This window comes from Haemorhous mexicanus, chromosome 23 (assembly GCF_027477595.1).
Source record: "Haemorhous mexicanus isolate bHaeMex1 chromosome 23, bHaeMex1.pri, whole genome shotgun sequence".
NCBI classification, from domain to species: Eukaryota; Metazoa; Chordata; class Aves; order Passeriformes; family Fringillidae; genus Haemorhous; species Haemorhous mexicanus.
Genome location: NC_082363.1, coordinates 7,112,516 through 7,234,411, shown reverse-complemented (window position 1 = coordinate 7,234,411; position 121,896 = coordinate 7,112,516). Strand labels below are relative to the sequence as shown.

General features: G+C 56.6%; 2 protein-coding genes across 10 annotated transcripts; one reads left to right on the top strand and one right to left on the bottom strand.

Annotated features, from left to right (window-relative positions):
- Positions 1 to 3,248: 3,248 nt before the first annotated feature.
- On the top strand, positions 3,249 to 87,314 carry SAMD11 (sterile alpha motif domain containing 11). Of its 6 annotated transcripts, none has more exons than XM_059866969.1 (14): positions 3,249 to 4,121; positions 5,626 to 5,666; positions 25,674 to 25,852; positions 29,262 to 29,312; positions 40,609 to 40,733; positions 56,914 to 57,006; positions 64,332 to 64,499; positions 69,422 to 69,572; positions 76,657 to 76,772; positions 77,087 to 77,165; positions 77,363 to 78,057; positions 83,118 to 83,242; positions 84,196 to 84,306; positions 85,843 to 87,314. In XM_059866969.1, exons 1-14 carry the CDS (start codon positions 3,335 to 3,337, stop codon positions 86,077 to 86,079), a joined length of 2,958 nt encoding a protein of 985 aa, XP_059722952.1. In that variant the 5' UTR covers positions 3,249 to 3,334; the 3' UTR covers positions 86,080 to 87,314. The 6 variants fall into 6 exon arrangements, with proteins under 6 accessions (XP_059722952.1, XP_059722950.1, XP_059722954.1 ...); XM_059866967.1 differs by having other exon boundaries at positions 3,251 to 4,121; positions 5,626 to 5,717; XM_059866971.1 differs by lacking the exon at positions 3,249 to 4,121 and adding an exon at positions 4,738 to 4,782 and having other exon boundaries at positions 5,626 to 5,717.
- A 630-nt stretch (positions 87,315 to 87,944) lies between these two features.
- NOC2L (NOC2 like nucleolar associated transcriptional repressor) lies at positions 87,945 to 117,371 on the bottom strand. Of its 4 annotated transcripts, none has more exons than XM_059866974.1 (19): positions 117,313 to 117,371; positions 116,805 to 116,984; positions 116,262 to 116,433; positions 115,798 to 115,917; positions 114,520 to 114,637; positions 114,095 to 114,185; positions 113,774 to 113,852; positions 111,538 to 111,648; positions 110,493 to 110,606; positions 108,995 to 109,183; positions 105,758 to 105,897; positions 103,601 to 103,712; positions 99,882 to 99,995; positions 99,609 to 99,710; positions 94,260 to 94,403; positions 93,704 to 93,817; positions 90,711 to 90,846; positions 89,468 to 89,602; positions 87,945 to 88,270 (listed from the first exon to the last, which is right to left on the bottom strand). In XM_059866974.1, exons 1-19 carry the CDS (start codon positions 117,330 to 117,332, stop codon positions 88,131 to 88,133), a joined length of 2,331 nt encoding a protein of 776 aa, XP_059722957.1. In that variant the 5' UTR covers positions 117,333 to 117,371; the 3' UTR covers positions 87,945 to 88,130. The 4 variants fall into 4 exon arrangements, with proteins under 4 accessions (XP_059722957.1, XP_059722958.1, XP_059722959.1 ...); XM_059866975.1 differs by having other exon boundaries at positions 87,945 to 88,267; XM_059866976.1 differs by having other exon boundaries at positions 116,262 to 116,430.
- Positions 117,372 to 121,896: the final 4,525 nt, after the last annotated feature.

Here is a 121,896-nt window from a genome sequence, read left to right as displayed (position 1 = left end):
TGTTGACACATTCGACCTGAGAGAAAGGTTTTGTTTCAATCCCAGGTGATGTATCCCAGAGGTGGGGAACTGAATGTTGAGAAATGATCACTCTGTACTCTGTTTGCTGTGGCAGTGCTCTGTGAGCAAATTAAGACTCATGCTTTCACTTTGCCTGGTGCCCTGGAAACACACAACAACAAAAAGCCACGGAGAGAGAGAGAGATTCCTGCCCCAGACTGGGAAACCTGTTCCAGTTGCTCCGTGGGGAGTGTGCAGAGCAAACCTGGCTCCCCCTCTCACCACGTGTGCACGGATTTGCCTGGTGCTCTCTGATCTGCTCTCCAGTGGTGAATCTGTTTACACTAATCCCAAAAGCTCTGCTATTAGAGACTGCAGCTGAACAACTCCAGGCTCTGCTGTGAGCTCAGCCAGCCAGAGCTCTCTCTTCTCTGCAGGCAGGACTGCTCTGTGACTCCAGTGCTGGGGAGAGGGATGGGATCTGTCCCAGCCTGTGCCTCTTGCACCCCCAAACTTCCCTGAGATCTGCCAGAGCATCTTCCCTGGGTGAGGAAGGCTCCTGCAGGATGGAGGCCACCCCGTCCTGCTCTCCTGTGACCTCTCCTGGAGGAAACACGGAGCCTTCCCTTGGAGAAGGCTGTGGCCGAGCTGTCCCTGCCCTCTGGAATGGAGGTGGAAGAGTAACAGCTCTGATGGCTGTAAAGGAAGGAAGCTTTGAGAAAAAAAACCCCACTCCCTTAAAAAAGTGAAAGGAAGTCAGGCCCAGGAGGTTCCAGAGATGCAGTCAGGGGAAGGCTGAAGAAGAACCCAAGGCCCTCAAGAGCCCAGGGCAGTTGGAGGTGCCAGGAATGAAAGTTTCTGGGAGCTAAGAGTGAGCCCCTCTCCCCACACAGCCCCTCTGCCCTCCATCCAGGATCCTCTGACTGCCACAGAAATGTCTGTGTCTCCCCCAGCCTCTTCCAAGCATTTTCCTTGGATCATTAGGTGATAATAGAAAGTGATTTTTCCCCTGTCATCTCGAGCAATCAGAAGCATTAAGAGTAAGAGCCTAAGCCTGAAAGCCTCAATGAGAGGGTTTGATGGGTCTGTGGATCTGCCTCCTTCATCAGAGCCAGAAGCAAAGATGGATCCCAGAGCTGGAGCTCCTTGAGAACAAAATGGCAAGAAAGAAACAAGGATTGTGTCAGGTAGCTCAGGAATGACCCTGCCAGCTCTGCCAGGGGCTGATGTCACACAGCAAAGCCACTTCTCACTGGCTGCAAGGCAAGGTCAACCTGCCCCCAGCTCGCCCTGCAAGAAGGTAAGTCAGGGGACACAGCCTGGGACAGAGCTGGGAACTTTGTGTGGCTCTGGGAGCTCTGGGGCAGAGCTCACACAGAGCTCTCAGTGCTCTGCCACTGCCAGAGACTTGTGGGCCACATTTCTTGGCCCATGGTTAGGGGGATAATTTATTTTTGTTCCCATCCTGGGTAGGATTCTTCCCGCCCAGTGGATCCCACTTTGGCACCCAGAGGCAGGGAACTCTGTCTTGTTGAGGTGACACATCCCTGTAACAACCACACAGCTTCAATGTGGGCCACCTCGTCCTCTCAGGGCAGTTCCACATGGACCTTGTGCCGTGCCTGCCACAGCTTGTGAGAGAAAACAAATTCACCCTATCCCTCCATCCCTCCCTACATCCATCCACCCCTCCATCCATCCGTCCATCCGTCCATCCATCCATCCCTCCGTCCATCCATCCCTCCATCCATCCCTCCATCCGTCCATCCATCCATCCATCCCTCCCTCCCTCCATCCCTCCATCCCTCCATCCGTCCCTCCATCCATCCATCCATCCATCCATCCATCCATCCATCCATCCATCCATCCATCCATCCCTCCATCCATCCCTCCATCCATCCATCCCTCCCTCCCTCCATCCCTCCATCCATCCATCCATCCATCCATCCATCCATCCATCCATCCATCCATCCATCCATCCATCCATCCATCCATCCATCCATCCATCCATCCATCCATCCATCCATCCCTCCATCCATCCATCCATCCATCCCTCCATCCGTCCATCCATCCATCCATCCCTCCCTCCCTCCATCCCTCCATCCCTCCATCCGTCCCTCCATCCATCCATCCATCCATCCATCCATCCATCCATCCATCCATCCATCCATCCATCCCTCCATCCATCCCTCCATCCATCCATCCCTCCCTCCCTCCATCCCTCCATCCATCCATCCATCCATCCATCCATCCATCCATCCATCCATCCATCCATCCATCCATCCATCCATCCCTCCCTCCATCCCTCCATCCATCCCTCCCTCCGTCCATCCATCCCTCCCTCCCTCCATCCCTCCATCCATCCCTCCCTCCCTCCCTCCCTCCATCCCGGCTGGAGCCAGCTGCCGGGCATTGCCAGCATCCTGCCCGGGGGTGCAGAGGGGTGGGCACAGCGGGTCCGGGCCGTGTCCCCGCGGGGCTGGGTCCCCCCCGGTGGCCCCGGGCTGGCGGCAGCCGGCGCTGGCCCCGCCGTCCGTCGCTCACCCCCTCGCCGCCGCCGGCGCGGCGCTTCCCAGCGCCTCCGCTGTTTAAATGGGCCAAGTTAGAGAAGCGGCGGCGGCGGCGGCGGAGGGAAATCTTGTTTGGTCGGAGTCTCCGAACTGTGCGGTGACTTCTGAGCACCGATCAATGCGTGTCTGTCCCGGCTCGGGGGCCCGGCCCAGCCCGGCGCGGCGCTCGGGGGCTGCGGGCGGCGGCGCGGGGAGCGCAGGGCAGGCGGGGATGGCACTGTAGATGTCCGTGCGGCTGTGCGTGTGTAGATGTGCTTGTATTTATAGCTATAGATAGATATGTGTACACAGAGGAGCGTAACACCGCGTTTCTCAACATTTCCTGCGGGAGCGGGGATTCAAAGCCGGCTGGCGGGGATCAGCGCGGCTCCGGTGGGAGCGGGGCGAGTCTGCAGCGCGCAGGTGAAGGTGGGCGGCCCCGGGGAAAGTTCGCCGCCGCCCGGGTGTCTGGAGCCCCGCGGGCAGAGCCGGCACCGGCCGGGGCTCCGTCCTCCCGGCGGGCGCCGGCGGGGCGGGGAGGGGTCGCGGAGCGGCGGCGGGGGCGCAGCGTTTAATTTTAATTATTGCATATAAATAAATAAACCAGGTGTCAGTTTAAAGGAAGCAGGGGGGCAGGGTGAAAGGGGGCTGGCTGGCTGGGCGGCGGGGAACCCTCCAGCCTGGCGAGAAGGTGGGTTGATCTAGGGGAATCAATAAGCTTTTTTTTTTTTTTTTTTTTCTCCTTAAACCAAAATAATGTCTACGGCAGCAGAGACCTCTCCGAGATGTCAGGTATTAGTGCGGAGGGGCAGATCTGCGAGGCACACAGCAGCTCCCGGGTCTACGGTACATTAGGCTCTCCGTGGGAGAGGGATCCCAGACAGCTCTGCTGGGGAGCCAGCCCAGGAGATTTGTTAGCGGGCTGCTCCGGGGGATACCAGCCACCTCCGGCACCCGAGCGCCAAAGGTGCTTGTGCTGCTGCTGCTGCTGCTGCTGGCGCATTTCAGCCAAACTCCAGCCAGAGCGAGGGCAAGTTGAACCGGAGACATTGGAGCCGCTGTGCTTCGGAGACGCCAGGGCGCACGGGGAGCGCGGCGGCACCATGCCTGCTATCAAGAAGGAGCGACTTGACAGGGAAGAGATGGCCCTGGCAGCTTTTAACCAGCCCATGGAAACCTTACCTGACTACCTCGCGCCTCTGGCCGCCGCTGCCATCCCGGTGGTCACCCCGCACCCGCCGGCTTACGAGCAGATCTTTGCCCACCGCGCGTACCTGGGCTTCCACGAGCCCCACCACCCCCACCCGCACCACCCCCACCACCTCCCCGAGGACCTGATGCTGGAGAGGTTTTCCTCCATCCCGGATTTCCAGCCCTTCTTTGACAACGGAGAGCCTTGCATCGAGGTGGAGTGCGGGGAGAACAAGGCGCTGCTCTACATCAATAAGTTGTGCCAAGGGAGCAAAGGACCCTCCATCCGGTACCGGGGAGAGTGGCTCACCCCCAACGAGTTCCAGTTCGTCAGCGGCAGAGAGACGGCCAAGGACTGGAAGCGCAGCATCAGGCACAAAGGTAAAGGCAGCGCTGGCCGTGTGGGGGTCCCCGCGCCGCCCCGCTCCTCCTCGCATCCTCCCTCTGGCCCCCGTGCTCGGGCAGCGGCACCCGCGGGGCGCCCAGCGCCGGGCAGCGTTCTCGGCGAGAACCGAGCCCCCTCCCCGCTCCCCCGGCCCCTCTCTGCCGGATCCCCGCGCCCCGGTACCGCCGAACTTTTCCGAGCCATTTGGGAACGGTTCCCTTTGGGGTGGGGGGGGGAGGCTTTTTGGGAAGGCGGGGGGGATTTGGGGGGCTCCTCTCCGCCGGGGAGAAGTTTGATGTGGCGCGGGCGGAGATTTGAACAGCGGGCGGGTGGTCGGTGGCCCGGGGCTCGGGGTGGTCGGTGCCCGGGGCTCGGGGTGGTCGGTCGGTCGCCCCCCGCCCTCCCGCCGCCCCTGCGAGCCGCCGGCGGTGTCGGTGGCGGCGGCGGCGCCGCGGGGAGCGGCAGCGCGGCCCGGCCCGGCACCGGCGGGGCGGCGGGCGGGGCGGAGGGGGTGTTCCCCTCGCAGCTGGGTGGTGCGGGACCTCCGCGGCGCCGGCGGCTGCTGACGGGCGCCTGCCCTGCCTCCCTCCCCTCCCCGCCCGAGCCGGCGCCGCAGTCGCGGCTCCGCGGCGGAGCTGCTGCTGCTGCGGGCGGCAGGTGGAGAGCGGGGCCGGGGGGAGCGGCGGGGGCGGGCGGGCACAGCCCGGGCGGCACGTAATGAGCCGAGAGCTGGAGGTGGCAGCCCGGGGGGCTGAGGAGCGATTAGGAGGTGACTGACACCTCGCCGCGGTTATTGATCGCCGGAGAGCGGGGGCAGCGCTTCGGGGCCGCGCTAATTGTCGCCGCCCGGTCCTTTGATGGCTGCGCTCCTGCTGCCTTCGGGAAGCCTCAGTTGCTCTGGGGTGAGTCAGGAGGAGCGGGCGGAGGAGCAGCGGGAGGTGCCCGGGGCCGTGCCCGCTGCGGGGGCTGCGGGAGCGCCTCCGGCCGCGGCTCCCCGGGGCTGCGGCAGCGCCGGCACCGAGCCCGGCGGGGCTGCGGGGGCCGTGCCGGGCTCCCCGTCCCCGGGACCCGCGGGGGCCGTGCCGGGCTCCCCGTCCCCGGGACCCGCGGGGGCCGTGCCGGGCTCCCCTCCCCGGGACCCTTGGGGGCCGTGCCGGGCTCCCCGTCCCCGGGACCCGCGGGGGCCGTGCCGGGCTCCCCGTCCCCGGGACCCGCGGGGGCCGTGCCGGGCTCCCCGTCCCCGGGACCCGCGGGGGCCGTGCCGGGCTCCCCGTCCCCGGGACCCGCGGGGGCCGTGCCGGGCTCCCCGTCCCCGGGACCCGCGGGGGACAAACTTGGCGTCAGGGCAGGCGGGGATGGGTGCTGGTAGGCAGGCAAGGGGAGGGCTGTTTATATGGAAGCAGACGCGTGCCTCCCCCTCCCCCCTTCCCTAAATACTTTCCTTTTATAAACGTGCTGATTCTTTTTCTTCTTCTGCTTTTTCTTCTCCTCTGCATATAGGGAAAAGTTTGAAGACTCTTATGTCCAAAGGAATCTTACAGGTACATCCTCCAATCTGTGATTGCCCTGGGTGTCGAATTTCGTCTCCAGTGGTAAGATTATTGTTAAACTATGTGCTTTAGTTAAGACATCTTCCCTCTCCTCTGCCTCCTTCCCTTAAAAAAAAAAAAATCCCTTTGCTTCCGTGCTGGTGGAACCGTGATCTGTGAGGGTCATGGAGGCTGCCAGAGCCCTGCCTGCCCTGTGAGGGTTCCAGCAGTGTTAGAGGGGAGCCTGGAAGCAGAGCAGATGGGAAGAGCAGCGTTTGAGCTGAAGGGAGCAGCACTCGGTGGGATTTTTTGGTTTTCAGGGGGAGCTGCGTGTGTGCAGAGGCAAATCACGGAGGAGCCTCTTCCGTGTCCCCACCCCTTGGTTTGTGTGCATTGTGCACAGGTGTGAAAGTGGCTAAATAAAGCAAAAGGGAAATGTGATTGTGCCCACGGGTTAGGGTGAGAGCAGGCATTGTACAAACCATCGGCTGGTGAACTGCATGAGAACAGGTCAGACGCTGACAGCTCCAGCATCGCTCATGGCACAGCTCAGTTATGGCTCTTACAGATCTTTCCTTCCCAGCGTTGGGGTTCCTTGTGTGTTCTTGCTTCTATCCTGAGACTTCCAAAATCTCTCAGCCGCATTTTTGTGGAAAAGATGTTGTTGGTATAAATAAAAGGTGATTGAAGTCGTAGTAAAGTAAGGCCTTAAAACAGTTCATGGTGTGTAAAAATGACCATAAAGTACAACAACAGCTAGCTGGGAGGGCAGAGCTGTTGGTGTGGGGAGCTGAAGCAGCTCTTGGTCTGGAAGAACAACTTAAAACATTGCCAGTAGCACTGTGGAAACAAATACAGGTGGAAATTTGTGTGATTTTATCTGCTGGAAATCAACATTTTTGGTTTTGTTACTTGCTGGGGCTGGAGTGGACAGTCTGCTCAGATGCAGTTTCTGTGTGATTGGAAATGACAGAGCTGGGAGTTCCAGTCCTTCCTGCCTGGTGCCTCTGTGTGCTGCAAACACCCACGGAAGGGGCTTGGAGCAGTCACCAAGTTCCAGAAATGAATGGGGAGATGTGTCCTGCCTGTGTGGTGTGGCAGCAGCCACCCCAGAGCCCTGCCTGGTGTTTGACCCCAGGGGTGCTGGGACCTGGCTCTTCCCTGGGGTGGGTGGCACAACGTGGGATGTGGAGTGAGGAGCTTCCTCCAGCTGGGAGTTCTGTCTGTCTGTCACTTGTGTGGCTCAGAGCCAAAGATCTGCTGTGCCAGGGGTGTGCTGCTGCTGTGGGGGTGCTGAGAAGTGCCTGGCCAGGTGATGCTGTCTGCTGGGCGTTTTCTGGGCTAGCAGTAGCCAAAAGGTCGTGATGCTCTTTCCCAGCAGCAGCATTTTCAGCATTTTCAGGTGCATTTCCAGATGGGGAGAAGCTCTGCATGCAGCCAGTGTGTGGCACAGCCTTGCAAAGTACAGATAGAGGGGAAAAAAGAGGTTGGTGCAGCTTTGGGCAAGGAGAAATAAATCTTTCTGGGCTTGCCTCCTGCTAGTTCCCCAGCTGGGAAAGGGGTTTTGGATGTTGGAATTTGCACAGCAAGGCCAGGGCCCAGGGAGGAGTTCTCAGAGCTGTTTCAGTGCTCCCTGCACGTTCTGTGCTGTGCTTAGTGCATGTCCCTGACCAAAGGACAGTTCCACGTTTTGAACCTGAATTCTTGTGGTAGTGCTTTGGTGGCTGCATCCACTGCACATCCAGAGCAGTCACACAAGGAGGAGGATTAGGAATTGGGCATGGTTTGTATTTCCCCATTTAGTGATTGCCCATTCGAGCCCTGCTGAGATCCAGGGGCTGATTCTCCTCAAAAGTAGAAATGCTTTATATTTTATAGTGCAGATGACAGAGACTTGCAAAGCCTGGTCCTGGTGTGACCCGGTGGGGCTGGGAGATGGGGAGCTGATCCTGTCTGCAGCTGCTTCCCCCGCTCTGAAATCAGTCCTTGGGCAGCGGGAGGAGGCCAGCAAATCTCGGGCAGTGCCCCTGGCAGGGGGCAAGGCAGCCGCCTTTGGGGTCTGCACCTCTGTCCGTCTGCTCCCGGCGGGCAGCAAAGGCAGCGTTTGCTCCAGGGCTGAGCCCGGCTGTCCCTGCGGGAGCGGTGACACCCAGCGTGTCCCCGTGTGCGTGTCCCGTGTGCATCCCCTGTGCGTGTCCCGTGTGCATCCCCTGCCAGCCCCGAGCAGCCCTGGGGCAGCGCCGGCGGCTCCGAGCCCCTGCCCGGCTCCGGCCTCGCTCGGGGGGAGAAGGGAGGGCTCGGTCTGGAGAGGAAATTGCAGCGAGCCGCAGCCCCCGGGCTGGCAGCGCCCCCGGGCCGTGCTCCGAGCCCCGGCTCCCCCCGGCTCCCCCCGGCTCCCCCCGGTGCCCCCCGGCCGCCGCTGGCGCCGCGTCCCCCGCCCGTGACCCGGAGGGGCCGGGGCTCGGCGCCCGCCCCCCGCCGCCCGCGCCGCTCGTTTGCCGCAGCTGCAGACGGGGCCGGCGCCGGGCCCCGCTCCGCCACCGACCGCCGGTTTCCTGCGCGCCTCGGGGGGAGCGGCCCCGCCGGCGCCTCCTCCCCCGGGCCGCCCCCGCGCCGGCGGCCGGCCGGCCATCCATCCATCCATCCATCCATCCATCCATCCATCCATCCATCCATCCATCCATCCCTCCCTCCCTCCATCCGTCCGTCCGTCCGTCCATCCATCCCTCCCTCCCTCCCTCCCTCCCCCCTTCCTTCTCTCCATCCATCCCTCTGTCCCTCCATCCCTCTGTCCCTCTCTCCATCCCTCCCTCCTTCCCTCCGTCCCTCCACATCCATCCCTCCCTCCCTCCCTCCCTCCTTCTCTCCATCCATCCTTCTGTCCCTCCATCCCTCTGTCCCTTCCTCCATCCATCCATCCCCCCATCCATCCCTCCTTCCTTCTCTCCATCCATCCCTCCGTCCCTCCATCCCTCTGTCCCTCTCTCCATCCCTCCCTCCCTCTGTCCCTCCTTCCCTCCACATCCATCCCTCCGTCCCTCTGTCTGTCCCTCTGTCCCTCCCTCCCTCCCCTGCCCGCTGGCATGCATGCAGGGCTGGGTGCCCTTCCCAGGGCCGAGGTGCAGGCACAGCCGTGGGGAAGGAGGGGCTGCCCCTGGGCTTTGTGCCCTCACAGAGGTTTCTGGACAGGAGGATGGCCCAGATCCCTTCAGTTTTGGGGAGGCACAGGCTGCCAGGGCTTCCCAGAGCGAGCTGCCAGCTGTGAGCAGGGCTCTCCCCCCACATTTGTACTTGTCAGTTTTGGGCAGGCACAGTTCCTGTTGTGTGGAGCCCTGGATGGATTGCAGGGTGAAGCCCCTGGTGTTCTGGTGAAGCCCATTCCCTCCAGGGCTCCCTCTGCTCCAAACCCACCCCTGCATTCTCTCCATCTCTGCCTCCAGCCTGCAGCCAGGGCTGGAGGGGGCAGTGGGCTCCCAGAGCCAGAGGGAGGGGAAAGCAGCTCTGAAATCCTCAGTGAGGAACCAGAATGCCTCAGATCTGCCAGCTCCAGCATCACACGTCCAGGATAACAGTGGAAGGACAAACCTAAACACTGGCTTGTTCCCTTACAGACAGGGGGTGACCCTTGCTGAGTGTTCATTCCCGAGTGCTGCCTCTGGAAGGGAGTTAGGGCTGGAGGCTGGCTGCTCCTCATCCTCTTTTCCCGTGGGTTCTGGGACAGGCTGTCTGTTTGAAAGGTGGCCCTTAGGGGGTTCAGGTAGAGAAGACCCATTTCCCCAGAGCTGTTGTGGCATGGCCACCCTCAAACCAACAGAAGGGGCAAGAGAGGATGTTTGGGTTTGGCCCGTGTGCGTCCCGTGCAGGGGCACAGGGTGGTTGTGCAGGGCTGGGCACTGACAGTGCAGGTCGTTTGCTGGGGCCCTGTTTTGCTCTTGGTTTGATTTATATGGGATTCCTTTATTTGCTGCTTTTTGCTTTTTGTCATCGTGGTTGTTGTTTTCCTTTGCTGCCCCGAGGTTCAGGCGTCAGTCCAAGACTTTGTCAGGGGTGGAGAGAGGAGCTCTGCTGCTAACTCCAGAAATGCCAGTAACAAGCAGATCTGTTTGTTAGCCCTGAGCTTTCTGAGCCTTCTCCTGGTCCCAGCGTTGGGTGGAAGGCAGCTCTGTGTGTCCCCAGGGAGTGGCTTTGTGTCACTCCTGGTGCTGGGCTCCTCTCTCTCCTTCCCTGGTGTTTCCCTCCTGGCTGCTCCACAGTTTTCTGTAGAGCCAGGAGCAGAGCAAGGCAGGGAAGGGACATCCTGGGGCTCCTGAGCGTGGTGGGATCCAAAGTCAGAGGCTTTCACCAAAAGGGGAATCTCCCACACCAGGCACGAGCCTTCCAGGAGAACTTTCCTGTGCTAACAGGACTTTGCCTGCTGAGAATTTCCTTGGCTGCCTGCAGGAGCAGGATTAATTCTGAAATTTCACTGTTAACAGATGAGGTCTGGGTTCCTTTCTGAGCTGCTGTGGGAGCTGGGGAGTGTTGGGGTTTGTGTGCAGGGGCTGTTTCCATACCTTTGCCCTCGTGTCCCTCGGGGCTGCCTCATGAATGTGGAAAAAGCCCCTCTGTGAAGCAGACTTCTAAACCTCCAAATCCCCCCAAGGACTTTGGCACAGTCTGTTGATTTTTATTTGTGGTTTCGTGCTGATTTGGTTTGTTGCATTTAATCCAGCACATTTTAGTTCAGGTTAGTGTTTGTTGGAGGTTTTGGAGATAGATGGGGGTTTTTTTGTTGTTTGTTTGCAGGGTTGTTTTGGTTCTGTTTTGTTTTTTTAAAGGACTTGGCCCAGGTGGATTTTAACCCGTGTTGCACTGCAGACTTGCAAGTTCAAGGTGAATTGCTAACAGAAGTTGATTGAAGCTCTGTCAGATTCCAGCTCTGGAGGAACTGGAGATGAGGAGATGAGACTCCTGCTCTGACATGGGGTGAGGGACCCCCAGAGCCCACCCAGGGCTGGGCAGGGGGGCTGAGCTTGGCTGCAGCTCTCGGGGTTCCTGCTCTGGGGGCAGTGGTAGCCCCTGTGCTGCTGCTGCTGCCACAGAAGGTCCCTAAATCCACTGCTGAGGGGTCAGAGAGCACTCCAGAGGGGGATTTTCGGGGCAAACAGCTGGAAATGGGATCAGCTGGCTGGGAGAGGAGCTGGGAAAGGCTCTGTGGGGTGGAGGCTGCTGCTGATGGTCCCAGCTCTGCTGCTGGGCAGGACAAGCAGCAGCTGCCACTGCTGGGGGCAGCAGCAGGAAAAGGAGCAGTTATTGTTCTGTGCAGAGGCAAACCAAGCCCAGATCAATGGCACTGACAGTGCCAGCACAATGCTGAAGGATTTAATTTTGTGGATTATTAAATACCCTCTGGAAAGGAAAATATTAATTGGATTGCAGGCTTGTGAGGGAACAGCCGAGATGTGGGAGCAGCTGTGGCTTAGGAAAATAATTTTATTTTACAGGGGGCTTTGAGGGGCTCCAGGGGTGAGGTTTGCCCTGGTGCAGGAGCTGGGGTGAAGATCCCTGCTCTGGCAGGGAGCAGTGGGGAGACAGTGGGGCTGGAAGGGCAGAGCAGGGGCTCTGTGTGAGTCAGGGCTTGTGGAGAGAGGGAGGGAGAATCCCTGCTGAGCTGGGCGTGGGAGGTTCTTGTGGAGGGAGCACATCTTCTCCTGGGAGCTCACAGGGCATCCCTTATCCACAGCCAGCCCTTCAGGGTTCCCTGAAGTGTCCTGGGCTCTGCTGCAGGAAAAGGCAATTTCTGAGCCCTCAGGCTGACCCAGGAAACTGGCAGCTGGTGCTGGAATTCTGCTCTGAGGGAAGGGAAGGGAAGGCTGGGAAGAAAGACAGACAAATAAATGTGGGGGAGCAGGGGAAGCAGCATCACCTCGTTAGCACCGTGTCAAGGGCAGTGGAAAGGTGACACAGGAGAAGTAATTTTGCTGTCAAAATTATTTAGAGATGTCATTAAACTGCTTAGGGCTGTCTCTGGTGCTTCAGGGCACAGACACCTGGTGTTAATTTGCTCTGCTGTGTGTCCAGACTGGCTGGCCTGGCTCCGAGGGAGCCTGGTGGCACCAGGGAGCTGGAAGGCGAAGGGTGGCCAGGAGCAGGGTGAGCTCCCTCAGAAACTTCATTAATTTAGAGCTGTCCATCAGGTCAGGCCTGCAGGGATGCTGAACTCTGCAGAGAGCTCCTGAGGTTCAGTTTGGGGCAGAGGGAGCACTCTCCTGCTGGAGGGGTCGGGCTGGGCAGGGCTGGGGGCAGCCTGGGGGGTGGAAGGGTCCCTGCCATGGCAGGGCTGGAATTCACTCTTCCTTCCAAGCCTGGGCTTTCCTGACTGGCCCTGGGCTTTGGGAAAGAAATCCCCTCTGCTTTTATTTAATTGTTGCTTAGCCAAAACACTACACTTAAAAATCACTTTGTTTGCTCTCTGTATTTTTATTCTTTACCTCATTTGTTTGCTTTTGTGGGGTTGGTTTGTTTGTTTGTCTGTCCTTCCCCCTCCCCACGGTGCATTGCCCTGGCCCGTTTCTCCTGTGCCCAGTCTGTTTCCTTTATCTGGGAAATGTTTTTCTCCTCAGGGGTCTTGTTTGGCACCTTGCCTCCCTTCTCCCTCTATTTAAATATGCTTCAGCTGCACCTCCCCAGCTGAAGAATTCTGAACTCTCCCCATTTCAGGGCTGCTTTTTCCTGCCAGGACAGCTCACCTCCCTCCCCTGGCAGGTGTCACTGGGGAGCTCAGGGCAGCCCTGTGTCCCAGAGCTGTTTTCCAGCTGGAAAGGAAAGGGAGGGAGGCAGGGAAAGCCTCTCTGAGGGGTCCCTGGGTCTGTAAATAATGCACAGCAGCTCTGCTGGGCCCTGCAGGAGCCTGTGCACACCCTGCTGGGCCAGGGCACTGCATTTCCTTCCTGTTTTAGCCACAGCTGTGAGGACAGGGAGGGAATTCCACATTCCCCTGGGTCAGAAATTCAGAAATACAGAGTCTGATCAGGGCTTTTCCTGTGACAGTGTCTGAGGGTCAGGAGGGATGAGTGGAGGGAATTCCCAAGTGCTGAAAGGTTCTTGCTCATTTCTCCTGCCTCCAGCCCAGGGGGAATTGGAGCCTTTCCTTTATTTTGCACATGGATCCAAAGCCACAGCATCTGGGAAGGCCAGGGAGCCCAGATTTGCCCTGGTTTTGGATGAGCTGCACAGAAACACTGCTGCACATCACATCCCTCAGTTGTGACTGTCAGGAAAGCCCCAGTCCCTGAGCAGAGCAGGTTCTTTACTCTTCTGCCTCTGCAGCTGGGGGGAACTCCCAGGAGGCAGTGTCACCAGTGTCACCTCGGGGTGACACCCACAGCTCCAGCAGGGCTGGGGATGGGCACTGCAGAGGGCTGGGCTGCAGGAAACCCTGAGAGCCTCTGGTGATGGCCGAGCCACGGGGCAGGACATGCAGGACATGCAGAAAATGCAGAACCTGGAAGAATTCTGATGGCAGGAAAGTTGTGTGTGCTTGGAGCTGGTGCCCAGTTCAGTGCTGGGATGGCTTCAGCAGCAGCTCTGGGATTTTAAGGGACTTCAGGACCTCCAAAGGACCTTGAAAGGACTTGGAAGTCCTCTCCATCAGCACAGCTCCTCGGGGCACTGGGCTGCTCCCTGCCTGGGGTGTGTGTTTGTCAGAGCTCTGGGCTGGCTGGGTGCCACCCCAGCAGCTCCTGCTCCCTGCCCAGAGCTCCCCAAGAGCCCAGATCCCGGTGGGAGAGGTGCCAGGGCTGGCGATGGAGCTGCTGCTGCTGCCGGGTTGCCAGGGCAACCAGAGCTGGCCCCTGAAGACAGGAAAGGGCAAACATTCCTCTCTGCTACAGTCGGGAGCATCAGTGATTGAATGAGATTAGATGGAATTAGATAATCCTGGAATTCTCAGTGATTTGACGCCAGGCCTTTATTAAATAAGTAAAAGTACCAGCCCTTATAATAAAAATGAATTCTTTCAGATCAATAACTCTCCCTGCTGCTCCTCACAGCTGTGATTCTTGAGGTCTCTTTTTCTGTGGCACGGGGTGAGCCACACAAACCTGCCTTTTTTTAATTTTACTTTTTTTTTTTTGCCTCTCCCAGAGGGCACAAATAATATCAATTCCTCTTTTATTTCCCCCTTGTGATTCACCCACTTAACCCTAAGGTGCCCTGGCAGAGGAAGGCACTGCAGGGTTCTCCAGGGATGATTCAGTGCCCTGGAATTTACAGCTCTGGGGTGGCTTCAACACTGCCCACCATTACTCTTAGCTATTACAATGTTGGAGAGTTAAAGACAATGAAAATACATGAAAAAAGAAAAATATGAAATATATGGAAAAATACATGGAAATACGAAAATACTTGAAAATACAAAAATACATGAAAATACAAAAATACATGGAAATACAAAAATACATGAAAATACAAAAATACATGGAAATACGAAAATACAAAAATACATGGAAATATGAAAATATGAAAATACATGAAAATACAAAAATACATGGAAATACAAAAATGCATGAAAATACATGAAAATACAAAAATACATGGAAATACAAAAATACAAAAATACATGGAAATACAAAAATACATGGAAATAAAAAAAATACATGAAAATACAAAAATACATGAAAATACAAAAAAACCTGGGCAGTTTTTTGCTCCTTGTGGGTTCAAACTCTTGGCACCTGATCCCTGCCTGGCTGCAGAGGGACTGATAACATCGTGCTCACATCTCCAGTGAGTGAGGGTTAAACCTGAGAGCAGAACCTTTGATCACAGCCTGCAGCACTTCCATCAGCCCAGCTCCTGACTCCCTCCTCATCCTCAGGCTGGCAGGGCTGGCACCAGAATCCTCTGTGCCCCCCAGGGCACCCAGCAGGGCACGGAGAGTTTGGGGTGTTCTGGTTTCCCTCAGGCTGTGTTGGCCCTTCCAGAGCTGAGGGTTGATTTATTTAGGGTTTTTTTTTGTGGTGCAGCTGCAGCCACCCCTGCTGAGGGTGTTGCAGGCACGGGGGCCAGTTCAGCTCTCACAGCTCCTCTGCGGAACGATTTAATTCTGAATTAAAATCCAATTCATTTTCTAATTCCTGCATTAGCGGTGTGATTTCTTAAAACGTCTTTGGCTTGAAATTCATGAGCTGCTCATGCAGCTCTGGATCTGGGCTGGTTTGTATCAGCAGTGTGGATCTGGGCTTTGGTTTTTTTGAAGTCTCACCTTGCTGTGATGGATTTCTCAGGCTGGAGTTCAGTTCAGAGTAATTCCACGAGGCTGGGGAGCATTTCTGTCCCCTGGCGTGTGCAGAGGGCAGAAATCATCCTTGCTTTGGGAGGATTTAGTTCTGCCTTTGATGTGTCTGCTGTTGTCTTTAAATCACTGCAGGACCTGCAAAAGTGTGTTTAAAGGATGTTTGAACTGATGGGCTCCAAGTTGCTGTGCTTCTCCTTGAGCTGAGAAACTTCCATCCTGGGAGTCGTTCTGGTGGTGGGCTGGGACCCCTCCAACCCCTTCCTGCTTCTCACACAGGCTCTGGGAACAGCAGAGAAAACTCATTTTTCCCCATTTCATGAGGAAATTCTGACATGGAGCAAAGTGCAAGAGGGAAGGGCAGAGGAGGCTGAGGAAGGGGTGCAGAGGAAATGGGTCTGCTCTGGGGACAGCCCCACCCTCACCAGCAGGAGAGCAGCACCAGCTGCTCATCTTTAGCATCCTGGGATGGTTTGGGTTGGAAGGGACCTTAAAGCCCTGAAATGTCATTCCAGGGAGACCTTGCCCAGCCCAGGCTGTCTGGGGGTTCAGGCAGGCAGAATTCTCCCTGCAGGGCTCTGATCCCACACTCTGGAAGTTGTGTGCTGTCAGAGCAAACACCTCGCAGAAATCCGAGCACGTTGTGCTGCCACTGTTGTCTCAGCAAAAAAAGATATATTGGTTGAACATATTTTCCATTAACAAGCTTTGATTTGCATACATTATATCACCCTCTGTTAATTTATTATTACTTGTTCGCTTTCCTCTATTTCATTATTTCTCCTGGGGGTTATAAAATTACTGGGATTATTCTGCTTAAGCTTTTTAAAGTACAGTCACAGTGCTGTGTTTTCCCATTCACCTTGGGTTTCCTCATTGCTCTGAGGCTCATTAAAACTCTGAGTGAAGTGTCTCAAGAACTTCCCTGGGCAGGAATTCTGCGAGTCTTTGCGAGCAAGGTACCCGAGTTTGGTGACTGAAACCCAAATCACTTTGGAAGTTTCTGTTTGGACACCTCCTGGTTCACTGCTGGCATGAGAAGGATTTCATGGCCCTGCTGGGTCAGAGCTGGCTTTCTCTCCCAGAGCAGAACCAAAACTGTGCCAGGTTTGTGTGGGAAGAGGAAGGAGGGGAAGAGATGAGGGACAGGGGGCTTCAGCAGCTCAGGTGGCCCCAGAATTTTCCTGCAGAGCTCTCCCTCTCTGGGAGCTGCTGTGCTGTGCCTGCAGGTGAGGCAGGGGGAGAAAATGCAGGTGTTGGCTCTGGGGAGGAGGCAGCAGGTGAGGGGCAGCAGCCCAGGGGCTCCCAGTGCACATTCCTGGTACCAAGGGGCATTCCCAGGTGGGAAGGGCAGAGGGTGCCAGCCCAGGATCTGCCTGGCACTGAGCTCTGGGAGCCTCCTGAAAACAAATTCTTTTCTCATTTTCACATGTGGGATGTGTTTGGAGCTTGTTTACCCACGGTTTGGTTGGATTCTGGTGTGAGTTTTGACTCTTTGGCCAACTGGGGCCAAGCTGTGTGGGGACTCTGGAAAGAGTCATTATTAGCTGATTTATCATTAGCTGATTTATTATTAGCTGATTTATCATTAGCTGATTTATTATTAGCTGATTTATCATTAGCTGATTTATTCTATTATTAGCTAATAGTAAAAGAGTTTTCATTATTAGCTTTTTAGCATCCTGTAAGTATCCTTTCTGTATTCTTTAGTACAGTTTAGTATATTATTCTTTAATATAATGTGGTATCATAAAATACTAAATGAGCCTTCTGAGCACATGGAGGCAGGTGCACCATTCCTCCCTGCCATGGGGTCCCCACAAACACAATCCTGGTGCCCTGCCCCTGTCCCAGCTGCCCTCCTGGGCTGGCTAAATGACACCCAGGGATCAGGCAGCCAGGAGTGCCCTCCCATTTCCTTCCCCCCAAATCCCACCTTGCCTGGCTGGGTGGAAGAATCCACTGCTGTTCTTCCTTTACCTTGTGTTTTTACAATCCTGCTCTTGTCTTTTGTTTACCTTCCTGACTCCAAATGTGATTTCAGAGGGGATTTTCCTGCAGTTCCAGCTGGCACCCAGTGTCCAAACAAAGGCAGGTGTGTGCCTGGTGCTGCTTTGCTCTTGCTGTGTTTGGGCAGGGCTCACCTGCCTCAGCAGCTCGGGGAGAGCAGATCCAGCTGAGCCTCGGGAGGCTCTGCAGGGATTTGTCCTTCTGATCCTGTTTGTTTTAATGGGGCATTCACTTCTCAGGAGCTGTCTCAGACCTGAGCTGGTGCCTCCACAACTAAGGGGTGTAAGAGTTTGACCCTGATTGGATTTAACCCTTATTTTGGCCGTTTCTCCATCAGAATTTGGGTTTGTGCTGGGTTTGAGGTGGGTTTTGCAGAGATTACCCTGTGCACTTCAGGGGATGTTGTGCTGTGCTCTAACATTGGTATTTTACTTTTGCTTTGAGCTGAGGTGAGGGAAATCCAGAGAAAGATTCCTGGAGCAGGATCTGTCCATGACAGGAATCCCTGGAGCAGGATCTGTCCATGACAGGAATCCCTGGAGCAGGATCTGTCCATGGCAGGAATCCCTGGAGCAGGATCTGTCCATGACAAGAACTCCTGGAGCAGGATCTGTCCATGGCAGGGCTGTCCTGAGCTGGGGACAGGAATTCCTGGAGCAGGATCTGTCCATGGCAGGAATCCCTGGAGCAGGATCTGTCCATGGCAGGGCTGTCCTGAGCTGGAGACAGGAATCCCTGGAGCAGGATCTGTCCATGACAAGAACTCCTGGAGCAGGATCTGTCCATGACAGGAATCCCTGGAGCAGGATCTGTCCATGACAAGAACTCCTGGAGCAGGATCTGTCCATGGCAGGGCTGTCCTGAGCTGGGGACAGGAATTCCTGGAGCAGGATCTGTCCAAGGCAGGAATCCCTGGAGCAGGATCTGTCCATGACAAGAACTCCTGGAGCAGGATCTGTCCATGACAGGAACTCCTGGAGCAGGATCTGTCCATGGCAGGAACTCCTGGAGCAGGATCTGTCCATGGCAGGGCTGTCCTGAGCTGGGGACAGGAATTCCTGGAGCAGGATCTGTCCAAGGCAGGAATCCCTGGAGCAGGATCTGTCCATGGCATGAACTCCTGGAGCAGGATCTGTCCATGGCAGGGCTGTCCTGAGCTGGAGACAGGAATCCCTGGAGCAGGATCTGTCCATGACAAGAACTCCTGGAGCAGGATCTGTCCATGACAGGAATTCCTGGAGCAGAATTCCTCCCTGACCTTTGAAGCAGCTGCCACCCTGGGGCTGGGTGTCTGCAGGGCTAAACCCAAAGCTGTGATTTGGAGGGGGTGGCTCCTGCAGGAGGAAGCTGGGATGGAAAACATGCCCAGGTGGGATTTCACTTTCCCTGTGCCACCTCCTGCAGGAGGAAGCTGGGATGGAAATCACGCCCAGGTGGGATTTCACTTTCCCTGTGCCACCTCCTGCAGGGCTCAGGGGTGACCCAGAGCTGCTTAGCAGAGCCCAGGAGGATCAGCAGGAGCCTGAGGGGGAATTAGGAGTGCCAGGGTGTCACAGTCCAGCTCGTGTTGGGCTGGGCTGTTTTGTTTCCAGAGGCCTGGGAATCAGCAGGTCACTGTGAAACTGGGGCTGAGCCTGCTGTGCAGCAGTGCAGGGCCCCGGGGTCTCACAGCTCCCCTGCCCTGCAGCCTCAGCACAGGTGTGCTCTACCTGAGTCCATCCAGGGGCTTTCCAAGCTCATTCCAGCCTGGGGTGCTTGGTGCAGGGCAGAGCCAGGGTGCTCACTCTGAAGCTGTGTGCTTTTCCTTGCCTTTCTGCACATCTGCTGGGTTTAAAGCAGCTGCAGAGTGGCCAGCAGCAAAACCCAATTCTGCAGCAGGTTTTGGTTCAAAAATTCAGCAGATCTCCAGGTTGTGGGCAGTGTGTTCATGTGGGTTTGTGTGCAGCAGGTGAGGGCTGGGGGCTCTGGGTGGGATGTGCTGCTGGAATTCTGGAATTCCCTCGGGCTCTGCTGTGTTGGTCCCTGCTGCAGGGCTCTGTCCATGGTGTCAGACCCCAGCTCTGCCTCCCACCCTGGGAGTTCCTCAGTGCCAGAGGGGAGAGGCCATTTCCAGATAAAATGTTCCACCTTCCAAACTTCCCCTCTGTTTTACTCCAGTTGACTTTGGTTCTGGTTCCACTCCCATGTGAGACTGGGGTTTTTTCACCTTCCCAGAAAACTCTTCCCTCTGGCATTGCTTCTTTTTCTTGCTTCCCTTCCAGCTTGTTGTTTTTCACTCTTTTGATGAATTATTTACCTCTCTAGCATTACTTTTTTTATATTCTCTTTGTGTTTACCTTCAAAACACACAACTCCCAACACTGCCTGCATCCTCGTGCTCCTTGGGAAGCCACTGCATTTACTGGTCATTCATTTCCCAGTGTGATTTAGAAACACAAATGTTGTAAAATCCTGTGGTGTCACCTGGTGGGGCTCCCAGTGTGCTGAGCCAGCTGGCTGAGTGTTCCTGGTGATTTTTGGGGTCCAGGGGTTTATCCTTGGCATCTGGGTGAGTGTTCCTGCTGATTTTTGGGGTCCAGGGGTTTATCCTTGGTGGCTGGGTGAGTGTTCCTGCTGATTTTTGGGGTCCAGGGTTTTATCCTTGGTGGCTGGGTGAGTGTTCCTGGTGATTTTTGGGGTCCAGGGTTTTATCCTTGGTGGCTGGGTGAGTGTTCCTGGTGATTTTTGGGGTCCAGGGTTTATCCTTGGCATCTGGGTGAGTGTTCCTGGTGATTTTTGGGGTCCAGGGGTTTATCTTGGCAGCTGGGTGAGTGTTCCTGCTGATTTTTGGGGTCCAGGGTTTTATCCTTGGCAGCTGGGTGAGTGTTCCTGGTGATTTTTGGGGTCCAGGGGTTTATCTTGGCATCTGGGTGAGTGTTCCTGGTGATTTTTGGGGTCCAGGAGTTTATCCTTTGGGTTTGTTGGTGCTCACAGGGTCTGTGGTTCTGGTGCTGGGAGTGACCCCAGAACACACCTGAGGGCAGGCAGGGTTGTGCTGGGGCCAGGATGAGTCCCCTCAGGTGTGTCCCACCTTCCTGGGGCTCCCAGCACCTGTCCCCTCAGGTGTGTCCCCCCTTCCTGGGGCTCCCAGCACCTCCTGTCCCCTCAGGTGTGTCCCCCCTTCCTGGGGCTCCCAGCACCTGTCCCCTCAGGTGTGTCCCCTCTTCCTGGGGCTCCCAGCATCCCCAGGGCTGGGCCAGCTCAGTGCCAGGAGCAGGGGAGGGATCCCCCAGGCCAGGGCAGGAGTTTGGGGTTTCCCTCAGCCTGCCCCCTCTCCTGCTCTGGATTCACTCCTGCTCAGCTGGGTTCTCCAGCTCTCAGGAGGCCTGGCCAGCAGTTGTTCAGAATGAGTTAATTTTTTATTGGATTGGAGTCAGGCTTCATGGGCTGGAGCCACCCCCGGGCTGGGGAGCTGCAGGAGCCAAGACTGGCTGCAGATAATTGACTTTCTGTGCTGTGGCCACCTCCATCAGATTCACCTGGGAAACCTCCCCTGCTCTGCCTCTCTGGCCCTCACGGGCTCAGCCATCAGGAGCAATTAAATTAAACCAAATTAAACGTGCCCTCCTGGGCCCTGGGGCTGCAGACAAACAAAAAGCAGAATAACTCAGCTCTGGCCCCTGCTCCAGGGCAGTCCCACGGCTGCAGTGACCTCCAGGCTCTGTCCCCACAGCCCTGCCCTCCTTGGTGGGGTGGAGCTGCTGCTGTGCCAAACCTGCAGCTCCTGCCCAAAAACCACACCAGGGCACCTCAGCCCAGCTGCTCTCCTTGGAGCCTCCCTGGGCACCCTCCTCTTCCTCCAGAGTAACAGATCCGGGTGAAAAAAGGGCCTGGCAGGGTGTCCCCAGGGGATGGCATGGGCAGGGATGATGTGCCCAGTCCCCAGAGGATGGCATGGGCAGGGATGATGTGCCCAGTCCCCAGGGGCTGGCATGGGCAGGGATGATGTGCCCAGTCCCCAGGGGCTGGGATGGGCAGGGATGATGTGCCCAGTCCCCAGGGGCTGGGCAGGGATGATGTGCCCAGTCCCCAGAGGATGGGCAGGGATGATGTGCCCAGTCCCCAGGGGCTGGGCAGGGATGATGTGCCCAGTCCCCAGAGGATGGCATGGGCAGGGATGATGTGCCCAGTCCCCAGGGGCTGGGATGGGCAGGGATGATGTGCCCAGTCTCCAGGGGTGTGATGGGCAGGGATGATGTGCCCAGTCCCCAGGGCATGGGCAGGGATGATGTGCCCAGTCCCCAGAGGATGGCATGGGCAGGGATGATGTGCCCAGTCCCCAGGGGCTGGCCTGGGCAGGGATGATGTGCCCAGTCCCCAGGGGCTGGCATGGGCAGGGATGATGTGCCCAGTCCCCAGGGGCTGGGCAGGGATGATGTGCCCAGTCCCCAGGGCATGGGCAGGGATGATGTGCCCAGTCCCCAGGGCATGGGCAGGGATGATGTGCCCAGTCCCCAGGGGCAGGGATGATGTGCCCAGTCCCCAGGGGCTGGCATGGGCAGGGATGATGTGCCCAGTCCCCAGGGGCAGGGGATGATGTGCCCAGTCCCCAGGGGATGGGCAGGGATGATGTGCCCAGTCCCCAGGGGATGGGCAGGGATGATGTGCCCAGTCCCCAGGGGATGGGCAGGGATGATGTGCCCAGTCCCCAGGGGATGGGATGGGCAGGGATGATGTGCCCAGTCCCCAGGGGATGGCATGGGCAGGGATGATGTGCCCAGTCCCCAGGGGATGGCATGGGCAGGGATGATGTGCCCAGTCCCCAGGGGATGGCATGGGCAGGGATGATGTGCCCAGTCCCCAGGGGATGGCATGGGCAGGGATGATGTGCCCAGTCCCCAGGGGATGGCATGGGCAGGGATGATGTGCCCAGTCCCCAGGGGATGGGCAGGGATGATGTGCCCAGTCCCCAGGGGATGGCATGGGCAGGGATGATGTGCCCAGTCCCCAGGGGCAGGGGATGATGTGCCCAGTCCCCAGGGGATGGCATGGGCAGGGATGATGTGCCCAGTCCCCAGAGGATGGCATGGGCAGGGATGATGTGCCCAGTCCCCAGAGGATGGGCAGGGATGATGTGCCCAGTCCCCAGGGGCTGGCATGGGCAGGGATGATGTGCCCAGTCCCCAGGGGCTGGGGATGATGTGCCCAGTCCCCAGGGGCTGGCATGGGCAGGGATTTGGCCTCTCCAGCTCTGCCCTCTGTCCCCAGCTCCTTCCCCTGCATTCCTTGGCCTTGTGCCTGCCTGATGCCAGGACTGAATCTCTTTTTAAACAATTTATTCCCATCATTCTGTAGAATGCCTTGGTCTGGTACCAATGTTTGCTCCCAGCAGCCACCTCAGGGTAAAAATAAAAGCCCCAAACCCTCCAGCTGTGCTTGGAGCCCTTTGCCATCCATCAGCCAGGGGTCACAGGAACTGCAGCTCAGGTCTTGAAACCTGCAGGAAATCAGTCTTGGTTACACGTGAAATAAAGCAGTCTATGGGGAAAATAACCATAAATGTTCATTATTTGTACAGGAAAATCAATTTGTAGGCCAATTGACCAAATAAAGTAATACAATTTGCTGGGAAATCCCCCAGGTGTGGCAGGCACATGGCAGAGCAGGGCTGGAGGCTGAGCTCTGTGCGGGGTGGGAGGCACAGGAGGCTGGGAAAAGGAGTAAAACTGCAGAAAAGGGCACAGCCCAGCAGGGGAGAGGGAAATCGGCCTCTCTTGGTGCTTCTGCATCATTCTGTGTGTGGTGCAGAGGAGGTGCTGTGGGGAGGGGTGGCAGGAGCAGGGGACAGGGACAGGGACAGCCCTGGGAGCTGCTGCAGAGGTGCAGCAGTGAGCAGAGGGAAGAGAGAGGAGATGTCTGAAAGCATCCTCAGGAGCAGGCAAGGAGAGGAAAAAGGGGAAAATCGGGAAGTTTTGCCTTTCTTTAGGAGGCAGGAGCAGTGTTCCACCCTCAGGGGGTGTGAGCTGGCTTTGGCTCCCTCAGAAGTGACTGGCACTGCCTGAGGAGCTGGCCTCACTCCTCTGCTCCTTCTGTGCCCCCTCAGGCTGGAGGGGACAGAGGCTTTGGTGTGGAAGCAGACACAGAAACAAGGAGCAGGACGCTTGGCAGCCTCCTTCCAAAGAGGATCTGAAAACAGGTGCCTGCCAAGGCCCGACAGATTTTCTGTCCTGGACCTGCCTCCCCTCAGAGCCTGGAAATTCCAGTTGGCTTTGCCCAGAAGAGCGAGGCTCCTGCTCTGTTAACAGGTCATCCTTTGGGGTTATAACTCGCTGGGAGATTCTGGGTGGGAAATGTTCCCCTCTGTTCCCAGCCCTTGTAATTCTGCCTGTCAGGGCCTGACAAAGCCACGCTGTTCCTGCTGGTGGGAAGAGCTGCACCTTCCCTCCTGGGCAGCTTCCTTTGGGCCTCAAACTTCCACATCCTCTTCAGTTCCAGCAGGACCCCGTTTCTGTGCCTCCACGGGCCATCCTCTGCCCCAGATAGCCAGGATGAACCCCAGGAGGAGGATGAGGGGCAGGGACAGCCCCAACGTGCTGCTGGTGCCTTCTGGAGCAGGAGCCTGAGCCCCAGGAGCTCGAGGGACTTGCTTGGGATTTCTCAGGGAAATTGTGCTCAAGGGGGATTTTCTTTTCTCTTGAGGGTAAAACAGCCCAAACAGGAGCTGGGCTCTGCTGTCCCCTGGTCCCAGCTGGGGCACCTGGCTGCCTGAGCCCCACTTCTGTCCTTCTGTCCTCCTCGAGGCACGGCCAGCGCCTGTAGGGCCCTCCCATGGCACAGTGAGGGAGGTGACAGTCCCCAGGAGCTGGGGGGGTTCTCCTGCTCTGTCCTGGCTCCTCCATCAGCTCTGCCCTGCAGAGAGCCTGCCTGGCTTTCCCAGGAATTCTTCTGCCTTTTGCCAGCTTTATTTGGAAAGTTGAAATCAGATTTTTTTTTTTTCCCTCAGAGGAAAAAACATATTTATTATTTGTTATTTATTATTTGTTATTTATTATTTGTTATTTATTACTTGTTATTTATTATTTACTATTTGTTGTTTACTATTTATTATCTATTTACTATTTACTTTTTAATTTATTATTTATTATTTGTTATTTATTATTTATTGTTTATTGTTTAATACTTGTTATTTATTATTTGTTATTTATTATTTATTAATTATTTATTATTTACTATTTATCATCTATTTACTATTTATTATTTACTATATATTATTTATTATTTGTTATTTGTTATTTGTTATTTATTATTTGTTGTTTATTACTTGTTATTTATTATTTATTATTTAGTATTTATTATTTATTATCTATTTACTATTTATTATTTACTATATATTATTTGTTATTTGTTATTTATTATTTGTTATTTGTTATTTATTAATTTCTGGCTGCTGCCCCCTGCTCCCTCGTGGCCTGGGCCATCCCTGCTGTGCTGGAGCAGTTCCAGGTGACCCTGGTGTCCCTGGGAGGGATGATGGAGGGTGAACCTGGCAGTGCCCAGGGCACAGGGCTGGCAGGGGATGCCCTGGGAGCTGTTTATTCCTGTGCCCATGCCTCACCCTGGCCAGGAGGGGGATGGGAGCCTGGCAGGCCCCTCCTGCCCATGAGCTCTGCTGGGATGCAGCTCCTGGAGAGCCCAGGGCTGGGATTGCCCCTGGAGCAGAGGGCTGGGAGCACTCTGGGCTAATGAGGGCCCAGGGGACAGGGCAGGATTATCCTGGCCCTCCTGAGGTGTTGACACTAATCACAGCTGAAGGTGAGTGCAGGCTCTGCCAGCTCTCCTGCAGGGGATGTGTGTCCCCACTGCTGCCTAATGCCCTAATTAAAGCCATTCCCCCAGGTCTGGGACTTGGAAAAGCAAAGAAAAATATCCCAGGCTCTCTGAACCTCCCCCTTTCCTCTCTCCTATCTTTATTATCAATAAAAAGAGGGAGAAAATGCTGTCTGGGCTTGAGGATTTCCTTCACATATGGAAGAGATTTAGAATTCTCCTGCTCCCAAAGCTCCCCCAGCATTCCCTGCCTGCTCCCAGTGTCTCCCAGCCTTACCTGGGAACACAGGCTGCTTTCTCCTGCAGGTTTTTATCCAGCAGTTGTTATTTTTGAGGGTTGGATCACAGGCACGGGAATCACCTTGCAAACAGCTTTGATATTTTCACCTGGGAGCAAATTCTTGGCCTCGCTGGGGTTCCTGTCCCAGTTCCACTGGGACTTGGATTAAAACTAAAATCCATTTCCAGTGGATTTCCTTGGCTGAGCTGGCTGGTTCTGCGGGGCAGTGGCAGTGCAGCTCCCTGGCTTGCAGGGTGTTTCCCTTTCCAGCCTGGGTCAGGAGTTCCCTGGGCTGCTGGCAAGGCTTTAATTGAGTGGTGACGTGGAGTTACTTGGTGGGAAATATTTGGAGGCAGAGACTGGAGCCTGACTGTGCTGCCTCCCTCCTTTCCTCTCGGTGAGGATGAGGTGCAGGCTGGGGATGAAGGGCTGGGAGAGGCTGGAAGTGCAGGGCTTGGTCCCAGCTGGAGAAATCACAAACAGAAGTGCCTGAGCTGCAAAGTGACAGAGTGAGAGCCCTGTGTGACAGCTGTGCCTTGTCAGGAAGAGCTTTCTGACAGAGATAAACAAGTTTTTGTTTGGTGCTGGTGGAAATACTGAGGTTCCTCACCAAATCCTGGTTTTTCTCTCTCTCCCTCTCCCGTGGCAGAACCGGGGCCGCCTGGCAGAGAAGAGGAGCATCCCCCTGCCCCCCAGCAGGGTCCCCAAGAAGGAGCTGGGCTCCCTCCTCTCCCCCAGCGAGGACAGCCAGGACAGCGACAGGAGCAATGGGCAGCAGCCCCAGGTGAAGCAGGAGGAGGATCTGCACATCAGTATCATGAAAAGAAGGTACCTGCAGGCAGGGCTGGGGGGGCACGGGCACAGGAACCTGGGCAGAGCCTGCCCTGCCCCAGGGAGTCATCTCCAGGGCTGGCATCCCCCTGGGAGGGGCACTGGAGTCACCCCCAGGGCTGGCATTCCCCTGGGAGGGGCACTGGAGTCACCCCCAGGGCTGGCATCCCCGCTGAGAGGGGCACTGGAGTCACCCCCAGGGCTGGCATCCCCTGAGAGGGACACTGGAGTCACCCCCAGGGCTGGCATCCCCTGAGAGGGGCACTGGAGTCACCCCCAGGGCTGGCATCCCCTGAGAGGGACACTGGAGTCACCCCCAGGGCTGGCATCCCCCTGGGAGGGGCACTGGAGTCACCCCCAGGGCTGGCATCCCCTGCCAGGGGCACTGGAGTCACCCCCAGGGCTGGCATCCCATGCCAGGGGCACTGGAGTCACCCCCAGGGCTGGCATCCCCTGAGAGGGGCACTGGAGTCACCCCCAGGGCTGGCATCCCCTGAGAGGGACACTGGAGTCACCCCCAGGGCTGGCATCCCCTGAGAGGGGCACTGGAGTCACCCCCAGGGCTGGCATCCCCTGCCAGGGGAACTGGAGTCACCCCCAGGGCTGGCATCCCGTGCCAGGGGCACTGGAGTCACCCCCAGGGCTGGCATCCCCCTGGGAGGGGCACTGGAGTCACCCCGAGGGCTGGCATCCCCTGCCAGGGGCACTGGAGTCACCCCCAGGGCTGGCATTGCCCTGCCAGGGGCACTGGAGTCACCCCCAGGGCTGGCATCCCCCTGAGAGGGGCACTGGAGTCACCCCCAGGGCTGGCATCCCACTTGATTGCAAGTTGTGGGGTTTGGGTTTGATTGCAGAGCAGCAAGGTGTGGGGTTTGGGTTTCATTGCAAGGTGTGGGGTTCTGTGTTCTGTTACAAGGTGTGGGGTTTGGGTTTGATTGCAAGGTGTGGGGTTTTTTATTTGATTCCAGAGCAGCAAGGTGTGGGGTTCTGTGTTCGGTTCCAAGGTGTGGGGTTTGGGTTCTGTGTTTGGTTCCAAGGTGTGGGGTTTGGGTTCTGTGTTTGGTTCCAAGGTGTGGGGTTTGGGTTCTGTGTTCGGTTCCAAGTGTCAGAGCATCCTGAGAGCCTCCAGGAGCAGGGCAGCAGGGATGGAGTTGCAGCAGGGAGGAGGAGCTGCTTGATTTTGGTCCTGTTCTTCTCAGAGCCGTGGACATTCCTCCTGGGATTGTGCAGTGCTAGAGGAAGGGGAGAAGGGACGGCCTTGAGTGAGTGCTGAGCCTCACCTGGCCTCTCCTGGGAGGCCACAGTGCCCTCAGTATCCAGCTCCAAAATTCCAGATTCTTTCCTGGGAGGCCTCAGTGCCCTCAATATCCAGCTCCAAAATTCCAGATTCTCTCCTGGGACACCTCAGTGCCCTCAATATCCAGCTCCAAAATTCCAGATTCTCTCCTGGGAGGCCTCAGTGCCCTCAATATCCAGCTCCAAAATTCCAGATTCTCTCCTGGGACACCTCAGTGCCCTCAATATCCAGCTCCAAAATTCCAGATTCTCTTGTGGGAGGCCTCAGTGCCCTCAGTATTCAGCTCCAAAATTCCAGATTCTCGCCTGGGAGACCTCAGTGCCCTCAATATCCAGCTCCAAAATTCCAGATTCTCTCGTGGGAGGCCTCAGTGCCCTCAATATCCAGCTCCAAAATTCCAGATTCTCTCCTGGGAGGCCTCAGTGCCCTCAATATCCAGCTCCAAAATTCCAGATTCTCTCGTGGGAGGCCTCAGTGCCCTCAATATCCAGCTCCAAAATTCCAGATTCTCTCCTGGGAGGCCTCAGTGCCCTCAATATCCAGCTCCAAAATTCCAGATTCTCTCCTGGGAGGCCTCAGTGCCCTCAATATCCAGCTCCAAAATTCCAGATTCTCTCCTGGGAAGCCTCAGTGTCCTCAATATCCAGCTCCAAAATTCCAGATTCTCTCCTGGGAGACCTCAGTGCCCTCAATATCCAGCTCCAAAATTCCAGATTCTCTCCTGGGAGGCCTCAGTGCCCTCAATATCCAGCTCCAAAATTCCAGATTCTCTCCTGAGAAGCCTCAATGCCCTCAATATCCAGCTCCAAAATTCCAGATTCTCTCCTGAGAGGCTTCAGTGCCCTCAATATCCAGCTCCAAAATTCCAGATTCTCTCCTGGGAGGCCTCAGTGCCCTCAATATCCAGCTCCAAAATTCCAGGTGCTGCCAGCCCTCTGGAGGAGCAGGAATTTCAGCGGATCTGGGAGCCCAGGGCACAGCCCCTGTGCAGAGCCAGTGCAGCCCCTCTGGCTGCCATCTCCCCGTGATGCACAGCAGGGCTCAGCTCCTGAGACAGCCCTGTAAACCCAGAGCAGAGGGAGCTGAAGGCTGTAATTGCTTCTCAGCTGTTTTATGTGCTCCTGGGCTGGCAGCAGAAGCTGTTTGCCCAGCTCTGACAGATGCTGGTACCCTCAGCAGCTGAGGGAAGGAGCAGGAGGCAGAGGAGCAGCCTGCTCTGCCCATAAAGCCTCCTGTAATTAATTTTATCATTGCAGCTGCCCAGGGGTGCTGCTGGAAATGGAAAGGGGTTTGGGGATGCACCTGGGCTGCTCAGGAGCTCAGGGAACCCTCCCAGTGAGCTTTGGTGAGCTGCCCTGCTCCTCCTGCCCCTTTAATTGTGCTTTTAATGCTGCAGAATTAGTGCTGGATTGTCTCATTAGGGGGGAGAGCAGTGTGATAACTGTCATTGATAATGCTGGGCCCCCCAAACACAACGTGCCCTTATCTTAAATCTTTAATTACTGTAATTGCTTTGCCTTGTTTGTTAGGAAATGAAGGGGGAATGTTTGGCAGTCCCAGGCAGTGATCCCCAGCCTGCAGGGCTGTGCTCTCTGCAGTTGGTGCAGAGCTCCAAAGTGGGGCTGGACAAGGCTGGAATTGGGGCTGGACAGGGCAGGAATTGGGGCTGGAATTGGGGCTGGAATTGGGGCTGGACAAGGCTGGAATTGGGGCTGGACAGGGCAGGAATTGGGGCTGGAATTGGGGCTGGACAGGGCAGGAATTGGGGCTGGAATTGGGGCTGGAATTGGAGCTGGACAAGGCTGGAATTGGGGCTGGAATTGGGGCTGGAATTGGGGCTGGACAGGGCAGGAATTGGGGCTGGAATTGGGGCTGGACAAGGCTGGAATTGGGGCTGGACAGGGCAGGAATTGGGGCTGGAATTGGGGCTGAACAGGGCAGGAACTGGGGCTGGAATTGGGGCTGGAATTGGGGCTGGAATTGGAGCTGGGCAAGGCAGGAGTTGGGGCTGGGGGGCTCTGGGGGTCCCCAGGGTGGAGCAGGGCTCAGGGCAGGAGATGAGTGCTCAGCCCCTGCCTCTGACCTCTCTTCTGTCTGTGTTTGTTGCAGGATTCACACCCACTGGGACCTGAACATCTCCTTCCGAGAGACCTCTTGCAGGTACCCTTTTTGGGCCCCTCTCTGTGTGGTAGGCTGAGAGTTTCTGGATTGTTCCTGGGTGCTGAGGGATGTTAATGAACATTTCTGGCAGTTCTGGGTTTGTTTTTTCTTCCTCCCTTTGTTCCTCATCCTCCCCTTCCCACACACCCTCTCTTTTGTTGTTATTTTGGGGAAAGTTGTGGGGTAAACAGTCCCTTTGACATTGGAAGGGAGAGTTGATGAGACTTCTAAAGAAAGCCCAATTTTGCTGTGTTTACTCTGGTCCCAAGAAGGTGGAAATTCATAAATTGAAGCTCTCCAGTTGCAAACTGAGTATTCCTCTGTGACCCCTGACATCCTGGGCGTGGTGCATTATCTTCATGTGCTGCCAGCAGTCACAAACTCTTCTCATCCTTTAAAAATCCAGAAATTTGCACTGAAAGCTGGCATTTTGAAAGGTCTCTTTTATTCTGGATTTCCAGATCAGGATGCAGCCCTTGAGTTGTAGGAAACTGCTCAGTTTTTAGAATGGGCACAATACATCTGAGCAGCTGGGAAAGTTCTCAGGGAGGAGAAAACAGAGCAGGAGGAGGCAGGGTGGGGGTCTGGGGGTGCCCCCTCCACTCCTGGGCGCTGGGGAAATCAGGATCTGCTCCCTGGGATCTGCCAGGGAGAAACTGGAGTTTGGCTAAAAGGGTTTTTTTGTGTGAGCCTGTTCAGTTAGAGATGGAAAAAAGGGAAATTAATGCCACAGATGGAGCAGAGACATGGAGAGGGAATCCAACTGGAGAGGGAATCCAGCCCTGGCCGTGGGAATGAAGGTGGGAAATCCACGTGGACTCAGCCTCCAGCAGGGAGCAGTGAGGGCAGAGGAATTCTCTGCTATTTAACTGAGCACAGGCTGTGGCTCTGAGCCACAACCCCCCCCCAATTCCTGAATTTTCCAGCGTTAGCAGCACAAGCCCCAGCCCACAGGGAGCCAGTGCAGCAGCTCAGCACCCACAAAACCAGGTTTTTGAAAGGCAGCCCTTAGAATGCAAACCCGGGCTGGCTGCTCCAAGCTGTGGGGCTCTCAGATACAAAAGGATGGATTCCTTCCAGGCAGAGCCTTTCCTGCTCAATTTCAGCCCAGAGCAGAGTGTTATGGCTGTTATAAACTCCTGAAAGGCAGAGGTTTGGGATGGAAGTGCTGACAGTGCCTTAATTAATGGCCCTGTGAGCAATGATTCTGCACAATGGCAGCTGAGGGTGCCAACACCTTTGGAAATTAGAATCCCTGACTTAAAAAAATAATTTGGAGCTTGCAGTGCGTGGAATAAAATAATGGTCTGATTTTTGTGTCAAATGCATTTCCTGGTCTTCCTCAGCCTGACTGTTCCCCTCAGTTTAGCTCTGTCCTGGGAGAAACCTCAGTAATTCCCCCAGGGAACAGAAGGTTTGCTTTTCCTGAGGAGTCCAGCTGTCAAAAGCTGCCCATCCAGCCCATTTAGAAGGGGAAAAACCTGGTTATGCTGTGTGGCAGAGGAAGGATTTGGGGTTTTCTGGATTGGAGCAGTTTTCTGTATTTGCCAGCACCCAGCCCTGTAGAGCAGATTTCAGTTGCAGCAGGGCTGGCAGAAAGGTTCAGGTGTTATCACAGACCTGCCCTGCTGGGTGTGCAGCTGCTGAAGGGGAATGGAACAGGGCAGGCAAGAGGAAAAAGGACATAAATCAGGCTGGGGGGAGGAGGAAAACACCTGGGAGAGGCGATGGGAGAAGCAAAGAAAATGGGAAGTGCAGTGATTTAGTCCTTGCTTTGGAAAGGAGAGCAGGAGAGGATTGAAAAGCTGCTCTGGGTGGAGGTGTCAAGGCTGCTCCTGACTCAGCAGAGCTCTGCTGGGTGACACAGGTGACACAGGTGACACTGTCAGTGGCACAGCACTGCTGCTCTGCCCTGCCCTCCCAGCACTGACACAGCATCCCTCTGGGGCTGCCTGCTTTCATGTTTTTACTTCCCCTAGAAAGCTTCTCCTTTCTCATCTCTGAGCCCTGAGAGGGAGACTGAAAGGTCAGGGGGAGTTTTCAGCAGCTGGGGGCTGAGGGGAGCCCTGGGCAGTGAGAGCCCTGGGGCCAGGCAGGGCACAGGGAGCAGTGTCCCCAGACAGGGACCTGCCTGTCCCCTCTGGCACTGCTGGGGCTGAGCTGAACAAGTTTGAGTTTTGCCCGTCAGGTGAAGTCAGGGAAGAGGAGACTGGGGGATCCCAGAGCTGTTCCCCAACCCTGGGGGACAGTTTGGTTCCTGACTCTGTGAAGACTTCACAAGTCCCCAGTGAGACACCACAGACGTGTCAGCCGTGGCAGGAAAAGGACTTTATTTAGGATATTTATTTAATAGGATGTTTAAAGGATGGTTCTTTAACATGAGGCTGAATTCAGCCCCTCCAGCTCCTTCCTGCCCTGGCTTTGGGCAGTGGGCTGCTCAGGGAAATTCTTCAATCCCCCTCCTGGGGTTTTGGGACTCAGGCACAGCAGAGGTACCTGAGTGGCTTCTCCCTTTCCTACAGGGATAAGGCCAAACAAGGGGAAAATTTGGAGTGATGAAAAGTATGACTTAATCTGAATTAATTATGTCCTCATCATTTCATTAGCAGCACTCTCTGCTCTTGCACTCATTCCCAGGAAGAATTATCTGGCTGCAGGGATGGGGTAGGGAGAGGAGAGCATTTATGGACTAGCAGAGATTCAGGTGCTGAAGGGGAATGGGAGCTGATAAACCAGTTCTAACTTGCATTTAAAGCTAAAACTGCATTTCAGATAAAGGTGGGAAAAGCTGTAGATTCCTGCAAGAAAAGGGGAAAGTTTATTAAGAGTAATTCTGGCCATGTTTATCCCCAGTGTGCTGAAATCTTTGGTACATGGGAGAGGACTAATGGACTTTTTGTAGGGTGTCCTAAAGGATTTGGGATCACCTGAGCATCTGAAGGCCACAGACAGCCTTGGGAAGAATTCCTGATACCTTTCAGCTGACATGATCCTCAAAGAAAGAGCCAGTCCACAAAAAAGGACAAACCTGCTTTGGGGTCCAGACTTGCAGGGCTGGAGCTGGAGATTTTCTGTGCCCCCTCCTGACAGCCCTGTGGGGTTGGGATGGTTTGGAGTGTCCTGGGTGCTGTGAGGGACTCCTGTGGATCCCCCTCCCCTTCTGCCCAGCACCAATTAAAGCTGCTTGTTTTATTTTCCATTTTTCCCCCCATTATTTTATTCCACGCATTGCATTATTTTAATATTCCTTTAATATTTCATCAGCTGCCCTTGGTGAGTGGAGAAAATGAGGGGGATTTGGGGTGTTCAGAGAGCCCTGAGCCCCAGCAGCTGTCCCTGCTGAGCAAACATCTCCTGTGTGTCCCTGGCAGGTCCCACACTCGGGGATCCCTCTCCTCCCCCTCTCTCGGGGTGCTCTAATTCCAGCTTTTTTTTATTTATGAGCTTGCAGAGAGCTGAATGACAAAGCAGCCTTACAGTAAAAACATCTTCATACTTATTTCCACCTTATTTTGGAGTTGCCAGCCCTACTGATCATTTTTATGAACTGTCATGAGCATTAATGAAATTTTATGGGCATTTTGCTGGGGACATTGCAGGATGATTAATTTGTTTTTCCAGGCTCGGGCTGCAGGGAGATTTAGGGCTGTGCTGCCCATGGGCAGGGTTGGGATTTTCAGGCCTCTCTGCTCCCTCCAGTTGGGAAAACTTGTTTGTGGCTCCTCATTTCCCCTCCCCTCCCTTGGTGCAGCTCGGGGGTGCAGGTCCCTGGGGAATTGTTCTCTGCCAGGGCTCTGGACAGGCAGTGACCCACAGGGTTTGGGGTCACCTTCTGGAGGTCAACTGGTGAAGTTTTAAAAGTTACCCTAAAGGCTGAGCAATAAAAATAGAATACAAATACAATATTATATATAATAAAAATAAAAATAAAAATAAAAATAAAAATAAAAATAAAAATAAAAATAAAAACAACAACAACAACAAAACAACAACAATAATAAGAACATATAATACAAATATTTAATAATATCATATATAATAATGCACAATAGACAATATAATATAATACATAATATACATAGTATAATATAAAACATACTATACATGATATAATACATATGCATAATATAATACATATACATAATATAATATACATAATATAATAATACACAATAAATAATAATATATTTCTATTATATACTTGTATTTAACAGTGTAATATGCATTTAATATATAATTATACAATAGATAATTGTAATAATCATAATAATACAATATAATATAAAATAATACTATATAATAATAATACAATAATTATATAATAATACAATAATTATATAATAATAATACAATATATAATATATAAAATAATACTATATAATAATAATTATACAATAATTATACAATAATACAATAATGATATAATAATAATACAATATATAATATATAAAATAATACTATATAATAATACAATAATGATATAATAATAATAATAATACAATATATAATATATAAAATATATTATATAATACAGTATAATAAATAATATATAATACAATATAATACATAATTATATACAATGTAATATAAAATATAAATATAAAATATATTTACATTATAAATATAAATATATAAATATACACGAAATATATAAATATATAATATATACATATAAATATAATATATCTATACATCTGTATATACACACATAAATACATATATATATAAAAATATATAAATATAAATAAATATGAATATAAGTACACACAAACAAAAATAGCAGTAAGAGGTGGCCAAGTGGTGGCCTCCCCTGAGCTTTGCCCCAGGCTGCCGTGTCCCCTTGACCCCAATCCCAGCCCTGGGGTGGCTCTGGGGCTCTGGCCAAGGTGACCAAGGCCAGGAGGGCTGTGGGGCTGAGCTGAGGCTTTCCCTGATCCCAGCCTGCCTCTGCTGACTCAGTGAGCCTGGCTTAGTGCTGGCAGGGACACTGACCTTGCCCTGAGGCCACGCCAGGGCACAGCCAGGGAGGTCCTTCTCCTGCTGGGAGAGAGGGATTGCTCACAATTCCCTGCCCAGGCTGGCTCCTGCCTCTGCTGGGCTGCAGGGTGGCCAGTCCTTCACTGCTTTGGTGCCCTGTGTCTAGGGGGACTCAGAGCTTGTGATTTTTCTTTTTTTTTTAAATATTTAGTATTTTTTAAAAAATGAAATTTAAAATTTAAATTCCTTTTAATTTTTTAAAATTTAAATTAATTTTAAATTTTTTTAAATTGTTTAGGAAGCTTTGTGCTCTAGTAAGGAAGAAGCTGAGGGGATTCATCAGCTCCTGGGAATAAAGAGGGGTTTATTCCCTGAGCACTGGATTTGGCCTGGTCAGGCTTGGGATGGGGGTGTCTCTGTTCCTGCACAGCACAACTCACACATTTTTTCCCCTCTGAGCTGCCACCATTAACTGGGAGCACCAGGGGCTGATTTTCTGACAGGTCCTGGGCAGGAGGTCAGAGCAGGGAGACAGAGCAGGGCTTAAAAATCACGGAGTGTGTGAGTCAGTGGCCCGGGGAGGCTGGGCTCTGCACTGGAGGGAAGAGCAGTGGCACTGGTGCAGTTTCCTCTGGGGGCTGCAGCAGGAATTGCTCCTGCAGCTCTTCCTGCTCCTTGTACAGCCCCCAGATTCACCAAATCGAGGTGATTTGGGGTTTTTTTCCAGGGGCTGGACTGGAGTGCTGATGATTCTTTAGAAATCAGTTATTAGGGGTTTTTTTTTAATGCTAACTAGAAGATCTGAGCCCCCTTGAGTGCTGGCCCAGCCCTGTGCTGTTCCATCAGGGGTTTGTCAGGGCTGGAATGATGCATCAGCATTTATGGACCAGTCTGGTTCTCCTTTAATGGCTCCCACAAAAAGCTCATGATTCCCTCCCCAGGGCCTGATTTACATCCCTCCCACCCTGGGCTCTGGGCAGCCCTGAGGCACAGAGTCCTCTGCTGAATCCTGGCTCCCTCCAGGGTCCCCAGGGCCAGCCCCAGCCCTGCCAGGGCCAGCAGTGCCCCATGTCCCCAGGGCCAGCAGTGCCCCATGTCCCCAGGCCAGCAGTGCCCAGGGTGTCCCCAGGGCCAGCAGTGCCCAGGGTGTCCCCAGGGCCACCTCCCCATGGCTCCTGGACCCTGCAGTGTCCCCAGGGCCAGCAGTGCCCCATGTCCCCAGGCCAGCAGTGCCCAGGGTGTCCCCAGGGCCAGCAGTGCCCCATGTCCCCAGGGCCAGCAGTGCCCCATGTCCCCAGGCCAGCAGTGCCCAGGGTGTCCCCAGGGCCACCTCCCCATGGCTCCTGTGCCCTGCATGCTGGGCACTCCAGCTCTGCCCTGGGCAGCCTGGCCAGGGCTTTATTCCCTTGTTTTGGGAGGGAAATGTCCCTGAGATCCCGTCCAGTCCTCCCCTGGTGCAGCTCAGGGCTGTTTCCTCCAGCAGCCTGGGACGCTGCTCCTGACAGCAAAACTTGGGTTTGTGCTGCTGAGAGCAGCAGAGGAAAAAGCCCTCGTGTTTCTGCAGTTTCTGGGGATTTTCTCATCTCCTTGGAGCTTCTGCTGGTGCCCAGCCCGGCCAGGCAGGGCAGGGAGGGGAATCACTGCACAGGGAAGGGTCTGAGCTGCCCCTGAGGCAGTGGAACATCCTGGAGCCAGCCCTGGGTGCAGCTCCCCCTGCCCTGGTCGCTGCCCTGGTGTCTCCTCCCCTGCAGCTCTGGCATTCCTCCCTCTGCATATTGGATTTTCCCTTTCTTTATTGGAGGGAGGGGCAGAGGGTCGGGGCAGTTTTATGGCTGCTGTATTGATCAGTCAAATTTAATATAATCCCTGCACTTACTGCCTGCTCGTTAAGGGGGTGCAGAGCTGGGGAAATGTATTCTAAAAGAAATGTTTTTCCATTTTATTTCCTTCCTATTTCACTTTCTGAGTCTCTCTTCTCTTCCAGTCTCCTACTTTGCATTCCTTCAGAGATTTTTGAGTGTGTTTTCCCAGCTTTGCTTTGATTTGATGGAGTGTTGGGGAAAGTTCCCCACTCCCTCAGCTCTCCTGCAGTCCCTGGATCTGTGGAATTCTGTCCCTGCTGGTTTGGGACTCCCTGTGGTTCTGTCCCAGCTCTCTCTGGAGCTCCTCAGGCTGCAGGGCCAGGTGGGCTCTGCTGTCTGCTCCATTCCTGGGCATCCCCAGGGAGCAGAGCCCAGAGCTGCCAGCCCAGAGAGCCCTGGAGCAGAGCAAGGAGAGCCTGAGCTGCACATTTACACCAACACCTCACTCTGGAGCAGAGCAGGGACAGCCCGAACTCCAGATTTACACCAACACTCACTCTGGAGCTGCACATTTACACCAGCAGCTCACTCTGGAGCAGAGCAGGGACAGCCTGAGCTCCAGATTTACACCAACAACTCACTCTGGAGCAGAGCAAGGAGAGCCTGAGCTCCAGATTTACACCAACACTCACTCTGGAGCTGCACATTCACCCCAGCAGCTCACTCTGGAGCAGAGCAAGGAGAGCCTGAGCTCCAGATTTACACCAACAGCTCACTCTGAAGCTGCACATTTACACCAGCAGCTCACTCTGGAGCAGAGCAGGGACAGCCCGAGCTGCACATTTACACCAACAGCTCACTCTGGAGCTGCACATTTACACCAACACTCACTCTGGAGCTGCACATTCACCCCAGCAGCTCACTCTGGAGCTGCACAAGGAGAGCCTGAGCTGCACATTCACACCAACACCTCACTCTGGAGCTGCACATTCACCCCAACAGCTCACTCTGGAGCTGCACATTTACACCAGCAGCTCACTCTGGAGCTGCACATTCACACCAACACCTCACTCTGGAGCTGCACATTCACACCAACACCTCACTCTGGAGCTGCACATTCACCCCAACAGCTCACTCTGGAGCTGCACATTTACACCAACAGCTCACTCTGGAGCAGAACAAGGAGAGCCTGAGCTCCAGATTCACACCAACACTGACTCTGGAGCTGCACATTCACCCAGCAGCTCACTCTGGAGCAGCCCTGTGGCAGCTGCAGCTGGCTGGCACTCCTCCTCTGCAGGGCACTGCCCTTGCCCTGCCTGGCAGCTCTCTGGAGTGCCCCTGGAGCTCAGGGCAGGGCAAAGCTGGCAGTGCCAGCAGGGTGGGAGACCCTGCCAGGCTCCTTCAGCCTCAGCCGTCAGGGGGATGGGGCACTGGGAGCCGCCCCTGCTCTGTCTCCTCCTCACTCCGGGCAGAGGGAGCTGCAGGAAGGGAAGGGCAGCCCCTGGTGGGAATTATTTCCATTTTGCCCGAGCTGTCTCCTTCCCCCGTGCAGTCTGTGAGCGGGGCCTGCGGGCGCCTGGCTGCCTGTGCTCTGCAGAGCCCTGACACTGATTTATCCTTCGGTTAATTGTCTCCAGCCATTAGTCTGCTCATCCCTCTCCTCGTTAGACATGCACTCGCTGCTAATGGCTGCAAATGAAGCGCATTTGGAAGGCGTTGCTGCCAGCCTGGCTCTGGCTGGGCGGGCCCTGGGGTGGCTGTGACCCTTGGGGACATCTGTCAGCACCTCTGTGCCCGCTGTGGCTCACAGGCCAGCAGCCAAGGGGGGCTGGGGGCTGCCCTGCTCTTCTCATTCCCTCCTGGAGTTACTGGAAACCAGTGTAGGGCTGGCAGGGGCTGGGGAGGGGAATGGGACTGGGTTCTGCCTGGCTCCATGGGGAAACTGAGGCTGGGAGGGGCTGGGGTGGGGAGTGGGACTGGGTTCTGCCTGGCTCCATGGGGAAACTGAGGCTGGGAGGGGCTGGGGTGGGGAGTGGGACTGGGTTCTGCCTGGCTCCAGGGGGAAACTGAGGCTGGGAGGGGCTGGGGTGGGGAGTGGGACTGGGTTCTGCCTGGCTCCAGGGGGAAACTGAGGCTGGCGTGTGCCTGTGGCCCCCTGAGCGTGGATTTGCTGAGGCACCTTTGCACACCACGATGGATTTTCTTTTAAAGCATGGAAGATCTCCTGACAGCAGGAGGTTTTGGAGGAAGGAGAGCAGCCCTGCTGGTGCTGGTGGGGATGATTCCCTCTCCTGGACTCTGTTTTCCCTGGATCTCTCCTGGTGTTCTGCCCTCTCTGGGCTTTGAGGAGCTGGGATGATTCCTTCTGGGGATGATTCCCTCTCCTGGGCTCTGTTTTCCCTGGATCTCTCCTGCTGTTCTGCCCTCTCTGGGTTTTGAGGAGCTGGGATGATTCCTTCTGGGGATGATTCCCTCTCCTGGGCTCTGTTTTCCCTGGATCTCTCCTGCTGTTCTGCCCTCCCTGGGTTTTGAGGAGCTGCTCTGGAGAGAGGGGTTTGCATTTTCCTGGTGGGTAAACCAGTCCTCCCAGCAGCTGAAGGTGTTTACCCACCAGGACTGCTCTGGGCTCCGTTGGGATGCAGGCAGTGTGCAAATGCAAAGATGTAATTATCCCATTTTTCTCTTCCCACTCCCTGCTCTCCTGGCTCCTCTCCTCCGCCCTTTCCGGGCCTTGTGCTGATGGCAGCGTTTATCTGCATTTGTCCTCTGTCCCTGACAGCCACTTATTGATTGGCATGATTAAAAAGAACTGATAATCACTTCACATTAATCCCATAAATGACTTAAGACACCAAAATATTTGCATAATGCATCTTAAAGGTGGCAGCTAAAAGAGGATAAGACCCAAAACTGCTTGGCACAGGAGAAATGGGCTTCCCACTCACCTGTGGGCTTGCTTAAGTAATGAGCCTCGTGCTTGCATAAGGAGCACTCTGAACTGCTCTGGGGGGAGGTGGGTGGGTGCTCAGGGGATTTGGGAGCCCAGCATCCCTTCTCCTGCTGATCCCCCTGAGGCATGGGGGATCCTGGGGCTGTTTGTGTCTGCAGCCTCCCCTGGAAATCTGCAGCCAGACGCCCGCTGAAAGTACCTAAAGACTTTCTGTCCTGGGCTGATCAGATTAGCAGCAGCTAGACACGGATTAGCCCCTGCTGCAGCCCGGGATGGGCTGGGAGCCCCGCGAGCTGCTCGGGGCCAGTGCAGCAGCACCGGGGGATATTTAAGGCAGATCAGTGCTGGGTAATTCTGCAGATAATGCACCCTCCGGGCTGCCCTGCCGGGCCCAGGTGAGGACACCCCTGGGTGGGAGCGGTGCTGGCACGGGAGGGAGCTGTGGCTGGGCAGGGAGGGCAGTGTTCCTCACTTATTCCTCATTTCTGTCATTTCTGCCGAGTGTCTCTGGCTCTCCTGGCTGTCATCTTCCCTTCAGAGGCAGGGCAGGAGGAAAAGTTGCCCCGTTTAGCTGGGGGTGAGCCCCTGGTGCTGGCAGGATGGGGAGCTCAGCATCTCCTGCCAACAGACAAAAGGGAGATGTTCCAGCACCGCCAGCTCCTGCCACCTTCTTCTTCCTCCTCCTCACTCTTTGTAGATCATTTACTCAGGAATATTTTGCAACTGGAGAGCGGTTTGCCAGCAAAAGAATTGACCACTGAGCTGCAGTATCTGCTACAGTGAATTGGTTGTTGTGTTCATCCTCTCCACAGAAGGAAAAAAAAAATAGAAAAAAAGGACTAGCCCAGCCTAGTTAGCAGCAGTGTGATGCAAGGAGAGCAGGCAAAATAATGCTGAATTGCTCTAGCACAGTCTCTTTTCCCAGAAGGAAGGGCATTGTTTCAGGATCTGTTGGAGAGGGAGCTGAAAATGGGTTTTGTAAATAAATCTGTCCCCTCAGCTCTGAGGAACGCCACTGCCCGGGCTCGTGGTGGGTTTCTCTCTGAGGAGAAAAACCATTATTCAATCAAACCAAACAGCCTTTTGTCCCAGCACTGATGGAATGGAAAAACTTAGGTTTTTAAGAATAGAAGGGTGGCAGCTGATAGAAAACTATCAGTTATTTCAGTTCAAGTTTCCTATTCATTCTGGAGCAGCTCTGCCAATTCCTCCGCTTTCAGTTTTTCCATCCTAGATGTGAGTCCTGGCCCACGCAAGTTCTATCTGGCAGGGCTGGGATCAGGAATCAGCAGCTCTGGCAGCTGCAGGGCCCTTGATGGGAAATGAGAGGGGAGCTCGGGAAGGGCTTTGAAATCCCCAAAAATCCAGGAGAGGTTAGGGAGGCACGCGTGGGAGGGAGGAGGGAAGGGGCAATCCTGCACTCCAGCAGAGCTGGAGCACACAAAAACCTCTCCCAGCTGTGCTCACACAGGGAAAAAAATCAATTCTGGGGGGGGGGGGTAGGTGCTTCAGGTACTTTCAGTGGTGGGATTCCCTTAACGTGGGGTTCTGTGCTCTGCCACAGCCGCGACAGCGACCTGTCCAGCATCATCTCCAGCCTGCAGCAGGGCCGCCAGCTCGGCATGCCAGAGAGCCAGAGCCGCTGTGAGCTCAAGAGGAACCCCCTGGACGTGGGGCTGGCAGCAGCAGGTGAGGGCTGGGGCACCTCTCTGCTGCCCTGGGCTTGTGTTTTCCCTCCCCTCCTCTCCCTGTCGCCCCCCAGTCCCTTCCTTGTGCTGTTGGGTTTTTCCATGTTGCGTTTCAGGTGTGGGAAATCTGGTGGTGCTGAAGATGAAGGTGGGGAGAGTGGCTAGAAATGAAGGTGGGGAGGAGTTTGTGCTGGTGAAGCCCTTTGGAGGTGCCCAAACCCAGTGGGCTGTGTTGAAGGAGCTGGTGGCAGCATGGTGCTGCAGTGTCCCCAGGGCTGGTGCCAAGTGAGGCAGAAAGGCCTCGCTCAGAGCGTGATTGGATTTGTAATTTCATTAATCTCAGGTTCCCCACGCTGCTCCAGGGCCTGCCAGCTCCTCTGGGAGCAGCGTGCTTTGGGTTTCTGGGGCTGCCTGGCAGGTTTGGGGGTGTTCCCCTGCTTTGAGGTGGAACCAGAGATGCTCCTGTGGGATCCTGCCCTGGGGGTCAGGGAGGGGTCTGGGGAAGGGTGGTCTGGTGGCAAAAAAGAGTCCCCAAGTGACAGTCTGGGATAAATAAACCAAAATGTGCTCGTTGATTGCAGGAGCCTTCAATTGGAAATGAAAGTTGAGGAAAAGCTGGGGTTTCTGTCAGTTTTTATACTGTTTATTCAGTTTTATACCCTGCCCTTCCAAATCAGAGCTGGGTCTCTCTGTGTGCTGTTTCAGGCCTTCTCAGAAAGTCTGTCTGCCTGTGGAGCTGTTCATGTGTTTTGTCAGTCGTTCTGCTGAGTGTGTGAGTGAGCCCCAAACCCACAGGGGCCCCACACCTGACACCCTTTGGGAATGCCTTTGGGGGGTGAAAACTTCAATCACATCTTCAGGATGGACTCAGCAGGGATTTGTGGTGTGTGTGTAAATCAGCCGTGGCAGACTTGGCTTTCACAGCTGAATCTCCAATCTCATCATTAACAATTTCCCAAAGCCCCTTCCCTGCCCAGCTCCAGAAGCCAAACTGGCCATAAATCCATTTTTCCCTGTGACCCTGCTGGAGTCTGCGTGGCTCAGCTGACCCTGGGTGTCAGAATGGGTTTCAGTGTTGTTTGCTTTGCAGAGAAACCGCTGGGCTTGATCAGCATTGCTGGAATTCTCTGGGACCTGTGGCATCCCAGAAATGCAAAGGGCTCTTCTCATTCCCACCAGGAGAAAGGATGAGAGCAGGAGCTCTGACTCCTCCTTCTTAATCGGTGTTTCAGGTGCTCTGGTTTGTTTCTTCAATTAAGAAACTGGAAGAAATGGCCTCAAGTTGTGCCAGGAGAGGCACAATATTAGGAGCAATTATTAGGAGCAATATTACCAATATTAGGAGCAATTATTAGGAGCAATATTACCAATATTAGGAGCAATTATTAGGAGCAATATTACCAATATTAGGAACAATTATTAGGAGCAATATTACCAATATTAGAAACGATATTACCAATGTTAGGAACAATATTATCAGTATGAGGAGCAATATTACCAACATTAGGAGCGATATTATCAATATTAGGAGCAATATTACCAATATTAGGAACGATATTGCCAATATGAGGAGCAATATTACCAATATTAGGAGCGATATTACCAATATTAGGAGCGATATTACCGATATTAGGAGCGATATTACCGATATTAGGAGCGATATTACCAACATTAGGAGCAATATTACCAACATTAGGAGCGATATTACCAATATTAGGAGCAATATTACCAACATTAGGAGCGATATTACCAATATTAGGAGCAATATTACCAATATTAGGAGCGATATTACCAACATTAGGAGCGATATTACCAACATTAGGAACGATATTACCAATATTAGGAACGATATTACCGATATTAGGAACAATATTACCAATATTAGGAACAATATTGCCAATATTAGGAGCGATATTACCAATATTAGGAACGATGTTACCAATATTAGGAACAATATTGCCAATATTAGGAGCGATATTGCCAATATTAGGAGCGATATTACCAATATTAGGAATGATATTACCAATATTAGGAGCAATATTACCAATATGAGGAGCAATATTACCAATATGAGGAGCAATATTACTGATATTAGGAACAATATTACCAATATTAGGAACAATATTACCAATATGAGGAGCAATATTACCGATATTAGGAACAATATTACCAATATTAGGAACAATATTACCAATATTAGGAACGATATTACCCATATTAGGAACGATATTACCAATATTAGGAGCAATACTACCAATATTAGGAGCAATACTACCAATATTAGGAACAATTTCTTGGGGGAAAGCTTTGGGAGAGGCTGCCCGGGGCAGTGGTGGGGTCACCACCACCCTGGAGGTGTCCAGGTCACCTGGGGACATGGGTTGGTTAATGGTTAAGGCTGGTTGGTTAAGGCTGGGTTAATGCTTGGTCTTCTCCAAGCCTGCTGATCCTGTGAAACATTCATGGGTGGAAAAGAAGAGGCTCAGGCACACCAAGCCCGTGCCAAAGCTCTCAGGGAATGTCAGGTTTGGGGTGTTTAGAAGAGCCAGGTGGGCACAGGAGGTGTCTGAAGGGGCTTTGTCACTTTGTCACCTCTCCCCAGGGCCAGGTCCCCTCTGGGCTTGGGGGCTGAGCACTGCTGGGGCTGGTTTTGCTGGGAGGGGGGCTGGGCAATCGTGAATGGTTCCAGAATTTTCAGAGGTGGTGAAGCACTGCTTGTGGTTGTTGAAACCATTTTGTTCCAACAAGAAGGGGAGAGGAACTTTGCCCCCAGCTGTCTGCCCTGCGTGTTGGGTTATGAGATCTCCCCCTCCTGGAGATAAACAATGCTGAATAAATGATGCTGGGGCCACCAGGTTCAAAAAGCCCTGCATCCCTCCTGGCTGGGAGCTGCACAGGCTGCTGGGCTCCGCTCTGGAATGTTCCTGGGCTGCTTTCTGGGTGGGCTTTGGTCCCAGGGAGGGCAGGAGGAGCTCTCTGGAGGCTCCTGTGTGCTCAGCAGTGCCTCAGCTCCAGGGCAGGACTGGGAGCACAAATGGCAGAGATTTGCTCATTGCCAGCCCGTGGGGGCAGCAAAAAGGCTGCAGCTGGCAGGGTTGGCTGGTTTGTGATTAATTCTGGGAGGGAATTCCTTCACTTGTTGTTACAACCAGGATTAGAGGCAGTGCTGTAGTTTCCAGCAGCATGGGCTGGGAAATCAGCATTATCACTGGCTCTGAATGGTCTTTGGAATGCAGGAAGGGGCTGAAAGGAATGAAAAATGATTGTGTGTGGTTCTGGGGCTTTTCTGACCTCAGGAAGGCAGGAGGGGCTCAGGGCAGAGCTGCCTGGGGAGGGGGTGAGGTTGGTCCCCTGAGCCAGCCCTTGGCACTGCCAGCCTGCACAGGGGGCAGGCAGAAGCAGCAGCTTTGGTGATTCCCCAGGCCCCCAGAGCAGCTTCTGCAGAGCAGGGCTGGTCTCTCCTGGGCTGACCCTGCAGCTGGCTCCCTGCTGTCCCTCCTGCCCTGGCTCTGCAGTGGGGAGTGCTCTCCTTGGTGCTAGCTGGGCTGCAGCTGGGGATGGAAGGGAAGAGGAGAGGAAAGGTGCATGGAAGGGGCTCTGTGCTTCCCTCAGGGTCTCCAAGTGCCTCCCCCAGGCTGGTGTGCTTTGCACGCTGCTTTAGGGCCCGAGCCAGCACTTGGCACCTGGTGCCGAGGCTCTGATTCATTCCTGTCCTGCAGAAGAATCCTGTTAATTTCTCCTCTTTCTCTCCTCGCACACCCTCTGTTCTGCAGTGCCAGATTTCATGGGTTTCCAGTTGCACTAGGACTATTTGCATGGATAGAAGTGGAGGATTCAGGCTCCCTCATGCTAGAGGAAGGTGGGTAGCTCTTCCCTCTCTTCCTTCTGCCCCTCGTGCCTCAGGGACCTGCTGTGGTGGCTGGAGATGCTCTGAGAGGGCACAGAGGGGAGACAGAGCCTCAGGTCCTGCCCCAGGCAGGGAGAAATTCACTGCAGAAAGCACCTGGGGCTGAGCCTGCCCTGGCTGAGCTGGGGAAGCAGCAGCAGCGGGGCAGTTTGGTGTGGGACAGAGCTCCAGAGAGGCTTTTCCAGGAGTTTGGTCAGTGTGATGGGAGTGACAAACCCTGGGAGCCTTGCAGAGCTCCAGAGAGGCTTTTCCAGGTTTTTGGTCAGTGTGATGGGAATGACAAACCCTGGGAGCCTTGCACAGCTCCCTTGGAGGCTTTTCCAGGGTTTTTGGTCAGTGTGATGGGAGTGACAAGCCCTGGGAGCCTTGCAGAGCTCCAGAGAGGCTTTTCCAGGTTTTGGTCAGTGTGATGGGAGTGACAAACCCTGGGAGCCTTGCACAGCTCCAGAGAGGCTTTTCCAGGGTTTTGGTCAGTGTGATGGGAGTGACAAACCCTGGGAGCCTTGCACAGCTCCAGAGAGGCTTTTCCAGGAGTTTGGTCAGTGTGATGGGAGTGAGAAGCCCTGGGAGCCTTGCACAGCTCCCTTGGAGGCTTTTCCAGGGTTTGGTCAGTGTGATGGGAGTGACAGACCCTGGGAGCCTTGCAGAGCTCCCTCAGAGGCTTTTCCAGGTTTTGGTCAGTGTGATGGGAGTGACAAACCCTGAGACCCTTGCAGAGCTCCCTTGGAGGCTTTTCCAGGAGTTTGGTCAGTGTGATGGGAGTGACAAACCCTGGGAGCCTTGCAGAGCTCCAGAGAGGCTTTTCCAGGTTTTTGGTCAGTGTGATGGGAGTGACAGACCCTGGGAGCCTTGCAGAGCTCCAGAGAGGCTTTTCCAGGTTTTTGGTCAGTGTGATGGGAGTGACAGACCCTGGGAGCCTTGCACAGCTCCCTTGGAGGCTTTTCCAGGAGTTTGGTCAGTGTGATGGGGGTGACAAACCCTGGGAGCTGTGGCCCCGTGGCAGCAGGGGTGCCTGGTTCCTGTGGCAATGCCAGGTGCTGGGGACAGTGTGACACCTGTGTCCCCCTGCAGGAGCCCTGCTCCCTCAGAGGCCCTGTGCTCCTGGTGCTTTTGCAGCCCTGGAGGAGCAGAGTTCACCCCCATGTCTCCAAACCAGCACAGAGCTGAGCTGTGTCCCCCTGAGGGGGTTTGTTCTGTGCTCACCCTCCTGCCCCATCTCTCCCTGTTGGCCAAGCAAGGGAGAAGGAGGAATTTTGGGGCTGCAAAGAGATTCAAAAGTGAGAATGTGGGGTTTATTCCCAGAGTGGATGCACAGCTGACTGCACAGGGCTAACCCTGGGCTCTGTGTCCCTGCCATGGCCACCGAGGCCTTGCAGTGACCTCATTTGCCTTTGCCCTGAGCCCCAGAGCTTTCATATGCTAAGGAGGAGTTAATATTGGGGATGAAAAGGAGCTGGGATCAGGGATGTGGCTGCTAATGCTTGGAGACAGGATCCCAGCACAGGGCTGCTGGGGGGCGCGGGGTAATGAGCTGGGCTGCAGACATGTTTTCATTTAGCTGAGCCAAACAACGGGGAAAAGCAGCAGCCTTTATTGGACTGCTGCCTTAAATTGAGCAGAAAATCAGCACCAAATGGGCATCCAGGAGCTGGGGGCCAGGCCCTGCTGTTGACATGTTTATCCCTGAAGGACAATTGTTTACCTTGGCAGCCTGAGGGTCGGGGCTCTGCCCCTGCTCTGCATCCCCTGCCCTCGGAGCTGGGCACTGTCCCCTCTCTGGGCCCTGTCTGACTTTGGTTTTGCATCTCCTGAGGCCTTGCAGGACTGGGATGTAACCAAGAGCCTTTGTCACACCAGCAGAGGAGTTGGGAAGTGAGGGGAAAGGGGGAGAAGCCGAGGTGGGAGTGTTTCCTTGGCTGTGCCAGCACAGGGCAGTGCAGGGATTTTCTGTTTTTTTGCTCAGCTTTTATCCTTGGCTTTGCCCCTGCTGGAGGAGAAGGAGCTGAGGCAGGTCAGGCCTCTGTTGCTGGAGTTCAGCTGAGGTTGGAAAAGACCTCTGAGATGGTGAAGGCCAGCCTGGGCAGGGCTCAGCATCTCTGGTGGCTCCTGGTGGCTCCTGGCCTCGTCAGTGCAGATCAGGGAGCTGGGTGAGGATTTCCCAGGGCTGAACTGTGGCTCTGCCACCGTGGGGACTGTCCTGCTGCTGCCCTGTCCCCAGGTCAAGCTCTGGTCCCACCCTGCCCAGGCAGTGAGCAGTGCTTTGTGCCAGCCACGAGCAGATTGGGAAGAGTTATTTAAGGATGGAGGGCTGGGCATGGGAAGGGTTTTATTGATGATTTGCTGTGAGCAAGAAGAGGCTCAGCTGCCTGTTTCATTCATTTTTCAGCTCTGCACAATCTTTTTGTTCCCAATTCCTTTTCTTCCCGTTGCTGCTCTCCCCTTCCCCGCTCTTCCCCCTCCTCCTCACATTTCTTTCTTCTCAAACCCTTTTTCCCCCCACTTCCTTTTCCATTCTTGATCCCCATCCCTCTCACACACACATCCTTCTTCCTCTGCACTCCTCCTCCTCCTGGGTTCCTTGTCCAGGTCCCTGCCCTCCCTGCCCAGCTCCCTCCCTCTCCCAGCTCCTGGGGAAGGAGACAATTTGAAGGTTTTTCCGCTCTGCTCTCAGCTGAGAGGCTCCTTCCCTCGAGCCAATCAATGGGAGCCTTCCAGCCCCACTGGGGCTTGGCAAACATGAGATCAATAAGTTATTAGCACCATTCTGTCAGCTGTAATGTGGAGATTGATCGGGGCCGGGGCTCCTGCTTGCAGCCTGGCACTTCCCCAGCCTGATAAAGATGACAGATTAAGGGAATAAGAAAAAGGAATTAAGGAGTCTGGCTGTCAAAGCTGTCACGGGCTGGAGGAGCAGCGTTTTCTTCAGGGGCTGAATGAGTGCAATTGGACATTTAAATGGTGCTAAGGGGGTCCAGCCCCACCAGCAGCTCTGCTGGGAATCACTGGGCTCAGCCTGCTTGGGAAGGGGCAGCCAGGGAGCTGGAGCAGCTCTGCTGGCTCCTGAGCCTGCAGGGGGACAGGGCTGCTGTCCCTGGGGCAGGTGACATCCCCAGGGCTGAGGGCCGTGGGGCCAAGCAAGCTTTGCCCAAGAGGTTTGTGCTCACAGAACCCCAGAGGGATGGGAAGGGAATTCAGTCCCACCCAGGGGGTCTCCCCTGCCATGGCAGGGACCCCTCCCACTGCCCCAGGCTGCTCCAGCCCTGTCCAGCCTGGCCTGGGCTCTGCCAGGGATGGGGAATTCACAACCTGCCTGTGTCTGTGTCTCTGGTTCATCAAACTTCCCCCTGGAACCTGCTCCTCTCCAGGCAGGAAATGAGCCTGGACTCCCAGCCCACCCTCCCAGCTGCGCTCTTTAGCTCTTTCCTAAAAGAAAGTTGAGATTCACAAGTTTGTGATTGCTAAAAAGCCTCTCTGCAGCATATAAAATGAATTCAGATCTCTCTCTTAAGTGCAGTATATCCTTTCCATGAGCGTTTCTCACACTATGAATATTTACCACCTTTCTGTGCATGCTGTAGAAATGAATTTTGGAGGAACCTGGGAGAGCCAGGGGGATGCTGGAGCACCTTCCCTAATCAGCAGGCAGCAGGATGGCTCCAGCATCACCTGCACCTCCCTGTGTGTCACTCCTTGGGGCTGGAGGGCTGGACATTGCCTTCAGGTGCTTTGTTCCAGCTGGGGAGATGGAGTGTGAGGAGGTGGGAGGCAGCAGGAGCCTGAGGATGGTGGGAGGAGAGGCAGATGCTCCTGTGGAGCTGAGGAGGGGATCCAGGCTGCTGAGGAGGGCTGGCTGGTGTGGCATCCCCTGGGAATCCTGCTCAGCCCCCTCTTTCCTGGGAGCTGTGCCTAACTGGGATCTGGGGAGGGCTCAGGGACCCCGAGGCAGCCTTTGGGGTGCTGCTGTGAGATCAGAGTGCTGAGCTCTGCCTCTCCTTGGAGCCCTCCTGTGCTGCTGGGGGCACTGACTGCACAGCCAGGCTGAGCCAGAGTCCTCCAAAAGGGGACAAGAAGGAGAAACCCCTTGGGTCACTCAGCAGTGTCCCCTCCCTCTGTCAGAGCCATCCCCTGTCCCATCCCTCCCTTGGGTCACTCAGCAGTGTCCCCTTGTTTGTCAGAGCCATTCCCTGTCCCATCCCTCCCCTGGGTCACTCAGCAGTGTGTCCTCCCTTTGTCAGAGCCATTCCCTGTCCCATCCCTCTCTTGGGTCACTCAGCAGTGTGTCCTCCCTCTGTCAGAGCCATTCCCTGTCCCATCCCTCCCCTGGGTCACTCAGCAGTGTCCCCTCCCTTTGTCAGAGCCATTCCCTGTCCCATCCCTCCCTTGGGTCACTCAGCAGTGTGTCCTCCCTTTGTCAGAGCCATTCCCTGTCCCATCCCTCCCTTGGGTCACTCAGCAGTGTGTCCTCCCTTTGTCAGAGCCATTCCCTGTCCCATCCCTCCCTGGGGTCACTCAGCAGTGTCCCCTCCCTCTGTCAGAGCCATTCCCTGTCCCATCCCTCCCTGGGGTCACTCAGCAGTGTCCCCTCCCTCTGTCAGAGCCATTCCCTGTGCCATCCCTCCCCTGGGTCACTCAGCAGTGTCCCCTCCCTCTGTCAGAGCCATCCCCTGTCCCATCCCTCCCTCCCCTCTGTTCCCTGCTTTCCTCTCTGTTTCCAGGAGTCTCCTGGGGCAGGGAGCTGGGAGGGGGGTGCTGAGGGAGGGCTCACAGCCAGCCTGGGCACAGTCCTGCCCCCCTGTCCCCCTGCCCTGCTGGATCTCAGTGGCCTCCCCAGGCAGGTGAAGGTGTGGGGAGATAGCCCAGGGCAGTACCTGGGGCTGGAGCTGCTCCTGCCGTGTCCCAGCACCAGGAGCTGACCTGCTGGCAGGGGATCTGCCTTTATTTTCAGCTGGTTTGGCAGTCCCTGTGCAGAGACCCAGCAATGTCCCCTGTCCCCTCCTTCCTCGCTGCATCTCCCTGTCCTGGGAGCTGCCCTGCGCTGGGATTGTCCCAGGATCCCAAATCCCAGAAGCTGACTGCTTCCCTGTCCCCATTCCAGGCTCTGGGATTGTCCCAGGATCCCAAATCCCAGAAGCTGACTGCTTCCCTGCCCCCATTCCAGGCTCTGGGATTGTCCCAGGATCCCAAATCCCAGAAGCTGACAGCTTCCCTGCCCCTTCCAGCTTCCCCAGTATATTTTTCCCCCCATTCTTGTTGCCCCCAGTTAAATCATGGCCAGTTCTTCCCATGACCCTGTGCTTCCCCTGGGTTTGTTCTGGGGATTCCTGCTGCCCAGGGATGGATCCCCCTCTCCCAGCTTTTGCTGGGAGCAGCTCTGGGCCTGCTGAGCCCCAGCGAGCTGAGGCAGCTCCTCCCAACAGCCCGTGGCTGGGAAGGGGAGTCCCCAGGGTGTCCCCAGAGCTGTGGGGCTGGGCACAGGGACAGCAGGAGGGGCTGGGCTGGGCTCAGCAGCTCCTCTGTGGGAGCTGTCCCTGCCAAAGGAGAGCAGGGAGAGGCTGCCAAGGCATCCCAGCCTGGCCAGTGGGATTGTCATCCTCGGGGCTGGAGCTGAGAGCCAGGCAGGATGTTTTTCCCTCTCCTGAAGTGATGAGGAGGGAGATGGGAGAGGGGCTCTGCTCTGGCTGGATGTTGGCTGGCCCAGCCTGGGTGGTTTCCCGTGGAAGTTGGCTCCATTCTCTGTTTACTCAGGCCTTTGTGGTCCAAGAAGCTTTCAGAGCAGCCCCAGAGCTGGGATGGGGAGCGTGAGATAGGTCTCCACCCCTCCCCATCGTGCTGCAGCAGGAGCACAGTGCAGAGCAGTTTGCTGCAGGCCCTGGGCCGAAACTGGGACCCTTTGGAGCCCCTTCAGCCAAAACCTGGCTGATTTCCCTTCCCCAGGTGACCCCCCTGCCCAGCTCTCCCCAGGAGTGTCCTGGGTGCAGACTCCCTGTGCAGGGTGGGATAAAGCCCCAGTGTCTTTGGGGATCCTGGGGATAGGGTTTCTAATCCCCCCAGACTTAGGCTCCCAAGTCCTCTCCTGAAAGCTGATCAGGAGGCTTGGGCTGCTCAGCTGTGCTGCCGAGGATGACTCCTAAGCCAGCAGCTCTGCTGAGTGTGGGGAGGCTGAGGATTAGAGCAGGGCAGGAGACAAAATCACCCCAGGGCTGGCTGCCACGCCAGCTGGCTCCTGGGGCAGTGCCCACCTCCTCTCCCTGCTGCTGCAGAGCCTGGCTGAGCTCTGAGTTGGGCACAGGGGGGCTGGACTGGCACAGAGGGGCTGAGCTGGGCACAGGGGGGCTGAGCTGGGCACAGGGGGGCTGGACTGGCACAGAGGGGCTGAGCTGGGCACAGGGGGGCTGGACTGGCACAGAGGGGCTGAGCTGGGCACAGGGGGGCTGAACTGGCACAGAGGGGCTGCAGAGCCTGGCTGAGCTCTGAGCTGGGCACAGGGGGGCTGAGCTGGGCACAGAGGGGCTGGACTGGCACAGAGGGGCTGCAGAGCCTGGCTGAGCCCTGGACTGGCACAGAGGGGCTGAGCTGGGCACAGGGGGGCTGAGCTGGGCACAGGGGGGCTGGACTGGCACAGAGGGGCTGAGCTGGGCACAGGGGGGCTGAATTGGCACAGAGGGGCTGCAGAGCCTGGCTGAGCCCTGAGCTGGGCACAGAGGGTCTGAGCTGGGCACAGAGGGGCTGGACTGGCACAGAGGGGCTGCAGAGCCTGGCTGAGCCCTGAGCTGGGCACAGGGGGGCTGGACTGGCACAGAGGGGCTGCAGAGCCTGGCTGAGCTCTGAGCTGGGCACAGGGGGGCTGAGCTGGCACAGAGGGGCTGAACTGGCACAGAGGGGCTGCAGAGCCTGGCTGAGCTCTGAGCTGGGCACAGGGGGGCTGCAGAGCCTGGCTGAGCCCTGAGCTGGGCCCAGAGGGGCTCTCCTGGCCCAGAGGGGCTGTCCTGCTGCACTGCTGCCCAGCCCTGTCCCCGTTCCCCACTGCAGGAGTGCAGCAGGTGAGTGCTGGACTCCCCTGAACGAGGGCAGGAGAAAAGCCCACTCTGATTTGTGCAGCTTTGGGGGAAATGTTCCACTTTGTCTCCAGATGCTCCCCCTGGGTCACTTGCTGTGCTGCCCTGGCAGGCCAGCAGGAGCCTGGGGCGGGGTGTGGGGTCTGGGGGCCGGTGTGGGAGGCCTGGCTGAGGGGTTTGTGCTCAGGGCTGTGCTGCACTGGGTGCTCAGTTTGCCTGGGGCTCCCCCCAGCCCCCTCCCTGCTGTTACTGCCTGGCCTGGCTCCATAACTCTATGTTTCTACTGAGAATGTCTTTCACTTTCAGCTGTAATATTAAAAACTGCCCTGATTTGGCTTCCTTGGCTGCAGCGCTCTGCAGGGAGGCAGGGCAGAGGAGGCAGAAGCAGGGATTTGGGAACAGAACCCCAAATGTGCCTCCCCATCCTTGCAGGTGGATGTTGCCTCCTGCAGGTGCCTGGGCTGAGCAGGATCTGCCGTGGGGCTCTGGTGGATGAGCAGCAGGGCTCTGAATGCACAGCCTGTCTCTGGGAGGGTGCTGAGACATCCAGGAGCTGCTCTGCCAGCTCATTTGCAAAGCAGATTTGGTTTTGCTGCTGCTGCTGCTGCTGCAAAGTCAGGGGGAGATGGGCCCTGGCTGCTCCCATCTCGGGGCCCTGGCTCTGTCTCAGGGCACAGGGGGCTGGGGGCTGCCAGGGGGAGGTGCAGGGGCCTGGGGAGGGGCTGGAGGGGAGCTGGGCTGTGCTGAGGTGCTGAGGAGGAGAGGATGGGTGCTGGACTTCCAACTCCTCGCTGTGAGGTTGTATCTTGGGAGTTGTACCCTGGGGGTTGTACCCTGGGGGTTGGAGTTGTACCCTGGTTGTACCGTAGCTGTTGTACCCTGGTTGTAGCCTACGTGTACCCTAGTTGTAGCCTGGCAGTTGTACCCTGGTTGTAGCCTAGTTGTAGCCTAGTTGTACCCTGGTTGTACCTTGGTTGTTGTACCCTGGTTGTAGCCTAGTTGTACCCTGGCAGTTGTACCCTGGCTGTACGGTGGTTGTACCCTGGTGGTTGTACCCTGGTGGTTGTACCCTGGTGGTTGTACCCTGGTTGTACCCTGGTGTTGTACCCTGGTGTTGTACCCTGGCAGTTGTACCCTGGCGGTTGTACCCTGGTGGTTGTACCCTGGTTGTTGTACCCTGGCAGTTGTACCCTGGTTGTACCCTGGCAGTTGTACCCTGGCAGTTGTACCCTGGCTGTACCCTGGCAGTTGTACCCTGGTTGTAGCCTAGTTGTACCCTGGCTGTTGTACCCTGGCAGTTGTACCCTGGCAGTTGTACCCTGGCTGTAACCTGGCAGTTGTACCCTGGTTGTAGCCTGGTTGTACCCTGGTGTTGTACCCTGTTTGTACCCTGTTTGTAGCCTGTCAGTTCCCTGAGCCATTAGAGCAAGAGGGCCCTGCCCCTGCAGCTCAGGAGGCAGAGGTGGGGTTTGACCTCCCAAAACGCTGAGCTGGGACTCAGAAGGTTGGGGTTCAGCCCTGGGCTGGCTCCTGGCTCAGTCCCTTTGGGGCTGCTTTTTACATCTTTGTGGAGATGTTTCTGCTGCTCCTTATTCCCTCTGCCCTGCCCCTGACTGGGAGGGAGGTGGGGCTGATGTGTGTGGGAATGGCAAGGAATGTATGGGAATGGGCTGGGAATGACTGGGAATGGACTGGGAATAGCAGGGACTGGCTGGGAATGGGCAGGGAATGGACTGGGAATGGCTGAGAATGGGAAGGGAGTAGCTGGGAATGGGCTGGGAATGACTGGGAATGGCAAAGAATATATGGGAATGGGCTGGAAATGACTGGGAATGGACTGGGAATAGCAGGGACTGGCTGGGAATGGCTGGGAATGGCATGGGAAAATCAGGGAATGGCATGGGAATAGCAGGGACTGCCTGTGAATAGCAAGGAATGGCTGGGAATGGCAAGGAGTATATGGGAATGGGCAGGGAATAGCTGGGATATCTGGGAAGGCTGGGAATGGCTGGGAACAGCAGGGACTGGCTGGGAATGGCTGGGAATAGCTGGGAATGGCAAGGAATATATGGGAAAGGGCAGGGAGTGTACCGTGAATGGGCATGGAATAGCTGGGAATATCTGGGAAGGCTGGAAATGGCTGGGAATGTCTGGGAAGGCTGGGAATGGCTGGGAATATCTGGGAAGGCTGGGAATGGCTGGGAATGTCTGGGAAGGCTGGGAATGGCTGGGAATATCTGGGAAGGCTGGGAATGGCTGGGAATATCTGGGAAGGCTGGGAATGGCTGGGAATAGCAGCCCCGGAGCAGTGTCTGCCGGCAGATGGGCCCGGGGGTGGGAGAGGAGCAGCGGGAGGGAAGCAGGGATGGGGGGAACGAGGTGCCTTGGCAGAGCTGTGAAACCAAGGAATCTTCACTGCTCGCATTCCAAGCGCTGTCACATGGAGCCCGTGCTGCTGTCACCAGCTCTTTTCCATGGAGACTCCTCTGCCTCCAGCCCGGGCTGCGAGGGGAGGGCAGAGGGACTCGGGCTCGTTCCAAAGCCACAAATCCTGGCTGAGAGCGGTCCTGGGGAGGAGCAGGATGTGTGATCTTGGCCTCCAGCACTGAGGCCTTGCAGGATCAGGGTGAAGCTTCCAGGAAAATCAGCGTGAGGGCTGGAGCATTCCAGGGGGAGGGAGCTGGGGGCTCTGGGTGTGCTCCCTGCGAGCCCTGAGCTTGGGAAGTGCAGGAGCTGTGAGGGGTAAACTGAGGCAGGGAGAGTGGGAAAATTCTGATTGTGTGGGCAGGCTCTGGGTGTGCTCCCTGCTCCCCTCGAGTTTGGGGAGCTGACATGGCTGTGCAGGAGCTGTGTGAGGGGTAAACTGAGGCAGGGGAGTGGGAGAATTCCGATTGTGTGGGCAGGCTCTGGGTGTGCTCCCTGCGAGCCCCGAGCTTGGGAAGTGCAGGAGCTGTGTGAGGGGTAAACTGAGGCAGGGTAGTGGGAAAATTCTGATTGTATGGACGGGGTCTGGGTGTGCTCCCTGCTCCCCTCGAGCTTGGGAAGTGCAGGAGTTGTGTGAGGGGTAAACTGAGGCAGGGAGAGTGGGAAGATTCTGATTGTGTGGACAGGCTCTGGGTGTGCTCCCTGCTCCCCTTGAGCTTGGGAAGTGCAGGAGCTGTGTGAGGGGTAAACTGAGGCAGGGAGAGTGGGAAAATTCTGATTGTATGGACGGGGTCTGGGTGTGCTCCCTGCGAGCCCCGAGCTTGGGAAGTGCAGGAGCTGTGAGGGGTAAACTGAGGCAGGGGAGTGGGAAAATTCCGATTGTATGGACGGGGTCTGGGTGTGCTCCCTGCTCCCCTCGAGCTTGGGAAGTGCAGGAGCTGTGTGAAGGGTAAACTGAGGCAGGGAGAGTGGGAAAATTCTGATTGTGTGGGCAGGCTCTGGGTGTGCTCCCTGCTCCCCTCGAGCTTGGGAAGTGCAGGAGCTGTGTGAGGGGTAAACTGAGGCAGGGTAGTGGGAAAATTCTGATTGTGTGGGCAGGCTCTGGGTGTGCTCCCTGCTCCCCTCGAGCTTGGGAAGTGCAGGAGCTGTGTGAGAGGTAAACTGAGGCAGGGGAGTGGGAGAATTCCGATTGTGTGAATGGGGTCTGGGTGTGCTCCCTGCTCCCCTCGAGCTTGGGGAGCTGACATGGCTGTGCAGGAGCTGTGTGAGGGGTAAACTGAGGCAGGGGAGTGGGAGAATTCTGATTGTGTGGGCAGGCTCTGGGTGTGCTCCCTGCTCCCCTTGAGCTTGGGAAGCTGACATGGCTGTGCAGGAGCTGTGTGAGGGGTAAACTGAGGCAGGGGAGTGGGAGAATTCCGATTGTGTGGGCAGGCTCTGGGTGTGAGTGCTGAGGGCGCTGTCAGCAGAGCTCCTGTCCTCCCCTGGCTCTGCCCAGCCCCTCAGCTCTGCTGTGCTTCCTTGCCTTCGGGTTCTGCACGGCCACAAGCCTCTGCACCATCCCCCAGGGCCAGCTCTGCCCAGGGCTTTGCTGACAGGGTCGTGGCAAGCTGAGTTTGCAGGCAGCCTGTGCTCTTCAAAGCCTGGAAATGCCCCTTGGAGCTCCTTGGGCAGAGGCACCTGCTGGGGCTGCTGGGCTCTGATCCCCAGTAAATCCCTGCCCGGCAGAACCCGGGCTGCTCAGCTGCATCCCGGCTGATGGGGAGTGATCCTGAGTGCTGGGGACAGTTCCTTGGCTGGAAATGTCCCTGGAACAGGAGAATGTTGTTGTTGTTGTTATAAATAGCACCGAGGGGGTTTGTAACCTCCCTTCACCCCCACGTTCCGGGCACATTGCAGCAGCCTGGCACTTGGGGCTCGCAGGCACATCCAGCCCTTTCTCACTCAAATGTGCTCCTTGTCTGCGAGGTTTTTCTTATTATTGTTGTTATTATTTTCTTTCTTTTAAGATGCTGCATCTTTAACGAGCCCTTGATAGATGAGGATTTGATGCTTGCAGTGACAAACAGGCTCTTCCTTCCTGCCCATATGCACCATCATGCTTTCAGTTTCCCCAGCGTTATTAGGGGAGGATATTGATTCCAAATCTGCTCGGGGACGCTGTAATTGTGTCTCAGAGATTTGGTGTTGCTTCGGAGGGCTGCAGTAATGCAAAAGGCTTGAGTGTTTCCGTGCAATCCAGAGGGGGAAGATTGCTGAGGACCTTGAGGTTTTGAAGGAGGAGGGGGGAGGGAGGGGGAGAGACTGAGAGAGAGAGACAGAGAGAGAGAGACAGAGATACTGTGGTAGGAAGATTCAGAGATCTGTTGTGCTTTTTTTTTTTTTTTTTTCCCTTCCCTGTGTTGTTTTTTTCCTCCCCTTCCTCTCCCCCAGTTGCTTTGCATCAGGGCATGAAAGGAGTGGAAACACCGGGGGGACAAAAGGCACCAGAGCAAATGATGAAACTCAGTAAGGAAATCAACTGGATTCAGAATTTATGGCTGGAAAGCGTTGCATTGATCAGAGTATGAGCAGTCATTATGTGCTTTTGGGCTGCGTGATTAGGAAAGCAGATCAAGGCTCTCAAGATGATGATTTTTCTTACTTTCATTTTTTTCTCTCTCTGCTCGTAATATCAGAGTGTGTGTGTGTGTCTGTCTGTGTGTGAGAGCAGCAAAATACCAAAGTCTCTCTGGTCTCTCCTGCAAAGAGGAAAGTGCAGCCTCCTCTGACACTCAGCTCTCTCATCTCTCTCCCAGATGAAATTTTAGGCAAGAGAAGAGTATGTTCTCCCAACAGCAGCAGTGAGTGTCCTTTGGAGAGCAAGAAAGCCCGAAGTGAGTCCCCAAAGGGTAAGTGCTGCTTCTCCCTCCCCCATCCCCTTCCCCTTTCTTCTCCTTTCCCCTGAGTGGAACTTAATTGAAATTAAGGAGGGAGGGCTGTGGGGTGGGAGCTGTGTCTGGCACGGGGGTGCAGGGGGAGGCTCTGCTTTTCCTTTATCTCCTCGGAGGGCGACACAGGGATTGCCTCTTAATTACTGTAATTGCCTGGTGATTAAAGAAGAGCAGGCTGCAGCCTTCCAGGTGGATTTTAGGGGTGTTCCTACTTTTCCAGGCAGAAATGTCTCGGTGACATGTTTAATATGAAAGGTACACACGGGCTTATCGTGCTGGCATCTGCTCCTTTAAAGGGAAAAAAGGAGCCTGGCAGGGAGAATGGGGCTGCTGAGTTTTCTCTTATGCATTTATGGCACCGTTCCTATAGAGATGGAATCTGCAGAAGGTTTCTCTATTTAGGGTTTGGTTTGTTGTCTTTTTATTTATTTATTTATTTATTTATTTCTTGATTTGCCTTCCAGTTCTTTCCTATAAACAGGATTTTTAAACTTTCTTTACTGCTGGCAAAGTGGGCTGGCTAATGGAGCCTGCAGTTAATGAGTTTGTCTCCAGGTTGAGTAAATGAGGTTTTGCAGGCCGTTTACTTAAAGGCTTTGTTGTTAATATCGGGCTAATTAGCTGTCAGTAATAGCCAGCTCGATCCCTGTGCCCAAACCTGCCCTCCCTGGCCCCCAGCCCCCCAGCAGAGCAGCTGTGTGAGGCTGGATCCTGCTCCACGGGCTTGCTGAGCCTCTGCCAGGGCTGGATTCCAGTGACCCATCCAGGGAATCTCCAAGGGCAGCACTTTGTCCTGGAGCCTTCTTAAGCCACACACTTGAAATTCTGCCTTGTGAAGATCCTTTGTGGGGACCTGTCCTGCATCCAGATTGCACAGAATGTTCCTGGTGCTTCCCTCCTTGTGCCCAAAGGATGCTCTGAAGGCAGAATTCTCTGAGTGCTGGTGTCACTCTACAGAAAATACTAAATCCTCTCTGATGTAACCCTCTCCTCCAGTTAACTCTTTCATAGCTGCAGAAATACCTCAGGTTTTGCTGGGAACCCTTTAAACTGCTCCTCCTCATGTTTTCCTTGATTTTTTTTCTCCATCTGCTCTGTTCCTGTTATCCCTGAAATGTTTCTGGTGGCTGTGCAGGTGAGCTCCAGGTGATGCTTCTGCAGGTTCCTGAATGGATTTGTTCCATCAGGCACGAGGCCCCTGGGACACACATTTCACACTTTGCTGAGGTTGTGCCCCTGGTCATCCTGAGTGTGTGGTTGGGAGCTGAGTGCAGGGAGCAGAACCTGTGGGGCCTGGCTGGGAATGGGCTGAACTTCACCCAGGCCACGTGAGGCCAAGGGATTGCTTTGGGTTCATCCTAAAAAAGTGCCTGAGCTGGCACAGGTGGATGTTTTTGGCACGGGGTCAAGTGTTGTCATTCTGTTCCTTTCCTTTGGCCTTCCCACCTTTATTTTTGTGGGCTGAGGGCAGGGTGAGGAGCCTTGGCTTTGCAGGAAGCACTCAGGAGCTGAATCCTGCTCCTTGGCTCCCAGAGTTTCAGGGATTCCCCCAGCTTTCTAACAGAGGGGTTCCCAGGAAGCCCTGAATAAAGCAAAGTTTTATTTTCTACTCCCACTTTGAGGCGAGACAGAATGGAAATTCGGAGCTGGGGCTTTTGCTGATCTCCCACTTTTTTTGTTAAATCCTTGGGGAGCCCCTGTTCCCCCCAGGGCTGTGCAGGAGTTTCAGCCCAGGCTGTGCTGGTGCTGGAATCCCATTGGAATGGTGAGGAGCTGAGGTTTTTGTGCTCTGGGGCTGTTCTCTGCTGTGGAAAGGGGGTGACAGGAGGGGCTGCCCCCAGGGTTTGTGTCCTGAGCCCCAGCAGGGGCAGAGCTCCCATCCTGCTGTGGCTCCAGCAGCATCCCTGTGCCGTGGGGAGAACACAGTCCCTGTGTTCCCAGCTCTGCTTGGCATCAGGAGGCTCCAGCTGGTGTGGGAAACCATTCCCAGAGGGGACGGGCCCTCATGGGGTTTAGGGGCTGCTGTGGGTGGTGCTGGGCAGTGTGGGGCTTTGGGAGTGGGAAGGGAGGCAAGGGCTGGCTGGAATTCAGGATCCCATCAGCCCCACGTGTCCTGCTGGAGGAGCCAGCATCTCCTGGGACCCCTTTTCCTGCAGCCTGGTGGTCCTGGGCCCATGGAGGTGCTGCTCCTGCACCTCCTGCATCCCTGGGGTGGGGAAGGGCTCCAGGCAGGACCTGCCCCTCTCCATCCCAGAGATCCCAGCAGGATCTGCCCCTCTCCATCCCAGCAGGATCTGCCCCTCTCCATCCCACACTGGCCCTGGGAGCAGCTCTGGCTCGGGCACAGCTGGGCTGGCTCTGGAAGAGCCTTTGGAAGAGGAGCTCTGGATGAGGAGGAGGCTCTGGATGAGGAGGAGGCTCTGGATGAGGAGGATGCTCTGGATGAGGAGGCTCTGGAGGAGGAGGCTCTGGAAGAGGGGGAGGCTCTGGAAGAGGAGGAGGCTCTGGAAGAGGAGGAGGCTCTGGAGGAGGAGGCTCTGGAGGAGGAGGAGGCTCTGGAGGAGGAGGAGGCTCTGGAGGAGGAGGAGGCTCTGGAAGAGGAGCTCTGGAGGAGGAGGCTCTGGAAGAGGAGGAGGCTCTGGAAGAGGAGGAGGCTCTGGAAGAGGAGGAGGCTCTGGAAGAGGAGGAGGCTCTGGAAGAGGAGGCTCTGGAGGAGGAGGCTCTGGAAGAGCCTTTGGAAGAGGAGGCTCTGGATGAGGAGCTCTGGAAGAGGGGCTCTGGAGGAGGAGGCTCTGGATGAGGAGGCTCTGGATGAGGAGCTCTGGAAGAGGAGGAGGCTCTGGAGGAGGAGGCTCTGGATGAGGAGGCTCTGGATGAGGAGCTCTGGAAGAGGAGGCTCTGGAAGAGGAGGAGGCTCTGGAAGAGGAGGAGGCTCTGGAAGAGGAGGCTCTGGAGGAGGAGGAGGCTCTGGAGGAGGAGGAGGCTCTGGAGGAGGAGGAGGCTCTGGAGGAGGAGGAGGCTCTGGAAGAGGAGGAGCTCTGGAGGAGGAGGCTCTGGATGAGGAGCTCTGGAGGAGGAGGCTCTGGAAGAGGGGGAGGCTCTGGAAGAGGAGCTCTGGATGAGGAACTCTGGAAGAGGAGCTCTGGAGCAGGAGCAGTGACCCCGTGGCTCCGCTGGCGCTGCCGTGGCCGCTCCTGGCGTGGCGAGGGGAGCAGAGGCAGCCAAGGAAATCACTGCTGCTCCCTGGCTGAGTGAAAAAACACCTGTAGGGCTGGAAACCCTTCCAGAGGGACGCAGCCTCCGTGCCTGCCCTGCCCCCTCCCCAGAGCTCGCTCTGGAGATCAAAAGGGAGCCCTGGCTGGGGGAAACGGGGCTGCCAAACAGAGCAGAACGTTCTGGAGCCAGGGCAGGGCAGGGGGGACACAGTTCCCCAGTGAAGGAAACCTCCCCTGCCTGGCTGCAGAGCTCCTTCCCCAGTGAAACCTCAAGGCTGGAACTCGGCTGGAGGATGGGGAAGGGAAAATCGGGAAAAGCGTTCGGTTCCCGCTGGAGCAGCTGGAAAATCCCTCTGGTGGGAGCCTTGGGGATGTGGGAGAGCAGGAGCAGGCTGGATGGAGAGGTGGGAGAGCAGGAGCAGGCTGGATGGAGAGGTGGGGAGCAGGAGCAGGCTGGATGGAGAGGTGGGGAGCAGGAGCAGGCTGGATGGAGAGGTGGAGAACAGGAGCAGGCTGGATGGAGAGGTGGAGAACAGGAGCAGGCTGGATGGAGAGGTGGGAGAGCAGGAGCAGGCTGGATGGAGAGGTGGGGAGCAGGAGCAGGCTGGATGGAGAGGTGGGAGAGCAGGAGCAGGCTGGATGGATGGAGGGCTGGGAAACACACCTAGGGAAGGATCTGGGGCTCTCCCCCTGGGTGGGGATGAGCTCACAGGTGGCTGCTGCTGCTGCTGCTGCTGCTGCTGCTGCTGCTGCTGCTGCTGCTGCTGCTGCTGCTGCTGCTGCTGCTGCTGCTGCTGATGATGATGATGATGATGATGATGATGATGATGATGATGCTGATGCCATCCTCCTCTCTGTGCTGCTGGGGACCACTTAAACCAAACCAAGATCTCTGCTTTACGGAGGAGCCCAGAGCCAGAGCTGGACTGCAGCTGAGCAGTTCAGACCCAGCCTCTGTCCGTCTGTCCCTGTCCTTTGGGGGGACATCCATGTGCTGGTGGCTTTGGCAGCTGTCCAGTTAGGCCAGGGGAAGAAATGAGGTTTTGGCCCCGTTCTTGCTGACAGCATCAGTGCCCCCAGAGCCAGGCTGCTGGACGTGGCAGGAGTGGGCACAGGCAGGAAAATCCCTGGAGCTGCTGAGCCAGGCCTGGCCTGGGCTCTGGGCTGAGCTGGGTTTGCTGCAGGTCCTTGAGCTCAGCTTGGGGTTGAATAAAGGGAACCTTGGCCTGTCACGGGTTTGTTGTAGGACAGGAGGGGAGGATGGGCAGGCTGGGTGCTCCTGCCTTGTCTGGGATTGCCTGGGCAGGAGGAGCCTGGGGAAATGTCCTGGAGAGCCGTGCAGCAGGAATGTCCTTGGCTCTGCTGGAGCTGAGTGCCCAGGAGCCCGAGCTCCCCTGGCTGTGCCAGCAGAGGGTGGGAGGTGGGAGGGCTGGGCTGGGCTGCTCAGGGGGATGTGCTGGGGCTGCAGAGGGCCCAGCAGATGCCTGGCTTGGCTCTGCCTCCCCAGGATTGTGCCAGAGTCCATTTCACACCTGGCGGCTGCGGGAGCTTTGGCGAGATCAGTCTCCCGCATTACCCCTGGTAATGACAAAAGCAGACAGCAAAGCTCCAGCAAAGCTGGAATTACTGCTGGCTGAGTCATGTGAAATCTTCCAAGTTTTAAGCATGGAAATCCAGCCTTTCCCTGGATTCGTCCTTCCTCTTAGCCTCCCCTCGCCACCCCCATCGTCCCTCCCCTCCCTGCACCTGAAATCTGCTCTGTGGCTGATCCGATGGAGTTTATGGTAATTAAGTGTTATTAAATCCCCTCCCCCCTCCCTTTTTTTGCTCTAATGACACAGCTGTGGGGGGAGAAAAAAAAAAAATCAGTGTTTTTCTAAATCAGGTCTGTGGCTTTGCTCCTGAGACCTTTGGGTAAGAGCATCAGGAGGGAGCTGAAACAGTGAGCTCCTGCATCCCTGGGGGGAGGAGGAGGAGGAGGGAATCCTCCCTGCTGGGAAGGAGATCTGGAAGGGAATTCTGCCCTCTCCTCCCTCCCCTGCTGCTTCCAGGGGTGTCCTGCAGGTTTGGGGTGGGGTTGAGAGCAGCCCCTGCCCTTGGGGTCTGGGTTTTGGGGCCGGGGGACCCAGGGCAGGGTGGGGACCCAGGGCAGGGTGGGGACCCAGCTCCTGATCCCAGCGGGGCTGGGAGCAGCCCAGGGAGGCAGCAGGGTGCAGATGTGGGTCACTGGGGCACAGGCTGAGGCTGCAGGGCAGCAGAGTGCTGTGTGAGGAGAGCCCTCGCCCTGCTGGAGGGCTGGGCTGAGCTGGAGTCGTTTCCCTTCTGCTCTTGGGAGCCAGGGGTGCAGCCCTGTGGTGCTGAGATGTTGTGCAGCTCAGACTCTATCATATTATTATTATTATTATTATTATTATTATTATTATTATTATTATTATTATTATTATTATTATTATTTCAATCACTACTATTACCATCATTATTATTGTTATTGTCGTTACTCATTATTCATTGTTATTTATTTTTCTATTTTATTGTTGTTATGTTTTATTATTATTATTATTGGGACGATGATGATGATGAGATGATGATGAGATGATGAGATGATGATGATGATGTTGATGTTTCCCTCCCGTATTTGGGGAGGGGGTGATGGTTTCATTACAGCCTGGGGAAGGTTTCACCCCCAAAGGCTGAGCCCCATGGGGTGGGTGTCAGACAAGGCAGCCCCAGTCCCTGAGCTGCCTCTCTCCTCAGCCCCCGAGTGTCCCGGGCTGGTTCTGGCTGCCCCACACTCACCTTTCCTGCTGGGAGCCCTTCTCTCAGCCCCTGCCAGCAGCATTTCCAGTGCCATGCTGTGACAAGTGCCACCCCCACGGCTTTGGGGCCATTCCTGCAGCAGGAACTGGGGCACACGGGAGGGTGGCCCTGTCACCCCCAGCCCCTCAGTGCTCCTGTGACTGCCAGCCCTGCCACCCCCCTTCCCTGTGCCTGGGAGTTCCTCTCTGAGTAATGAAAAGGCTCTGCCTGTGGGAAAGATCCAAGATAAAATAGTGTTGGAGCAGCCAAGGCGGAGAGCAGTAATTACTGAGAGCTGTGCTTACAGTAAACACAAAACCCCTGCGGTTTTCCCTCGCTGGCTGCCAGCCTGGCATCCCTCAGGCACTCCTTGGGCAGGGAGGGGGTGCTTTGGGAGCCCCCAGGCTGCTCGGGCACGGGCCCAGGGGGGAAACAGCCTGCTCTGAGATGGCCCTCTGAGGGCTGGGCAGGGGCATGGCAGCACTGTCCCCTGGCTGTGGGGCAGCACTGTCCCCTGGCTGTGGGGCAGCACTGTCCCCTGGCTGTGTGGCAGCACTGTCAGGCCTTGCTCTGCTAATTCTGAATTACCAACAGGCTTCTAAGTTCTTACAAGGAAAGAATTCCCCCGAATTCTCAGAATCACCAGGTTGGATGGGACCTTCAAGATCAAGTCCAGCCCCAACTCCTCAACTGAGCCCTGGCACCCAGTGCCACAGCCAGGCTTTGTTAAACACACCCAGGGATGGGGACAGCACCACCTCCCTGGGCAGCCAGGGTGCAGATGTGTGTCACTGGGATATGGGTCTGGGAGATGTCCCTGAGCCCTGGAGTTACTTGGGATGGAGATGGCTCTGAGCCCTAGAGTTGTTTGGGATGGGTCTGGGAGATGTTCCTGAGCTCTGGACTCCTTTGGGATGGGTCTGGGAGATATTCCTGAGCCCTGGTCTCATTTGGGATGGGTCTGGGAGATGTCCCTGAGCTCTGGACTCCTTTGGGATGAGTTTGGGAGATGTCCCTGAGCCCTGGTCTCATTCCAGAACTTCATCACCCTTTCTGTGCAAACCTTTATCACCTTTCTGTAAAAAACTTCTTCCCACCATCCCGCCTGACTTTCCCTGGGCGCCGCCCAGCACATCCCCCTGACCCTTCCCACAGATACCAGAAGTGACTGGATACCCAGCGTTTCTGCAGACAGAGCCTGGGTCCCAGGTGCTGTAGTGCCACGAGGCTGAGTCAGTCAGTCTGTCTGTCTGTCTGTCTGTCTGTCCCCAGAGACGTCGCAGACGCCGGCGCTGGAGGAGGTGGCGCAGATGACCCCGGAGGAGCACTACAGGCGCATGATGTCTGCCCTCAACGAGCACGGCTCCTTCGAGGAGCAGCAGCAGCAGCAGCAGCGCCTCTTCCAGCTGGCCAACAGCATGGCAGTGCCCAGCCACGGGGGTAGGGCTGGCACGGCGGGCACAGCGGCTCTGCTGCTCGGGGGGTGGCGTGGGGGGCGGCCCCGAGCCCTGGGCTGGTTTGGGAGGGGTCTGGGAGATGTTCCTGAGCCCTGGGGTGGTTTGGGAGGGGTCTGGGAGATGTTCCTGAGCCCTGGAGTTGTTTGGGATGAGTCTGGTAGATGTTCCTGAGCCCTGGAGTTGTTTGGGATGGAGATAGCCCTGAGCCCTGGACTCATTTGGGATGGAGATGGCCCCAAGTCCTGGAGTTGTTTGGGATGGGTTTGGGAGATGTTCCTGAGCCCTGGAGTTGTTTGGGAGGGGTTTGGGAGATGTTCCTGAGCCCTGGTCTCATTTGGGATGGATCTGGGAGATGTCCCTGAGCCCTGGACTCCTTTGGGATGGAGATGGCCCCAAGTCCTGGGGTTGTTTGGGATGGGTCTGGGAGATGTTCCTGAGCCCTGGAGTTGTTTGGGATGGAGATAGCCCTGAGCCCTGGACTCATTTGGGATGGAGATGGCCCCAAGTCCTGGAGTTGTTTGGGAGGGGTTTGGGAGATGTTCCTGAGCCCTGGTCTCATTTGGGATGGAGATGGCCCCAAGTCCTGGGGTTGTTTGGGATGAGTCTGGGAGATGTTCCTGAGCTCTGGACTCCTTTGGGATGGGTCTGGGAGATGTCCCTGAGCCCTGGACTCCTTTGGGATGAATATGGGAGATGTTCCTGAGCCCTGGACTCCTTTGGGATGGGTCTGGGAGATGTCCCCAAGTCCTGGACTCCTTTGGGATGAATATGGGAGATGTTCCTGAGCCCTGGACTCCTTTGGGATGGGTCTGGGAGATGTTCCTGAGCTCTGGACTCATTTGGGATGGATCTGGGAGATGTCCCTGAGCCCTGGTCTCATTTGGAAGAAGTCCTCCAGCCCTGGACTCATTTGGGAGATGTTCCCAGGCCCTGGACTCACTTGAGATGGGCCTGGGGGATGTCCCCCAGCTCTGGGCTCATTTGGGACTGCTCTGGGGGTGTCCCTGAGCCCTGTGTGCACTGAGGGGTGGGTGGGCTGCCGTGCTGGGTGTTTGTCCTGCCCTGGTGGTGCTGAAGGGGCTCCCACAGAGCCTCTCTCAGGAATCTCCCCCTGGCTGGCTGCAGATGCTGGCTCCTGCTGTAGCCCTCCGTGGGCTGTGCTTTTCCTGCCTGGAGTGGGCAGCAGCTGCAGTGCTCTGGGCTTTGCAGGGGGGCTGAGGGGTCCTTCTCCTGTGTCAGGAGTTCGTGTCCCTCGGATTTTGGGGATCTCTGCAGCCAGAGACTTGGGCTGTGGTGTGGGGCAGAGGGGGGTGAGATGTTGGCAGTGCCAGCCCCCCCGGGATGGGAATGTTGAGGTGGTCGTGCTGCCTTCTCCTGGGGCTGGAGCAGTGTCTGGAGGTCCTGCAGCCCCGGGATGAGCCCCACAGGGGCTGAGGGGCTGCTGGGAGGTTTTGGAGGGAGCTGGCTGCATCCAGAGCGTCCTGGGCTGTGCCTAAAGGGGGCACCAGGAGGTTGCAGGATCATGAGCATCCCTGCCCAGGTAGGGAGCATCCCTGCACAGGTAGGGAGCATCCCTGCCCAGGTAGAGCATCCCTGCCCAGGTAGGGAGCATCCCTGCACAGGTAGGGAGCATCCCTGCCCAGGTAGAGAGCATCCCTGCCCAGGTAGAGCATCCCTGCCCAGGTAGGGAGCATCCCTGCCCAGGTAGGGAGCATCCCTGCCCAGGTAGAGCATCCCTGCCCAGGTAGGGAGCATCCCTGCCCAGGTAGGGAGCATCCCTGCACAGGTAGAGCATCCCTGCCCAGGTAGAGCATCCCTGCCCAGGTAGGGAGCAGGGCTGGCCCGTCCTGCCTGCCTCAGGAGCAGCGGCAGCCCCAGCAGAGCATCACTGGAGCTGCAGGAGGATCTCTGCTCCGAGTGTGAATCCCCAGGGCTCCTTGTTAGGTTAATGAAGAGGCTGTCTTCTTTTCCACTCTGTTTGATTTGATTGGCTTCTCTGGGGGCAGGAAGGGATGGCTGTGGAGGAAGGATTTGCTTATCAGCAAAGGCCGGGCACAAACACAAACCTGCCCCGTGGGGAGGGGGCAGCAGCTGGGGCTGGGGCTGTGCCAGGCACTGCAGAGCCCCTGCAAACTCAGCTCTGGTGGCTGAGGGGCAGAGCTGGCACCTGGGCACGGGGGAACACGCGCAGAGGGAGGGACAGGGGGTGACAAAAGGGTGGCACTGCATATTCAGCCGTGACTGGAGCCCGGCAGAGCTTGGGCACAGCACAGAGCGTGGGGTGTGGGCAGGGCTGGCACAGACTGGCCCTGGGTGGCTGCTGGCCACAGGGACGTGCCCATCCCACAGTGTGTGCTGGGGGACAGCTGGGTCACCCCCTGCCCCCAGAATAACGAGAGGAGCTCATTCCCTTGAGAGCCCGACGTGTTTTTATGCTGATGATTAAATTCCCTCATCAGCATTTGTCGGGGGGGTCACGCTGGGGTTTGGGGTGGGCAGGGGGGGAGAAGGAGCCTGCACGGGCAGACTGGCTGGGGGAACACTGACAAGACACAACTTGGGGTATTTTTGGATTGTCTCCACACCACGGGGCTCTGGTTGGGCTATAAATTATTAGTGCCAGTACAAAGCGCAGTTTATCTTCGGGCTCACACGGAGGCACCAATAACATTAATAATTTAAAAAATGTTAATAATTTAGAAATCTTTTTTTTTTTTTAATTGCTTTTCGCGCCCCCTCCCTCCTCCGCCCCCGTTCTCCCAGTGGCATTCATCCCACATTCTGAATTCAGTCTGTCTCCGTGCCTGGAACCTCCATCCGCCAGCGTCCCACTGTCAATCAATCTGATTTCCCAACTGTCAGAGTGGGATTGTAAATAACAGATCCTCGGGGGGGCCTGGGCAGCGGGGAGGGGGGAAGGCAGGGGGGAGAGGGGGTGTGAGCGGGGGTTGTTGCGGTCACTCAGGATCGATGCTGCTCCTGGAGCTGGCTGCACGCCAGCCTTCTAAATTACAGCCGCCGTGGCAATCAGGAGTGACCTGGGCTCTTCAGATAATTAATTTATAAACATTGCAAGGTTGCACGGTCTGCCTGGCTCGGCGAATTCTCGGGGTTTTTTCTGTGATCTGATGGTGTTTGGCTGTTCCCTGCGTGCTTGTGCAGTTCAGCATGGTTTCAGTGCTGGTCCCCTCGGCCGGGGGCAGGAATGTGGGCAGAAATTGGGGAGCTGCTGTCCCCCCTTGCTGCCAGCAGGAACAGCAGCTGCAGAAACGTTCTCAGCCCAGCACGGGGCTCCAGCCCTGAGCATCACCACGATGTGTGATGCTGTGATTGATGGAGCTCAGGCTGGGCTGGGCACATCTTGGTGCCAGGAGGGGTGGCTGGGATTTGCAGAACTGAGGGGAAAGAGCCTGGTGGGGAAAAGGGAGACATGGAGATGGAGAGTGTGGCATTACCAGGGTTTGCAGTGCTCCTACAGCTTTGCAAACCAGCTGTGGGCAGAGGTGCATGTGCTGCTGGGTGTGAGGGCTTTGAGGGTCAGTGCTGCAGGTGATCCTGGCCAGGGCATGCCTGGGGAGGTAAATCTGCCTTGCTCCTCTCCCCAGCTGTGCTGTGGTTTCCTGTGGCAGGGTGATGGTGTCAGGGAGGTTTCCTCTGGGGGGATGTTTCCTGTGCACCACGTGAAGGGCAGCAGAGGCTCTGGGGTGGGATGTGAGCTGTGTGCAGGCAGATTTCACACAGATAGCAGGACTGAGGGACTCCTGATGCTTCACTGGGAGACAGCAGCCCCCTGGGAAAGCCTGGCACAGGTGTCCATGTCACCTGTTGTTCCCTGAGGTCAGGGCAGGGCACATGGGCTGCACCTGCATCACCTGCCCCTCCCTGGGGCTCCTTGGGTAGGCTTGGGTGGTTCTGGCCTTGCCTGCTCTTCCATCCCAGGGGATCATATGGGCTGCACTGACCCCTGAAGGGGCTGTGCAGGTGTCACTGCACAGGTGTCACAGGTGCCAGGTCCTGCCATGGTGCCAGGGCAGTGCAGGCTGAACGTGGGCTGCATTTCCTTCTCACCTGCAGCTGTCTCCAGGCAGTGCCGTGCTCGGGCTGGGAGGGGGGGCCCCTTCTGTAGCCCATCCTCAGCTGCTCCGGGGCCCGGCCCTTCCCTGTCCTGGGCAGGTTCAGCCCTGCAGAGCCCCCACGGGGGTCCCGGGCAGGGGGAGCCCCGGCGGGGACACGGAGGGAGCGGGGCAGGTGCCAGCGCGGCTCCGCTCGGGACCGGCCGGGAGAGGGAGTCCGGGGAATGCCTCGCTCTCCTCCCGCTCTCCTCGCTTCCATCCATCCCTCCTTCCATCCTTCCCTCCCTTTTTTCCGCTCCTTCCCTGCCTCCCTCCCTCCGGCAGGAAGGCAATTAAGCCGCAAATCCACCCCCCTGCCGTAGTTGCACAATTTCCTCCGCTGCCGAACTCCCAGGGCGGCGGGGGCGGATCGCGCCCGGAGCCGCTCGGCCGGGGAGAGCCGGGGCCGCCGCTCCCCGCCGGGTGAGAGCCGGGGCCGCCGCTCCCCGCCGGGTGAGAGCCGGGGCCGCCGCTCCCCGCCGGGCTCCGCCGCCGCCCCGGCGCCCGAGAGCCGGCCCGAGCCGCGGGCTGGCCCCGGGGAGGGGGGACAGCCCGGGGAAGGGGGGGGACAGCCCCAGGAAGGGGGGGACAGCCCCGGGAAGGAGGCGACAGCAGAGCCGCCGTGGCCCGGGGGGCTGCGGGCACGGCCGGGAGCGGCCCCGGGGCACAGCGGGTCCGTTTGTCCGTGTGTGTGTGTGTCCGTGTGTCCAGCGGGGCCGGGGCTGGGGGAGCGGGCTCGGGGCCGGCCAGCAGCAGCTCCAGCAGCTCCTGAGCGCTCCCCTGCTGTCCCCAGATCTGCTCCGGGCGCGGCAGGAGGTGGCGGCGGCGGCGGCAGCGCGGACCCCGGGCGCGATGGAAGCGCACATCCCCTCGGCCAGCAACTCGTCCAGCCAGCGCAGGAAGCAGGGCCTGCCCCAGCACAGGGACAGCCACTTCCCCGACAGGTACCGGGCACGGCCCCGGGGCGGGGTTTGCCGGGCCGGGAGGGCTGGCACGTGTGGGGTGGGCTGTGGGAGCGGGGAGTGTCTGGGTCAGGTGATGGGATGGGGTGGGATGGGCAGTTTGGGAGTCAGTGTCCCTGGAAGTGTTCAAAAAGCGTGGAGATGTGGCACTGGGGACATGGTTTGGTGGTGACCATGGTGCTGTCGGGGTATTGGCTGCACTCGGTGGTGTTAGAGGGCTTTTCCAGCCTTGGGGTTGTGTAATTCTGAGCTGGGCAGAGCTGATTTGCCTGGGCAAGGTGTGACCGTCTGCTCTGGGGGTTGTGCAGGTGCTGGGGATGCTCCTGCCCCACTCTGGGGTGTCTCTGTGGAAAGGGGGGAACCTGTGCCTGGGCAGATCTGCATCCACATCCAGGGGAGCGAGTGCCAGGCTGGAATGATCCCAAACCTGTGTTGGAGGTGCCACTCTCACCTGTCTGTGGGCACAGAGCAAGTTGAGGTGTTGAAGTTTGCATTTCATAGCATCTCCAGATAATGAGAGAGGAGAAATGCTCTGAGGTGGAACAGAAAGAGAAGAAGTTTTCTTTGTTGAGGAAAAGAGCCTCAGCTTGCCTCTCCCACTGCTAGGAGTGCTGGAAAGCTGATACCCCCCACCCCCAGGAAATCCTAGCTCATTTATCTTGCTCTGTGCCACGAGCCATTCCCTCTGCAATCAAGAACTTCAGAGGGAAATTAAATTAAAGCTGCGTGCGTTCCTGACAGGGATGGAGGGACAGGAGGGGGCTGTGGGGATGAGCAGTGAAAGGCTCTGGTATTTACACCTCTCTTGGCTTTGTGTCGGGGTGGGGGCAGAGCAGGCTGCACTATCAGCTCTGCAGTGTGTGCATGGATGTGCTGAGTCCAGAGTTTCCCCCCGTTTCAAGCCTTGGAGATCCTGTCTGGTTTTCCTCCTCTCCCAGCGACACCTTTGCGCTGTGGAGGGGCCGGGCAGCCCTGGAAGGCTCTCTCTCTCCCACAGCGTGTACTTTGGCTAACCCAGCCCATAAATCCCAGCTCCTGAGCAGACCTGGGAGGAATGCAGGGATGGAGGAGCCTCCTGCAGCCACGTTTCCCCAGCGCTGTGTGGGCTGGAGAGGAGCCAGCCCAGCCCCAGGGCTGCCTGCAAAAGCATCCACGGGAGGGTGGAGGCTGCTCCTGGGGAGGTCCAGAAAAACCCAGGGGTGCCATTAATTAATTAATTATTAATTGGAGGCTGCTCACGGGGAAGGGCTGCTCGTGGAGAGGTCCAGATAAACCCAGGGGTGCCATTAATTCATTAATTATTAATTAATTGGAGGCTGCTCACGGGGAGTGGGCTGCTCGCAGGAGGGGTGGGCTGAGCATGGGGAGGTCCAGATAAACCCAGGGGTGCCATTAATTAATTAATTATTGCACCTTTGCTGGTCAGAAACAGGCTGGGAGGTTGGCTTTGTGGGGATGAGGCACACACACACACAGAGATATGGATTTTCTTGGGCCAAGGTCCTGGTAGTGGCAGAGTGGTCCCTTCATCTCTTCTCTCCCTGGAGTCAGTGAAACCGAGACATCTTGCCAAAAGCAGACCCAAGCCACAGTCTGGAGAATTCATTTGGTTTCGTGGTTTTGGTTTCCTAGATCCTTTGGAGAAAGATTCAGCTGGGATGCTGGCGTGCCAGGGCCTGGTGGTCTGTTTGGGAAGATGCTTGAGTTCAGTGTTATAAAAAGACTTGGAAGAGGAGAGGGTACAACTGAAAGCTGCCACTGTAACCACTCCAGCCTGGAGCTCTTCCATCTCCACGCTGCTGCCTCTCCTGCAGAGCTGGCAGGTGGCTGTACCCTGCAGAGCTGCTGGGATGCTGCTCCTTGGCTGCTGCCTGCAGGATTTGTTGGCAATGTTCTGCTGGGCTCCTTCAGCCTGGCGTGTTCCTCCCCGAGGTGCTCATCCCTGCTTCTCTCTGGGTGGAGCCTGGGGAAAATTTCCTCTTGAGGGGAAATCTCTCATGCCCTGCACAGAGAAGGGGTTGGAGAGGAGCTGGGGCAGGGCTGGCTGAGCTGCTGGGCTCTGTTAGAGAGGAGCTGGGGCAGGGCTGGCTGAGCTGCTGGGCTCTGTTAGAGAGGAGCTGGGGCAGGGCTGGCTGAGCTGCTGCTGGGCTCTGTGCTCCCTGATGTGAAGCTCCTTGGCTGGGTTTGGTGCATCAGTTCTGTGCTGGCAGTTGCTGGGAGTTGGTTTTTGTGCCTGCCCTGTGCAGTGTGGGGTCTGGGGGTCCTGCCCCTCTGAGGGGAGGGGGCAGAGCCAGGCAGGTGCTGAGGCAGGTGTTGGTACAAGCAGTGTGGCTCTGTGCTGCCTGAGCAGGCAGGGGGGCACAGCTCATCCCCCAGGAGCCGGGGGAGGCAGCAGGAATGCCAAGAACATGGAATGTGCCAGCCTGAGGTGCCAGCAGCACCCCCACCCCGGGGTCCTGGGAAGCCCAGCCCCTTGGCAGGAGCGAGCTGGGGGTGGGAGCCTGAGAGAGGCACCCACTGCCTCCCTTGCAGGGGCTGACAGACACCCTGCACCAGCCAGAGGCTTCCTCTGAGCAGAGATGTGCCCAAAATACCCAGCCTGGGTTTTTGGATTCCCTTCCTCCCATCTGCTGTTGCTACGGTTTGTTCTTCACTGCCTCATTCCTCACTGCCTCATTCCTCCCCCTTGCTTTGGGGACATTTTCCTTTTCCCTGCTGGCTCCGTGGGCTCAGCTCCTGCCCTCTCTGGGCTCAGCTCCTGCCCTCTCTGGGCACAGCTCCTGCCCTCTCTGGGCACAGCTCCTGCCCTCTCTGGGCACAGCTCCTGCCCTCTCTGGGCACCATCTCCTGCTCTCTCTGGGCACATCTCCTGCCCTCTCTGGGCACATCTCCTGCCCTCTCTGGGCACAGCTCCTGCCCTCTCTGGGCTCAGCTCCTGCCCTCTCTGGGCACAGCTCCTGCCCTCTCTGGGCACAGCTCCTGCCCTCTCTGGGCACCATCTCCTGCCCTCTCTGGGCTCAGCTCCTGCCCTCTCTGGGCACCATCTCCTGCCCTCTCTGGGCACCATCTCTCTCCTGCCCTCTCTGGGCACCATCTCCTGCCCTCTCTGGGCACCATCTCCTGCCCTCTCTGGGCACCATCTCCTGCCCTCTCTGGGCACAGCTCCTGCCCTCTCTGGGCACCATCTCTCTCCTGCCCTCTCTGGGCTCAGCTCCTGCCCTCTCTGGGCTCAGCTCCTGCCCTCTCTGGGCACCATCTCTCTCCTGCCCTCTCTGGGCTCAGCTCCTGCCCTCTCTGGGCACCATCTCTCTCCTGCTCTCACCCACCCCAGCCCTGTGTCCCCCCCTCCTCTCTGAAGGTTCAGATGTTCTGATTCCTGCCCTGCCAGGATCCCTCCTCCCTGGTTCCCACCTGGCTGAACGTGCTGCAGAGCAAAGGCCAAAGAGCTTGCCCTGGTTTAACCAGTTTGATTTCAGCAGCAGTCTGGATTTTGAGGGGGCAGCACAGACCAGCCCCTCCCCGTGGCCAGGCCAGGGCCAGCACATGTTCTTTTCCTGCCTGGAAATCCCAAACACCATTTCTAGCAATGCCTTTGATTTTATTTATTCTCCCTTGCTGGCAGTGTCTGGGGATGGCAGAGCAGCCAGGAGCTCTGTGCCCCCTGCCTGTTACCTCGGGTTTAAGTGTCTCTTCCTATCAAATGCAGAGCAGAAGAAAGCAGAGCTTTCATGCATTCTTCCCCCCCTCCCTTCCCTCTTCTTCCATCCGTTCTAAATTTATTTCCATGCCTTGCCGGTTTCAATCTGCATTTCCTGACCCTCTCCCATCTCCAGTCACAGCCTGTGCTCCCAGCCTTCCCCCAGAGCCTGGCTCGAGCCAGGGGGGAGCTCTGCTCCAGCCCGGGGAGGATATGATGGGGTTAAAGTGAAAGGCTTGGTTTTAACAGTATAATGTGTAACCCCATAATGACTTTAAATATTGATTATTTGAAGGCCATTAGTGCTTATTGTTAAAGAAAAGTCGATACTTTTTAAGCCTTGTGAACCATTTGTCTCCTGTTAAAGGACATATCAAATTTAGCAGCGTGCAGTGCAAATCCCCTAATACCCTGCTCAGGAGCCTCCAGCTGGCATTTCAGGGGGGAAAGGAAAAGGGGGCAGGGGGAGGAATGTGCAGCAGCACAGAATTGCTCTCTTCCAGGGAAGGACAAGGCTTATCAGATGTAATTGCCAGGGGCTAAATTCACCTCCTCGGAGCAGGGCACTGCAGTTCTGACTCTGAGCCCTGGAGGAAGAGGAGGAAGGAATTTGCTGGGGGATCCGAGGCTGGCAGGTACCTGGGAGAGGATGCAGGATCAGTGTTGGCTGCACACCTGGCTGGGAGCACAGCAGCCTTTGTTGAGGTCTCAGGAGCTTTGTGCTCTGGCCTTGCCAGTTCTTTTCCCAGCTGGCTGGCAAGGCTGGCAGGGTGCCCAGCCCTGTGCCAGGGCACGACCTGGTGCTGCTGCCTCCCTCCTGTGCCAGCTGCCCGTGCCAAGGATGGGGCAGCGGGGCTGGCAGGGAGCAGGGCAGGCTCCAGTGGGTTCTGTGCCCGTGGGTGGCTCTGTGGGGTGGCACAGAGTCCCTCGTGTCACACAGCTGAGGGGCTCCCCGGGGCTCTGGCTGGCCCAGGAAGGCAGGGAGGCTCTGAGGGAATGAGCTGCAGAGTCTGGAGCAGATGTGAATTCCTCAGGGATCAAAGTGGTGCCCGTAGCACAGCGTGAAAGCATCACAACAACCTGGGATGAGCACTGGGCTGCCAGCAGAGAGCCTCTCCTCTTCCATCACCCAGCCCTGATCCCATCCCACCCTCGGCTTCCTGGGCACAGACTGGCACAAACCAAGGAGCTCCTTTGTTTTCGGGCTCCCAGGGGCAGCCTGGATGTCCCGCAGGATCCCGCACATCCCCACGGCGGGCGGGGGAAGGAGGGCACGGCCACGCGATGGTTAACAGCGACTTGATTTCCTAAATTGCTTCTTATAAAACGACCAGCACGTCTGCCAGGCTCGTCTCGCCGTGATTACAGCTAATTACGATCGAGCGGACACCTCGGAGCCCCGTCACGCCGCTTTAATTGTCCCTCATTCATCCGCGGGGCCGGCCCGGGTGGCAGCAGCACTTGGCAGCCCGGCGACCGCGGCCCCGGCTAATTGCGAGGCCTCGGGGATTAGGGCAGGTGATTACACACTTCACGGTGTAATTACATAAGCATCGCTTGGCTGCTGCCCCGGCTCGGAGGCGAAGGTCGAGCGCGGCGTTACCTGAGATTAATTGGAGCTGCCAGCGGCGCGCGGGCGGCATTAACATTGCAGCAGCCGCGATCGATCCGCGCCGCGCCTCCAGACACCGCCGGCTCCGCAATTAGGTTAGAGCAGAGCCAGGGCGGCCGGGAGGAGGGGAGCGGAGCCGGGAGAGGCCACGGGCACGGCAGCAGGCGGGGAGGGTCCCTGGGCTCCGGGAAAGGAGGGATTTGGGAGCAGAGTGCAGCCGGGTCGGTGTTGTGTGGTGGATGCACAGAACGGGGTAAAGCTGTGCTGGAAGGGCTCTCCTCGCCCACTTTGTGCCCAGCAGTCCTTGTTTGGCTTTCCATGAGCTACCCATGGCTGTGAGTTGATCCATGCCCATGAGCTGATCCACTCCCACAAGCTGATCCATGCCCCTTGATCCATTTCCATGAGCTGATCCATGTCCGTGATCTGATCCATTTCCACGAGCTATCCCTTTCCATGATCTGATCCATTCCCACAATCTGATCCTTGCCCACGAGCTGATCCATTCCCATGGTCTGATCTATTTCCATGAGCTATCCATGCCCATGACCTGATCCATGCCCATGACCTGATCCGTGCCCACGAGCTGATCCATTTCCATGGTCTGATCTATTTCCATGACCTGATCCATTTCCATAATTGATCCATTTCCGTGACCTGATCCATTTCTGTGACCTGATCCATTCCCACAATCTGATCCATGCCCACGAGCTGATCCATGGATGGGCAGGATGCTCCCGTTGTTATCCCCCCACTGCAGTGCCTCTGCACGTGCTGTTTGTTGCAAAGTCACAGGCACCTTCTGCCTCCCTGTGCCTTGGCCTCCAGCCTCTCCCAGAGCAGATTTTTCCAGGGAGATACTGTAAAATGAAAATAAACGGCCCTGCACTTGGCTGTGCCTCTGGATGCCCTGCTGAAGGTAATAATGTTGTAAGTGGCCATCAAAAGGAATTAAGAGACGTGCAGCCGGAAAGCAGATTTGCTTGCAGGCTCCCTGGGCAGATTTGACTAATGGAAGAGACCTTGGCTCTTACTCCCTTCCTGCCTTTTTTTTTTTCCTGCCTTCCCTCCTGCTGCAAGTGCTCCCTGCCTCTTCTCCAGGATTGTCCTGTTCCCACCACCCAGTCCTGCCTCTCTGAGTTTCCCCAGCCCCTGGCATCTGCTCTGCCCATTCTGCTTTCACCCACCCTTCCCCAGCAGGATTCCTTCCCCCTCACCCCCTTGCCCTTCCTGCTCACATCCCTCTCCTGTCTGTATTTTCCTCTGCCTCACTTCAGTTTTCCTCTCCACGATTAAAGGTCGTCCCTTAGCCCAGCTAGGACAGGGGTTTTTGCAAGGCAAGCCAGTGATGCTTTCAGATCTTCCCAAACCTACTCCCCAAGTACAGAATTCCTTCTCAGGTGTGAGCTAGTGGGGGCAGAAACCCAAATGTGACGAGGGAGGGGCAGATGGAGCATCCTCAGCCCTCCCCTTTAAGCTGTCACGGGAAGATCCTTTGGACAGCCTGGCTGAAAGGCCACAGGAGCAAAGGTGGGAAGTGCGTGGGACCTGTGGAGTCCTGGCTGCTTTCTTCCCCTTTTGGTTCTGCTCTCTTTGCTTTTTTCTCTCCACTTTAGAAGCTCTGCATGAGGCTGAAGAGGCAGAGAGCAGCCTCTGGGGCAGGATGCAGCTCATCTGCAGCCAAGATGTTCTTCCTGAGCCGGGGCCCTTCGCAGCCTCCAGGTTTTCAACAGGGCTTTATTTTGTGATTCCTGCAGGGAGATCTCCCACCCACCGCCTCTGCTGTCACCCCAGAACGCTCCCCACATCGCCCTGGGGCCCCACTTGAGACCTCCCTTCCTCGGGGTGCCTTCAGCACTGTGCCAGACACCAGGTGAGCGCTCAGGTGACAGCCAGGGCAGGGCAGAGGTGCAGCCTGTGACAATCTGCCCTGCATCCACGCAGCCCACACAGGTTCTCTGTGTCTCCCCATGGCTGCTGTGCCAACTTCCCCCTGGTTCTGCAGCCAGAGGAGCAGATTCCTTGGGCTCTTCCTGGCCCTGTGTTCCTGGCACGGCAGTGAGGGGGTAGCTGGGCTCTGGAATAAAAAGCAGCCCTCAGGTGTCCTTTTTCCCTCTGGGGAGCCGGCCCTGAGGCAGCCAGGGGTCAGTGCTGGCAGGAGTGACCCCCAGTGTTCTCCCTGCCCAGGTTACGGGTTCCTGCAGCCGGCACAGGCAGAGATGTTTGCACGGCAGCAGGAGATGCTACGGAAGCAAAACCTGGCCAGGTAGGAGTGGAAAGGGCTGGGTTTGTCCTGCTGTGGGGTGAGCTGGGCACAGGTGGCACAGCAGGGTCCCAGTGAGACCTGTGGAAGCCTGTGCAGGTGTGGAGGTGACACCTGTGGAGGTGACACCTGGCTCCTGCAGGGCTGGCCTGGGAGCCCTTTCCCCCAACCCCACACCAAAATCCTCTCTCCCCACGCAGGCTGGAGATGTCGGCCGAGCTGATCCGCCAGAAGGAGCTGGAGAACCTGCACCGGCAGAGGCTGCTGGCCGCAGACCCGCTGAGCCTGCACCCGGGGCTGCCCCCGGACCACCCGGCGCTGCGCAGCGTGCACGACGTGCCCGAGGGCCAGGCGCTGCGGGACGAGCTGTCCCGGCGCAATGCCATGCTGGTGCTGCGGCACAACAACGCCCCGCTGCTGTCGCTGACCCCCGGCGGCCCCGGCGCCGCCACCCCGCCCAAGGAGCAGCCGCGGCGGGCGGGCGGCGGCCGCAAGGCCTCGCAGCCCCGGGCGGAGCCGCAGGGCCCCGGCGAGGCCCGGGAGGCGCGGGCGGGGCGGGACGGGGCCCAGGACTGTAACGATGAGGAGATGAAGGACTCGGAGAGCGACGGCGAGGACAAGGCCGAGGGGCCGAAGGGCGAGGGCGGCGCGGGAGCGGAGCCCAAGGAGGGCAAGGACGGCGCGGGCAAGGCGTGTGAGGGGGCCAAGGAGCCGGGCGAGGCGGGCGCAGCCCCCGGCGTGCCCTGCAGCTCCTCCAGCGCAGAGTCCCCCAGCCACCTGCTGGGGCCCGGCATGGGCAAGGCCGAGGTGAAATACCTGCCTCCAACCTCCCTGCCCGCGCCGCAGCCGCTGCCCTTCGGCTTCCCCTACACCGTGAGCCCCTACTTCCATGCAGGTGAGGCGCCGGGGGCTGCGGAGGTGGTGGTGGTGGTGGCGTGGGGCAGGGATGGGTTTGGCAGGGCTGGAATGGGGGCTCTGCCCTCTGCCCGCTGTTGTGGTTGCTTTGTCGGGTTGTCTGGGCTCTGAAGGAAGAGTTTGTGCACGGAAGGGGTGGTCGGGTGTTGGAAGGGCTGCCCAGGGAGGTGGTGGTGTCACCATCCCTGGAGGTGTCCAAGGAAGGATGGACGTGGTGCTTTGAGCTGGGGACAAGGTGGGCATTGGGCAAAGGTTGGATTTGGTGGCCTTGGAGGGCGTTTCCAGCCCGGTGCCCTGTTCCAGGGCAGGGACAGCTGGGCTCCTTGTGGTGCCTTTCTGTGTCACAGGCGCTGGGAGAGCTGGGCTGGATGGGACGGACAGACAGGGAGGTCACTGCCAGCTCTCTGCTCTCGCTGCAGAGCAGGGGGTGGCACAAATGGGGTCTCACACGCAGGGAGCCCCGCCAGCCCAGCCAAGAACCCAAATCTACCCCAGCTAATTACCTGGCAGAGCAATTAGCAGGAGGCAGGACACAGGAGGAGGGAGGAGGGGCTGTGCTGTGCTGTGCTGCTCTCCACGCCAGGAGCTGCTGTGAGCAGGCTGCCCATCCCTCATTACAGCTGCCTCCCAGCCAGGAAGGAGGAAGCGATTTTTCAGCGACAGGCAGGTGGCCAGGATGATAAATATTCCTGCTGCCTCGGGCTGCCCAGCCCTCCTCGCAGGAGCCTTTTCCTCCCGGCCATTAGAGAGGGCTGGGCTCAGCTCCTGGTGCTGCTGGCTGCTGAGAGGCTCTGTGGGGAGCCTGGGCTGGGGCTGGCTCCCCTCCCTGCCTCCCCCAGCAGTGTGTGAGATGCTGTAATAGCCCATTTATTATTATCACTTTGGATTTATATCACCAGCATGTCTCGAGGCCCCGGCACAGCTCCGGGCTGGGTTTCCCTGCTCTCCTCTCCTGGCTTGTGCCAGGGCTGCAGGTCTTTTCCTGAGGGCTCTTTGGCTTCTGGCTGCTTTCACCCAGCGTGGGGCTGCTCTCCTGTGGGTGTGTGCTGCTCCAGAGCAAATCCTCCCAGTGCAAAGCCTCGGGAGGACGGGGAGGTGTGGAGGATGCAGCACCAGGGGCTGAGGTGGGAGTTCAGCAGCTGAAATATTGAGGGTTGTATCGATCCAAGGGCTGCAGCTGTCCGGGGGCGAGTGACAAATGTGGCTCTGGGGGAACACAAAGCAGCCCAGGGCAGGCAGGCAGAGCTGCACCCACCTCTCCCCGTGTGCCACACAATCCTGTTCCCCTCTTGCACAGGGACTGCTCCCTCAGGAGGGATGGGAGGTTGTACCCAGTCTGGAGACTGGAATTGTGAAATACCCACCCAGCCACAAGGCAGGAGGAGCTGGAGGGAGGAGAGGAGAGGGGAGAAGCATCCAGCTGAGAAGGATGCTGAGTTTGAGGCAGTTGGAGGAGGAGGAGCTGCTCTCCCTGCTCTGTCCCTGCTCTGTCCCTGCCAGGCCATTCCCAGAGCTGCTTTCTGGGCTCTGGCTCGATGACCTCATCTCCTCAAGGTTTCAGCAGCCTCCTCCTCCTCCTCCTCCTCCTCCTCCTCCTCCCAGGGCCCTCTGCAGCCCCGTCCTTTGGAAGAGGTGAAGGATGGAGTGTGAGGAGTCTAAAATCCTTCTATTGATTGCAGTCTGGAGAGCAATTAAGGCAGCCCTGTGCTGCTCCTGACCCCAGCCCTCACTGGGGGACACGGGGTGCTCAGGGAGTGGGGAAGGGGCTGGATGGAAGCCAGAGGTGGGCTGGCTACCAGGGTAGCCCTGTGTGCCCAGCTGGCACCCGGGCTGTGCCCTGTGGTGCCAGGAGCACAGGCTGTGCCCGTGCTGCAGGGCCACTCCAGCCCCTGGCTTCTCTTTTGGAGCAGCTGGACCCCAGGAGGAGGGAGGGGGTTATAAATGGGCTGGGCTGGGGACACCTGTCCTGGCACGATGGATTCCTCCAGCCCCACAGGCCAGGCCCCAGCTGCTGGAAGGTTCCCCAGTCCATTGCAGCCCCTGGAGCATCATTTATCAGGCAGCCAGGCGGAGCAGGCCTGCCGGGGATGGCTGCTGCCCTTGGTGGCTCCTGCAGAGCTGACAGGTCATTACTGGGATCCAGGGTGTGGCCCTGCAGCCCCTGGCACCCGTTTGTTCTCTTTGTCTGGGCTGCCGGAGCAGGGGGGACACAGCCTGGGCACTGTCCTGCCAGGGGGGCACAGGAGGGAGGGCAGGAGCCCCTCTGCCCCAGGGAGATCAGAGCTGGGCAGTGCTGAGGGCAAGGGAGCCTGAGCAGCTCCAGAAACCCTTCCAGGGTCATTCCTGAGGGGTGGCAGGGGACAGCTGGGCACTGACCCCCACTGAAGGTACCCAGGTGGAACTGGGAGAGGCCTGCTGAGCATCCCAAGGGGTCTGGGTGGGAACAAAGCGCTGGCAAGGAGGGCCCCAGAGCTGTGAGGAGAGAGGAGCAGCCCTGTCCCTGCTCCAGAGGCACAGGCAGAGCTGGCAGGGGCAGCAGCCACCACAGAGCCCCAGGAGGGGTGGGGTTGGAGGGACCTCTGGAGCTCCTCTGGTCCAGCCCCTCTTCCTGAGAGCCCCCTCTGGGTTGTGGGGAGCCTTGGAGAGCTCCAGGGGCTGTGGGGCTGCCCCTCCTGTGTTGGCTGTGACCACCCTGAGCCGTGCAGGGGGCTGTGGCTGGGGGTGAGCAGCCAGAGCTGTGCCCTGCCCAGACTGAGGGGTGCAGCTGCAGGGACAGCCAGGGGAGCAGGGAATGGGGAAGGGAAATGGGTGGGGATGATTGCAGAGCCTCTGCCTGCTCCCTGGGCAGGCTCTGCTGCCTTAAAGCATCTCCTTGGCACCATAACTTCCCGTGCAGATCCCGAGCTTTTCCTGCTGCCCTGGCTGTGCTGGAGGCTTTGTAGGGAGCACGTGGGGCCCTGCTGTGTGGCTCTGCTCCTTTCCCCACCTGTTCCCTCAGCCCTGGGGTATTCCCCAGGGAATTGGCTGCTCCCTGGCCTGTGCTCCCCTCCATGGTTTGGTTTTATCCATTTTTCCCTTGCAGTCCATGTGCTGTCCAGCTGCTGTGGGCAGGAGCAAGGGTTACATCCATCTCATCCACCAGGGAAAAGCCCCAAGCCCGCAGGACAGATAATTTTGTCATGACAGGCTCTGGGGAGAAATATTTTTCTCCTGGCAATTCCATTCTCCATTCCCTGAGCAGAGCAGCTCATACTCCTCATAAACTCTTTCCTAGCCTGAGAATCCTGGATGTTTTCATCCCTATAAATGTCCTCATGCTCTGCTGGTCCAAACCCCCCCAGCAGCCAGTTCCAGGGGTTGATGTTTTCTTTCCCCCACCCTAAAGAGGTGTTTTGTGGGATGTGGTTTGTTCTGTGTCCTGCTTTTCCCCCACAGCAGCTCTGAGTGTTCCTCTCCCCATTTCCACTCCTGCTCCTCTCCCTGGCTCCCTCTGGGATTTCTCTGATTGCTCTGTCAGGCTGCAGGGCCGGGGGGCTGCCCCAGCCCCTGGGAGCCCCTGTCACACCCTCTGTGTGACAGTGACAGGGCTGGCACCGCGGCCGCTCTTGCGTTTCAGGGAGGTGACAGCAGCTCTGTCCCATCAGGGCTGGCAGGGACAGCACAGCCCCAGCCAGGCTCAGCTCAGGCTGGGCAGGGTGGAACTCGAGCCCTGGGGAGGAGCAGGAGCTCCCAGTGATCCCTGGTGACATTCCAGCCCTGGGGAGGAGCAGGAGCTCCCCAGTGATCCCTGGTGACATTCCAGCCCTGGGGAGGAGCAGGAGCTCCCCAGTGATCCCTGGTGGGATTCCAGCCCTGGCAAGGAGCAGGAGCTCCCAGTGATCCCTGGTGACATTCCAGCCCTGGGGAGGAGCAGGAGCTCCCAGTGATCCCTGGTGGGATTCCAGCCCTGGGGAGGAGCAGGAGCTCCCAGTGATCCCTGGTGGGATTCCAGCCCTGGCAAGGAGCAGGAGCTCCCAGTGATCCCTGGTGACATTCCAGCCCTGGCAAGGAGCAGGAGCTCCCAGGGATCCCTGGTGGGATTCCAGCCCTGGCAAGGAGCAGGAGCTCCCAGTGATCCCTGGTGGGATTCCAGCCTTGGGGAGGAGCAGGAGCTCCCCAGTGATCCCTGGTGACATTCCAGCCCTGGGGAGGAGCAGGAGCTCCCAGAGATCCCTGGTGGGATTCCAGCCCTGGCAAGGAGCAGGAACTCCCCAGAGATCCCTGGTGACATTCCAGCCCTGGCAAGGGGAAGGAGCAGGAGCTCCCCAGTGATCCCTGGTGGGATTCCAGCCCTGGCAAGGAGCAGGAGCTCCCAGTGATCCCTGGTGGGATTCCAGCCTTGGGGAGGAGCAGGAGCTCCCCAGGGATCCCTGGTGGGATTCCAGCCCTGGCAAGGAGCAGGAACTCCCCAGAGATCCCTGGTGGGATTCCAGCCCTGGCAAGGGGAAGGAGCAGGAGCTCCCCAGTGATCCCTGGTGGGATTCCAGCCCTGGCAAGGGGAAGGAGCAGGAGCTCCCCAGTGATCCCTGGTGCCATTCCAGCCCTGGCAAGGGGAAGGAGCAGGAGCTCCCCAGTGATCCCTGCTGGCTTTCCAGCCTTGGGGAGGAGCAGGAGCAGGAGCTCCCAGGGATCCCTGTTGTCATTCCTGGCACGTTCCAGGAGCAGGGCTGGCCCAGGAGCCCCGGGGCAGGCAGAGCTCTCTGCTCTGTGTGCAGAAACTCCTGCAGGCTCTGTGCTGCCCTGCCCTCCCCTGCTTCCCCCGCAGCTGAAGAGCATTAAACACATGAAATGCATTAGCTGGGATTTTTCCTTCCCTCCCCCAGCCAGGGACCTCCAGGAGGAAGAGGCCTATGAATTGACCCTGCCCAGCACTTTAATTGACAGGTCATTAAAGATGAATGTGTGGCTAGAGAGAAATATTCAGATTGCAGGCTGCTTGTTGTCCGTGTGGGATTTTAATGATTTATGTTCCTTTCTCCTCCCCTCCTTCCCACAATCCAGGCACCATGGGAGGTCTGTTTCTGGATGGGGAGGAGAGCCCAGCGCTGGAGGACATCAGCAAATGGACAGTGGAGGACGTCTGCAGCTTCGTGTCCAACCTGTCAGGCTGCACTGAGTACACTCAGGTAAATCCTGCAGGGCCTGGCAGGAGCATCCCCCTTCCCTGGGGGTCCTCTTCCCTCCCAGCTGGGCTTGTCCCTCCTGGGAGCTGCATCTCAGAGCCCTCCCGGGCTTCCTGGGGTTTATCCTCATGGATTGCTGCACTTGCTGCCAGCCAGGGTCTGGGATGGGGCCTGTGAGCCTCCCTGGAATGCTGTGGTTCCAGAACCAGGGAAACCCTGCAGGATTCCCTGGAATGCTGTGGTTCCAGAGCCAGGAGAGCCCTGCAGGATTCCTGGAATGCTGTGGTTCCAGAACCAGGAGAGCCCTGCAGGATTCCCTGGAATGCTGTGGTTCCAGAACCAGGAGAGCCCTGCAGGATTCCCTGGAATGCTGTGGTTCCAGAACCAGGAGAGCCCTGCAGGATTCTCTGGAATGTTCCAGAACCAGGAGATCCCTGCAGGATTCCCTGGAATGCTGTGGTTCCAGAACCAGGAGAGCCCTGCAGGATTCCCTGGAATGCTGTGGTTCCAGAACCAGGAGAGCCCTGCAGGATTCCCTGGAATGCTGTGGTTCCAGAACCAGGAGAGCCCTGCAGGATTCCTGGAATGCTGTGGTTCCAGCAGCACAGCTCAGGGAACTTCAGCAGAACCCAGAGCTGCCCTGACCTGGCTGGGTTCAGCTTTGTCTCTGCCCTAGAGCTGGGGGACCCCCCAGGGGATGCTTTTCCCAAGTCCAGGCTTTTTGTGGAAGTTTTCAAGGAGGGGAAGGGAATGGCTGCCTGAGTTGTGCTGGGTCAGGAGCAGCAGCTCTGCAATAAAAATCCCCTTGGCTCCAAAGGGATGGCTCCAGGCCGTGGGTGCAGGGCTGCAAACACCCCTGGTGGATAAATCCAGGCTGAGGGCTTCTGAGTTCACCCCTTCCACGGCGCCAGGGCAGCACAGGTGGCTCAGGTGTGTCCCTGTGTGTGTCCCCCCAGGTATTCCGAGAGCAGGCCATTGATGGGGAGACCCTGCCCCTCCTGACAGAAGAGCACTTACTGAACAACATGGGGCTCAAGCTGGGACCTGCCCTGAAGATCAGGTCACAGGTAGGAAACTCTCCTCTCCCAGCACAAGTGACACCATCTAAAGCTGTCCCTGGGGTGTCCAGAAAGGTGCTTTGTGGAATATAATTTATTGAGCAATAATTCAGTTGCAGTTCTGTTTGAAGAACGCTTGATCTGTCCTTGAAAATGTTCCACGGCCTCACCTGAAAGCTGTCACAGCTGTTTCAGGGAGAAACCACCGACAGGATTCCATGCCCAGGGGCAGAAATAAACAGTCCAGGATGAGTGGGGGCAGGGAATAACAGGGATGCAGGGGAAGCTCCTACCTGGGCTGGCTCCAGCCACAGCAGCTCCATTCCTCCTCCCCTCCGTGGGACTCAAACCCAGAGCATCCCTGCTGGATCCTTTCCCTCTGAGGGCTGGGAAAATCCCTCCTGCCAGGTGTGAGGGCCAGGCTGTGCTGTGTCCCCTGGCAGTTGTGTCCTGCAGGGGCTGTGGCTGTCACTGCCCTGGGCCCAGGGACAGTGCCAGCCCTGGCACAGCTCCCCAGAGCCACGCTGCTCGTGCTGCCTCGAACAATGAGAGACTTTACTGCTTTCCCTGCAGCCCTCCCTGTTTATGAGGGGGCTCATAAAAAGGGTCTGTGGGCAATTGTTCCCCGTGGGTCAATTCAGGAGGAAATAAAACTCTTCTGTTCCTTAAAAAACAAGAGAGCCCTGAACAGCTCGGAGATGGGGCTTGGGGCAGGGGGAATGTGAGATACGAACCTGAAAAATTCCTTCAATTTCATCAATAGTGTTTAAAGTTGTATAACCAGGCAGGGCTGGGGGTTGGATGGGGGAGCAGAGCCCTGATGCTGCTCCCTGAATAATGTCCCACTTGTCTGGGTCCAGCAGCAGCCCCTGGTTTTGTTTAAGCTCAAATGGGAAGCAGCTGTGGAGGTGCTGGGAGGCTGTGGGGCCTTTGGCCCGTGCTGGGAGGCAGGAGCTGCTGCAGGAGGGAGAGGTTCAGCAGTTTTATTTTCCCTCCCTGCCTTGGCCCTTTGAAGAGCAATTCCTGCTGTTCCAAAGGGGACAGGCAGTGCTGTGCCCTCGGCAGAGCAGGGCCCTGCTGAAGTGTCCATGGGTAAAAGGGCAGGAATGAGCCAGGGCCCCTCAGCTGGGCTGTGCCAGCACTCCTGGAGCTGGGACAGGGGGCCCAGGGCACACCCGGGGGTCCAGCAGTGCCCAGGAACAGGAGCAGCACTGCAGGACAAAATCCTGGAGGAAAGCACAGAGGAAACCTTCCCTGCTCTGGTTTTCAGGTGCACTGGGAACGGGATTGCTCCTTTCCAGGGATGTCCATAGAACCTCAGTCCCATCCAGGGCCACCCGCACACCTTGCACTGTCCCAGGCTGCTCCAAGCCCTGCCCGGGCTGGCTTTGAACACACCCAGGGATGGGAGAACCTCTTCTGGCAGCAGCCCTTGGGATTGAGCCCAAACCTGGCATTCTGCACAACCCCCGGGGGGATTCCTCTCTCCCACTCCCCCTGGTGCCCTCACCCACCCCTCAGGTGTTTTTCCCGTGTTTCCCGCAGGTGGCCAAGCGGCTGGGCCGGGTGCTGTACATGGCCGGCTTCCCGCTGGCGCTGCCGCTGCAGCCGCCGGGGCTGCGGCCCCCGGAGCGGGAGGCGGCCCCGGGCGAGCTCCGCCCGGCCTCCACCGGCAGCGTGGCCTCGCCCTTCGGCAGCGCCGTGCCGGCCAGCCGGGGCTCCCCGAAGCAGGAGAACGGGAACGCTGCCCTGCTCAGCGACACCACCAAACCGCCGTCCTAACGGGAGCAGCGCCCCGCGCCGCAGGAAGGGAGGGCGTTCTCTTCTGGGTTGGTTTTTTTTGGTTTTTTTTTTGGATGCGTTTGCTTTTTTTTAATTTGTTTGGGGAAAATAAAAGAAGAACCACGGAGATTTCTGAACTGTCAAAAAAAAAAAAGATTGAAAGGGAAGGAAGGAAGGAAAATAATCCAAAGATGTTGTCGTGGGACGACGCCAAGTGAAGAGAAGGATGCTGGAGGATGGAGGCAGCATTCCTGTTCCCTTCCACACTGCTCAGTGGAGCTGGAGAGCCCTGCACAGGGAAGCATGGACAGGCTGCTCTTTGCCTTCAGGAACTCCGGGCTGTGCCTCCACGGGGAGGGGAAGGGCTCTGCTCCTCCCGCCGGTACTTCGAGCAAAAACCCCATCCACAGCCACCCCAGCCAACCTCTCCTCCTCCCTGCAAACTGGGCTCACTTCCTCATTCAGGTGTTCTATGCATCTCTAGCAACTTTGAAAACAATACCAAAGACAGACAAAAAGGATAAAAAGACAAAAAAAAAAAAAAAGACAGAAGGCAAGTTCCCGTCCATGTTTACTTTGTGCGGATGGTACAGAGCCACCCTGGCCTGGCACAGGGCCTGGCAGTGCCCAGGAGAGGGGACTGTGCTGTGCCCCGGCCCTGCAGGGTGGATTTCCCCGTGGATGTTTGGTTCCAAGAGCAGCAGGAGCTCTGGGGGAGGAGGGTCCCAGCCTCGCTGCCCCAGGCTCCTCCTGCAGCTCGGCGGGCTGGTTTGCAGCCTTGCTCCAGAGGTGGATGACTGCACATCTGGCTGCTTGCTCCAGAGGTGGATGACTGCACATCTGGCTGCTGTGGACCACCAGACAGAGCCTGGGCCCCCCAGCCCTGGCTGCAGGGGAGGGGGCCAGGCTGAAGCAATGGGCAGAGTTTTTACTACTGTGAATGAGCTGGGAACTCCTGGGGGTGACCTCCTGTGACTTGTACAGTTGTGAGCAACAATCACATGTGGTACTTTTCTCTCTCTCTCCCCCCCACTCCCCTTTTTATTTTTGGGTTTGTTTTTTTGTTTAAACGTTGCACGTGCTGCCGTTTTTCTTACAGAATAGCTTTGGTGGTACTTTAGCTTCTTTATATTGTAAAAAAAGGAAAAAAAATTCATTATCCATCACATCACGATAAAAATGCTTTCCAGCAATCAATTTAAATAAAAAAGAAAAACACTTAATTTACAAATGGTCCCTGGCTTTACCCAAGCAGTCTCTGTCCTTCCTTTCTCCTGGGTGCCCACCTGGCCAGGTGCCTCCCCCCAGGTGCAGCAGAGCTGCCACATTCCTGCCTGGAATCCAATCCAGGCTTGGTTCCCAGCTGGCAGAAGGCAGCCAAGATAGAGCCAGGAGAAAAAGGGAATTCCTTTCTCTTTGGGAAGAACAGGTAAGTTAAAATCTTTTCCAAAGTGAAATTTTTTTCTTTACAGTTTAGGTGGTGCAGTTCTCACCTGGGCAGTGTTTCTACATTATCAGTTTTGCCTTTCCTTATTCCTTCATGCCTGCACAACCCCAGCCCAAAAACTTTAATTTCAAGTTTCCTTCTGCAGCACATTAGAGCAGCCTGAAGTGACCAAGGCTTCCAGGGGAGCTGCAGGGCCCTGGCAGAGTCTCTGCAGTCCTTCAGCCCTTCTGGGCACCAGGGAGGCTTTGGTGATGGCCCCAGAGCTAAATCTGGGGTGGCTGCTGGGGCAGGGAGGGGCAACCTTGGACAAAACCCTCACCCTGCCCTTGCCCAGCTCACTTAGCAGGAGCTGGAGGTGAACCCTGTGCTGCTGAGAGCAGCAGATTTTACTGGGGGCTTTATTCCCTCTGCTGAGCACTTTGGACTGGCCTTGACTCGGCCTCGGGTTTTATTGGTACCAAAAGCAGAAGTGGTAGAAAAAGCTGGAGAAGTCCGAGTTGGAAAGTCCCAGGATGTGGATCTGGGGCTGGTCCCACCTGTGCTCCCGGCTCTGGCAGCAGCTCCAGGTGCTGCAGGGCTCAGGCTGGACAGGGGCTGGGGGTGCTCAGTCCTCGTCAGAAAACTCCAGGTCCTGCACGAGGTCGTCCCCTCCCTGTGCCAGCTGCTGCAGGTCAGAGCGGGACAGCCCCCGGGGGTGGCTCCTCCTCTCCTGGGCCTGCTGGGCTCCTTCCCTGCCCTCCTCTGCTGGGGAGAGGGACAGGGGTCAGTAATCCTGCCTGCCTGCCTGCCAGGGAGTCACTAATTAATGCCAGAGCCTCATTAATCACCCTGGAGAGCCGGGCTGGGCACAGCGGCGGTGCCTGGGGGGGCACAGGAGCCCAAAGTGCCCCCCTGGGGCAGGAACAGGAGCCCAAAGTGCCCCTGGGGCAGGAACAGGAGCCCAAAGTGCCCCTGGGGCAGGAACAGGAGCCCAAAGTGCCCCTGGGGCAGGAACAGGAGCCCAAAGTGCCCCTGAGGCAGGAACAGGAGCCCAAAGTGCCCCCCTGGGGCAGGAACAGGAGCCCAAAGTGCCCCCCTGGGGCAGGAACAGGAGCCCAAAGTGCCTCAGCTGGGGCAGGAACAGGAGCCCAAAGTGCCCCTGGGGCAGGAACAGGAGCCCAAAGTGCCCCTGGGGCAGGAACAGGAGCCCAGAGTGCCCCCCTGGGGCAGGAACAGGAGCCCAAAGTGCCCCCCTGGGGCAGGAACAGGAGCCCAAAGTGCCTCAGCTGGGGCAGGAACAGGAGCCCAAAGTGCCCCTGGGGCAGGAACAGGAGCCCAAAGTGCCCCTGGGGCAGGAACAGGAGCCCAGAGTGCCCCCCTGGGGCAGGAACAGGAGCCCAAAGTGCCCCTGGGGCAGGAACAGGAGCCCAAAGTGCCCCCCTGGGGCAGGAACAGGAACCCAAAGTGCTCCTGGGGCAGGAACAGGAACCCAAAGTGCCCCTGGGGCAGGAACAGGAACCCAAAGTGCCCCTGGGGCAGGAACAGGAGCCCAAAGTGCCCCCCTGGGGCAGGAACAGGAGCCCAAAGTGCCCCCCTGGGGCTGGTGGGGAATTTGGGGCACGGGCCAGGCAGTGCTCCCATTCCAGCAGGGTCTGGGCACACGGGAGACCCCAGAGCAGGGAGGCCTTGGGAGCTCTCCAGCAAGGAAAGGGTTACCCCGTGCCCCTGTGCCCAGGCAGGGCTCAGGTGAAAGGTGAGGGCACCCTGGGAGTGGCACCTGCAGGGTCTGTGTGCCCCAGGCTGGGCTGAGGAGGGCCCTGGGAAGAGATGAAAGGGGCTGGGGGGCTCTGAGAGCTGGGAACGCTTTAACCCTTTGCTCTCTGCAGCTCAGGGTCCCTGGAGCCCCTCCTGACACCCTGCCAGGACAAAAAGCCCCGGTGCTGTCAGCAATTCCCCACTCACCCTCTGACTCGCTGTCCTCTTCCAGTTCTTCCTCCTCGTCCTCCTCCACTTGGTAATTTCCTTCTTCATCATCATCCTCCTCCCCAAACTCCTTGCTGCTGGCTTCTGAGCTGTCGTCGGAGCCTCTGCCTTTCCCTGCAGGGATTCAGGGTGTGAGTGGAACTGGGGCAGCAGCACAGGTGAGGGGAGGGAGCTCAGGGGTGCCACACTCACTCCAGGGCAGACTTCTCCTCATTTCTCACTGATTCCCCCAAGCCACCTCCCCTGGCCAATCCTAATTCCCAGCTTTCCCTTTCTGCCAGAATTCCAGCTGGAAAATAGGAGAGCAGGAGCCTCCCCAGCTCCTGGTTTTTTCCTGCTCAGAGATTCCCAGAGGGAATTCTCTCCCCTCTTCAGCCCTGGCAGAGACCCCAGCCCAGGATCCTTTCCTGCCTGACAAACATTTCCCATTCCAGGGGAAAGCTCACCCTGATCTGGTGGAATTCCCTGCATCCAGCACCCTTCCTGGGCCCTGGGGGGATTCTGGGGGTGTGATCCTGCTGGAATTCCTGCCCCGGGAGCAGGAATCCCCCCTGGATCCACAGCACCCAGAAGGAGCTGCAGATTCCCCTCCCTTCCTGCTGCACACACCCAGACATCCCAAACATTCCAAATCCCAGAGGAACTCCCAGATTTATCCCAAACTCTGCTGAACTTCCCGGGCAGGCTGCACAATTTACTGTGGCCCTCTCGTGGTCACAGCCCGGGTGACATCACCCCTGCTCTCCAGGATTTCTGGGCTTCCTGGGAACACCAGTCAGGAGAAAATGAATAATAAAATAAAAGAATAAATCACAAGTGCAGCAAGGACAGGATCAAAAGTCCCCGTGCTGGTGAGAGTCCCTGCCATGCACAGAACCTGCTCAGGGATTGTGGAAAGGAAAAGGGAATTGTGGACAAGGAAAATGGGACTGTGGACAAGGAAAAGGGAATTGTGGACAAGGAAAATGGGATTGTGGGCAAGGAAAAGGGAATTGTGGACATGGAATATGGGATTGTGGACATGGAATATGGGATTGTGGACATGGAATATGGGATTGTGGACAAGGAAAAGGGAATTGTGGACATGGAATATGGGATTGTGGACAAGGAAAAGGGAATTGTGGACATGGAATATGGAATTGTGGACAAGGAAAATGGGACTGTGGGCAAGGAAAGGGGGACTGTGGACAAGGAGAAGCCAAGCCCAGCCCCAGCCCTGTACCTTTCACAGAGAATCCACCATTCTCCTCCTCAGAGTCACTGTCCAGCTCAAAGAGATCCTTGAACTCCTTCTTATCCTCCTCCTTCCTCTCATCTGGCCTCCTGCGTTTGATTTCTGGGAAGTTCAAGTCCTCAAGCTGGAAAGAAAACAAACCCCACAGTCAGAACAGCCCTCATCTGTGCTTCTGAATGTCCAAGGCTGTGTTTAAAGGCAGGAACTTGGCTTTGCCCAGAGCAGCTGGGTCTGTCTGCTGGCAGCCACAGATTTGGGAGGGGTCCCAGGGGTGGGGGAGGCACACAGGGCTCTGCTGCTGCATTGATCTGGCCCTAATGAACTGCTTCTGCTCAGGGAACACGCAGGGCTGGCAGCCCAGCAGGGCTGAGGGTGAGGATATCCATGGGAGGCTGCTGGGGGAGCTCTGCACTCGGGCTGGGCATCTCTGGAGCAGCAGATGCTGAGCCACTCCCTGGTTTTGGGGGCAGATTTCAGGGTTTTGGGTGCTGAGGATGCTCAAGGTCTGCATCCACCCCCTGCCCCATGGAGATCAGCCAATATCAATGCCATTGAAGTGCCCTCCATTGACACCACCTCAGTGCTCTTTACACCTCTCCGGAGGGGGATTAGGGGGAGGATTTACTTGCAAGGGCTCAGGCCAGCAGGGCAAAGACAATCAGAATGCAAATGAAAGGCCCAGTGCTCTCTGAGCTCAGCTGCCCGGCCCTGCCTGGCTGCACACCCCTCCTGGGAAGCACTCAGCACACCTTAGGGCTTGCTTGGAAACACTCAGCACTCACCTGCTGCCCCTGCCACCCCTCAGACCAGCCCAAAGGCCTCTCCAGTCTGGGCACTGCCACCCTCCCAGCAGCCAGGAACAGGCTGAGTGGGGAAGCAGAGACAGAGGCAGGAGATGGAGCTGTGGGTCTGCTCCTGCAGCCAGTTCCAGCAATTTCCCCCAGCCTGATCCAGGGCTCTGGTCCCCAGCTGGGCCATATTGATCCTGGAGCTGAGCACTGCCCAGCAGGGATGGGCAGGGAAGGGCAGGGAAGGGAACAAATCACCCTCCACCATTTCAGGGCCTCATTTTAAATCATCATCCTCATCTTCCCTCTGCTCTTTCTGCCACAGGGGGAGAGGCCTCTGCCCCTCCCTGTCTGTGCTGGGGAGCAGCTCAGGGCTGGCTTTAGAACAGCCCAGAGGTGCCAGGGAAGAGATCTGGGAAGCAAAATGCAGCAGGGGCACTGCCAAGCTGCTGTCCCCAGCTCCCCCATGGCTGGCACCTACCCCAGGCTGGTCAGAGGGTCCCAGAATGGTCTGGGTAGGAAAGGACCCCAAATCTCCTCCAGGTCCAGGGGCAGGGACCCCTTCCACTGCTCAGAGCCTCCTCCAGCCTGGCCCTGGACACTTCCAGGGATGGGGCAGCCCCAGCCTGGTTTTGCTCCAGCCCCACCACGGGGTGAAAGCCTTTTCCACAATTCCCATTCCCATGATTTCCATCATTCCCACCATTTCTGGGCCACAAGGCAGGCTGCTGTCCTGGCAGCAGGGGTTTGTTAGCTGGGGTTCCACATTCCCACAGGGAAAAATCCCCATTTCCAGAGGCACCTCTGGGTGACAGCAGCACAACCCGAGCACATCAACCAGGACCTGGTGCTGGGTCAGCTGGGCCACCTCCACCCTCCTGAGACCCCACAGGATGGGCACCTCAAAACAAACCCCAGCTTGCTGTGGGGTGGCCCCAAAGGACAGAGATTTGCACTGGCACAGCCCACAGCCCCTGTGTTCATCACACACAGGCACTAATTAGCTAATTTGGGGGCCAGCCTTTTAATCCCCAGCTAGAGGTTCCTATCTGCAGGGTCTCACCAAGCTGATTAGTCCCCATCCCATGAAAAACCATTGGGAAAAGCAAATGGAATGGGCAGGAAGGGTCAGAGCTGCTGTCTAAGGCAAGCTGCAGCTCCCAGCCAGGCTGGCTTTCTTCTTCTCCCTGTTATTACCTTTTTCCCCCAATGGCTGCTAATGGGACATGGATTTTCCCAGCCCTAATGGGCCTCATGGAGTTCCCTCTCCTGCTGGGGCTCACAAAGCTGCATCATTAAGCCAGCAGTCCCCACCGAGCCACACAACAGCCCCATTCACCAGCAGAGCTGCAGGGCAGCCTCCAGGACAGCAAACCCCAAATCTGCCTCTCTCTGAACACAGCAAACCCCAAATCTGCCTCTCTCTGAACACAGACAGCCCCAAATCTGCCTCTCTCTGAACACAGCAAACCCCAAATCTGCCTCTCTCTGAACACAGACAGCCCCAAATCTGCCCCTCTCTGTACAGAAAAAACCCAAATCTGCCTCTCTCTGAACACAGCAAACCCCAAATCTGCCTCTCTGCAGAGCAAACCCCAAATCTGCCTCTCTCTGAACACAGCAAACCCCAAATCTGCCTCTCTGCAGAGCAAACCCCAAATCTGCCTCTCTCTGAACACAGCAAACCCCAAATCTGCCTCTCTCTGAACACAGACAGCCCCAAATCTGCCCCCTTCTGTACAGAAAAAACCCCAAATCTGCCTCTCTGCAGAGCAAGTCCCAAATCTGCCCCTCTCTGTACAGAAAAAACCCCAAACCTGCCCCTCTCTGCAGAGAGCTGCTCCAGCAGCAGGACAATGTCCCCCCACAGCAGCAGGGCCAGTGTGGGGCAGGAGCTTGGCCCCACTCTGGGCTGTCCCCCTGTCCCCACTCCCTGGCTGTCCCCCTGTCCTTCAGCCCCTGTCCCCACTCCCTGGCTGTCCCCCTGTCCCTCAGCCCCTGTCCCCACTCTGGGCTGTCCCCCTGTCCCTCAGCCCCTGTCCCCACTCTGGGCTGTCCCCCTGTCCCTCAGCCCCTGTCCCCACTCCCTGGCTGTCCCCACTGCTGGCCAGACAAAGCCCAGCCCCCCCTGGCTGTCACCAGGACGTGGCTCTGGTGTCCCCAGGGTTTGGGACACCAGGGTTTGCTGCTCACCCTCTCCTTGCCACTGATTTCCAGCTGGATCTCCTTCTCCCTCAGCTTCTTCCACTGGCTGTAGTACCTGCTCAGGGGCGTCCCCTCCTCCTGCACCTGCTTCTCCCACTGCTCCTGTGGGGAAAGAGGCACCAATTCCAAGGTTTCCAGGCAGGTTTCCAAGCAGCACAGGCAGCCAAGGGCACAAGGTGAGGGCCCTTTCCCAAAGCACTTTCCCAGCTCCTGGGCAGGGATTGGCAGCCCCGAGGCAGGGGCAAGCAGGGCTCAGGGCATTTGTGGGCACTGAGGCAGCTGCTGAGCCAGGGCTGGTGGCACTGAGAGCTGTCCCCAGGCCAGACAGAGCCTGGGCACTGCAGGGACACACAGGGAGCCAAAGGCTGAAGTGGAAAGGTGACTGTCCCACGTCCCCATGTCCCCAGGCTGTCCCTGTGTCCCCATGCTGTCCCTGTGTCCCCATGTCTGTCCCAGGCTGTCCCCATGTCTGTCCCCGTGTCCCCATGTCTGTCCCATGCCCCCAGGCTGTCCCCATGCTGTGTCCCCATGTCCCCAGGCTCACCACAGCAGCAGTGCTGGCCACACCAAAGGCTGCTCTCTGCCTCCTGCTGCAGATGTGGGCTGAGTTCTCCTGCAGCTTCTCCAGCAGCTGCCTCATGGGCCTGCAGTAGTTGGCCACCTTGCACTCCTTCAGGAAGGATTTCAGCTGCGAGGAGGAAAGGGAGAGGGAGAATGAGAGCCACGGGTTCCCACAACATCCCATCAGTGAAAAAGCACCTCCCACCCTCAGGGACCAACAGCTGGCACCCCAACCCTCCCAGGGCTCACACCCAGCTCCAGCTGCCACCCCAACCCTCCCAGGGCTCACACCCAGCTCCAGCTGCCACCCCAACCCTCCCAGGGCTCACACCCAGCTCCAGCTGCCACCCCAACCCTCCCAGGGCTCACAGCCAGCTCCAGCTGCACCCCAACCCTCCCAGGGCTCACAGCCAGCTCCAGCTGCCACCCCAACCCTCCCAGGGCTCACAGTGAGCTCCAGCTGCACCCCAACCCTCCCAGGGCTCACACCCAGCTCCAGCTGCCACCCCAACCCTCCCAGGGCTCACACCCAGCTCCAGCTGGCACCCCAACCCTCCCAGGGCTCACACCCAGCTCCAGCTGCCACCCCAACCCTCCCAGGGCTCACACCCAGCTCCAGCTGCACCCCAACCCTCCCAGGGCTCACAGCCACCTCCAGCTGTACCCCAACCCTCCCAGGGCTCACACCCAGCTCCAGCTGCACCCCAACCCTCCCAGGGCTCACAGCCACCTCCAGCTGTACCCCAACCCTCCCAGGGCTCACACCCAGCTCCAGCTGTACCCCAACCCTCCCAGGGCTCACACCCAGCTCCAGCTGCACCCCAACCCTCCCAGGGCTCACACCCACAGCAAAAATGACCAAGTGCAGCTCTCCAGCAGCAGCACCCTGCTGTGCCACCTCCAAAGCAAGGCCCGAGGCAGCCCTGGGTGCTCTTGGTGACAGAAGGAATTTGGGGTGTCCAGGCTGATCCGTGGCTGGAATTCCAGTGGCTGCCCTGCTGCTGCCAGCCCTCCCAGCTCCTGCAGGGCTGGGGGAGTCCTGCAGGCTCCTGGCTGGAGCCACACACACCCAAACACTGCACAGAGGTTTGCTTTAGAGACCAGTGGGGCAGGAGGGAACGGTTCACCACGATGAACCTTCCTGCCAGTGGGGCCAGGAGATGCCATCAGGAGGGAGAGGAAGGGTTTCCAGGCAGCACATCCATTCTGCCTCCTCCAGCCATGGCTCCCAAGGCTCTGCCTGGGGGACAGAGCTGGGGGAAGGAAGGAAGGAGGTGTGTCCCCTCCTGCCAGTGACTGTGGCAGTGCCAGCCCCTCCCTGCCAGGCCATGCTCTCTGAGGGGTGTTTGCTGCAGATCTCCCCATCCAGGAGCAGCAGGGGCTTCCTTTGTCCCTCTCCCTCCAGCACATCCCAGCTGCCATCACAGCACCAGCTCAGGAAAATGGGAATTCAGACCCAGACCTTCCCTGCCTCCCCCAAAGCACAAAGAAACCATCAGCACAATTCCTCTGCTGCTGAAGCCTGTCCTGCCCTCACCCCCCCTTCCTAAAATATTTATTTTTCATAGGTGCTGCATATTTATCTCCCCTGAGAGATGCATTTGTCACTGGATTTATCTGCCTTGATCCCCCCAGCTGCAGCCCCAGATCCATTCCATCCGCTGCCACATCCATCCTCATTTTTCTTCCTCCCTTGCAGAAGTGTCACCAGAAATCCTGCAGAATCCTGGGCTCTGCCTGCAGTCTGGAGCTGTGTGCTCCTCACACAGCCCCTGCTCCACTCCTGCTCCCCTCACAGTCCCAGCCCTGGCTGCCACAGACATCAATGAAAGCTGTTGAGATCTCAGCCCTGGGTGGAGAGGCAGGACCAAACCAGGGCACAGAGAGGGGAAAAGCAGGGTCTGGCTGTGCTTCTCCCTACTCTGCCAAATGGAACAAGGGGATCTTAGCAGAGAAAAAGCACTCAGCACACCAAGGTGTGTCTGTGGATAGGGCAGAGAGGCCTCACACCCCAGCCCTGTCCTTACTGGGGCTGGCTCTGTCCCACTGCCAGCCAGCAGCACCAAAGGGCTCTGCTTCCCCCAGCAGAGCCCACAGAGCAAAACCCCAGCTGCTCTTACTGGAAGGGCTGCAGGGAGGCCAAACCCTGCCCAGTTCCCTGCCCAGAGCAGGGACACTTCCCTGGGGACAGGGGAGCAGCAGGAGAGCTGCTAGCAGGGCAGGGCAGGGCAGGGCTGGGCAGGGCAGGGCAGGGCAGGGCAGGGCAGGGCAGGGCAGGGCAGGGCAGGGCAGGGCAGGGCAGGGCTGGGCAGGGAAGGGCAGGGAAGGGCAGGAAAGGGCAGGAAAGGGCAGGAAAGGGCAGGAAAGGGCAGGAAAGGGCAGGAAAGGGCAGGAAAGGGCAGGAAAGGGCAGGAAAGGGCAGGAAAGGGCAGGAAAGGGCAGGGCAGGGCAGGGAAGGGAAGGGAAGGGAAGGGAAGGGCAGGGCTGGGCAGGGCTGGGCAGGGCTGGGCAGGGCAGGGCTGGGCAGGGCTGGGCAGGGCAGGGAAGGGCAGGGCAGGGCTGGGCAGGGCTGGGCAGGGCAGGGCTGGGCAGGGCTGGGCAGGGCAGGGAAGGGCAGGGCAGGGCTGGGCAGGGCTGGGCAGGGCAGGGAAGGGCAGGGCAGGGCTGGGCAGGGCTGGGCAGGGCTGGGCAGGGCAGGGAAGGGCAGGGCAGGGCGGGGCAGGGCGGGGCTGGGCAGGGCTGGGCGGGGCTGGGCGGGGCTGGGCGGGGCTGGGCGGGGCTGGGCGGGGCTGGGCGGGGCAGGGAAGGGCTGGGCAGGGCAGGGCAGGGCTGGGCTTGGGCAGGGCAGGGCAGGGCTGGGCAGGGCAGGGAAGGGCAGGGAAGGGCAGGGAAGGGCAGGGCAGGGCTGGGCAGCACCTCCTGCCCTTCTGGCTCCTGCCAGCTCCTGCCTCAGTGCCAGCTTTTCCCCTCCAACCTCCCCCTCCTGCTCTGTGCTGCCTGCCAGGGCTCTGGGGGGCAGAGACCACCACCCTCCCTTCCCTCCCAGCCCCTGCAGGCAGAGACCACCACGGGTCAGCCCTGGGGCAGCAGCAGCAGCAGCAGCTTTGAAGTGCCTCCCATCCCCAGTGGCTCTCCTCTCCTTTCATCTGCCAGTGCTTCCTGCCTTCCAGGCAGAGAATTTGGGAAGCTGAGGCTGGGAAGCTCAGCCCAGCTTCCCCCAGAGCTGCTGACCAGAGCAGGAGGAGGAGGAGGAAGAGGAGGAGGAGGGAGACAGCCCCTGCCAGCTGGAGCAGCCCTGCCCGGCGCTGGGAGGGAGGGAAGGGAGGGAAGGGAGGCTGGGCACACAGGGCTGGAAGCTCTCCAGGAGAAAAGCCTCTCCCCAGGCAGCTTTTGGGAAGCCAAGGCCAGCCCCCAGCCCGGCAGACGCCTCGAGGCTGTGGGCAGAGCAGCCAGGCAGGAATGCAGGAATGCAGCAAAGCCCTGCACAGCTCAGGAGGCAGCAATGCAGCAAAGCCCTGCACAGCTCAGCCTGGGCAGGGCACGGGGCTCCCCCAGCTCCCAGAGCTGCTGGCTGCAGCACAGGGCTGCCAACAGGGGGGACAGGCACAGCCACAGGCTCAGGAGCTGCTCTGCCTGCTCACACAGGGGCTGCCAGCTCCCAGCTGCCAAGGCAGCCCCTGTGCCAGCCCAGGGCACACAGCCAAGAGCCGTGGGCCTGGCAGATGCCAGCCCCTGGCAGGGACATGAAGCTCTGCTTCCCAAACACCTGTGGGGCACAGCCCCAGCAGCCAGGGACACCCCAAACACCTGTGGGGCACTGCCCCAGCAGCCAGGGACACCCCAAACACCTGTGGGGCACAGCCCCAGCAGCCAGGGACACCCCAAACACCTGTGGGGCACAGCCCCAGCAGCCAGGGACACCCCAAACACCTGTGGGGCACAGCCCCAGCAGCCAGGGACACCCCAAACAGCCTGTGGGGCACTGCCAGGGCTCCCCCAGCAGCCAGGGACACCCCAAACACCTGTGGGGCACAGCCCCAGCAGCCAGGGACACCCCAAACACCTGTGGGGCACAGCCCCAGCAGCCAGGGACACCCCAAACACCTGTGGGGCACTGCCAGGGCTCCCCCAGCAGCCAGGGACACCCCAAACACCTGTGGGGCACAGCCCCAGCAGCCAGGGACACCCCAAACACCTGTGGGGCACAGCCCCAGCAGCCAGGGACACCCCAAACACCTGTGGGGCACAGCCCCAGCAGCCAGGGACACTCCAAGGTGTGCAGGGGCTGGTGGCACACACCAGGACAAGCAGAGGATGTGACAGCAGCCACCCCTGAGTTAAAAGCAGAGGGAATGAGGGAACACATTCCAACACTGCCACACTGAGCTGTGCTGTCTGCAGCTCAGGTGATGGAGCCTGGGAAGGGAGGGAAGATTGGGAAGGAAAGATTGGGAAGGAAAGATTGGGAAGGAAAGATTGGGAAGGAAAGATTGGGAAGGAAAGATTGGGAAGGAAAGATTGGGAAGGAAAGATTGGGAAGGAAAGATTGGGAAGGAAAGATTGGGAAGGGAAGATTGGGAAGGGAAGATTGGGAAGGGAAGATTGGGAAGGGAAGATTGGGAAGGGAAGATTGGGAAGGGAAGATTGGGAAGGAAAGATTGGGAAGGAAAGATTGGGAAGGAAAGATTGGGAAGGGAAGATTGGGAAGGGAAGATTGGGAAGGGAAGATTGGGAAGGGAAGATTGGGAAGGGAAGATTGGGAAGGGAAGATTGGGAAGGGAAGATTGGGAAGGGAAGATTGGGAAGGGAAGATTGGGAAGGGAAGATTGGGAAGGGAAGATTGGGAAGGGAAGATTGGGAAGGGAAGATTGGGAAGGGAAGATTGGGAAGGGAAGATTGGGAAGGGAAGATTGGGAAGGGAAGATTGGGAGGGAAGATTGCCATCTTGTGGAGAGCACCTCGGGGAGGCTGAGCACAAGGAAAAGCTGAGGCTCAGAGCACAGGCTCTGCTCCAAGATCCCACAGCAGCAGCTCTGAATCCCCAAGAACTCAGCTGAGCTCACCATCCCAGCCCCATCCCAGAGCAGCTCTGCAGCCTCTGTTCCACTCTGGCTCCCAACAGATGGCAAACTCCAGAGCACTTTTCCCTACCTGGAGCCTAATTAGATGTGATGCCTCTGCTCCTCCCCAAAACACAAGTCAAAATTAAAATTAGCAGAGGTAACTGGCTCTCCCCTCATGCTGAGGGCCATCCTGAGGTCACTGTTAGTTTTAATTGCTCTGTCCCACTCCGTGCCCATTCATGGCACCCCCAGAAGTGCCTGCCCCTTACCTGGATGACAGTGGGGAGAACCAGCTCTGGGAAGCCAATGCTGTGGGCTTGGCCATGGAGATATTCCAGCAGCAGGTCATAGAGCTGGTCAATGAGCCCATCCTGAGCAGGAGAAACACAAATCAAGGGACTGGGTCCGACCTAAACCCCAGGGATTTCCCACAGCACCCAAACCCAGCCTGGGAAAGGCCTGTCCCACCCTTGGGGACAGGGACACGGAGCACACTTTGTCACAGGGAGCCCAGGCACTGCTGGAGGCCAGGTCCCACTCACCCTGAAGGCCTTTTCCTGCAGGTTGGCATTGGAGAGCTTGAGGATCACAGCAAAGTTGATGGGCTTGGAACTCATCCGTCCTGGCTTCTTGTTGAAATCCACTTGCTGGAAAACCTGGAGGAGAAAAATAAATAAATAAATAAATAAATAAATAAATAAATAAATAAATAAAGAGTGTAAAGGTGATCAGAGCACAAAGCAACCAGCACACAACTCAGCCAAGGGCAGGCAGGTGGTGGCAGAGCCAAGCAAAGAATCCAGGAACCCCAATTCCTGATCACTGCCCCAGAGCTTTCCCAAATATCCCAGCCAGGGACAGGGAGGGAGCAAACAAAACCCCACCTGAAGCTGTGGAGACCTGGCTGTGCAAGGTGCTGAGGTGGGAAGAGGAAACCAACACAAGCAAGGGCATGGGAAGCTGAGGTTTGTTCCTCAGCCCCAGCTTCCTCATGGTCAGAGGCTGCACCCCAGAGCTGGAGGGGGGATTGGGGCTGTCCCTGAAGGGGAGAAGAGTTTCAAAGCAAGACTAAGTGATGTTCACACCAAATTCACCACTGTCACTGAAATCACTGTCCCAGGGACTCCTGCTCCAACCACTGGCTCTGAGGCAGGTCCCATGTGGCCATCAAGGGGGGCTTCAATCTCATTTTTAAACAAAAAAAGCCTGATGACATCTGCTGGCACCCAGAGAGGGGTGAGGAGCATGTCCTGCTCACCCACGCTCTGCAGCAGCCCCAGCTCCTCTCTCCCTGAGCCCAAACACTTTGGGATTGCCCTCAGGAGCAGGAAATCATTTCTGTTCCCTGTGTGCAGCAGCAGCAGCACATCCATCAGCAGCCCCCCGTGCTGGGGAGGCAGCACAGGGGAGCAGGAGGGGAGGGAGAGGCTGCTCAGGTCACAGCAGTGCCCCCAGGCCACAGGAGCAGCAGGCTGTTATTGATTTCTGACATTTTATTTGTCAATCCAGGCTCTCTGGAAGGCAGGGACAAGCGTGGGGGCTCGTGCAAACAAAGAGCCCTGGCCTGGGGAATCGATGCCACAAACCTCGTTATGCACAGTTGTTTCTTTGGCCCAACCAGAGCTATTGATCCCCCAGGTCAGACACTCTGGGGCTCCCTGGCACCCTCCCAGGCCTCCAGGCAGGCAGGGAGGGTAGCCAGAGGCTCTGGAAGGGGCCCAGGAGGTGGCAGGGCCTCTGGGAAGGGAGGAAGTGTGGCTCCCACGCTGAGGGCTGGCAGCCAGGCTGGGCACGGCCTCGCTGATGTCCAGGAATCCTTGGGGCAGGCTGGGAGGGGATAATGAGGGACCAGGGGGCCACAAAACGTCACCAGGAAAACCACTGGCAGACAGAGGGAAGGACAGGCAGGAAGGAGAGGGATTGAGGGGTTGCTGGCACTCCCAGCTGCCACGTGGGGAGCGGGCAGGGAGCTGGGATGCAGCAATTCCATGTTCTCAGCTCCCAGAGTGCAGAGCAGCTGTGCACCCCAGCACTGCCAGGCCCGAGCCCAGGCAGCTCTCACTGCCCATCCCAGGCTTTTCCATGGAATTCTGTGTCTCTGGAATGCACACACACTCAGTCTTGTCCTGCTTGCTGCAGGAGGGAAACGCAGAGTTCCAGGCTCTCCTCCCCCAGCAGCTCCAAAACCTGCCCAGAACAGGGTCCCAAAGCCCCCCAGGTGCTCCTGCCCTGCACTCAGAGCCAGCTGGACAGGGCAGGGGAGCACACCCTGCCCTGGCACCCCTCATGGCCCAAACCAGCCCCAGCTGGCACCAACACCCTGCCCTGGCACCCCTCAGGGCCCAAACCAGCCCCAGCTGGCACCAACACCCTGCCCTGGCACCCCTCAGGGCCCAAACCAGCCCCAGCTGGCACCAACACCCTGCCCTGGCACCCCTCAGGGCCCAAACCAGCCCCTGCTGGCACCAACATCCTGCCCTGGCACACCTCAGGAGGGGGGGGTAAGGGGCTCCACAGGGATTTGGGAACACCTGAGGGTGATCAGGGGACTGGGGGGAATACCTGAGGGTGATCAGGGCAACACCTGAGGGTGATGAGGGCAACACCTGAGGGTGATCATGGTGCTGAGTAGGAACACCTGAGGGTGATCATGGTGCTGAGTGGGAACACCTGAGGGTGATCAGGGCAGAGTGGGAACACCTGAGGGTGATCATGGTGCTGAGTGGGAACACCTGAGGGTGATCAGGGCAAAGGGGGAACACCTGAGGGTGATCAGGGGACTGAGTGGGAACACCTGAGGGTGATCAGGGCAGAGTGGGAACACCTGAGGGTGATCATGGTGCTGAGTGGGAACACCTGAGGGTGATCAGGGCAAAGGGGGAACACCTGAGGGTGATCATGGTGCTGAGTGGGAACACCTGAGGGTGATCAGGGCAAAGGGGGAACACCTGAGGGTGATCAGGGGACTGAGTGGGAACACCTGAGGGTGATCAGGGCAGAGTGGGAACACCTGAGGGTGATCATGGTGCTGAGTGGGAACACCTGAGGGTGATCAGGGCAAAGGGGGAACACCTGAGGGTGATCATGGTGCTGAGTGGGAACACCTGAGGGTGATGAGGGTAACACCTGAGGGTGATGAGGGTGATGAGGGTAACACCTGAGGGTGATGAGGGTAACACCTGAGGGTGATGAGGGTAACACCTGAGGGTGATGAGGGTAACACCTGAGGGTGATGAGGGCAACACCTGAGGAGCACCAGGGTGCAGAATGGCAGCCCCTGGCTGGGGCCTGCCACCCAGATGAGGGAGAAGGTGTCAGGGCCAGAATGCAGAGGGGGAGGCTGTGAGTTTTGTCTCTCAGAGCACTAAAAGGCAAAGGGGACCCTCCCCCTGAGCACCATGACCCGAGGGGAGATGGCTGTGCCCCAGAAGGGGGCTGGCAGGGTTTCAGACACGCAGGAAGGAAGCAGGGGATGGCACAGCCACCAGGCCAGAGCAGGAGGTTCATGAACATTCCACAGGCTGAGGATGTGGTTTGCAGGGGACCTTTGCAACACCCCCAGACCACAAACCTCTGCTCCAAGGGAACTTGTTGAGGACTGAGGCTGGCTGAGTCAGGCCCTCGTCCCAGCACTGCGTCCCTCCTCCTCCTCAGTGCCAGCCCCAAGCCAAGCTAAGGCCTCACACACATCATCCTAAAGAAGGTTTTTTCATTCCTGAAGTGGTTTTTTCTCCCATTTCCCACTGTCTGCAGTCAGGAACCGCTGTGCCTTCGCCAAGAGATGACCCCAGCAGCAGATGGGGAGTCCTGCAGCTCTGAATTCCCCGGGCAGGGCACCCAGCAGCAGATGGGGAGTCCTGCAGCTCTGAATTCCCCGGGCAGGGCACTCTGCACCCAGCAGCAGATGGGGAGTCCTGCAGCTCTGAATTCCCTGGGCAGGGCACCCAGCAGCAGATGGGGAGTCCTGCAGCTCTGAATTCCCCGGGCAGGGCACTCTGCACCCAGCAGCAGATGGGGAGTCCTGCAGCTCTGAATTCCCCGGGCAGGGCACCCAGCAGCAGATGGGGAGTCCTGCAGCTCTGAATTCCCCGGGCAGGGCACCCAGCAGCAGATGGGGAGTCCTGCAGCTCTGAATTCCCCGGGCAGGGCACTCTGCACCCAGGCAGCTCCAGCTGAGCTCTGTCTCCATCCCTCAGCAGGCTGGGCTGCCTGCTGGGGGCTGCAGGGACCCAGCAGAGGGGGACCCCAGGGTCCAACCCACCTCCAGGATGAAGGGCAGCACGGGGATGAAGGTCCTGGTGCTCTGGGACAGCAGCGTGAGGGCGCGGATGCAGTGCATGCGCAGCGGGTAGAACCGAGACGTTGGCACCAGCCTGGGCAGGGAGAACAGACAGAAAGAAATGAATTAGAATTTAAATAGTAAATAAAGAGAAAAAAATTAAATATTAAAATTTAAATATTAAATAAAAATAAAAATAATTAAAATATTAAATATATTTTAAATATTAAATAAAAATAAATTAAATATATTCAATAAAAATAAATAAAATGTTAAATAAAAAGAATAAAAATATTAAAGTAAAAGAAATAAAAATAAATATATTAAATAAAAATAAACAGAAATAAAAATTAAAGAATATTAAATAAAAAAAATAAAATGTTATATAAAAGACTAAAAATATTAAAGTAAAAGAAATAAAAATAAATATATTAAATAAAAATAAATAGAAATAAAAATTAAATTAAGAATATCAAATAAAAATAAATAAAATGTTAAATAAAAAGACTAAAAATATTAAAGTAAAAGAAATAAAAATAAATATATTAAATAAAAATAAATATCAATAAAATTAAATAAAGAATATTAAATAAAAATAAATAAAATGTTATATAAAAGACTAAAAATATTAAAGAAATAAAAATAAATATATTAAATAAAAATAAATATCAATAAAAATTAAATAAATATAAATAAAAATTAATAAAGAATATTAAATAAAAATAAATAAATTGTTATATAAAAGACTAAAAATATTAAAGTAAAAGAAATAAAAATATATTAAATAAAAATAAATATCAATAAAATTTAAACAAAAATAAAATATTAAATAAAAATAAATATATTAAATAAAAATAAATAAAAATAACTATATTAATGAAAATAAATTAAAATAAAAATATTAAACAAAAAGAATAAAATATTAAATAAATAAAATAAAAATAGTAAACAAAAATTAAAAAATAAAAATATTGAATAAAAACACAGTGCCTGTCTCACAGAGCCCCCTACAGCTGACCCCCTGCCTCCTTCACAGCCCAGCCTGGCTCTGAGGGGATCCAGGTGGGCTCTGACTCTGTCTTCCTAACGCTGGAAGCACAGAATCCTGGAATGGTTTGGGTTGGAAGGGACTTAAAGCTCATCCAGTCCATGGGCAGGGACACCTTGCACCGTCCCAGGCTGCCCCAAGTCCTGTCCAGCCTGGCCTTGGACACTGCCAGGGGTGGGACACCCATCCCAGGGCCTCCCCACCCTTAGGAGCAGGAACTGTTTTGTATCTGAAGGCATTCCCTGTCCTGTCCCTCCATCCTTTGGAAATGCTCTCTCCATCTCCCTTGTAGCTCCTTCAGCTCCGGGAAGGCCACACTGAGGTCACCCCAAACCCACCTGGGGGGGTTCCCAAACCTCCAGAGCCTCGCCAGGCAGCTCCTGCAGCTCATGCCAAGCTGCTAAATCCCTGCTGGGCCTCACCCCATGCCCCTGTCCCCAGCCCCTGAGTGATGTGCTGGACAGGGAGGAGGGTGCCTGGATCCATCCCAGAGCAGGGGGTGCCAGGGGGATGTTTGCATCCTCTTATCTGATCGTTTAAATCTGCTTATCTCCATCACCGTGGGGAGCTCCTCCAGAGCTGGGCTTAGAGCTGGGAATCTGGTTAGCAGAGCTAACAGGATTTGGGAGATCACCAGAGATCCCCAAATTCCCTCAATGCTGATGTTAACAGGCACCTCAGGGCACAAACATTTCATCCATCTGAACGGATGGGAGCAGGGAATTCTCAGCAGACATCCTGAAAATAACAACTGTGCCCCACTCCTTGCAGTCCCAACAAACAGGCACCAAAAATGCAGCTTCTAAATGCATTTACAGAGCTGCAGATGGGGATTTTCTGAAGCAAGGCAGATCATTCTCCTCCCACTTACAAGATAATCTGCCCAGGTTATTCAGCCTGAGACTTTTCTTGTATAAAGAAGAAAGAATAACCCACAACTCTGTCACCCCCTGAACAGCTCCTCACACACATCTTGGGCTGGAAAATTTCAATTAAAAGCAGCTTTGAGACCATTCATGGTTAAATCCAAATCACAGAACTGTAAGATAACACACCAAGGCAGAGCAAAAAGAATGAGGAATTCCACTCACTTGATGCAGCCAATAATGACCTGTGTCAAGGGGTAGATGAGGGGCTCCATGACCTCACTGGGGTGGATGGTGCTGAGAACTCGACACCAGAAGTACAGGCAGTGGATGTACTGCCAGTTATAGACTGACTGGAAGTTCTCCTGCAGGGAAAAGGGAAAAAAAAACAAAGGCAGGAATGTGAAAATGTGGCATTTGACAGGTGCTCACTCTGCTCCAGCACACTGCAATGTCCAGGCAGGAATAACAGCACTGGAGCTGCCATTCCCAGGGCAGCAAGTTCACTGGTGCCAGCCAGTGCCTGAAGGAAATAAAGTGAATAAAACCAGGCTGCTGTGCTCCAGTGTGGCTGCTTTGAGAAGGAAAAGTTCCCAGCCTCACAGCAGGCACTGGGATGTGGCCAGGGACAGGGAATCCTGAGCTGGGCACGGGAGCAGAGGATCAGAACAGCACTTTTGGGGAATCCTGAGCTGGGCACTGGAGCAAATATCAACCCAGCACTTTTGGGGAATCCTGAGCTGGGTATGGGAGCAGAGGATCAGCCCTGCACTTTTGGGGAAGGCACCACTCAGGACAGCTTCATTTTTGGTAACTGCAGGGTGGAAGTGCCAGGCAGCAGAGCAGAGAGCAAACTTGCAGCTTGGTTAGCAGCAGAACCACTGCAGCAGGCCAGCAGTGACAGTGACAGCAGTGACACTGTGACACAGTGACAGTGACCCAGCCTGGCTCAGCAGCACAGCCAGGACATGGCTTTCAAGACTCTGGGCAGGGGCTGCAGCAGCTCTGAGTGCCACAGTGAATAAAAGCCCAGCTGGAGCAGGAGTGCCTGAAGGAAACCCTTCCCTCAGCTCTGCAGTGTTGCCCAAACCCAGAGCAGACTGCACTCACAAGGTGCCTCAGCCCCCCTGGAGGTTTTTTCCCAGACTTCCAAGGCCCAGCTCGTCTCTCCTGCACGGAGCAGCAGGATGCACAAGTCTGAGACAGGCACAGAATCTGTAGCTGCAGCCACTGGGCCAAACCTTGCAGAGGGCCCTGAGCCAAGGCACAGCTGGACGTGGCAGGGCTGTGCCAGCTCTCCCCAGGTCACTGAGATGCACCAGAAAGATTTTCTCAGCTTCTCCTGCACAGAGCAGACGAGCAATCTGCTCTGGTAATCACCTTCCAGCACCATCCCCTGCCCCATTCAGACAGGCTTAGGGCTTGCATTTGGACATTTTGGGGGTGCATGCCCATCTGAAGGGCCACGAGCCCCCCCAGCTGTGAAATCAAGTGGATTTACTCCTTGTCTGGGCCACAACTGAGGGTGTAAGAAGCCAGTGCAATCCAATTAGGGGATCTGCAGCCCAGACTTCATTTATCTCTGCTTATTTATCCCTATGTCTGACCAGCCAGGAGATTTAGCTGGGCACCAACCCTGCCCTGTTTGGGGGCAGCTCAACAACTAATCTGTGGGGTCTGTTTTGCTAAACAGGGCTAAATCCAGGATTAGCAATCTGACTCAGATTTCCCAGGTCAGACTGGAGGTGACTGAAACCAGGGCTGCTCCCCAAGCTCTCAGCTGCTTTGTAAAATCAATTAAATGCCCCAGATTTGCTGGGGAGCTGCAACACCCCAGGGTGGCTTAGGCCTGGGCAGTGAACCAGCCGAGGGCTAAGGCTGGTTAAAGGAAAATGCAGGGGGGGAAGCCATGCTGTGGCACTTTTGTGCTCCACTGGGCAGGACTTTTGCAGCTAAAGTGTTCTTGGGGCCCATGGATTTGTGGTTTTAAAAACCCTAACCCTAGTTGTAACCCTAACCTTAACCCAACCCTAACCCTAACACTAACCCTAAGCCTAGGTGTAACCCTAACCCTAACCCTAGGTGAAACCCTAACACAAAGCCAAAGCCTAGGTATAACCCTAACCCTAACCCTAGTTGTAACCCTAACCCTAACCCAAACCCTAGGTGTAACCGTAACCCTAACCCTAACCCTAACCCTAGGTGTAACCCTAACCCAAAGCCAAAGCCTAGGTGTAACCCTGACCCTAACCCTAGGTGTAACACTAACCCTAACCCTAGGTGTAACCCTAACCCTAACCCTAGGTGTAACCCTAACCCAAAGCCTAAGCCTAGGTGTAACCCTGACCCTAAGCCTAGGTGTAACCCTAACCCAAAGCCTAAGCCTAGGCGTAACCCTAACCCTAACCCAAGGTGTAACCCTAACCCAAAGCCTAAGCCTAGGTGTAACCCTAACCCAAAGCCTAACCCTAGGTGTAACCCTAACCCTAACCCAAAGCCTAAGCCTAGGTGTAACCCTAACCCTAAGCCTAAGCCTAGGTGTAACCCTAACCCTAACCTTAGGTGTAACCCTAACCCTAACCCTAACCCTAGGTGTAACCCTAACCCTAACCTAACCCTAAGCCTAACCCTAGGTGTAACCCTAACCTTAAACCTAGGTGTAACCCTAACCCTAACCCTAGGTGTAACCCTAACCCTAACCCTAGGTGTAACCCTAACCCTAACCCTAGGTGTAACCCTAACCCTAACCTAACCCTAACCCTAGGTGTAACCCTAACCCTAACCCAAAGCCTAGGTATAACCCTAACCCTAACCCTAGGTGTAACCCTAATCCTAACCCTAGGTGTAACCCAAAGCCTAACCCTAGGTTTAACCCTACCCTAACCCTAGGTGTAACCCTAACCCAAAGCCTAACCCTAGGTGTAACCCTAACCCAAAGCCTAACCCTAGGTGTAACCCTAACCCAAAGCCTAACCCTAGGTGTAACCCTAACCCAAAGCCTAACCCTAGGTGTAACCCTAACCCAAAGCCTAACCCTAGGTGTAACCCTAACCCTAAGCCTAGGTGTAACCCTGACCCTAACCCTAGGTGTAACCCTAACCCTAACCCTAACCCAAAGCCTAACCCTAGGTGTAACCCTAACCCTAAGCCTAGGTGTAACCCTGACCCTAACCCTAGGTGTAACCCTAACCCTAACCCTAACCCAAAGCCTAACCCTAGGTGTAACCCTAACCCTAACCCAAGGTGTAACCCTAACCCAAAGCCTAAGCCTAGGGGTAACCCTAACCCTAACCCAAAGCCTAGGTCTAACATTCCTTCCTCAGCACTGACAGAGCCTCCAGCAGGCTGCTGTCCTGCCCGAGGCGTTTCCTGCCAAGGCCACGCACTAAATCCCCTCTTTGTGCCTGTAACCCTGCCCAGCCCCGTGGCAGGGAGCCCCAGGAGGATGAGGAGGGTGCCCACCTTCTTCCTGAGGGTCATGGCGCTGCGCAGGTGGATGGCCAGCTGGCGGATGTAGATGAAGCTGTGCTGGTAGGAGGTGGGGCTGTCCAGGGCCAGCATCTCCGTCAGCGTCCTCTGCATGAAGTTGATCATGGGCAGCACGTTGGGAGAGGTGAACCTGGAGTTCTTCACAAAGGCAATGTACATTTGCTGCGAGGGGAAGAGGAGGAGGAAGAGTAAAATAAGAGTAAAAGATAAGGGTAAGATAAGAGTAAAAGCATTCTGGGACTCCTCTGCCCCTCCCAGTGTGACCAATCTGCCCCTGTGAGCTCAGGTTAGACACTGAAGAGGCACACTCTTCTTCAAGCAGTGAAAGAAATGAACTAATTATAATCTAAGAAGGAAATTAATTATAAATATTTAATATATTAATATAAATAATATAGAAATCATTATTTAATATAAATAATGAATATAAAGCAGTGAATTAATCTTTGCCTGAATTTACAGAGTTTTCTATAAGAATTGTTCCTAATTCTAATTGGTTGCTAATTAGTTGTTACCTTGACTGATTGGTTACTTCACTAGAGGTGGTTACATGTTTGTGTCTCTTTGCAGATATTGCTTATATTTTTCTTTTAATGACTCAGGACAGTTTTCACAGGTGCTGTTAACAGTTACAGCCTTGGAATTCTTTCTCAGGAGAATAAGCAGATTTTCACTGTTATAGGATTTGATTCTTATGGGAACGCACCAGGCTAGCTTAGCTAGATTCCCATCAGAATACTCCTAGTCCCTTAGTAAGGCCTAAACTAGGTTTTACAAGGCCTTTCTCCTGTAAGGTTTTGCTTATATTTAACCCCAAAGCAGGGCTGAAGTGCTGCTTTGATCACAGAAAGGAATAACCCAGCCTGTCCCTTCTCCAGGGGAGACAGGAGTGGGTTTAGCCTGGACATGTGCCCACCACTGCTTGGCAGAAGCTGCAGTGTGGAGCTGAGTGTGAAGAACCTGGAGCTCTTCACAAAGGCAATGTACATTTGCTGCGAGGGGAAGAGGAGGAGAAAGAGTAAAATAAGAGTAAAAGATAAGTGTAAGTGTTGCTTTAATCTTTTAATCATCCACAGAGCGATGGTTTGGTGGGATAAAACAAGGCTGCAGGAGGGGCTGAGCACGTGGGGATGGCTGGGCACAGCTCTCCTGCCAGGTGCCACTGAGGCAGGAAACACACCTGGGGACTCAGCTGAAAGGTCAGAGCAGCTCAGGAGGATGCAGCACCCAGGAGTCTGGGGGATGAAGATTCAGCAGGCACCAGAGATCTCCCCTGCTCTGTGTCCCCAGCAGGAAGGGCAGCAGTGGGAAGCAGGAATCACCCTGACCTGACAGAATTTCTGCCCTGTTTGGTTTTCTGGAGGCTGCCAGCACCACCTCCAGCACCTGCTCACCTGCACCTCAAGGCTCTGAGGTATTTGCACACAACCTGAGGAAGAAAAGGGGCAGATCTCAGCTAAGCCAGGCTTACCTTGAGCAGGGGGCTGAGGTAAACCTCCTTCTTGTACCTGCAGATCTTGTTCAGCACCAGGAAGGCCAGGACCCTGACTGTCTCCTCCCCTGTGCTCCACAGAGTGATGGTTTGCTGGGATAAAACACAGACAGGTGAGTGAAGGCACAAAGAGCTCCTGGCTGGCCACACACAGGCCTGAACCTCCCTCCTTCCCAGCAAGAGGGCAGCCAGGAGGGAGGTGACACAGAGGTGACACAGTGTGCTGTCAGTCAGCCACTGGCAGTCCTTCTGTCCTCACACTCTCACTGGGACACCACACTACAGCCCCAGCTGATGTTCCATGATCAATAAGGAACCAGTCCAAAACCAGCACCTCTAAAAAACACACAACTTTTATTTGTGTGGTTAAACACTCATTTGAACTCTCCTGAGTGACTCCACCTCCCCCAGGTTCACCTGGCCCTGGCAGGAAGCACCTGCTGCCCCCCACAACCAGTGAAGAGCCCAGCACAGAGAGGGGGCTCACTGCAGGACTGGAAAAGCCCTCTCAGAAATGCCTGCAGCAGCTGTGAGGTGTGCCAGCCTCCAGCCCTGCATGCCTCCAGCACCAAGGGCTTCCCTGCCTCCTTGCAGTGAGCAGTCAGATGCCACCCTGCTGCCCTGGGTGTCTCCCCACACCTCCTGTGTTGTTGCTCACGCTCAGCAGTTGAGACTGAGCTGCCACAGAAATATTCCACCCCCAGCTCCCCGAGTGGAGAGGCAGCACAGGCATTCCCAGGGCCTGGCAGCAATTCCTCCATCTGGGAGGAGGAAGCAGCTTCCCAAAACACCTCCCTGGGGAGCAGCAGCTACAAACAGAGCCACCCCCACACTCACCTCAGCCTGGCATCACCTCGTGGCACCTGCAGAGAGGCAGGAATGCTCTGCAGGAACAGCAGCAAAGCAAGGGAACACCACAAGGGACTGGCTGCCAGGGGATGCAGCCCAAACACCACAAATGCTCAGCTGAAAGGGGGGGAAAAGCACCTCAGGTGCCAACGGCACATCCCAGCTGTGCCCTTACCTTGAGCAGGGCCCGGCACTGCTTGGGGAAGGACAGGTAATATGGGACTGTGGAGTTCACGTGCTGCAGGACTGCTGCACCCACTGAGGCCTCTGTCAGGCAGGACAGCAGCTGTGGAGGAGAGCAAAACACCCCAGCTGGCAGGCAGGGCTGTCACCCTCCCTGTGCCAGCTGCACTCCACGGGTTCCAAACACTGCTCACAGGAAGGAGCTCACACAAACCCCAACAGCTGGATCAGGGCAGGAGCAGAGAGTAAAGAGCTGCCCTGCAGGTCCCTCAGCCCAGGAATGGGAGCTCAGGCTGCTGCCCCTGCATGGCTGATAGCCCCTGAGCTCATCACACAGCACCTCCCTTGTGGGCACTGCAAAATCTCAGTTCATCTGCAGTGCAGGACACCAAAATGGCCAAACTCACCCTCAGTCTGCACAAGGGAACATCACCTGAGCTGCCTGGCAGCACACTGGATTTCTCCAGGATTCCTGAGTGGGAAGCAGGAACTCTTTGGGTATTTGGCTCAACTCTCCCTCAAGGAAAGGCTTTGACAAAACGTCAAGAAGCAAATCTCTGTGTGTGCAGCTTGTCCAGCTCAGCTCACTGCAGACAAACCCAGACTCCAACCTGAAGTCCAGGTGAGCTCCAGGTGACTCTGAGAGCCTCTGGCTGATGCAGTCCCAGCTGCTGGAAGCAGCACAGGCATTTTGTCCACATTTAATTTGCCTCCCCACCCTCCTCCTCGCTCTGCAAGGATTCTGGACTGGCTTGGCCAAGTCCCTTACACAATAAAAGGAGAAGATTTTGTTCAGAAATGGTGCCAGAAAACCCACTGTGGTGAAGGCTGGGGCTGAGGGCTCTCAGGAGCCAGCCCAGGAGCAGGGATTGCTCCCAGGGACTGCATTCCCAGGGATTGCATTCCCACTGCTCCCAGGGATTGCATTCCCACTGCTCCCAGGGACTGCATTCCCACTGCTCCCAGGGACTGCATTCCCAGGGATTGCATTCCCACTGCTCCCAGGGACTGCATTCCCACTGCTCCCAGGGACTGCATTCCCAGGGATTGCATTCCCACTGTTCCCAGGGACTGCATTCCCAGGGATTGCATTCCCAGGGACTGCATTCCCACTGCTCCCAGGGACTGCATTCCCAGGGATTGCATTCCCACTGCTCCCAGGGACTGCATTCCCAGGGACTGCATTCCCACTGGTCCCAGGGACTGCATTCCCAGGGATTGCATTCCCACTGCTCCCAGGGACTGCATTCCCAGGGACTGCATTCCCACTGCTCCCAGGGACTGCATTCCCAGGGATTGCATTCCCACTGCTCCCAGGGACTGCATTCCCAGGGATTGCATTCCCACTGCTCCCAGGGACTGCATTCCCAGGGACTGCATTCCCACTGCTCCCAGGGACTGCATTCCCAGGGATTGCATTCCCACTGCTCCCAGGGACTGCATTCCCAGGGATTGCATTCCCACTGCTCCCAGGGACTGCATTCCCAGCTCTTCCTTGTCTGCAATGCTCTGCTGCTGGAGAGAGGCACCACAGCTTGAGGGAAAAAAAAAAAAAAAGAAAAAAGCTCTCCTGATCAAACTGCTCTTTCTGCTAAGTCATTGTGCCAGCTCCCAGCTGAGGCACAGCAGCTCCTGCTGTCACTCCTGGCATCCCTTCCCTCAGCTGCTGGAGAATCAGTGTTGGTTTGGTTTTAATATTCCAATTTGGGGATGCTAACAAAGCAATCTCAAAAAAAAAAAAAAAAAAAGTGGGGGCAGGAGTTTCCTCCAGAAATAATTCACAAATCATCTCTGAAACACCAGAAATTGTGCATGGGTGGGATGGAACTTTATCATAGTCAGAGATGCCTCATGTGAGGTCACCAAGAGAACATCTCAGGGTTTGCCTCAAGTGCAGAGATCACAGCACCAAAAACTGAGTTAATGATGCAGAATGCAGGGACTCAGACTGCAAACTCCTTTAAAGACTATTAAATATTAATCTGCCAGACAAATTAAAAGAGAGAGAGCTGCCAGAATGTTAATTCAACCCTTCTCTACTGCCTTACCTATTCTGACACAAGCATCCTCTGAAGCTCCAAACTGTTAAGTGGAACAAATAATTGCAAAACAACCCAGGCAAAGAATGAACACAAATCTCAGAGGGGCAAACCCCACCTGCCTCACCCCAAAACAGCCCAGCAAGGCACAGACTGACCCCACAAACAGAAAATGATGATGTTTCTTACTTGTATGGTACAGCCAAGATAAACTTTGATGTCCAGTCGTAGCTTTCCCCAGAGGGGGCTGGTGGAAGGGAGAACCATTCTGGAAAGGAGCAAGAGTTTGGTTTAGCTTTAAAAAACCCCAAATAAATCAGATTTCAGCAGCAAAACCAGCAGGGAGATCAATTCCTTGCTTCCTTCTTCCTTGGGGGGAAGAAAAGAAGAGCCCTGTGAGCACCAGCAGGCTCTCAGTGTTTGGGTGAGCTGGCACCCTTTCCCAGGTCCAAAGGCAACTCTGGAATTCCCCCCAGGTTTCCTGAACATCCCAAACCCCCCCAGACTTACTTGAGCTTGTTCTTGGGGGCTTTGGGGAGCAGCAGCTTGTGCAGGTGGTGGAACAGGTCCCGGATACAGAAGGACACCAGGGCATTGAACACTGGGTGAAACAAGCCAGGAAAGCATTTCAGATGATTTTCCATGAATTCCTGGTTTCCCTCATGGGAAAAGGGATCCCTGAGGAACTGAAGCCAGTGATTTCCATGGCAGAACTCCTGCATTTCCTTCTAGAAACCCCCAGTCTGCCTCATACTCAGTTTTTTATCAAAGATCAGAAGGCACAGGGGCCATCTCCCCAAGGAAACAGCAGCAAACCCAGCCCTGAAGGAGAAGCCCCCCGAGCAGCAGAGCAAGACAAGCTCCTTGGTGCAGTGGAAGGGTGAGTTAACTCCTGCCAGGGCTCATCCCCCCTCCCCCCAGGTGATTTCCCTCACCTGCAGTGTCAGTCACCTGGAACTTGCTGGGGTCACCACCACTGTCACCTTTGGTGGTGGCCACAGCTGCCTTGTAGGCTTGGGTGATCTCATGGAAGAGTTTTGGGGTGAGGTTCCTCTGGGGAAAGAAGAAAAGGGGGGGCTGAGGAGGAGAAGCAAGGGATCTCCTGGAGCTCCTGACTGGGACAGGGGGGACTGGAATTCCCTGGGAATTTGATGGCAAAAAGAGCTCCCTCCTCAGGCATCAGGGCAGGCTTGACAAACTCTGTGGCCTCCCCTCAAATTGGCTTTAATTGCTGAGGCTTGAGAAGGAATTAATCAGCTGCAAGCAGCTTCCAGTTTGAGCTTCATTCCCCCCAGCTACTCCATCACTGCTAAACATGGCACTAAGAAAGCTCCTGGAGCTGCCAGAGGGTAAAAAACCCAAATTTGATCATTCTGGCCTCTTCTGAGCCACATTTCTGCAGCTGCTCCCTCATATGGGATGGGAGTACTTGAATTTTACAGCCCAAAGCCAAGCTGAAGGCACAAGAGCTCTGGGGCCTTGGGACATGAATTTTGTGCCAGATGAACCAATAAATAAATAAATAAATAAATAAATAAATAAATAAATAAATAAATAAATAAATAAATAAATAAATAAATGTTGTGCCAGATGAACCAATAAATAAATAAATAAATAGATAAATAAATGTTGTGCCAGATGAACCAATAAGTAAATTAATTAATACATTTTGTGCCAGATGAATAAATAAATAAATAAATGGATAAATAAATGAATAAATTTTGTGCCAGGTGAATGAATGAATGAATGAATAAATAAATAAATAAATATTGTTCCAGATGAACAAATAAATAAATAAATAAAATTTGTGCCAGGTGAACAAATAAATAAATAAATAAATATTGTGCCAGATGAACAAATAAATAAATAAATAAATATTGTGCCAGATGAACAAATAAATAAATAAATAAATGCATTTTGTCACAGATAAATAAATAAATAAATAAATAGATTAATTCCATGCCAGATGACCAAATAAATAAATAAATAAATTTTGTGCCAAACAAATAAATAAATAAATGGATAAATAAATGAATAAATTTTGTGCCAAATGAACAAATAAATAAATTAATACATGTTGTGCCAGATGACCAAATAAATAAATAAATAGATAAATAAATGAGTGTTGTGCCACATGAACAAATCCCAAGCTGACCCTTTTACAGGCAGGGAGGAGAACCCTCCAGTGCTGTGTGCTCCAGCTGCCTGCTCACCTGGGCAGCTTTCTTCCACTCCTCCACCATCTTCAAGCTCACACGGATGAGGGAAACTTTCTTCCTTTTGACTTTTTCTTGCTCTTCATCTTCATCATCCTCATCCTCATCACTGGCTTCCTAGAGAGAGAGGCAGGAGGGACTGAGGAAGGGTTTCTGCAGCCCCTGGCTGGCTCCAGCTCTCTGATGAGGAGGGAGGCAGGCAGGGCTGATCTAGGAATGCTGCTCCCAGCACTCTGTGCAAAGCAGGGATTGCTCAGATGGGATATTGGGAATAAATCCTCCCTGGGAGGCTGGGGCTGCTCCACCCCTGGAGGTGCCCAAGGCCAGGCTGGACAGGGCTTGGAGCAGCCTGGGGTGGAGCTGGATGAGGTTTAAGGCCCTTTCCATCCCAAATCCCTCAGGGCTGGCACTGGAACACAAACACTGCCCAAGGAATTGAGGTCCCTGATGGCAGCAGGTACCTCGAGGGTGTCAGGGGGTCTGTGCAGAGCCTCCTCCTCCTCTGAGCTGTCTGAGGCATCAAAATCCAGCAGCTTGCGATCGTTCTCCTCCAGAAACTTGTAAAACTCGGGGTCTCTGTCCTTCAGCCTGGAGAGCTGATCTTTGTGCTCTGATGCCTTTCCCTTCTTCCTGCTGGGAGAGAATTAACTGTTCATTCACTGCTCAGAGTTCTGCTGAGGCTGTGACAAAAGCATTTCATTAAGGATTAAGAAATCTTGACAGCAAGATACCAGACTGCAGTGGGATGGATGGAAACACATGAAAAAACCACCACAAATCTGTTTCTCAGTTCCTCAGAACTGCTCCAGGGACTCCACCATCTCCCTGGCAATGCCTGACCACCCTTTCCACGGAGCAATTCCTCCTGATGCCCACGCTGAGCCTGCCCCGGTGACACTCAGGCCGTTCCCTGGGAGCAGAGCCCCACCTGGGGCTGTCCCCTCCAGTCAGGGACTTGTGGAAAGCAAAAAAATCTCCTTTTCTCCCGGCTGAGCGCCTCTCACCTGCCCGGCCGTGCCTGCAGCCCCTGGGCCGCCTTCCCGCCCGGCCGCCTCTGCCTCGCAGCGCCGTTAAGGGCCCGGCCGCCTTCATCCTCCTCCTCCTCCTCCTCCTCCCAGCCGCCGTCATGCTCCGAGTCCGAGCCGGCAGCGAGGAACTCGTCCAGGCTCAGCTCCTCCAGCTTCCTGCGGGGGGAAAGGAGCGTGTGAGGGGAGAGAGGAGCATGTGAGGGGAGAAAGGAGCGTGTGAGGGGAGAAAGGAGCGTGTGTGAGGGGAGAAAGGAGCGTGTGTGAGGGGAGAAAGGAGCGTGTGTGAGGGGAGAAAAAGGAGCGTGTGTGAGGGGAGAAAGGAGCGTGTGTGAGGGGAGAAAGGAGCGTGTGTGAGGGGAGAAAAAGGAGCGTGTGTGAGGGGAGAAAAAGGAGCGTGTGTGAGGGGAAGGCTCATCCCGGTGTGTCCGGGACCCTCCTAGATCCCCTCGGGACCCTCCTGGATCCCCTCCGGCGCGGCGCTCACCTCCTCCCGGGGGCCGCCATGTTGCCTTCGCCACGCGGCCGCCGCTTCCGGTCCGGCGTGCAGCGCGGCCGGGGCGGGGCGATATGACCACGCCCACGAATATGTAAATTCATTTTGTTTTCATGCTTAACCACGCCCCATAACACCATTGGCTCCGCCCCACCCGTCGATCCCTCCAGTCCCGGGCATTCCCGGGCAGGATCGGGGCTAGCGGCAGGGAAGGGAAGGGATTATTGCGTTCTTCGCTCTGCAGAGCCCGTGCCCCGAATGCCCTGACCAGTTCTGGGCCCCTCAGTTGGCGAGGGACACTGGGGGTGCTGCAGTGTGTCCACTAGAAGGGCTCTGAGGGGCTGCAGTGTGTCCGAGGAAGGGGAATGGAGCTGGGGAAGGGTCTGCACCACACATCCTATGAGCAGCGGCTGAAAGAGCTGAGCCTGGAGAAAAGGAGGCGCAGCGCTCACCCTCCACACCAACCTGACAGGAGGGTGCAGCCTGGTAGTGGCCACTCTCTTCTTCCACGTAACAAGTGACAGGACATGAGGACGGAGTTTTAAGCTGCACCAGGGCTGGTTTGAGGTTGGACACCAGCAGGAATTTCTCCGTGGAAAGGCTGGCCAGGCCTTGGCAGGGGCTGCACAGCGAGGCGCTGGAGTCCCCATCCCTGGAGGCGTCCCAGGAACTCCAGAGGTGGCACTCAATGCTCTGGGCGGTGACACGGTGCTCTCGGCACCAGGTTGGCCTCCACGGCCCCAAAACTCTTTCCCTGCATGAATTATTTTGGGACACCCCTTCAGGCCCCTCCCACCAAACACTGACCACGCCCCTCATTAACCCCGCCCCTCTCGCCCTTTGTGCGGCGCGCGGCAGCGGGGGCGTGGCCTCTCATCATCGCCCCGCCTCGTTCTCCCGTTTGGCCCCGCCCTCTCCTCTGGCCCCGCCCCCGGTGCCGGTGCCGGTGCCGGGCCCGCAGCGGGGCCGGTGCCGCTCGGTTCGGAGCGCTGGGCCCACACACGGACACACGTGCGGGGCCGGGCCGCGCCCCCGGGCCGCGCCTCGGGGTTATTCCGGGTGACGGAGGAAGCCGCAGCCGCGGGGCCGCCCCGGCTCCCGGAGCCGCCGCCGCCGCCGCCGCCGCGCACCTGCCCGCCCCCGGCCCGCCCCGAATCCCCGGCGCGGGGCCGGCGGCAGCGGTGCGGGTGTAGCGGCGCCCCGCAGCATCCCCCGGCTTGGGCCGTGGCCGCCCCGGAGCCGTGAGTACCGCCGGGGCACGGCCCTGCCGCCCGCGCCTCCTCTTCTCTTCCTCTCCCTCTTCTTCCTCCTCTCTCTCTCCCGCTGTCCCTCTTCCCGCAGGGCCGGGGCGCTCAGACCCGCGGGAGCAGGGGGAGCGGAGGGGTAACGGGATGGGGCACACCGGAGGGGTCACCGGGGATGATGGGGAGACCCCCGGAGGAGCCTCCGCTCCGTCACTGCCGGCGCTGCCCCTGCGCATCCCTCCCCGGAGAGCAAGTTTGCTTTCGGGGTACCACGCAGCACGTCCGGGGGGACCAGCGGCGCCGCTTCCAAAGGTTTTGGCACAACTGCTGCGGTCCTCAAATATTTGCAGAGGTTTGGAGCAGCCGATGCCCTTCCCAGCCTGTGTGGCCGCTCTCTGCACCGCGGCATCACCCCCGGGGCCGGAGCATCCCTGTGCCCTCCTCCCCTGCCCTCTGCCAAGTCCTGGCCGGATCCCGTTGGAAAAGGGAAAAGCGGCAGCTCCGGGGCCCCGGGAGCCACCGCAGAGCGGGGCTGGCCCGGCCGTGTCCCCTGCCCTCGGTGCCGCTCTCGGGGCTGGCAGCCGAAGGGCACGGGGAGAGGCGTTTTCCTGGAAACTTGTGGGGACCGTGGGACGCCGCTTTTTGGTGGCCTCTGCAGTGGCTGCCGGGGCAGAGGGCTCTCCTTGAGCCACAGCATCGCTGTGCTGCTGGAGCTGGAGCTGGAGCTGGTCCCGGCAGCTCAGGCCAGGCTGGCAGCTGGGCTGGTTCTGCTGGCTGAGCAAACGCCTCCCTCTCCGGGGAACAGAGCCCTGCACCTCGGCAAGGAAGGAGAAGGTGGCTGTCCCTGCGCTGTCCCTGCACTGTCCCTGCGCTGTCCCTTCTGTGCCAGCCCGCAGGAGCAGTGGCCTTGCCTTGGTGGCTCTCTGTGCAGGATGCCAGCTCTGCTGTGACTTCCTGCTGTCCCACAGCATTATTCTGGGGGCTCTGCATTGCTGGAGGTGATTCTGGGGTGATTCAGCAACACGTGGATGTTTGTGGGTGTCTTTAGCACCCAGAGGTGCTGGTTTGTTACAGGTCTGGTGTTTTGGGGCTCACTGACCCCTCAGTGTCCAGTGGCCTTTTGGTTTTCATCCCTGCAGCCAAAGCAAACCCCTTCCCTCTGCACCCCGAGTTTCTCTCCCGACCCCTGAACATCTGCTGGAAATCCTTTATTCAGCAGAGCAGTGAGTAAGACCCGGGGAGATGTTGGGTGTAGAGATCTGAGTTTCCTTCCTGAGCACTGAGTGATTAATGAATCACAGCAAAGAGCAGCTAATTCAGAGCACACCAGGAGCTGGCAGGCGGAACAGGCACCTGCTCTCTTGGCTTGGGAGCCCAGCATCCAAAGGGAGCTGCTCCCGAGCATCCCGGGGAGCTGGGGTGGTCCCTGTGCCTGCTGCCAGCCGAGGGCAGCTCCGTGGGGGTGGCACTGGGATGGCTTTGTTCTGCCAGCACAGACAGTGGCCATCTGCCCCCGCTCCCTCATGCCAGCCTGGCTCTCTGGAGACAGCCTGGAAATCAGAGCAGGCGTCCTCTGAAGGCTGCAGAGCTGCTGGGGAGCTGCTCTGGGCCCTTGCTTTGCTGCATGTCAGGCTCAGCAGCTCCAGACCTCGAGCAGCCCTGCTGAAGTCCCAGTGCTGCCTCTGGGATCTGGGCACAGCCTGGGCAGGCTGGGCTTGGGAGGCCTGAGAGGCTCCATCTGCTCTGCCTGGGCTGCTGCAACCATCCCTAAAGGATGTGGCTCCTCAGGGACAGGAATTGGAGCTGCAATTCCCAGGGTCTGGGACCTGCTGGCCTTGGCAGGCCCTCGTTGTGCCAGTGAGCTCAAGGCCGTGGTGTCACATGCTCCTCGTAGCTCAGTGTTTGGGGATGTGGCCTGTGCTGCTGCTGGCCAGAAGATGGGAGGGAATCCTTTTGTTTCCTGCCTTGGAAAGACTTTCCCACTGCTCCACAGAAGCTCAGAGCTCGTTGAGAGCAGGAGGTGTAGAGCTGGGCTGGTCTGTGAGGGGCTGCAGGAGGCTTTGAGAAGCATCCCTGACCGTGGTGTGAGAGGGCTGTGCCAGGCAATGCCCACTGGTTTGGAGACACAGCAGAATTATTTCATGTCCATCTGTGAAAGATCTCCCTGCCTGTTTGCAGCCAGCAGATCCAAGTGCTTTCTCCTGCTTTCCCTGCTGCTGCTGCCTCATGTCATGGAGTTATCCTTCCCTTTAGAGGCCAAGTGGTGTCTCCTGCTGAGTGTCCCCAAATTCATCGCTGTCCTGTGACACCAGGGCACTGCTGGGCAGTGGTGACCCGCTCTGAGCCGGCCCGCTGTCACCTGGAGCCACCAGCAGTGGCACAGCAGAGGACACATCCCTGCTGGGACCGAGGATGCTGCAGAGAGGGAGCAGGTCTGGGAGCCAGGAGTGTGGCTGTGCCCAGCTCAGGCTGCCTGAGCACTCTCCCCTCGTGTTTACCTGTCTGAAAAACGAGCTGGGGACAGAGATTGTGTCCCAGGATGGGCAGTGCACCCGAGCTGGGCCTGGCCCTGCTGCCTGGGCAGGGCTCTTGCTGTGTGTGCCCAGCTTGGCACTGCCTGTGCCATAAACCAGCAGGGCGTGTGACACAGGCTCCTGTGCCGTGGCTGCTGGGGACACTGGGAAGGGGAATCAGGACATGACCCACATTTCCAGCTCCTCTCAGAGCCACAGGGCTCGTTCTGCTCAGCTGTTGGTGGGCTTTGTGCTGGACTGTGGGAGCTGCACTCTAACCCCGTGCAGCTGGGGACCTGCACCTTTTGGCAAGAATCCATTTCCATTCCTTGTTCCTCCCCAACCCGGGAGTTCAGCAGTCCCAAACCTCCTCCAGTCCTCACCCTCACGACCAATTACTTGAAAATGACCCAAATATTGGCGCAGATGCCTCGGAATCCCTCAAGCATGGAGTCTTGCTTGGAGCTGCAAAACAAAGGCTGAGTTTGGAGGTGGCTGAAGGAAGAGCTGCTGCCTGTGGGAGGTGAGGACAAGGTTGTGGGCACCGAGGTGAGGATGGTGAGGATGCCCTTCATCCCTCTGAGATATGAGAATGTCCCAGAGCATTGAGCCTCTGCCTCCTGCTTCCTCCTCTCACTTTCTGGGGTGACTGAGAGCAGCTTGGAGCTTCCAAACAAAACTCCCCAGGGAATAACGAGGAGCTAGGCTTTAATTAGGAGAGACTGGTGAGTGCACCAGTGACTGATGACAGCCCAGGAGGGGCTGAGAGGCTCTGCCCAGGTCAGTGTGCTGAGAGCCCTTCTTGCCTGGAGCCAGCA

What these genes read in the sequence shown, in the direction of transcription:
- NOC2L (XM_059866974.1), bottom strand. Translation starts at nt 117,332, where the DNA reads ATGGCGGCCCCCGGGAGGAG. An exon ending in CCATGACCCTCAGGAAGAAG is followed by an intron (nt 105,898 to 108,994) that starts GTGGGCACCCTC and finishes TTTTCCCTGCAG; the next exon opens with GAGAACTTCCAGTCAGTCTA. An exon ending in TTCTCCCCACTGTCATCCAG is followed by an intron (nt 94,404 to 99,608) that starts GTAAGGGGCAGG and finishes TCCTCCTCGCAG; the next exon opens with CTGAAATCCTTCCTGAAGGA.
- SAMD11 (XM_059866967.1), top strand. Translation starts at nt 3,335, where the DNA reads ATGTCAGGTATTAGTGCGGAGGGGCAGATCTGCGAGGCACACAGCAGC. An exon ending in GTCGAATTTCGTCTCCAGTG is followed by an intron (nt 5,718 to 25,673) that starts GTAAGATTATTG and finishes CTCCCGTGGCAG; the next exon opens with AACCGGGGCCGCCTGGCAGA. An exon ending in CGGAAGCAAAACCTGGCCAG is followed by an intron (nt 77,166 to 77,362) that starts GTAGGAGTGGAA and finishes CTCCCCACGCAG; the next exon opens with GCTGGAGATGTCGGCCGAGC.